At 38.0% G+C, this 144,179-nt stretch overlaps 2 protein-coding genes across 4 annotated transcripts; one reads left to right on the top strand and one right to left on the bottom strand.

The window, feature by feature from the left end:
- Positions 1 to 426: 426 nt before the first annotated feature.
- On the bottom strand, positions 427 to 2,688 carry HSPB2 (heat shock protein family B (small) member 2). The gene is made up of 2 exons (XM_044081008.1): positions 2,473 to 2,688; positions 427 to 1,354 (listed from the first exon to the last, which is right to left on the bottom strand). Exons 1-2 carry the CDS (start codon positions 2,564 to 2,566, stop codon positions 909 to 911), a joined length of 540 nt encoding a protein of 179 aa, XP_043936943.1. The 5' UTR covers positions 2,567 to 2,688; the 3' UTR covers positions 427 to 908.
- A 41,206-nt stretch (positions 2,689 to 43,894) lies between these two features.
- Positions 43,895 to 117,406, top strand: CRYAB (crystallin alpha B). 3 transcript variants are annotated; one of them, XM_044081006.1, is made up of 4 exons: positions 43,895 to 44,140; positions 44,234 to 44,439; positions 102,722 to 102,856; positions 115,796 to 117,406. In XM_044081006.1, the coding sequence occupies exons 2-4, from the start codon at positions 44,248 to 44,250 to the stop codon at positions 115,994 to 115,996; spliced, it is 528 nt and encodes a 175-aa protein (XP_043936941.1). In that variant the 5' UTR covers positions 43,895 to 44,140; positions 44,234 to 44,247; the 3' UTR covers positions 115,997 to 117,406. The 3 variants fall into 3 exon arrangements, with proteins under 3 accessions (XP_043936941.1, XP_043936940.1, XP_043936942.1); XM_044081005.1 differs by having other exon boundaries at positions 43,896 to 44,134; XM_044081007.1 differs by lacking the exon at positions 43,895 to 44,140 and having other exon boundaries at positions 44,174 to 44,439; positions 102,722 to 102,844.
- The last annotated feature ends 26,773 nt before the right edge of the window (positions 117,407 to 144,179 follow it).

Below are 144,179 nucleotides of genomic sequence, written 5' to 3'. Positions count from 1 at the left end.
AGACAGATACATTAAGTTAGCAACAACTGTCAGACTCATGCTGTTGCTTAATGGAATTTCACAATTATCCTTGTTGTAAACAACTAATTTAAGCTGTCTTGCTTCAGCATAATGGATTTGCCATAAAGAATTATCGAGGGAGGACACTTAGATTTGTTTTTATAGACCATACTGTTCACACAACAGAGGCATACATTTTTGGTGAAATGGCCTAAAGCAAACATCACTTTGTGATCACTTTATAGGAACCCTCATAACATTTTCAGGTATATAAACTGTGGAAAATGTTTAATTTTAGGTTTTAATCACTACAAAACTTTGTGTTTTTTGGACTGGGTTGATTTATGTTAAAGAAATTGTAAACCTGTTGAGAAATTTCTCTTATTGTGCATTTACTTTGCATGATGAAACTAAACACAAGAGGAATAAACTTAAAAACAAATCATGATTTATTTCAGTAGGTAAATGTTTTATGCAACATTTTTTTACACAGACAAGAGCAAAGACACCATTATAGCATGAGTGCCATTATTGTAAACCACATAACTTCCCATAGAATGAAAACTATGTCAATACAGTTGCATGCCTAGAGCCATATTATTTGTTGTAATCGGACACTGGAAAAGTGCCTTTGCCAAGATGTTTTTGGGAGACATATTGCATCAGCCCCCAAACTGGTATATCTCTCTTTGCTGGCAGGGAATCTTAGTGCATCAGCTGTGGACAGGAGAAAGCAGGAATGAAAAAAGAAAAATACACACGAACAAAGCAATGTGCATGTGTTAAGTAGCAGCTCTCTACAAAAGCATGGATTATTAACTACAAAAAATTGTAAAAAAATCATTTTCTGACAACTTATGTGGTAGAATCTGTAGTGCTAAACATAAATACGAATGTCTACATACTGCCTAAGAACCACCCTTCTTCTCCTCAGCAGTTTTAGATTCTGCAGATGGCTGCTCCTGCACATTTATCTTTATGTCATTAATAATGGCTTTTGGCTCTATTCCTCCCCTTGGTGCTTCAATACTAAGAATCCCATCATGGGATAAAGTTGCTTCAACCAGTAAGGGGTCTACATCCATTGGCAGGATGTAGGTTCGTGTGAACTCCCGTGTTATGAAACCATGTCTGTCCACTCTCTGAGGATGCTGGCCAGTCACTTGTAAAAGGTTGTCCACTGTGCGGACTATAATCTCATCTGGCTTGAATTGGCACACATCCAGCAGAACATGGAATTTATGACTGTGTACGTTGATCTCAGAACATCCTCGGTCTAGCTGCTTATTGATTCGGGGTCGAATGTAATAACCATGGTACAAAGTTGGAGCCAAAATATCCTTTGGTGTCAGACCTTAAATGAAAACAAAACAAACAAACCTAGTTCAAAATGTTCACTGAATGTTAACAGAATAGTCTTTCTAAAATATGCTAGGATCAAATTTGTACAATGTTCCAAAAACAGGAGCAGGCAAAGTTGGTATTATCTTTACATGTGCATACACAGTTAATGAAGAATGGATGGGCTGGAAATAACTATTGCATTTTTTAACCAGATTACTTTTACACTTCTTTAAATGCTTAACTCAATTCAAGATAGTTTAATACCTATAGAACTTTTATTACAAGTTTATCTATGAGGGTAAATTCAGATTCAGGAAATTCCTCTGCACTTATTTAAGTACTGTATGACATCATCACCTTGTTTAAGTACTGTATGACATCATCACCTTGTCATTCTGTAGCTATTTTAAACAGATGGCAAGCTGAATATCATTACAAGATGAGTTAGGAGTCTGAGTATGGTTATTGGTAAGATAGATTTATTACTTGTTAGCTTTAGTCAGTTCTGGGGAAAATATACTATAAAACTGAAAAATCTGCTGGAAAAACAAAGACACTGGCAAATATACTATACTAAAATTACATTTTGTTTTATTAATTGACTAATCATCTACATTTACCAAACCAGGAATGCAGTCAGACAGCTAACCCATAAGCTGTGCAGTACAAAGCAATTTTTGAGGGGGACATTATTCCAAATAATTCAAAGGCACTTAGAGTCAAATCTTCAAACAAAGAAATGAACCAGCAAAAAGGTACATGCTTCCTGTAATTTATGTTGTTATATTCCTAGCTGCCCAGTAAAAATATTCTCATGTAAGAATTTTAGTATATGTGCTGTATCTTTAATTACATATTTAGCATACATGTCATAGATTGAAGTACGGTTATTTTGTGCAGGAGAACAGCATGCTAGTATACATCTAATGTTTCTGGCTACAGCCCTGTTGTAAGACACGCACGTTTTATTAGGCAAGATACTACAGTTTACAAAGTTATCAAATAATATGTCTGCAATACTCACATACCAGTTGCAAAAATCAGGTTTTAATACTAAATGCAACCTAGATTTGGTGTCTGGCCTGTGCAATACATGTGGAAAATAAAATGAAACATATCTTCTCTTACCTTCTCCAAAGAGCTGGTCATAGATTTTGCTGGGATTAGCAAACTCATATTCAGTACTCATTGGATAAGCATGGGGAATACTCCTGTCTGCCATATTTTCTTCTGATCCTTGAGAAAGTAAGGCCAAACAGGAAAAAGTGAAACAAAACTGTTTCCTGTCTTCTAACTACTTGAGTGAGCTGTTCATCTGAGATGCAGTCCCACAAATTGTGAAGTTCTAATCACTGCAAATTCCAGAAGGGGGGATGGTATGATAAGCAGAAGACAGAAATAGAATGAAACAGATAGTCAGGCCTATGAAAATATAAACAGACAAAAAGGGCAATCCTTCTGTCTGTAAACCAATACAGATATGTCTCATAGTTATAAAGTGATGTGTCACAAATTTCTGGCTTGCTTAAAAAAAAAACTTTGATGAGTCACTGGCATGGTGTTATTAATTAAGATATGGGGTGTCATTTTAAACCTCTGCTTACCACATTTAGTCTAACCAGACTGGGGTGAATGTAGCCATTCTCGGGGTGGGGGGGGGGGGGGCGGTAAATGGGCTTTCTGTTACACATTCAGGCCTAGGTATTGAATTCTTCAGCTATGTTGCCTTACATTGTCAATACTGCAATGCTCTGGCATAGAGGAGGACTAAAATTTCAAGTTGCTTCACAGAAGAGACTGACATCTCTCTTAGGAAAGAGTAGCATGTGTATTATGTCATGTTGAACCCACTAACTGCAGCTAACTATTTGGGAAAGCATATGTCTGATTGAAATGATAATTTCTTAGACAAACTGACTGCAAATGGATAATAAACAATCAGTCTGCAAATCTAAACTTTAGTGATCAGAAATATTTTATAACACCAAAGCCTTAATCCCCCCTCCCCCATTCAGCATATGCATTTTCACTGCATGCAGATCTAAAGTCATGGTGCCCTTATGGACAGTTTGTTTTTAAATCAGTACTTACAAAAATGCACACAAACATACACTCATATTATTCATTTGTTCATTTATTTAAAGTATCTATTTTGTCCATATCAGGGATGCAAGCTTTTCCTATTAAGCAGTGTATAAGGCAGGAACTAACTCTGAAGAGGACATAAGGCTGTCAAGGATATTGTGAATGTATATTGTCTTCACTCTAAAGTCTATCGTAAGTGTGAAACATACCACCTCTTGTAGAATATGGACCACAAAGTAAAAGAAAAAACAGTATTGGTGAATACACTAAGATAGTCCTAGAACTGCTACATAGTTATCACCTTCACCAAATTAATCTCACCTTTATAAGATTTAATCATAGAAGTGGTGGTTATTTCAGCCTTGACCAAATAACAGCAAAACAAGGTTAGGGCTATAGGTACAGTGAAAGATATAGAGGATTATTATTCATTCGCCAATCATAACCAGTTTATTATGTATTTGCGACACGGATGCCAGGAAATTAACTTCAAGAGCAACGATTTGTTTTACTTGGTGTGTCATATATGCACGCGCACGTCTGTGTGTATGTGTGTGTGTGTGTGTGTGTGTGTGTGTGTGTGTGTGTGTGTGTGTGTGTGTGTGTGTGTTTATATAAACACACACACACACACACACCAGTTGGATCTAGAAAATTAGTAATGTGCCTTTAAATGTGTGTTGTAGTATGGAGTATGGGAATATTTTCATTGTTAGGTAACTAAGCAATAGTCTATATTAGTATGTAAAGGAGGCTTAACTACCAGTTATTGTAGCATAAAAAGTAGTCTGGAGGACTAAAATCAGGAAGCTGCTTCCTCATCTGGAGAAGTATCATAAAAGAAGACCCCCAAAGTATGGAGCACATCAGCCAGTTGGGGCTAATGTGTGGAGATGTACTTTAATAGAACTATCTATGATCAAATGATCAAAAGCTGGAATCAAAGCCTGGGTAAGATCTACAGCCTGAACATTTTCAGACATCTCATTTGCTGGAAGGGCGTTGTGAGACTGTATAGAATAACAACAGATAATGCTTTTTTTTCATTTTTTTATTCCTTTATTGAATTAACACTTAAGGCAAAGGCAAACATATATCTATATAAAGGAAAACAAGCCATGTTAACATGTTCAAAGTTACAAGCACCATACATCAGATATGTGATTTTATACAATTATCATCAGTCCAACATTACATAAATTGCTGAAGTCCTGCCTTTCCTTAAACTTCACTCCTCTTCCACAACATTACTTTGTATGTATTGTCATTGTTCCCACAATATCCATTTTTTCTGTGTAATCTGCTCATACCTTTTTTAAGATCCCACTTCCAGTTCTTTTAGCTTTGTTGCAACATTCACATTTTTTTTCTTTTTGGAACTAAAAGCCAAATGGGAAGCAAACTGGATGCCAAGAGGACAGTCATTTTTGTTGTTTTGTGGAATAGCAAATAATTTAGGTTTTTATACAGTGGATACTTCTAGTGTTTCCATGGACTTCACAGTGGTGGCATTTGCATAGGTAGTTGACTAGGAACATGACATTTACCATTCCCTGCAGTACCTCCAACTGCAACTGCTAACTGAAAATCATATTTGGGCTCTGTTTTCCCTACAGCATTGTTACTGTTGTGTCCCTCAGTCATTTATATTACTGTCCTGGAGTGTTTTCCTGGAGAGCATAACCACAGATTGATTCACTGATGTATACTTCAACAAGGAGTGGATGATTGGTTCTAAAAAAAGGTCCTTTTCCAGTGGCAGCCCAGGGGAAAATCTCCAAATGAAAAAGACAAGCATTACACAGAGCTATAGATAAAATGAGTTACATACTAGCTGATAAATATATTTACATTGAAAAGAAAAATGATTTATTACATGGAAAGATCAGTAAGATTGTTAACAACTGTTTTATACATAGTAAAAATACAATTCAATAGGTTCATAGGAAATTACTAGACTAACAGCTTAAGAGCCCTTACAAATCTAGCAAATATAACTCAGTTTTGCCAAGTCTGTGACCCCCTAGGGGAAAGAGGATGGCATGAGTTTGTGCCTATGCCTTGAGTATGTTACAGATGAATATATGCGTTGGCGCCTCACAGTAAGACGTTGTCCTGTTCGATTCTCAGCTAAAGCGTCTTCTGTGTGGAGACATGCGTGAATGGGCGTACCTTCGTTGAAGGTTGTGCGTCAGGGCTGGCAACTCGGCACGTAAAAATCTATTGCCAATCATTAGCGGAAGGGAGTTCCGCTGTGGTGACCCCTAACCAGGAAAAGCCGAAAGACACAACAACAACAGCAACAACAAATAAGTTTGACTCAGTAGGAAAGTAATACACAGTGCAGTGTTTCATTACTAAAATAATGTAGGGTGGTGTTTACATAGTTGCACATTAATAGCTTGCAAGGTTAATAGTTCAAAATAAACAAGTACAGGAAAGAAAGCTAGTTTAGTAGGTTTATGGAAATTAGAGGGGAAGACAGAGATTCCAAGACTTAGTGGGAGGGATTATAAGAAACTGTGCAGGTTACACATGTGAGAGAATAGGGGAGATTAGGCACAGCCAGATCAATGTGAAATACATTAAGAAATATATGGTTGTGGCCAAGTCATACGAAAGAATACAATATCTTCAGCAGACAGTTTCTACAACCACTCAGATCAGGTCAAGTTTTATTTGCTAGATAGGTTTGTAGTGTTTGAATAAGTGCTTTAGTTGTCTTCTTTTTGAATTTCTAGACAGAGTTCCACATTGAAGGTGCATAGACTTGGCATAAAGAATCACCTGAGTAATTTTAACATTTAGTAGTCATTAGTAGATTTTTTTGTGACTGTAGTAGTGTCTAAGGGGTTGTAGATATGAAGAAGTCCACAGTTCACTTAGTGCTGGCTCTTTAATTTGGTGCAGTATGTAAGTTAGATGATTAAATTAGATGATGGTCTAACCAATGTGCCATTTCTAATAAGTGGCATTGATGTGTCCTCTGTGGAAGTTTAACTGTGGATTATGTTGTTTTGTTGTAGGTTTGTTCTGGTTTATGGATTTGGGTTTTGCACAGGTTAGCTGATATTGTTACTGCATAAAGAAACGTAGGAAGTAAGTGAGCTTTTGCTGTCTAACACACACAAGTATTGTTTTGTTTTGTTTAGCATCCCAAGCTTTTTTGTTATGTTTACTCATAATGTAATTTGTGGGTATTGATTGAACTTTAGTTGCTGGTCAATAATAACGCCAAGTGGCTTTGTGTGTGTTACTTCTTCAGCAGTGGTTATTACTAAAGAGCAGATGCTGGAAGTACCAGGATGGTTTTGTTGTGATATGGGTAAAAACAGGTAAAAAGAGGATGAGGTTTTTTTTTTTTTTTGGAATGAAGTTACTAAGGTATTTTCAATACCTGGGGGAGTCACCTTCATATTGCACAAGAAAGAAGTTGGACATACTTTCATGTATCATTGATAGGCTCTAAGTAGATCCTTGTGAGACACCTCTGTTACAGGTTTTAAAAGAGGAGTATGCATATTGTCATTGAAAGAATGTGTTATGAACAAAAGGGTACACAGGGGGTTATGTATTTGGAAGCTCCCTAGTGGGGTTACAAATGATTGTGAATTCTATCAGCAGCTCATATATTTATTTGATGAATGCAGAAAATTATGGCAGAACTAATTAAGGAAATAGAGCAAATAGATGCTTCTCTCAAAAATTACTTCTTATTTGATATTAAACAGTCTGACTACAATGATATTTTTCTGCATGTTGAAGGAACTATTGATAAAGTTAAGCAAAGGAAGGTTAAAAAATTGGTAAGAGATGAAAATGAGTATAACAAGGCAATTGCATATCCTAAACCCAAATTCCTTGTCAACCAGTGTGACATACATGACGCTGACCATAACAATATTAACAGAGTTGGTGAAACGGACAATATCCTAGGAGCTGTTGGTGAAAGTGATAGTAATTTTTTAGACTAGGAGAATATTCCCCCACTGTGCCAATCTGAGAGGATAGGGCAGAGACATCAGAATAAAGCACCATCCCCAACAAATTACAACAAAACCAAAATGAGATGGGCAAAAAATCGTCAGGTGAGGGAAGGGGGACGGTGTAGTTATTAATGTCTACTAATACAGGATTATCTACTCGTTCTTGCTTGAAATAAATACCAAGAAAACAAAAACATGGCAGTGGCATGGGAAAATTAAACCTATAACACATATTGTCATGGAAGTTTTGCACAACTGAATGCTTTTATAATACTTAGGTGTCAATATAAACCAAGAAATTGACTGCAGGAAAGAAATTTGGGGCTGGTTAGGCGAAGTTAGATCAAACATCAGACTGCTTACCCAGCCATGGAAAGATTGCAGTTTTTTTAAAGAAAAATCTCAAGCTGGGACCGATCAACATATTAGCCTGGCCAGTTGCAATGTATTGGTGGGAGAGTTGGACACTCAAGGAGGAAGATGTCAGAAAGATGGTCACCTTTGAAATGTATGGGTGTCCCAACATTTTGAAGGTTAAATGGACAGAACATCAGATGACTGAATTGATCTTGAGAGGGCTTTAGAAAACATGCAAGCTTGTAAATGTGATTGCATGACAGAAGTTAAGAATTTTTGGTCATAGCATAAGAGAAGGAAAATGTTGACATTGATTTCACAAGCCAAAGTGGTAGGAAATTATCAAAAAGGCAAAAGAAACTAAGGTGGACAGACAACATCAATGAATGTCCCTTGCAGATTGCAGTGTAGCAGCATGAGAAAGAAGACATGAACGCAATATAATTTCTTGGGCTTTGATGATCAATAACCCTCAGAACTGAGGAAGGAAGAAGTCATGTCAAGAAAGTTTTTCTCGTAGTAATAGTTGTGATGCTGAGTAAAAAGCTTTAGAGAAGTCTAGAAGTATGGATGGTGATGTGTCCTTGATTTGTTTGCAGATTTATTAAGTTTAGAAATGTCAATAGAGCAGTTTCAGAAGTGAAAACCATTATGAGTGGGAGAGAGTAGGTTGTTTTGTATTTTGTGACTGAAGAGCTGAGTTTGCACACATTTTTTCTAATATTTCCAATATGGAACATAATATGGCTATGGGTCTGAAGTGTGAGATCCTGTTTTGTGAATGGGTATGATGTAGGCTTGTTTCCGTATTGTTAGAATATATTGTTCAGTTATTGATCTGTTAATGAAGATTGCTGTGGGATAAGCAATCGTATCAATAACCATATTTTAAGCTGCATCAAATGTAAGTTGCCAGGGGCTTCTGAGGTTATGTTAGTTTTAAGTAGAAGCTTTCTAATGTAATGAACAGGTACAGTTTGTAAAGTGGCTACAGCTGGAGATATTTTGAAAAAGGGATGAATGAAATAGTTTTGGTAGAGGCATATTCTATTAAATTTCACACCAGGGTAGATATGGTGGAGATTATTTTCCTGGATGTATTAGATTATGTTCCGTCAGAATTGTTTTGAATTTTTGGGGTGTTAGATTCTAGATTGTTGCAGTAAATGTTTTGCGTTTTTTAATGAACCAGTTTCTTAGTGTTGTTTCTAAGGGTTTTCTAATCCTGGAGGCTGCAAGGTATGTATTTTTATTCATTTTCACCATGTTTTGTCTGTTTAAAAACATTTTTTTTGTATCCTTTAATAAGCAGGGTGCTATGTTATGTTTAACTCTGTTTTGTGAATACAAGCTAAGGAGTTTACTGTGTTGAGGAATGTATTATTGAAATAGCTAACTACATCTTCTAGTGGTAGGTTTTTAAGAATAGTGCAATTGCACTGGCCAAGAGGGGATGTGAATAGAGCACTTTGGAAGCTTTTTTAATGTACTGTGGTTTTGAGATAAGAATCTAATCTAGAATACTTTTGTTTACATGTTTGTCTGTCCTAGTTGTGATGGTAATTAGCTGTGTAAGACCAAATAGATTTATGTAACCCTATGGTTTATAGTGTCACTACAGTCTGTGTTTGGATTACCTCGGATAGTAATCTCATTTTATAAGTTATTGGTAAGCCAACACAGAATGTTTTCAAGTACATTGATATTTTATTTGGAGGGATTTTGTGGAATGTGTAGTACAGCTACATGTGTCTGATTATATTGATTTAATTGAATAGTGAAGAGTTGAGAATAGGCAAAGTGAACCAAACCAGGAGTATAGTAAGCAACCAGGTTTACACGAGTAATAACCAACAACAGAACCAGAACATTGCTAACACTACAAACCAAGGAAATAATCATACTAACACAATAACAACAGGACACCAAAATTTTCGTCAGACAGCCTTGAGTTACAACTTATGCCAACGGCCAATGAGGGCTTATTACAATTCTAAGAACAAATGGATGTAATTAGTGAGCCTGTCGTAAGTGAAAACAACAGCTGTAAGATTCATTATAATGACTCTAAAGATTTTAAAGTATATAATTTTTCGAATATTGGCATTTCACCAGTATTAACAAATTTGTTAGCTAAAGGATATACCTTTGTTCCAGACAGCAGAGCAGATATATCTACACTTATAGACTTTAAATTGTTTACAAGAAAGTTAAATCTGGTAGTCATGTTTGGTCGTAACAATGTGTTTTCAAATGTATTTAGCAAGTACTTTTAATCTACCCCTACACCCTTTCTGTTTTGATTGATTAATTAGTCACTGAGATGTATGTTTTATTATTTAGATGGATAGGAATAACAATAAAAGTAAATAAATATAAAAAAAAAAGAGAGAGGAGAGAGAGGAAATTACACTACTAAAACAGTTAGGTGTGAGAATAATGCAACCGGATAAAGGGGGAGGAGCAGTATTGATGGATTATGTAGATTAGAAAGGTAAAATGGAGAAAATTGCATCATCGGATACGTATGTAGAAATATCGAAAGGAGAACTTAATACAGCTTACAATAGAATACATATGTATTTAAATGACATGTTTATTGAAGGTAGAGTAGACATATATATGTCTAATTATATGAACATGTCAGTGCCTAGATTGCCTATATTATTTGGAATACCTAAGATCCACAAAAATTTGAATAATCCACCTATGAGACCATTGGTGGATTCTAGAAATAGCATAACATATTCTTGCGCCAAAGTAATTGACCACATTTTTAAAAAATATATCATGAGTGAAAAGCAGATTTGCAAAAATTCATGGACTTTCTTATTAAATATTAATGCATTAGAATTTAAAGCAGATTATAATTTTTTAACAGTAGACGTAAAAGATTTGTATTCCTCTATACCCCAAACACAAGGTATTAAGTGGGTAAAGGATTTATTACTGTCTAAAAAAGCCCCAGCTTCAAAGATTTCAATAGTAGAGGAGCTTCTAGATATTATCCTAAGTTCAAATTTTATAACATTTAATGGTAAATATTATTTGCAAAAAATTGGGGTAGCTATGGGTTCCCCATGTGGTGCCAGTTTTGCAAATCTGGTTATGGCCTACTGGGAGCATGAATTAATTGATAAAGTAGCCCCAATTTCAGGTCAGATAAAATTTTACACCCGTTTTCTGGATGATATCTTTATGTTGATTACAGGAGATGAAGTAAAAGGAAAATAACTAGTTTCATATTTTAATAGTACAACCAATTTCCTGTCCTTCACATATGATTTCAACCAATATCAGATTTCATACTTGGATGTACATTTAAAGAAGAATATAGAGGGAGAGTGTTATGTGGCAAACATCTTTCGTAAGAAAACCTATTCAAACAAGTTTCTTCATTTTAGCAGCTCCCATCCAACATATCAAAAAAGATCAGTTGTAAAGGGACAACTGGTCAGAGCAGCCCAGATGGTTTCCAGGGTGGATGACTTTATGTTTGAATGTAGTAAATTAGAATCCATGTTTTTAAACCGCGGGTATCCCCTGTCATTCTTACACCCTTTGATTGAGGAGGTAAAGACTAAAAGAACATCAGGTTTTTACATACCTATTTTAACAATAAGAACCTCCCTCATTGATAGAGGAGATGAAAATGGAAACATAGAACAAGTATCACATAGAACATTAGACAAAGATATTAGCTTAGCATTAATCCCGCCATTCAATATTGACAATCATAGTATTAAAAACATCGTGTTTAAAAATTGGGAATTTATTGTCAGTGATCCCACCATTAAAGAGATTCTTAGTGATAAGCCGAATTTAATTTTTAAACAGGGAAGGAACTTAAAGAACATTTTGGAACAAAAAAAAATTGATTTTATTCATGAGAGGGGTAAAGGCATGTATAAATGTATGTGCAGATATTGCACACATATGTTAACAGGATCTACATTTGTAGTCAGAGAACATTCATATACAACTACCAAAAGATTTAACTGCCAATCAAAAGGTGTGATATATTTAGCCCAGTGTCAAAAATGCCCTTCCTTCTACATTAGTAAGACAGACAGGAAATTAAGAGAGAGAGTGTATGAACACCTATATTATATTAGGAGTCAAAAATTAGAAAATGCACTCGCCAGGCATATTAAAGACTATCCAGATCATTTATTTAAATTCAAGGCCATTGATAGTATTAGAAGTGATGGTAGAGGAGGTCCTGAATCACTGTTACTCGAAAAACTTGAACTATATTGGCAACTACGTACAAGAGCTTGTCTGGTGCCGGGTTTGAATGAATTGTACTCGATTATTTGTATTCTTAAATTGAAGAGTCTAGAGAGACAAATCTTCACAATATATGATGAATATTACATGTTTATTTTAAACAATATCTATATATTTTTTAGCATGTCAGGTATTTATATATATATTTTTAGCATGTCATGTATTTATAATGGATAGGTTGTGTTTTTGACATTAAACCATTTAATTTATCCAGGTTTGATTATTTATCAATTTTTTATGAATTTTTTTATTAATTTTAGATATTTAGTAGATATTTATTATGTACAGGTTTATAGGTAGCAATGACATGGTTTATAGAAAACAGGGTTTTAGTGTATGCTTAGTTGTAGTTTTAGGAGTTATAGTTTTGTATAAACATTCCTATAAGCATTTATATAATTGTGTAGATCAAATTTTTTATTTGAATGAAAGGGTGATGCATGGTTTTAAAGTATTTTAACAAGAATGAAATTATATATTTTTGATTGATTTCATTTTAACAAGTAGGTGGTGATTTGTATTAATTGGGGGGAGTGGCAGAGTATTTAAAGAGTTTGGAATTGTGTGTGTTCTTACCTGAAGAAGTCCCTATATTGTACGAGATGAAAAGCGCTTCGTGTTATCTGTTTTTGGATTTATTAAAACTTCTTTTCAGTGAAACCTCAGTCCATCCATGTTATTCGTTTTTCGGTTGTTTGGATTTTTTCTGGTTTACAAATTAATTGAATTGTTGTCAGAAGGATATGGAATTTATCATAGCTGCGGCATTAAGTTACTTTTAATTACTCCTAGTCTTTGGGTTTTATAATCTAAGAATAATGTATCAAATCCAGAAGGTAGGATTTGTTTATCTGAGGTATTAGGTTTTATCCAAATTTCTATAATTCCAATTGTATCTGTTCTTTGTTGTATTATCTAGCTACATAATTTGCATACTTTGCAAATACCTCAATCATTTCTATGAAGTAATTTCATAATAGTACAATGGTAGTTACTGTTATGATATCCAGATCTTGTATTAGTTCCTGTTTTACCACTAAATAAGTAATTAATGATTAGTGGAATCTGATGGTGATGAGCTGCTATTTCAACATATACAGTAGTTAAAATATATTTTTCTTTGGGTTTATGGCAGATGTGATATATTTAAGTTTAGACTTTTTTTGGAATAGTTCAGCGCTGATTACTACATCTGACATTTAGGAGGGTATGTTTTGTGTTTCTGGGATTTTCTGTGGATAAGGGTACTTGGTAGGTGGTAGTTATAATGAGTAAGGTGAGTGTGATTAGAATGGTATGAGGCAATGTAGACATGGCAATCATATTTCAAGGTAAATAATACATTTTATTTCTTTTCTTAGTGAGCTGTTAGTAAGTTTTGTGTTTAACAAGTCTGGGTGATATCGTAGTAAGCAAATTGTTGTGCTGGATATACTGAAAATTGGAAAACTAGAAGGCTGGAAAAGAGTATACTCAGCAGAGAGCTTCAAGTGTAGTACGTACAATTGTGTTGTATGGAGGGGGTGTATGATGGGCAGGCAGGCAGAACTACAGCATTATAAAGTTACGGACATGGGGGAGGTGGTAGAGATGGGGTGGGAGGGGAATGAAGAGGGCCACCATTGAGGGATCACAGTAGCCAGTCAGTGCACACATGTACCGGTAGTTTAGATTACAGCACTCATCCAGAGTAAATGTAAGTTGATTAAGTTAATACTATTGCTGTGTTTATGTTTATCACAGTGAAAAACAAAACAACAAAACTCAGTAATGCAAGTAGTAAGGGGGTGTAGAAAGAAAAGATGTAGTATTGACTTCTAATATAGGGGTTGTCTATCCCCCATGCACAGGTGTAATGCAGTAATACAGGAAGATAGTACAGTGTCCACACTACCAACTACTTTATAGCATATGTGCACCAAGGTAAACTAATCTGCCCATACCTTTCAACCTTTAAGCACAATAAATCTGGATAAAGCCAAAAATAATTTATGCTCTTAGAAGCTTAGAAAGTTGATGGAATAACAGGCTTTGCATTAAAATGCATTTTTGTGAGAAATAAAATCTAAATTTCAAATGCATGTCATTATTTAGTGAGTTCAGTCTTCAGTGATATGCCAAAAAAACACATATTCTATGAGGATCAAACCAAAAATGTAAGCCTTAAATCATCTGGACAATCTGAAAAAATCTGGACAGTTGAGAAGTATACATCTGCTCAAGAAACTGAAGGGGTTACAGGCTTCCAAGGGATAGCGGACAGCATAAATTATGATGGTGGACTAAGTAATTCAAGTGTACTGGTCTGTATTGTGTCAGGAGGGTTCATATTACGTTATCAAAAGATAACGTAATTGAACGGTCGAAACATCAAAATGGCCGCATTTCGAAACGTTTCCCGCTAAATATATATTCCAACTCCGAGATCGCACTACAGTGAGGAAAGGGCAAATATCCCAATCTTCACTGTGCTGCGATCCCACAATTCAAACTTTGAAATGCAACCGTTTTGATGTTTTGGCCGTTCGATTACGTTATCTTTCTATAACGTAATAGGAACCCGTGTCAGGACTAATCCTTGAGTGAACCTCAAACTTTATAATACAGTTGCAGTGAGGTAAACTTCTCTGTACAAGATGCTGGAGGGGTCATAGGCTTACAAGGGATAGCTTAGAACGGTAGGTTATGGTGATGAATTGAGCAGACTGGCCTGCATTATTTCCATGGTAATCATAGAGGGAAGGCATAGACAACATGATCTTAGGCAAAAGGACATACCAGTGTGGACTTGCAGGTGAGGCTTCTTCAGAAGCTGATTCAACTACAGCAACAAAGTACTGTGAAACTAACCAGGGAGGATGACCTGGAATCGTACCTATTCATTTCTAAGTGTTATACTACCTTACAGAATTGGTGCCAATCAGACTGGGCAAAAAAAATGTTATTGCTAGTGAAGGGAGAAGCATCAACATGTGTATGAAAATAGAGGGAACTGACTGCATGGACTGTGACAAACTGATAAAAAGCATTCAAGAAGGGCTGGAATCATCTCTGAAGTACAAGCAATAACATTAGTATTGTATAACTGGATATTTAATGCTGGCAAACTGGCAAAAGCATAGGTCCATGATTTAAGTGATTCATGATTAGTGGAATCTGATAGTGATGCTCCTTGACTAGAACTTGATGACAGCAGTAAATTAAAAATGGGAGAAATGTTAGAAGTAAACAGATGTAAAAGCTCTGCCTAGTAGTATAAGAAAATGGGCATTGAAAAGTGATCCCAAGAACTCTGATAACCTACTAACTTTAGTAAAATGCTTCTTAGGTAATTATACAATGTTTAGAAATGAATTGTCTAAGTCTAAAACTGTAGTAGAGAACAAGTAATCTTCTGTGAAAAAAAAAGCTGCAAGTAATATGTTAATCTGTTTCAAATGATAAGGACAGGTACTGAAGAGAATGCCTTCCGTATGAAAATTGAAATGCACAAAGATGTTCCCATGGAATGTGGAGTTGGGGGTTGAGATAATGGTTAAGCTGTTACCCTCAAAGATGCAAGGTACAGGGTTTAATCCTCGCCTTTGGAAGGAAAATTGTGTAAGCTTAAACTAGCTCACAAGGGCACAAGGACACCTAGCCTAGTACTTACCCATGGACCTATAAGATTACATCTAAGATAATGGACTCACCATTATGTTAAGTCTAAGCTGGTTAAATGTACTGTATTTCTAGAAGGAAGAGAAATTCAAACCCTACTGGACAATGAAGCATGATTACCCTTGTCAAGGCTCCTGGTATAAAAATTAGTAACATAAAACAAAAAGTAGAGGTAATATGCATTCATAGTGATAGAAAAGAACATCCTACTTGCAGATGGAGAAATTCATCCATTTCTAGAAAATCTGTTACATCCTGTGGCTTGTACCCCCAATACGACTTATAATGTAATATTACAAAAATATTTTTCCTGTTTTAAAACTCGTATACACTTGACGACTAAGAGATAAATCAGAAGTTTGATACCCCATTTAGTATACTAATGAGGAAGGGCCAGAGCAAAGCAGTGACGTATAGAAATCCATAATCAAAACAAGGAGAAAGCAGTTGTCATAAAAACTACAAAAGGGGCTAAATTTTGCTTGTGAGAGACAGTAAAATAGATTGTGTCTATTGTCAGAGCAGTGGACTTTAACCCCTAGCCCCTTCTAGTCCCTTCTATAGACTTGCAACACTCATGTACTATTTAAAGAGCAAGACACTACTTAGCCTAATGAAAAAAATATCCTGTCAGCAGGCAAATGGATTTAGGCAAGGGAAAAACTGACCTACTTAAAAAGCTGTAATAATGCCCTTCTTAAATAAAAAAATGCACTGAAAATGTACGTTTCTCATATCTTGGGTTATAATAGAACCATATGGTGACATGCGTGGCTTTTGCTGAATTAAAGTTAGGTATTAAAGCTATAACTCTGAATACAAGTAAGATGTGAGAAAGGACCTTGTCAAATATTCATTGACTAAAAGAATGTATAACTAATTTATTTAGATGCAAATACAAGCCTTCTCAGTGCAGTCAGCAACTGAAGCTAGTTTAACATGTCGTCTATTGATATATTTTTTATATTTTTTGTTAAAAAATAAAAAACTAGAAAACACCACTCATTTTTTAGGTTACCAGATAAACTGTTGCACTTGGTCTGCCATAATTGTTTCTTTTACTCACATGCATCTGTTTAAAAAAGGAAATTTTGATTTTGGTTCTTTCTTTCCATTAGCAAAACAATGATAAGACATTTATATTTCTACTTCGGCCACTATGTAGACAGTATTATGTACAGCAATGCTGAGTTGTGCACCACCCTACTGTTATCTTTTTTTAACTTTTTAAATCACTCAGATTTGTTTATCTTCTTATGTACATTTACAAAATGCATACAAGTAGAATATCAGTGACTCTGTAGCTGTGCTGATGCCAAAATTTTTTTGTGTTTCCTGGAACCATGTTCTTGTGGTTACAGTTATTTATTTAAATTTTCTTCTTTGCCAATTTACAAACACCAGTTGTTGGATTAAGAAAGAATTAGTGCAATGTGGAAGCCTTATCTCAGGAGGTTTCTACACCATCTAAAGCCTTTCTGCTTCAAAGACCACACTACAGCTAAGGTTCCCCTTTTAGGAACCATAGCAAGGAGAGTGGTCTTGCAGGCGAAGCCGCATGTTAATGTAGCAGTCCAAAGGAATGGCAAATGCTAATTAGTCATGTGCTTTCTCCCAGTATTATTTGCAGGTCCCAAATTACTGGCCAAGTAAAATGTTATGCTTGAAGGAAGAAGTGAATGCTGTCAAAAGACAATGGTCACCCCTTCATTCCTATGGGATTACTCATGGCACAGGCAAATCCAGCAAAACTGTAATGGTGGCAGTGTGTCAGTGTTTGTACTCTGTGGACATATGTGTATATGTTTGTAGGTGCATGAATAAGGCTGAATGAATGTGTGTGTGTGGGGGTGGGGGTGGGGGTGGATGTGCTTGCAGGTGTATGGGTGTTTCCAAGAATGAGACCAAATACGAGGAGCTTGTTTGTGGATCAGTGGATGTGGTTGGGTACATGTGTGCATGTGTGTGTGTGTGTGTGTGTGTGTGTGTGTGTGTGTGTGTGTGTGTGTGTGTGTGTGTGTGTGTGTGTATGGATTGGATTGTGGGTGTCTGTGTATATGTGTGCATGCATGCAGGTGTAGTGGTATGCCTTTGATAATGTGGCACATGACTTTCAACGGAGAGCATTAGCACAGTCAGGTCTGAAAGCACAGTGTTCATTTCAGAGATATGTTAATGAGCGGCTAATGAGGTGTTTTTCATTGCAGCTATACTGTGTTTCAAAATTAGAATGTCTCTTCGTCACATTAACTAACCTGTGTTAGGCAATTAGCATCGGTAGAGAATGTCCTGGAATCCTCAGGTAAGTAACTTCTATGTTTGAAATATCAGTCATTGTGTAGATGTTTTATGTTGATATTAATTACAATATAACATCTTCCTTATCTGCACTGATATTATTTGAATTTGGACATCAGTAGAATTGTTCAGAAGCATAAACATTTTATTAAATTTTAAAACCTGTACAACAGAGACTGTGCAGTCAAATGCATAATGTTTTGCAGACTGTATGTTGAGATTTCATTATGATACAGAAAATGTGTGGATATACAGGGGATATGTGGGGTCCACATGAATATTTTGACGTGTTCTTGGGTTTGGGGATCAGGAAATAATATGTATGTATGTGCTACAAGACAAGCTACTTGTAATATGTGACCCTTGGGATCAATATATTCCATTTAGATAACAAATAAATTTTTAAGTGAACGTCATGATTTTATATATTGTGATACTGTCCTATAGTTCCTCAGTAGTGAACTAAAATCTTACCTTTGTATGTGTTGATCACCAGTATTATAATTCCTTTAACTCTAACCTTGAAAGCATTAATTTACAAATTGGATGAATAACTGTAGCACAAGCTTTGTGACTAGACATGTTATACTTGACTTCTTGAAACAATTTATTTATTTTCATTTTGATTTAAGTAAATATTGGTGTGTGTTGGTTTATTCCTAGAGAATGTTTCTTCTTTGGCCAAGAACTACAGCATTTTTTTTATCTCACTAGTTAGGAGTTACTCTATTTATTTTTTCCTAGCGTTATTATTGTTATGTATACACATTCATTTATTTTTATGTTTTATTTTATTTTTTTGTGTAAGTAATCATCATTAGTAATCTTTTTTCCCATTCTACACTGGTCTGAGGTATTACATTAACTGTCACCTCCTCTCTAGCTTCAAAGCCACTCTCCCATCTTCTTTTTCGTGTCTTTCACAGGTTTTCTCTTAGTCCATCTATCTCCTGCCTGGTGTCCATGTCTCCAATTGCCTTCTTCTTGTCACTCCTGTATGTGTCTTACCAAACTGCCTTCTGATTTCCTGTACACATGATCTGTTCTCATTGATCTTCTCTACAACTGGGCTACTTTGGCTTCTACTTTGATGTTCTCACTTCTTCATCTTTTCCACAGGGTACCTGTCTCAGAGTTTCAGTTCTATCATTTCAAGCTTCCTCAACTGCTCTGCCTTCACTGCCCAAGTTCCTGAACCATACTGCAGCACTGGCCTGTTCGATTCTCAGCTAGAGCGTCTTCTGTGTGGAGACATGTGTGAATGGGCGTACCTTTGTTGAAGGTTGTGCGTCAGAGCTGGCAACTCGGCATGTAAAAATCTACTGCCAATCATTAGCGGACCGGAGTTCCACTGTGGCAACCCCTAACCGGGAAAAGCCGAAAGACACAACAACAACACCTGCAGCACTGGACACACTGCTATTTTGTACCCTTTACTTTCCAGCTTCTTTGGCAATCTCCTGTCATGTACTACCCCTGACTCTCTGTACTGTACCAATGGCTGCAGCACCTCTTTTCTAGGTTGGACCTCCTCACAGTGCTGCATCATGGTCAAATGAGATCCTAGGCAGAGAAATGGACAAAGGCTTCCCTCAAGTAGCCATTCCAGTGTCCCATTACTTGGCTCATTCTCACAAATTATCATAAACACTGTTCAAACCTACCAGTGTGCATAGTGTTTAATTCTTTAATTTTATAAAGATTACAGAGATTTGGATTTAATTTTAAACCTTTATTTCAATTTTTTTAGCACAAAAATGATGGCTATTTGCTAAACAAAACAAAAGAATTTCACATTGAGGACAGACTTAGTATGAGTAATACCGAACTTCTTTATGTGAAACTCATATTCATTGAAAATGCACTGAAATCCATGTTCATTAAAAATACATCTGGCCAGTAGTGGATTAAGTGTACCTTGGGCCTTGGGCTGTTTTCAAACCATGGGCCCCAGATATATATATATATATATATATATATATATATATATATATATATATATATATATATATATATATATATATATATATATATATATATATATATATATATATATATATATATATATATATATATATATATGTATATATATATATATATATATATATATATATGTATAAAACAGTAATCAGAAACCAAACGAACAGCCACAGGATAAGCGTCCCTTCACTCACAAAGACAATAAATAACTCAAACGAATCCTCCAACAGAAGGGATGGCCAAGGCAACATAAAACAAAAAATAAAAACTTCTGAAGATATCAAAGTATAGAACGGATCCTGTATTTATTAGTAGGTGAGCGCTTTCGAAAAAATTGCTTCTTCAGACCTTTCACAGATAAAAACAAAAACTATTTATACTAGATTAAAAATTCAAACTCTCCAATCACAGACAAATGGCATAACATCATGTGAACTCAGTATTTAAATATTTAAAAAGACAATGCAGCCACTCTAATCACTGTTGTTCAGACCCACAAGCAATGAAACAACAATGTTTTTACTAAAACAAAATATAACAACAATATTTTTTACTGAAACAAAATATATAAACACATAATAAAAATATATAAATATAAATGCCTCCCTAAAACATATTTGGAGTAATTTAGGTAACCTCCTTTTCTTAAGCAGGGTCTTGATGGTGACACGTTCATTCAGACCCCTACCCCTGTCAGCTCTTAGGATGATCATCCAGTTGTTCTCTTTGAATACAGTTCTTTTTAAGTACTATTATGTGTTTATATATTTTATGTCAGTAAAAAATATTGTTGTTATATTTTGTTTTAGTAAAAAACATTGTTGTTTCATTGCTTGTGGGTCTGAACAACAGTGATTAGAGTGGTTGCATTGTCTTTTTAAATATTTAAATACTGAGTTCACATGATGTTATGTCATTTGTCTGTGATTGGAGAGTTTGAATTTTTAATCTTGTATAAATGGTTTTTGTTTTTATTATCTGTGAAAGGTCTGAAGAAGCAATTTTTTGCGAAAGCGCTCACCTACTAATAAATACAGGATCCGTTCTATGCTTTGATATCTTCAGAAGTTTTTATTTTTTGTTTTATGTTGCCTTGGCCGTCCCTTCTCTTGGAGGATTCGTTTGATATATATATATATATATATATATATATATATATATATATATATATATATATATATATATATATATATATATATATATATATATATATATATATTTTATATATATATATATATATATATATATATACACACATATAAAACCATGCATAAATGCATGTGTTGTTTGATTCGTCTTCCTGTTTGCTTTAAATTATACTTCTAAACAATACCAAAGTCACACATTTCAAATTTGTTTCATACAAACACATTAGCCAAAGTATTCCAACTTAAGTGGGACAAACCAAGTCAACAAAAAGAGATAAAAGAAAAATAACATTCAAACACACATATGCTATGCACACTTCTGTTGTAAACATAGATTAAAGATTGTTTAAAAATGATCAGGAAATTCGAGCGTAAAGTACTTTCAGCCAAAGAGAGCCTCCCACCACCACCAACTATAGTTATTTTGCTGACAGTGTACAGGTCTTATTCTTATGACTAAATAAATTACATATACTGTATTGGTAGCATTTGGATAAACTGCATGAAATTGTATAAAGATCACTAGCATCATATTCACATCATATCATAAGATCCAGCCATGTGTAGCACAGTTTAAATAGAAGATTATTCATGAGATATAAGAACTATTAACCACATGATAACATATGTTAAGTCAATTTGCAAAATCTCTGCAGAAGTAAATATTCTGGAGTATTTCACATTGAAGAGAAGGGTCTATATTATATAAATGAAGCATTAAAATCTCGACTCACCATTGATCAACCCCTATTTCTCGAAGCTGCACAACATAAAAAGGCCAAATCATCAATTTCTTTCCCTTGGAAAGAAATCGGTTGGCCATTCTTTTAACTATGCCCTTTTCCTGACTGTAGTGCAATCTCGGAGTTAGTATATTTAGTTAGGGGGGTGTGGGGGGCGAAGCCCCCTCTTTAATAGTGTTTGTTGTAATGAGGTGTGTGTGTTTGGACTACTGATTCCTTTCCCTTGGAAAGAAATCGATGATTTGAGGGTTCGACGTTGTGCAGATTCGAGAAATAGGGGTCGATTAAAGGTGAGTTGACATTTTAATGCTTCATTTATATAATATAGACCCAAAGAGAACTGTTACTAATGCAGAGGTTGCTGTTGTTAAACAACTTTGCATTTTAGTACTTTATCTACAAATGCAGTGCCTGCTGCCCTTGAATAAATTGCCTGTGTTGCATTAAAAAAATTGGAGTGCTGATAATACTGCTATAACTTTTCCTGAACTAGGTTAGCGATACAGTAGGGAATAAATGGTAAGCAGCAGGTCCATAGTTACTAGGCATGCAGTCCTGGAGACCATTAAGGTACCTAGCCCAAATTCCCAATTGCTTCAAAGCACTGTGTAGTTAAGTCACTTGCTCAATGTCACAAAGTAGGTAAATGAATGTGGATTTATTCAAACCCAACACCCAAAGCTCGTTGGGAAGTTGGAGATTTAATCCACTGTAATAACTGGCAGAATAACATTTTTTTAAGTAAATGCAAAAATATTTTACAATCCAATCTTTTTAGAGAAGACTGTATCACAGTAATATGCAGCTATGAGTATATCATGGATGCCGAAGATCAGACATTATCATCATGCTAAATAATGCAGACTATATGATCTAACAAATGTCAGCCCCTTTGCAACTGCTGGAGGGTGTTAAGAAGGTATTGCAAAATATATTAATAAAATGCAACATGTTATACTACTAAAATGCAACACATTTAGATTATATTACATAATCCATCCTATTAATAAATTAATTCATTCTTTACTGTGGTGAATAAAGCAAAACAATTAGACATTATAATTGCTGTAACAGCTTTTATTTAACAACACATAAATCATACAAAAATTAAAATTATTATTACATATAACATACTGTTTGTATTGGCGGGCTTACATGCTTGCAGGGCATCTATATTTTCTTCTTTACTTTTACAGTTAGTACAGATATTTGGATTTCATTTAAAACATTAATTTGTTGCAGCTATGTAATGCCTCCAGGTGTTTCTCTAGTTACATCCTACTGATGTCTCTAAGCATCAAGTATTGCTTTTTTATATTTGCATTAATAATAACAAAACTATACTGCATACAAGGTATTAAAATAGTTCATCTTAAAGTTTACACAATGTCAAACACAATTGTATTGATATTTGACCTCTGTCTAGTGCAGATAAAGATATATTAATTGTTTAAATAAATAACTTATTTGTTATTCTTGTATTTGCTCTTCTGTTGCTTTTCCTGTTTTTCTTAATACTATCTTGTGCTTATATGTACTACTATGATACTTATCAAACAGTAGATGTTATGTTCTACCTATTATAATTTACTTTATTCTTATTTGTATTTTTGATATTTTTGATATTGTATCTTTTGGAGCTTTTCTCCCCAGGACTCCATTGAAAATAGGCTCATTCGGTCCAATGGATTATCCTGGCAAACAAACTTCAAATAAATAAATAAATAAATAAATATAGTTGTAAATTTCATGTTTTTCTAAATAACTCAACAACCAAGTAGGGCAGACAGAACTGTTTAGCTTCACATGAAAGCACTCAGCTAGATGAACAAAATGCTGCTGACAGTGTGTGTGTGTGTGTGTATAACTTGAGTGTTGATGAAATTTACATGTAGTCTACAAACTATTACAAACTTAATAGTTACTGTGACTTATAAAATACAGTTTAAGACCTAGAACCTAAGGAATATTACCACTATAAAAATAGTTTGTGATGAAGAATTTGCCATTTACACTTCTTTGGTAAGTCTTATGATTTCAGAGATATAAGCATTTGTTTGAAATGTGAGTACGTAATTTAATTCTTTCAGAAAGTTTGGCATACACCCATTGGAAGTTAACAGTACAAACTTCCAGGTTTCCATTGGAGGGAAAGAGTTAATTTTAAATTTTACTGAAAAATTACTGATGGCCATTTTTCTAAAAAAAAAAAAAACAAAAAACACTCTCACATTGAAAGCAGACAGCATAGGAAATCATAAATTTCTCTTCCCTTGAAAGTTACTTTTAGTGAAAATGCATCTGGTAACCATATAAACTGCATGAGATGCATTGGAATTCATATTCTCCAATAGCATATAGTGAAGGTTGCAGGAATTCAAAACATAAATGTGTAATGCATTTCCTAATAGCCTGGGACAGCCAATGGGCACAAGTGTCTACTTTCAGGAGCAGCCTAGGAGTACTGTCTGGTGAAGTAACTTGGCAGATTCACATATAAGACAAATGAAAGCTGAAGGAATCATGCAATGTACTACAGGAAGCAACACTTTAACAGCTCATGGCCATTTACACTCAGTGCTAGATAAACTATTGTACCCCAAACACAGTGCATTTCACATCTGTGTGCCCGCAAAAAAAACAAGCTAAATTAAAAATGTATTCATAGTTTAAATATTAACATTAAACTCATAGACTTTATACAGTACAGTTTATTCACATGTAAGTAATAAACACTGTCAACATTCAACAGAACAGGGAAACAAAGGATAACAACCAAAGAACATGGCTCATGTAATGATACTCCTGTTTGCAACAATCATTTTCCTTCCTTTGCACCATACATACTCATGGTTCATAGGTTGTTGCTAGCATTGCAGCCCAGGGAATCATTGAGGAGCCTAGCTCAAATTTCCAGTAACCCCATAGCTCTGTCTGGTTAAGTGACTTGCTCAAGAACTGTGCATAAATATGAGGCAAAAGCAGAGAAGTTCTGCAAAACCAGAGATATATAAGAGTGGACTACTCTAAATCACTTAAAAAGTTAACAGAACAGCACATTTTGTATCAATATGTTGTTTGTGAACCACAGAAGCTATGAAATTCTGCTGATTGACATTGACTGACTGTAATCACCAGTGATTTACCAAAGGGAAAAAAAAGTTAATGGAGGTCTGGCAGTTGATGTGGAGGACTAAACTTTTGCCTCTGGAAGCTAAACTACATGGTTTGACTTTGAGAAAATTACTTAAATAGGCAGTGCCTCTCTAACTGGTGCATTACACACACTTCAAAATCTCATTGCATTGAACATTTGCTTCACTTAATTCACTGCATATCTCTCCACATGTAAGAAGTAAAGCAATAATCAAAATTTACCCTGTTCAGAAACAAAGCAGTAATCAAATCTCTATGCTTATTTCCAGATGTTTTATGCATCCTCAGTCTCTGTGATTGGTGTACACCTCAAATAATCATTATTTGCATGTGTATTTATCCTCAATGGCTCACATGATTATTTATTGCTCGTATGCTGGACATTCAGATTTTCCAAATGTTTTCTTTCTGTTTTCATTCAGACTTTTTTTTTTTTAATTTCATGTGTGTCTGGGCCTCCCAGCCAGCACCAGACCCTTGGCAGCTGCCTAGGTCACCTTGTCCTGGTTTCAGCCCTGCCTTCTCATTTAGATTTTCCTTCTTAGCTATCCCAGCCAGATACCTGAAACTGCTAACTTTTTTCCACTATTTCTGCTCTATCACAGTTTCATCCTCATTTGTTAAAACATTGCTATGAAGTAAAGAATCAAAAATGTATCTACTAGTGAATACTAGGTGATTCAAACAGTCCTTATCTGCAGACATGGTCTCTGTTTTCATATTCCTGGAATATTTAGTTGGGTACTAGCTGACTGTGTGTGTGTGTGTGTGTGTGTGTGTGTGTGTGTGTGTGTGTGTGTGTGTGTGTGTGTGTGTGTGTGTGTGTGTGTGTGTATAGTCTGTGAAGAGATTGGGCAAACAAGCATGTCTCCAAAATGAGATCTGCAGTTAATCATTTTCAGTTTGGATGGCAACTGGATACAAAGTGAAAAGAGGGCTGTGCCATTTACATTTATTCTATAGTATGTTGTAATATGGGTTTAAAGTTTGTCTTTGGCTGCTAGGTATGTACCCAGACACTGTGTCATGAGATATCAATGGAGGTGTAGAAGTGCAGACCCTGCAGTCTCTCTGAACTAGTATGCTTCCATGGCAATAATATTTTTCAGCAAAGTACTGCTGTTGGACAGTGTAAATCTGTGCTCCATGCTGGTTTGTATAAATACTGTCGCTGAAAATGGACATTAGTATTGGGCAGCAGCTAAATGTTCTGCAATGTACATTTGCAATTTCAGAATTTCAGGAAAGGACAGAGATAATAAAAGAAATGACAGCATTAAAACATAATTTCTAAGCTAGTTAAGTGTAGCTGCACTACAGAAATAGAGCTGAGCTAATTACTTGCCTAAATCCTTGCCTGACTGCTAGGCTAATAACAGCACTCTTGTTTTATGAAGCTTTACACAATATCACATTTAGCTCATATAACCAAGGCTATTCATTTGGCTACATGTCTTAGTATAGCAGTGGTACATTGTGATCTGAATGCATTCTGCATGAAAAATATATCTCTGACCTTCAGAGTTATACTGAGATTACCGTCTGAGTGGAAGAAACAATTATATCCTGACACTTTAATTTAAAGTCAATACATTTCTTTTTTTTTTTCTTACATTTTACATTTAGAATTAAAATATTTGGTCTTTTTTTCACTTTTAACTATTCTCTGGGTACTGCCTGAAGTGAGGTTGCCGTAGCATTGATGATTCTATGTGTGTATTCATGGATAGCAAGCCAGTAAGGTGTGAGGTTTCTTTGGTAACCAGGAATATCATCCACAGCAAATTTCTGTAAACAAGGAAACCCCAAGAAGAAATAACCATCCAGTCTGTGCTTATCTCCTTATATACAAGGTTATACCACACAAGAAAACATAGTGATACATTTTGGGGTGTTTTCTTTTAGTCCACATTTGCAGTCATTAAGGTTGTATATTTAAGTAAAGGTCTGTGGAGATAGTGCTCGCACATGGAAGGTACAAGACCTTTTTTTAGTAACTCAGTGTTTGAAGTTAGTGGATACAACACGTATATGTGGTGCTGTTTTTTTGTCATGAATCATATCTAAGGGAAGTCAGGTCCATGACACAGAGTGATAAAGCCCTGACTATGATCCAGATGACCGAGAATCCACTAGTGAGACAGGTGCTGCAAGAGCTAACAAGGGAGGGTATAGGGGTGAATGGCTGATACTGGCTTACCTACCCTGGGGTGAGGCAGCTGGTCTAGTCTGCTGCAGTGCCAACACTTACTGCAGAGATGCATGGCATGAGCTATGGGCCAAGGACTTGCTTCGCACTTCTATGCTACTTTCTTGTAGCATCCTTCAGTGCACATGTGCTGGAATATGCACATTCATAATGAAATGCATTGCAGACCCTTGTATTTGCAAGTGCACATGCTATTTGCTGGGGGAAGGATCTAGGCCAGAAATAAGAAAAATCTCTCCTGACTGATTGGATGACAGCCATGCTGTGATAGGCTGTCTCAGTGGTGAATAGAGAAAATGGTCATGGTTGTGGTAGATGTTTGATCTTGGCAAAAAAAAAATATTAAAAATAACCTTTATTCCATCAAAGAGCCATAAGTATTTGTAACAAATGGAAACTAAGGTGTGATACTATGCATTTGAAACAACAAGAACACGAGGGCCTGAAGTTGTAGCTCTATCAGTACCCATGTCAGTCCATTCCTGAGGGTCACTTTCAAGCAGGCCATCCCCCTACCTCTCCAGGTTATCACTATCATTCCCAAGGATGGACACCTCCTCCTCAGATTCTTAAAGATCTGCTCTAGCTAAGCCTGCAGTTCCTTAACACATACACAGAATTGTTTAGTTGGCCTCTATAACATGTTGCTTCCCCATTCTTAAGGAGATCTTTGTAGTATTCTTACCTAAATGTGTCAGTGCCTCACTGTGTAACCATTATAAACCAATCCCGATACTTCCAGGGCTTAAACAATTGTAGAAAAATGTATTGCTGAATAACTGCAAAAGTCTAGCAGTGCCTTTGGCATCCTTTCTAACAGTCTGAATAGCTTCAGCCAAATCCACAATACTGTGAGAGTGGTATAACTTCTAACAGACTCCGTTAAGATAAATATGTACAAAAACCTCTGAATGGAGCCATGCATGATCAGACCAAGGCATTTAACATCGTTAATCATGGCTTACTTGTTATGAGCTTTGCTGATATATGGTTGTATGGTAGGCCAATGTCACTTATTCTACAATTACTTCCCTGATCACTCATGTCAAATCAAGGTTTAGGATGCTTTTCCTGATTTGCCTCCAGCCTACAAAGATGTCCTTCAGATATCTCTGCCATCTCCTCTTAATGAATCATGTAATCATGTATCTGATTCCATTTTAAGACTCATTGTCCCACAGTGAAATTAAACATCAGATACAGGATGACCACCACTTTCCTTGACTTTTTTTAATACACACATGTTAAGATTCAGCCTATAAAAAACAAAACTCTTTTGTCTGAAATATCAAAATATCAACAACATTTGTAAGGTATTTGCTGACTGGATGATTCTTAGTTGGCTGGCACTGCTGTTAAATACAGCAATACATTCCATTATTTGGGTATCTGGCTAGACTTGTCCCTCACCTTATATTAACATATTCAGCCTCTGAATGATAATTTGATCAAGCACTGAGACAAAATCCCAAGCCTTCTAGGTCATGACATTAGAGTTTCCATATGTCAGGGCATTCTCACTGAGCTGAGCAAGTACAAACCTCCCCCTTATCAGCTCAGGCTTCTTATATCATAGCAAATCTCTTAGAAAACAAAGAAAGTGTAAACTCACTCACTGTCCCCATTTTACATGAATATCTCATTCTTCTTCTGAATACTGCATAGGCATAGACACCCCAGGTCGTCATCGAGTCAAACTGATTTGAGATATGAGGGACATAAACCATAGCAAAGATGAGGAGATTGCTGTCCCCAGCAGTAAAATAACAGCATTTCTTTCCTTATTATCTGAGTAACGATTAAAAAGAAAAACTCTTAAACTTAGAATAATAGGCAGCAGTTAATAAAAAGTACAACATTTCAGACATTAATTCCTGTTCCATAAAACTATGTGGTGGCATTAAAACTATTTTTCATTAAAGCCAAAAAGAAGTACTTATAGTTTCAGTGACTATTGTGTTCAGCACATAAGCTAACTGAAATAATTTAGCAGTTTTCCTCTTAACTATTTCATTTTTATATAGACAACTTAAGTGGCTGGCTATGGGCCCTCTGCCCACCTAAGCAAAGTGTGTTAACTCTAACCATACACCTATACCTTACCTTACAAACAACTTCCTGTAATATTACCACTACACTAGAAAGGTTCTCACATACCAACTTATAGTCTCCAAACACTAAACCTATCTTTATACCTAGCCATTATCGTAACCCTAACCCAACACCACCTATGCACACCAATACACACAGACTTTACCCTTAGCTAACCCTTACCCTAACCCCAAAGCACACACACAGACACTCCAACCTCTGTCCAAACCCCACTTACCTTTATCGATAAAACACATGTTTGACATTATAAATGTTCAAAAAATCCAACATTCACTCATTTGTACCACCCCTTGCTATTATCCAACACATGTACATCCATTAAACTGCAGGGGAACCACTGCAATATATTTGCACTTATGTGATTTTGTGTGATGTTTGCTTTCTGTATTCATGCTCACTTGCTTGTACTTCTTCCATTGTTTTTAATTACCTCTGTAATTGTACTGTGCACCTCCAGGCTGTGGCTGAAATGGACTCTTTTAGGATAAGTCCACTTCTGTGGTCAAGAAACTACAAATAAATAAAAGTCAAAGAGAATGAAGTACTAGATCAAGAAAAAAAGGTTATGCCAGAAGAGTTGCCAGCTGACTTTCCTAAAAAGTACTGATAAGGAAGATAATGAATGAAAACAGAATGATATATAATAGGATGCAATATATGAAGAATATTATAAGACATCAACCTTTCTGGATGATAGAAAACACCAACAAAATTTAACCAACAGGTTATTTAAAACCCTAGGTGAGATGGCCGGAAGGCAAAGGGATTGGCAAAATAAATTTAGATACGTGAAAAATGTACAAGGATTTCTGGACTTTATAAATGCCAGTGCACTTAAACTGGACCTGTTCCCACCAGAGGTGTTAATCTTCTTGATTTAGTCCTCACAGATGTTTCCCAAAACTGTACCAACCCACTTATTATCCCCTCCCTTATCAAATCTGACCATCCTGTGCAAGCTTACGTATGAAAACTGACGTTCTGGCTCCTAAGAACTCCTCTACTTTCAGGGATTACTCTAAAATAACTATTTACTGATCTTATTGATAATTACCTCTACTCAGCAGTTTTACCCTCTTTGTTGTCTGTGTACACCTTGTAACTGAGGCTACTGCCTACTATTCTGACTTACTTACTTACTTTCTTACTTACTCCGTCTTTTAAGAGATACACTGAGGTATACATACAAATCCAACTTAGTGATAATAGCAGATTTAGAACTAGCTTGTATTGGTGGAGCTACCACATCAATAAATTCTGTAATGAAAAGAAAAAAGATCCTGGCCATCACTAAAAGATGTCCACTTCACCATTATAAAAATAATTTAAAAGTGTAAGTGTCTCATACTTACCATTGGGAAATGTAAGTCCAACTATGAACTCAGGATTTTGGCATTCACTAGACTACCAGAAGGCCTTCTTCAGCTATGTTAGGAAGCTTAGAACTAACCTACAAGTCTGTACCGACTTCACTCCACTGACCCTCTCCAATGTCCCCTCCATTTCCCCTCACACACACCCTCCTGTGATCAATTTAGACCAAGTCATTTAGGCACTATCCAAAATTAAAAATCCCTTCTTCGATGGATCCTAACAATATCCCTGGATGCCTACTGAGAAGTATAAAGTTCCACCAAGAACTCCGACCATCAACTCTTCAACCTGAGTTTCTTCACCGGTTGTGTCTCTGGAATGTAGAGAATAGCAGTTGTTGTGTCCTTGCATAAAGGTGGTCCCTCCACTGATACTGGGAATTACAGTTCTATTAGTCTTACTAGTGTTTGCAAGGCTATGAAATGTACTTTATCTGATTTAATGAACAATAATACAGGTGACTTTATATCCCTGGGTATACACCAGATCAGCTTTTTAAGAGGCAGTTCTTGTCTGCCTAGCCTGGTTGGGTTCTTTGAAGTGATTGCTGAGGCGATGGGTAGGATAATACATTCCACACTGCTTATCAGGACTTTACTAAGGCCTTTCACATAATTCCTCATGCTGATATTATTGACTAACTCTGCCATCTCAACATTAATTCCTATGTAGTACACTAAGGTCATGATATTTGTTCTAGAACAAAGAATGTAACCAGAAGTGTCCTAATGGGCTTTGGTCCTGCATCTCCTCAAGTTAGGTGTATATTTCTGTGACAGAAAAGCTGATATCAAGAGACTATTGTTAAACAAGTTTGCCAATGGATGCAAAGTGGTTTTAGCTATCAAATCCCATTCTGATACTCATATTCTCCAAAAAGGGTTGGAACAAATAAATGCCTGGTGTATTAATCATGGACTTACTCTAAACAACAAGAAAATCAGTATAATTTCCTTTGGTAAACCTAGTATCCCTACTGCTTCAATATAGGCAACATTCCAGTTAAATCTGACACATTCATCAGGGATTTGGGTATATATTTTGATAACAGACCCTCTTTTAACCACAAAATCTCTGTGGGGGTGAATAAACTCTTCTATCTTGCACATGTTATCTTGCATGATATTGTAAGGTCTAAAGAAGTTATAATCCTGTTTTATTTATCCCTTATTAGCCCCATCATTGAATATAATGCACCTGTGATGACCACCACTGCCACAAATATGTGATGGCCACCACTATGTGTTGTCCCCACACTGGGCCAGTAATCAAGGTGCCTGAATCCTCACCACATGACACTGGAGAGGGACGTGCACTTGGAATACAAATGGATATACTCAGTATTTTCAGATGCAGACCTCTCTGTATTAAGTACAACTTACCTTAACAGCACACAGGGAACACACTCAGCCCGGGGTCTGGATGTCACTATATCTGTTTCCCTCCACCTCCCCAGTAAGACTCCCCACTGGTACAGCTGTAGGGTTAGGTCCTCAGCTGAGTGTCCAAGCCAAGTCCTCCAGCATCCTCCCTGTAAACCCAGTGCTTCGTGTCTCTGCCCCAAGTAGCTGACACACACACACACACACACACACACACACACACACACACACACACACACACACACACACACACACACACATACACACACACCTGGGAAAGGCTTGCACAGATTTATTAGGTATGCTGCTTCTGCCAAGACTATAAGGTAGATTCACTGCCACCGGACTCTCCACAGTCAGCTACTCTAAGGCCCTTAACAAAGGGTGTTCAATTATACTGTGCAATGTTAATACTAATACAAATGGAAGTAGTTCCCCAAGGTGGCTAGGCCTTCTGAAGTGGCTCACGCAGTGTCACCAAATAAATATAAGTACTTTCAAAGGTTAGATACTCTCTACAAGAACCAGCCACAATAGAAGTTTTAAATATATTTAATAATAAATAATAAAAGAGCATGAAAATATTAAATATGTATTTACAGTAAACCACAGAGTTCAACTCACAGAAAATATTGAAAATAACATTGATGGACAGACTCATACAAGTAAAGAAAAACAAAATCTAAACTAAGCTTCACTATATTCCTGACTGAATCTAAGAGAATTTCCCTATTAACTTACTTGGGCAAGGCAAGATGAAATACATAAGCAGTCTTTCTAGTCAGGCTCCCAAACAGCATACTTTATGCTCTGAGATTACACCATGTAAAATATAATATCCAAGATGACTTGCAGAATTACCTTATCTGTTCACCTGACTCTAGGTTCTCACAGTATTTCCTTTTGAAGTTTGAGACAGGACTTTAGCAAACTGCTACAATACACATTTAGAGGTTTTTATGGCAATGCCTAGGAGCCAGAGACATTTACAATAGAGAGTCAGTTATTTGAAATATCAATTATCCGAATGCAGCCTTCCTAAGAGCACTTACCTATTCAACTTTGTAATACATTATTTCCTTATTTAGAAGGTTAGTTTTAGATTTTATTTTTGGTGTAGCAGTGCGGTGGTGCTGCCTTTTAAAGTAAGGAGAAGTAATTGGGTGGTTGTCTGGAAGTGTTTATGTTGAAGGGTGGAACAGTTTCATGTAGTTATAGAGTTAGTACCAGTATGTGGGGTCTTAACACTGTGTGTTTGTAACTCCTCCCCAGTGTTACATTGCGACACAATTTTGTATTACTTTCTGGTAGCTGATAATGTGCATTTTAGTAGCAGAGTTTATGTAATTTTGTCACCCCGTCATAATCCAAGGAATTGACTGTAATTTTATTTATGTTGCCTTAAATGCATCACCAGAATGAAAAGTACTCCAATACACAACAGTACAAATAAACAAAACAGAAGAAAATAACAAAAACAAATAAATGGAGTTACAAACCCACCAATACAGGAGAGATGGACAGAGTGCAGCAGCACTACAAGTACAGTCCACAGTGCTACAGTTGGTTTACTATGAAAATATCAAAAGTAATAATAAAATATAACACTCAAAAGTATAGAGGATGTTGCGAAGCGAGCTTTAACAAACTCTAGGATGAAACTGTCACAAAATGCAAACGATCCACCAATGTTAAGACTCCACAGGTTTATTGTTCCAGAAACAAACTTTAAACAAACAATAAACCTGTGGAGTCTTAACATTGGTGGATCATTTGCATTTTGTGACAGTTTCATCCTAGAGTTTGTTAAAGCTCACTTCGCAACATCCTCTATACTTTTGAGTGTTTTATTTATTACTTTCTGGGACAGTTGCGTTTACCGGATTCAACAGTGGTATACCATTATTTTGCGTTAATAATAACATATGTTTAGCTGTGTGAGTCACATGTGTGATGCATGCATAATAATGAGGTCAGAATGTCGAAGTGCATTTAGTGAAATGACCGCATTCGCGCTTTCAACATTATTTTTGCAATTCACTACTGCAAATCATGTAACATAACGTTTTATTCAGGGGGCAAGCCCCCTTGCACCCCCCACACCCCCTGCAAATTATATATTCCAACTCCAAGCTCACACTACAGTGGGGAAAAATGTATTTCCTGATCCCACTGTACTGCCATCTGTAGTCATAACTTCAATAACATATGTGCAAATGCACAGTGGCATTCGCTAGACTGAACACTCACAGTATTGCAGGTTGGTGATAAGAGAATCAACCAAATGAGGTTTCAATTTCCCACTTTCACCAAATGTTCACTCATCATTGTCATATTAAACCACTACAGTTCTCGCTCAGTGCCTGTTCTACCCATTCCAGGTCCCCCTATGGCATGTACAATCCACTGTGGTTTTGTCCAGTCCATTGACAACAAAGCTATCCCATATGAAACAAAACTAAAGTAAAACTACTCAAAACCAAGACTCCAGTGTGTGTTGCCATTTCTGTTTCATTGTGACAATTTAAAATATAAGGTATTATTCTTATTGGGAAGTCAGTTTGTAAAAGGCAGGAAACAACAAGAAGTAACCCAGCCTTGGGTCTCCACGCAGCAACATCTGAGAACAGAAGGGGACTCACATGTCTCGAGCAACGGACCAGGAAAGGGGGAGGGGGTATTATTAGCAAGGTTTCCACCCATTCCCCAGTGCTGTGGCTTTCCCATTAGATGTATGCATTGTGAAGATTAAAACAAAGGAATAATGGCAGCTTTCACAGACAGGAAACATAAGCAGTCTTTCCTTATCAATTAAGCAACTGTCCAAAACTAAGTGTGGCTGGAAATATACACATATAATACTGCTAAGAGATTTTTATTTTAAGAGATTCAGCACCACATAAAAATAAACACAGCTCAAAGCTTTCTCTACAATTTAAGAACTTTTTTTGTATTTGCTGTTCCTTTAGAAAGTTACTATGGCAGAGGTAAAACTTGAGTAAAGCTATACAGCTCTAGCTGTGCGTTTTAAGTGGCAGTCAAGTACCAACAGCTTGATGTGAGTAAATACTAAAAACACATAACAAAAAATGTGAAAACTAACTGACCCTAACCCATAGCAGCTATGCCTTACTTCTTCTAAAATACTGTAGTTATCCAGTTCAATTATATGTTTTATTATCCAGTATGATTATCCAAACTACCCTATGTCCCAATTAGTTCAGATAATTGACTCTCTACTGTACAACATTTCCCCCCTTCTTTACAAAATATAACATGTAATGTCTACTCCCAGACCTAGTGTTTCTGGTCCTGCTCAGCACTGCAGGGTGCCATTCAATGATTTAACAGCTCATTTACATTTCCCTTATTTTTCTTAAAATAAGCCAGCCAGTTAACCATTGCTGGGCCAATGTCCTCTATTAAAACATATACATTTAACTCGGATACCATAATACATGTACATTTCTCTTCATTTCAGCAGGATGCACTGTTGATACATTTTAACACAATTAACACAAGCAAAGCTCACAAATACATTTTCAGGACAGGCATGTCTACAAATCAGCTTGATATACAAATTACATATAATTGTTTATAAAATTCCAGCTGGCTGTGCTGGCACAAGTCTTACCTCACTGCCCTGCTTCTTCCTGTCATGACTGGCAGTACCTCCTGTCGTCACAGCACCCTTCAGCATGTACCTCACTAAGTACCTAAATCATCTTGAGACAGTGCAACTCACCAAAAAGATCTCTGGTCTCAGTACCCTTAGCTACTGTAATAGACTAAAGCACTGTCCTTCTACTCAGTGTCACACAGATTCCTGAGAGGGTGATCTCTGCTTAGCAGTATGTGCTGTAAACAACCCAGCATTTTTGAACTCCTTCACCTAAATAGAACCAGTGGTAAAGCAGACATCCATTCTAGGGACCGAAGCCTACAATATCATATCAACACTACCACGTGGCATGGCAGTTACCTAACCTAATATATCCGCTCATCTGGAATAGGCTGCCATTACCTATCAAGCAAAGTAGTTCGCTAGTAGCCTTTAAAATCATTATGAATGACTGAATGGGTGACTGAAAATTTTCACCAGGGATGCAGTGCTAAACTGTGGTGCCATCTGCTTGAGTTGGTTGTTGTTTAAGTAGATATAAAATATCCCACAGCACCTACTGAAAACAGTAGGGGAACTTCTTCAAAACCCTGGATAAATTTTCCATGGTAGTAGTAGAAATACCACCTCAGGTCACCCTGAAGAGAGTCCACTAGCAAAAAATGTGTGGAGAAAGTCTACTTCATGGGGGACACTGTTAATCTATACAGTATTAGGTGATGTGCATGAGTTTCTTGATGGTCAGCTTTCGTCAAAACTTAATGAAACCCCATGAAACCTATGAACCTCTGAATCTGCTGAACAGAGGGTTACTAGAAAAGTTGTATATAGGGGGTTTCAGAATGTTAAAGATACAGAAAAAAAAAAAAAATACTGAATTTATCATTTACCTCAAAATTTATGAACGTGTAAAAGATATAGAAAACTAGCACATGAAGACTGAGAAAGTATGGGTGAGAAAGGTGGAAATGTAGGAAAGAAACTGTGGAGCAAGTAAATAAGGAGCTCAAGATTCTTTGGAGAAATAACAATAATCATGAATGATCAATGAGTTAGTCAGTGAATTATGATTCAGAGTCTGCTTTGCCAAAATGACCATTCTCATAAAATTCTCCTGTGGAAATATAACATGTCATGAGATGCCACTCAGATGTGAGTTACATTTAATTGCGGATCTGGGCTGATACTTCCTCTGCATCATGGGTATTGGTGATTTATGCCATTATAAAACATTTAGGTCAAATACAGTTTGGCAAAACAGAATAACTGGCTTACATTTCACTAAAGCAAGTTTCAGATTTTCCAACTTAAGTTTCATTCATCTGTACAGGACCTGAATTATGGTTCAGGGTCCTGACATGCTGTACTCTAAGGTACTGAAAGATCTCATAATACTGCACTGTGAAACACTGGGTACACTAAATAATGCTTCTGTAAAACTGATAATGGATTGTTTACAAGTGGTTCCAAAAAGTAACCATGGAAGTATAGCATTTTCATTGTCACTTCCATAAAAAAGTGGTTATGGAAAAAATTCTGAACAGAATGCTGATAAACTTCCCGGATGCTTCTTCTCTTGAGGATGGGCAGTAGTACAGCTTCATGCAGCTGATGATTTTTTTTGTACATTTTTTTTGTCCCTTATGTCTCCTGACCTTATAGCGAACCCTGAGCTCATTACCGTTCTTTCTCTATCACTGGGGTGAGATCCATTCACTGTGCAGCCATTATCCAAGCAACCATAAAGGTATTCCCATTTACAGACCTTCAATCCTTCTACCAGTGGCTGACATTCATGATCCCACGGACAAGAGCTTGCTACACCTTCCTCTGTCGGCATGCTTATGCTGCACATGCCCTGTGAAGGCTGTCACATAGATGCGGCTTGGCAAACCCAAATGCACATCCCTGACCTATGCACTACATGCTGTGCACCGCTATCTCTACAGAGGTGCTTCCTTCTTCTTCAAGATGAGAGAGCCATCACTGGTCAGTCACACCTACCCACCCGCATCAACTCCTCCAACAAGTAAATCTTAGATCACTTGCATTCAAGTCAGGGATTTATCATTCCATAACATGGTGCCAAGTCACACAGCCCCATATTAATTTATTTTTATTTATTTTATTTATTTCATTTTATCAATTGCCAACTGGGTAAATGGGTAGACCCTTTTCAGTCACAAGCCAGATAACACTGAAAAGCATAAATGCAACTTAACAATGTAGAGACAGTTTAGTATAGCCAATCTACCAGCATGTTGTTGAGAAGTGGAAGGATGCTGGAGTACCCAGAACAGTCATGCAGACTTGGAAAGAACATGCAGACTCCATAACGACAGTAACTGAAGTAAGGATTGAACTGCAGATTCTGAAGCTGTGAGGTGAGATTTCAGTTACCATGCTGCTACTCACTAAAAACTGAAGTAAACATTTTTACACTGCCTGCTGAAAATATCTAGACACTGATACCCCCCAAAATGTACCCTCCCACCTAAAAGAACACCCTTAATCCAAATGTACAATTTATTTAACAAAATAAACAAAAAGAAGAAACCAGAGCACCCAAACGAAACATGTGAACATAAGAACCTCATAATGTGAACATAAGACCCTCATATAAGATGCCACATGGTCAGTAACTAGAGGTCAGACTCAAACTGTACCGCTGATGTTGTAATGCAGAAACCTTAACTACTAAGCCAGAATAACACCCAAGATTACAGTGGATCAATATTAAGTTCCCCCATGGATATGACCTCCTCTTTGCCCAGAGCTAACCCTGGCTTTAAGTATGTGCATTTCACCAGATGGAAGCAGTAACGGAAAAAGATTTCACTTGCTGGCAGTAACATCCAAAAAGGAGGTTGTTACAGAGGTAATCATTGCCAATAAATATATGGGGGAATCACAAGTGCAGTCAAGTTTAATTTGACCTGAATATTTTCAATACGATAAAGAAGACCAGGCAATAGATTGGTTTTGTCTAAAATGTGAAATAAAAAACACCTAACCTCTGTTTCAAGAATTAGGTCCGATGAGGCACACTGCATTACAGTGGTGCTTTTTGGTTTCATTGTGTACGCATTTACACTGTGGTCTTGAAGTAACCTGTCAAAGAACAATAAAATGCGTTACTTTCCTCAAGTTTTCAGAACATTACTGTGTGGTTCTAATAAGCTAGCTAGCCTGAATACCATAGCAAGATGAATTTACATCACCTTTAAGGGTACAGTGTATTACCCCCAAGAACAAGGCCCCATGTTTTGCTCAAAACTTAAAAATGTTCGACTTTCCCAAAGACTTAAGCTCATAAAAGAATTAACACCCTCATTATCCAGCGTGAAAATCATTTTGAAGATGGGCTTTTTGGGTACGGAGTCTCAGCATTTTTAGAAGAAACTTCTATTGTAGGTAAAAGAAAATGACAACTATGAGTGTTTCAATTCACTCATTACATCAGATTCAAATCATAGGTGTGTAGTGACCTAAATCACATCTACAGACCATCTTATTTCCTGCTACATTATAGGCACCTTATAGTAATGTTGTTTACATGCTCTAACTCTTTACTTTCTTACGGTTCAGTGCTAATTAGTTTTTGTGTTTTTTTATACATTTGTTAACCAGGTAAGTGCACTGGGTGAAAGTGTCCCTTTTCAGGGGTTGCCTGGGAGTACTGACTTGTTTGGAGTCACACAGTAGGCAAATGGAAGAAGGAATCAAATCCTGTACCATTTGGTTACATGAAGCAGCTTATTACCTTTTCAGTGCCGCACTAACTGACACGGCCAGTCACATAAGTTAGTATATGGCCTTTTTTGGGAAGTGAGTCTCCATTGTTTGAAAGAAGTTTCTATTACAAGTGAGAGAAAAAAACTAACAGCTATGACAGTTTCTTAGAAATAATCAGTTTATTCATTACATCATACTAAAAGAATATGTGTAAAGTGATCTAAAGCACAGCTACAGCTCACCCTTTTTCCTCCTACATTATAGTTACCTGTTAGTAATGTAGATAGTAATGTAGTTCATATCTTCTGTATCTTCCCTTTGTTATATTACAATGTTAAACTCACAAAAGAATTGCCACTAGTTAAACCCAATTTCAGTGTAGAGTTGTAACTTTACCATTTCTGCAGAAATCATTGCTAGATTATTCTTGCTGTTTATTGTGCAATCAAAACATTGATGTGCTGCAGAATTATAATTCAATGTTCATAGTATAGTAAAGTTACAGAATTTATATAACTAGGGACTGTTTATTTAGAATACTGTTATGACTTATGTAGTTGTACGTCCAAAATGAACTTTTGCTTTGGGAACTGCAACAACTAAGCTTGTGCCTTTCACCTAACAACTGTGTGTTCAATCTGTAAATGCTCAGTTATGTGTTAACTAGACTGTAATCCTATAAAAGAGTATTTTCTTCCCATGTGCTCACTGCATATTAAGATAGGCTGTCTCCCCTTGACTGAATTGGATAAGGCATTACACATTTTTGGAACTTTTTCCCCTAGCCACTGCAAAAAAAAAAATAGATAGCCTGGTTATCAAAGTAAATAACTGCACAAATACCTGCTTAAGTACACAAATAAATCTATCCTCATCCTTCTGTCTTGTATTTGGTGGTCCAGAAATCACATTTATATATCAGAATCCTATTGCTTCCCTCCAGTTTTAAGGCCAGCATCTTACAGTGCCCGTCCTTCTCTTTAACATTATCTTTCTCTTCCACAGTAATTTTTAGCCTTCCGTAATACACATGTGCACACACCTCTTTTGTTTGCTACCCTTATTCTTCTGTACACACTGAATACATGCATCATCATCTCCATCTCCCTGTTAAGTGCAAGTCATGTTTCTGCAATATATGTGATTGTCTACGTCCTCTTTTTTTGAGTGCTGCATGCAACTTTTTTTTATTTATTCTGGCTTTGAGCATTGCAGAACATTAACCCTCTGCTCACTACTTTCTTCCTTATCACCATTGTTGACTTCTGTTCTCTTATTATCCTTTTTAAATCCCTTCATCCCTCTACATCTGTCCGTACAGATGGTGCTCCCATTAACTGTTACCAGTTTAGTTTAAAATGGCTCTTGCTCCAGTATATTTTCCATACCAGCTTTCATAACAGCTTTCCTATGTACACGTAGATGCAGGTAGCCCTTTGGGTTATGTGTGAGATCCTACCATTTAGATCCCCAACCAGTTATCATCTCAGATCCTCTGCTTGTTGCATGGATCCTTTAGCAACATATTAAATTACATTTTTTCCTTTCTGGCACATAGCACTGGCAATCCAGAAAGATAAAGCCACTGAACCCCCCTACCTATTTACAGTTCCACACTCTGCTTTCACCACCCACTGGTCACTCTTTGAGAGCAACTAAATTAGGATTTAATGAAGAAAACCCTACACCTTTTTTGAATAACCTGATAAAAAGTAACAGGGTTTTCCTCGTTAAATTTCTGGATAGTCTTTATTGTTGTTGTTTGCCATGGAAAATTAGAAAGTTCTGTCCTGAGAGGCTGAAGATGGGAAGCTCATATAACAGAAATAAAATTACAACATTCTTCCAAAAGTTCTTGCCCACTGCTGTAGTAGTAAGGCTTCAGATTACAATAACAGCAACTTACGTTCAACTTCCAAACCCAGTGCTAGAAGGCCAAAATAAGGGCTGTTAGGAGGGTCAGATCAAGTGGGCAGAGGCCACCTGTCCTTCCATATGGGGGTTGTGGCTAGCCACTGCAGAACCATCCCAGGATGGAGACTCGACCAGGCCAGGGCCTATCTGCATAGAATTATGTGCCCTAATATGTACAAATGTGGATCCCAGAGGCAATGTGGATATGTAGAATCAGTTTTCCACAACAAAGAATTAAGCATGGATGACTTGCATGCTATGGTTTCTCTGAGTTACAGGGCACACTAAGGCAGACTAACAAATACAGGACCAAGTAGATAATAGCTTCCTGGAGCATATCCTCATTGCAGCCCCCTGAAAGATAGGTTGCTGACAAGTCCGATCTTCCCTGGAAAGATAATACCCCAAATGAGTAGCATACAGTGGCTCTGGTGAGCTGAATGAACAGGGAGAGCAGCAGCAGCAGTCATTGGTGGTTGGAAAGGCTGGATGGCTGGACAGTCCACACCAAAAAGGCATGCATATTTAAATAGGTATAAGATAAATCAGTACTTTTGCAAATTAATATGTGGTAATATACTACAGAAAGAAAAATTCTGTACAGTGGTTTAAAAGGTTCAACCTAAACTAAAGGCTGGTTGTATGGATACTCAGCAATGAAGGCAGTTAAAAAATATCTTTACAGTTTATCTATTAGATAGGAAAATGAGGATGGGGTCAAATAACATTTATATGCCAGCAAATTATTTGCCTCTGTTTTTCTAATAATGTTTTCAGCATGGCACTATTGAATACACATACCTGGGTTCATTAGCTAGTCATGAACTAGTAGCTGCCATTTTACAAAGACAGAGAGGTCATTTTACACTGGTCTTGATATTCAAATCAGAATCATTTTAGAGGTGCATTTGGGAGCACACATACCAATCCCTATATGAGGATGCAGGTATTAGGATGAAACAGCTTAATACAGTATTACATCTGAATGCTTTTCATTTTCAATATGCAAGACATAGAGTAAAGGAATGGCTTCTGTCCTCCAATTTTTCCAGTCAAAGGGATGATGGTGTTTTTTTTTTTTCTCAGTCTTTCTAAGGCATACCTCTCAACCTCTTAAAGCAAGAAATCTGAACAAAGACATAAATAATGGGGGGATAAAAGACCAAAAATAGGGACACTTTTGAAACATTGCACTTACAAACAGACAGTTGATAGAATAACAGGTTTTGCATTAGCATGAATTTTTGGAAGGGTGTGAAGTCTGAAACTCATGTCTGTCATTATTTTCTGACTAACCCTCAATGATTTCCCAGTGATTTGCCAGAAAAGCACAATTTTATGAGAAACAGACCAAAAATATGAAGCAAAAATCTGGACATTCTGCGAAAATCTGTACAGTTGAGAGGTATTACATCACAATTAAGGTCATAAGGCATCAAGCACACTAAATTACATAAGGTCTGATGTACAGGCTCATCTCTAGAACTTGCTTTCATTGCTTGATTGCCTTTTTTAATTCAGTTTCATGTGTACTATTTAAACTTTATGTCACTATACTATCAAGAATATTTTATCCTCTTAGCTGTTTTATTGTCATTTCTGATCACTGCATTGCACAGAGTTCAGAAAGCTAGTAATTTTGAATAACTATCATAACATACACATATAACATATAAATCACATTTAAGCTATTTTACTGTATAGAATATATCTAACTAAAAATATTTAATTGTTTTCAACTAGGTGTAACTAAAAGACAAAAGAAATATTCCTGTTTTGCTAACATAAAAATATATTTTAAAATAATCCTGTTAAGAAATCATTGAATCCTGCTTTGCTCTGCAAATCAGTCTAACAATTAAAGTGGTAAATATGGGTTTCATTCCCACAACCTCAAAGTAAATCATTTAATAGCCTACTGATCTTGTCTTACCCTGTAGAAGTAAATACAAATGTCTTGAATGTGTTACTCAAAAGCCAGAAGAAATTAAAACTCGGTTTCCTCTATTGTCATTCTCTGTCCATTAAATTTATTTCAGAATTTTATCCCAAAGTTTGGATAACCGGAATGGTGATGCAGCTAATGATTCAGATGAGGCTTTCATGCCTTTTAACTTTCGCACAAGAGACTATATGGGGAAAATATAAGGAATCAAACATTAAAATCATTTATTGGGTAGCTCCCAGAAAATTAAACTGAAACCATACTAAAAATGACCTTCCTTTATTTATGGGAACATTGTATATAGCAGATAAACAACAAGGTTAATTAAAAACTCACAGAACAGTAAGTGTAGATTAAAAGCTCCAGGAAAAACACAGTTGACACCTTTACTAGACCATCATATATATCATAACAGAACAGGTGCTTGGATTGCACACGCCTTTCATTAGTAGTTAAGTATTGTGGGAAAACCTGAGACCTATTTCTGTTCTTTAAAGATAAGTTGCCTTGCTGTGTTCAGTGTATATCCAGACTGAGTGACTGAAATGGTTCTTAGTATCACACTGTGCAACTTTGACTTCCAGCCAAGTCTGCAGGGCTCCTCTCCAAACACAGACCAAGAACTGGACAGCACAGCCTCTCTTTCACGAGACAAAAATGAATTTTTTAAATAATGCGAACAAAGGACATGTGTCAAACTGAAATCCCTCAAATAATCAATCTTTGTTATGTGGAATGAGCCAGTGAGGTTGAAGAACAAAAACACCTTACATCAGTTTTCCAGAAAGTTCAAAGTGAGGGTACATGCCATCAGTGAATATATATAAAGCACTTTGTAGTTGACTGTATACTGAACTAAAGCTCACTGTTCTTCTGTCGTTTATCTGTTTTAGCACTGAGTGACAGAATGGATGTGGCAATTCAGCACCCATGGTTCCGCCGTTTTTTGCCTTCTTTTTTTTCTCCAAGGATCTTTGATCAGAATTTTGGGGAACATATCCCAGAAATAGAATTACTTCCCCCAATTTCTTCTTCTTCTTACTATTTCAGATTCCCCTTTTTCAGGATGCCAACCTGGATGGAAGCTGGCCTAGGCGAGGTAATAATATAACATTATTTTCTTTGTGACTTGTTAATTTTTTTTAACTTTTTCAAGACATTACCACTATCTATAGCTTGGCATTGTAGCCATTACATTATGTGGGGTGTCTAGCCTGTCAGCAATGTTTCTATGTGTGTTATTTATGTTGTCTTTGCCTTTTTAAATATTTATTTGTATAGTCAGGTGCACACTTGTGGTATATGCCATTTTAATTGTGGCAGTCTTAACATAGCCTCTCTTAACATTTTAACAGGAAGATACTTAGATTTATGACTTAAACTATTTTTTGAATCCAAACCACAGAGGTGGAATAATCTTGACATAGAAATACTGTAGCTTATAAGTCCACGCTTACGTATGGAGGTATTTAAAGGTGAGTTTATTTTATTTCATTTCCAACAGACATGCTGTAGTAGTTTGAGGTGCTGTTAAGCAAGTTCTGCAGGCAGCTAATTCTATTCAAAATATGATGAGATTTTATGAGAATGTTTAATATGCGTGCGCGGTGCATACATGCATGGGTGTGTTTCACGGAGCTTCAGTTTGCATTGTGGTAAACCAGGCATCCTTTAATATTAGACTTGCTTCATTCCCTACTTAGATATCAGTTTGACTAGTATGCACATTTACTCCAGTTTCCAGTCCGTTATGTAAATACTCCTAGTTAACCATTTCTTTACTTTTCATGATACTCAACAAGTTACTTTGCAGGGCTCCAAGTATCAATTCAACAACTCTGTTTTTCACTATGTCGTTTTATCTTTATGTACCAGAAGATACTAGATGTATAACCCAGGTAAGACTGCTTATCAGATTTCAAACCTGTGAAATACTTTTCATATAAGGCATTGTCAGTTGTTGTTTGAAGATGGTTAAAACCCATAAACACACGTTTATGAGCAGGATGTTTTTCCTTCCTAAGCCATTTTATTATTATGCTCATCAAACTAACTGGAATGTGTAGGTGGTTACACTTCTTGCCTCTTGAATTACTTCTTCACAGTTGAATTTTCACAGTCTGCCTTATGACATAAATGACTGTTTAGTTAATCAGGAAAGCTGTGTTTCTCTTACACAATATTTATTACTCTATTTGTTATGTGACTACATAAGTGCAACTGTTCCAACAAACAGTTTTCATTTGTGACCCAAAGTATTATATATAGTGAAATGATAAAACCTGCCTAGGGAACCAGGCACATTCTCCTATTGTTTCCTGAGATAATGTTTTGTGGGAGCTTCTCTGAGAGTGGCCAGTTTCTGAACTGTCTGTCACTAACTCCTTCTATTTGTTATGTGACTACATAAGTGCAACTGTTCCAACAAACAGTTTTCATTTGTGACCCAAAGTATTATATATAGTGAAATGGTAAAACCTGCCTAGGGAACCAGGCACATTCTCCTATTGTTTCCTGAGATAATGTTTTGTGGGAGCTTCTCTGAGAGTGGCCAGTTTCCGAACTGTCTGTCACTAACTCCCAAATTCTGTGTTTTCCCAAAAATTATTTTTGTTAGTATAATGAAACTGCAAGATCACAGTCCATGTGGGCTTATCAACATTTAAAGTAATTTATCAGTAGCATACTATATTTTATTTTTAGGTGGATGTCTTATGTGTGGAGTTTGCATGTTTTCCCCATGTTTGTGAGGAGTATCATCAAGATCTCAAGTTTCTTCCCCTACTCCAAAGACATGTCAAAAACCTGTCCTTAGTATTTTCTGCCTGTGGTTGAGTCTCATTGTATGTGTAGGTGTGGGTATTCCATGTAATGGACCAACATCCCATACACAATTTGTTCTGTCTTTCAGCTATTGCATGTCTGCATTAAAGCCATGGCCATGAATAGCATATAAGCAGTTATAGAAAATCAGTAGATAGATAATTTCTCAGTAGAGAACAAATGTGACACACTTGAGTTACAACAATCAAGTTGTAGCAGGTTTCTTAAATATTAGTTTGTTTATATAGCATTATTGGTTAAGGTTTATGTATAGCAATGATCGTAGAGGTGACACAGTCCTCTGTGAACAATCATGCAATAACAAATATCTCGATTTTATGCAACATTTTGTCAAATATAGTTTGTCAAATGCAGAGATATATTTTACTTACAAAAAATGAGATAGGATACTAATCCACTTCAGCTGTAACGTGGAAGTATCCTGCATAGGTATTTAGTTTTAAGAAATGTGCTCATTTTACAAAGATGATCAAAATGCAAAAAGATTTTTTTTTTATTCTTTTTTATTCTTTTTTTATTCTCTGATGTTTGTGAATTCTTATTCGATAATATTGAAAGGTATTGGCAAATGCTAAGGATCACGAATTTCAGAGAACTTTTGTTACTAATGGAAATAATCTACAGATGGTACAGTGAGGTGCATATGAACTTTTTTTCTCGGGTATGAGTGTGTTTATCACAGTTTAATATTCATAATCTAATCTAATCTATTCAAAATCTAATATTCAAACAAAATTCTGAAATTCAGTGGTGTGCTCTCTAATCAATACATTCTTCTTTGTCAAGCCATTCAACCCACAAGAGTCAAACTAGAATATTGACCTTCATAACAGTTTAGCCAGATAGGGAAGAAGGGGGATGAAAGGGCATAACCCACACAACTCTCCGGGGAGGGGGGTTGCAGGTGTTCAGACACATAAGGAAGGTGTGATTTATCCAATGGACACTTATCATGCTTGAAGGGAGAGGCATAGCTGCTTGCAGGCAATACCCCTTGAGAAAGTGAGGGACAACCAGAATGGACAGTCCATTGCACATCCCCTGTTGGCTACACTAGCCATTCAGTCAAAAGAAGTTATAGATCTTAATTATAAAACCCTCAAACCAGCCCTGATGGGTATTTAAATAATGCTCCATCCTTGTTGAACCTCACTCCACTGATAGGGAAGGAATGGGATTATTGGTCAGGAGGGGGCTAATGGTCCACAGGCGGAGGGGCAAATAGTGAAAAAAAATAGTTTAGCAGTAGCTGACTATATAGCATACAGGAATGGAGTCCTATGTCCTATATGACCCAGGTTTAGCTAGCATTTTGTGCATGGAGGAAGCAGAAGGAGAGGGCATGAGACAATGATCCCAGATCACCCCTCCAAGGGGGAGGGAGTTCATGGAATCCGACCTCCATTTTGGAACAATAGACTGGTAATACAGCTCCTCCTACCTGGCACATGGAGAGATCATGTCTAGCACGGGATGTACATACACACTGAACATTGTAAGTGTGTTGATGTGCACATTCATGCTGAGCTTGAATATGTACTCTTAAGAGTGTTCCTGGGTAACAGACTGACACTGAAGGACCAGGTGTCAGCTGTTATTAAATCCTTGTATTTTCAGCTAAGGAAGGTATCCATGATTAAGCACCTGATTATAGAGCCCACCACGACCCAAGTCTATATGATGTTGACTCCCTACTACCTGGTTCTCCCCCTTGAGTCTATTGGGGAGTGGCTGCTGATGATCACACAGATAAATCTGGAATCTTTGGGCCAGTGTTCCTTTTACAACATGGCTTTTTTTCTGTAACATTGACTATATTCCATAGTGTGGGCCTATAATACTAAGATCCCTTTTAGTTCATCTCTTCAGAACAATTTACTGTAAATGCTTCCTGGAAGGTTGTTTCTTGAGGAACCAGTGAGTTGAAGTTTCTGTACTTTGAAGTGCTTATACATTCAAACAGATCCTGCATAGGAAATTTCCAAAAGCTGAAAAATGGAGCAACATACCCACAAAGGCATAGACAGAGATTTTCGGGTCTCTATTATATTATCAAAAAGACAAGTCAGCGAACAGCACTTGCATCGAAAATGCAGTTCAGTGAACTGTTCATAGTGAGATCTTGGTACAGTGAAGATCGGTAAATTTGACCTTTCCTCACTGTAGTGCGATCTCAGAGTTGGTATATATAATTAGCAGGGGGGGGGGTACAGCCCCCCATGAGAGCGAAATCGCTGAACAGCATTTTCCATGTAAGTGCCATTCGCTGACCTGTCTTTTCAATAATATAATATAGACCCGAGATTTTCATTCTGTACTCACAACCTTTAATTGCTGTCCCCAACCCATCTCACATTCCATATTTGAACACCTTTCTCCAAGTGTTGCCCAACATACACTCTGTGCAAACTGTGCATTGCTTTTATCTATTGCATCTTACATAAATGAGAAGATGTTGTTTTTCAAATGAATAAGCTGCTTTCAAACAGACATTATATTAATTAGTGGGTGGTTATTACTGAGAGTTCTGCACATCTTTTCATATCTTTAAGCCTTCCTATTTCTCACATCTGCTCATAAATAAATTAGTCAGTTGAGAAAAATGAATCTGATTACACCCATGCAAACTCCATTTTTGCAGTCACTTAAAAATGGTGACAGAAAATTCTGGATGAGTTTATCTTTTATGCACTTCAACTTGTCCAGGCTGTGGGTCACTGGGAATGGTTGGGGACAGCCCCTTCTCACAAGTGGTCTTCTTAAAAAACTGGCAGAAATCCATCCTGCTTTATTTGTCTGTCTAGCACACCAGTGCATTGTTATCTGAATGCACTGAAAATAGGCCTCCCAGAAGAAGAGAAGTAAAGATCTGGGAGGCCAATAACACCAGACTTCTCTTCAAATCACTCCCCTGGAGATGCCCAGTAGACAGATGATCTCACAGTCTAAGCATGGGCCTGTGAGAGGACTGGCCCACTCATTGGCCCTGTCAATCAGAGATGATCAGCTAAATGAAATAACCATTCAGCAGTGGATGGCCAGTGAAGGAAACACGACAACTTTCCAGCTGGGGATGGTATCTGATGATGAGTAGAATATCTGATTCTCAGCAAACACAGAAACCATGGGGGTGCTGTTGCTAGGGTCCACTGGGGGCAAATAGCAAGATTGCACATTTTTTTCTTTGCTCACTGTCCTCCTTGTGGTACTATTGTTTTTCCTTCTGACATTCTTTATCCTTCTGGACTTATCTTGTTCAAAAGATGTGTGAAGTCTCTAACAGAAGAGTTTTGCCTCAGCAACAGCTAAGGACTGTTCCAAAAGGAGCTGTGTTTGTGCTAAAGATAAGGATTGCCCAACAAGAGGCTGTTTTTCTAAAAGAAATATGTTGATACTGATGTCAGTGATGCTGGGTAGTTCTGTTAAACCTTCTATAAATGCAGCAAGTGTTAGTTTGTTCTGGGTCTAGACAGTATAATCAAAGCAGATGCTCATCTGTGGTAGAAATTTGCTGCAGCTGCCTCTGCCATTTTTCTTTAGTCAGGATGATGATAAGAAGAATGAAAATATCGATCTTGAGAAAAGCAATGCATATTAACACAGCAAACATTAGAGTTTCACAATCTGAGCTCTTTCCTGAATGGAGGTAAAAAACTAAAACAATGATTCTTAATCCAACAAGGTCCAGTGGCTAGGTATGGTCCATTAATAGACCATAGAGTTTTTGAGCAGATAGCTGCTAGGCTATTTTTATTTATTTATTTAACATTTGTTAACTGGGAAAGTCCAACTTGGAACAAAGCCAATTTTCAGTGGAGGCCCGGGGAGAAATGCTCCAGGTGCATGTCTTTGTAACATGGGAGGGAAACGGAGCATCTGGAGGAAACCCACATGAATGCAGGGATGACATGCAGACTCCACACAGGAGGCACCTCAGCCAAGAATCGAACCGGAGAACCTCTTGCTGTGAGGTGACAATGCTACTGCTACACCACTACACTGTCCATCTGAAAAGCAAAGTCCTAAGATGTCCCCCAATCACAAGATCTGGAAATATAAGCACTTCAACCTAGAATTAAGTTTTGTTTGTTATGTGCAGTGATACATGCAATATGAATAAAAACATTTGACAAGATAGTATCCTTTCCACAGATTTATCTCCTCATGAAGGTTTCCTAAGACAAGAGATACTTCATCTGTTAATACATTTCTCTGACATCTAATTTTGTATTGCACTGTAAGATCAGTATTCATACAGGTTCATAGGTTCATGGGTAGTTACTAGGCTAAAAACCACAAGGGCCTTTTTAAGCCTAGCCATGCATCCTAAATATCTGACTAGCTCTGGTACCCTTGATAAGTGTAAACAGGGGCTTGGGAGGTAAAACATTTACAAGCAGGGGTCTGGGAGATGAACCATTTACAAGGTGACTGTGTCCATTATATACATAGGTGCCAAATCAGGGATGAATTTCCTGTCCCCTGTCCAAGTGTTGAAGTTACGCTTGAAATGGATAAGAGAGGAACTCTGTTTTACATGGATAATGAGTCTGTTCCAGAAAAGGGGTAGTCTCTGAGATACATACCTGTCTATCCAGCAGGTCCTATTTATATCACATGGAAGGTTTAAGTCTTTAGAATGGGTAACTCTGGTGCTCTTCATTTTGCATATACGCAGGAGGTCCATCAGAGTGGGGTCTGACAATGCCTTGTATGCCAGGCATAGATCTCCCCTAAAGAACCTGTAGGAGGCAGAATACAGGGATAAGGCCTTGAGGCGGTCTGCATAGGACATGTTACTTATGCCCTGTATTCATTTCATGAGGAACCTCTGTGAATTTTCCAATTGTTGGATATGCCTGGTTAAGTACATGCCAAAGAGGGCATTGTACTCAATGACAGGTCTGATGAATGCCTAATACAGTGGAACAATGACTTCCATGAACCCAGATACCATACTTTTGTTTATAAGTTGCACAGCATAGAAGGATTTCCTCACTACTGTAGACATGTGATAGTCAAAGGCCAGATTACTTGTCTGTGTGTGTTGCCAATTCCCTGATTGCTGCATTAACACTTATGGGAATGTTGTCAATATGATAGTTACCAGGGTTGAATGGCTTCCTGAAGGATACTATTATGCATTTCTTGGCATTTAGTTTTAGCCCATGGCTCTGGCAACAGTTGTTTGTCTGAGTCAGCCCTTCTTGGAGAACATTTCTGTCAGTCCAGAAAAAACAAAGAGTGTATCACCATAGATAGACAAAAATAAAAATAAAATCTTTAATGAACAATCCAACTGAAAACTCAGAAACAGGACAAGCACTTTTGGCATAATGCCTTCTTCAGATTCTGAAAAATAAATCCTGAGTGTCCATATTTAAAAAGCAGTCATCCAATCACTTAATAAAACCCTGGTCAAATGATCCTATTTAAAAATCCCATATGGGATATCCAATTAATTGCGATAGTCTTCAGTAGTTCTTCAGTTCAGCCAGTCCTAGGCTGGAAAAATGGCAAGCCTCTCTTCTGACCAATAGGGGTCTCCTCTGTTACTTCCTATTCACACCCATTCAACATAATTAAAGATCTTCTCAGAGTCATAGCTTCCCAATGAGACACAAAGAATAACAACCCGCCTCTTTTTCGAGCCTATCAGGAGACAGAGGTCATTTCTGTCATTGGGTGATTCAATGACATCTCCTAATTTGCAATCATCTGCATATTTAGTCAGCCAGAGGCCATTGACATTGACCTTGACTTCAGAGAAGTAAATGCTAAAAAGGAGCAGTTCCAGGACCGATCCCTGATGATTCCACTTGTGACTGGCCTCTTTGTAGAGGTGGACTCCCCAATTCTAACTTCCTGGGTCCTGTCTGTTAGCCAGCTGGCTATCCACCAGGTGACATAAGGGTTTGTACGTAACCTCTTCAGTTTGTCAACAATGCCTGAGTGGGTGATTGTGTCAAATGCCATTGCCAGGTCAAGGTATTCAGTATGAACCATTTTGCCCTCATCCATTGCTTTGATGACCTTCTTAAAGAAGTCCATGAGGCATGACCTATACTTGATGAAACCAAATTAGGTTGGCTCCAGTTTCTGAAGGTTTTCTATGTCAATATTGATCATGTCCATAATAATTATTTCCCTGGCTTTGCATATGAGACTAGTGAGGCTTATGGGGCTATAGTTTCCAGGGTTTGAAGATGGCCCACCGTTGTGCAGAGGAATGACTGTTGCTTTTGCCCATCTATGAGATATGAAGCCAGTTTGGAGGCTACAGTTACATAGCAATTCCAGAGGGCCTGATAGATCATGTTTCATGCGATTTTGTCTGGGCCCATTTATGCAGTGTTCGTGCCCTGAGAGAGAGAAAGAGAGAGAGAGAGAGAGAGAGAGAGAGAGAGCATTAAGGACCTGTTCCTTAATGATAGCAGGGAGAGTTATATTCAAAGATATTTCCTGAGGGAGGATTGATGGGGAGTGATGGGTAAAGTGTGAGCTGAATTTGTTAGCCAGTAGGTTTGCTATATCTTCTGGCTCAGGATAGGTGGCTCCATTTACAATGAGCTCTGTAAATGACTGTGTATTGCCTTTGAGGTTGTGGACATAGCTAAAGAATGCCTTGTGGTTTTCCTTGGACTGGGAGACCATATATACCTCAAATTTGGCTTTGGTAGACTTTATTTGTTTTCTGAGTTGCTTGTTTAGTTTGATGACAGTGATTTTATCCTACTGATTGCTGCACCTAATTTTTGCCACGATTTTCTTCCTTCTATTATACAGACTGTTGATGATGGGATTCCACCAGGGTGGCTTGTTTTTTGAATTAGTTCTGTACTTCTTCCTGGTGGGTATAGCTGCCTCTATGCAGCTATTAATATGCTTCTATAGGGTTTCTGTGAACAGTTCTGTGTAGGCAGCAGTGTTCTCAGTGTTTATGAGGGCCTGAAATTTTGCTGGGTTGTCACTTAATAGTAGGAAGTTAGCCTTAGAGTAGTTCCTGAATATTCCAGGGTTAGCTGGGGTTCCAGGTTTTATTTTGACTTCAAAGGAGACCATTTTGTCGTCTAACTTTACCAGAAAATATATTACACTAGGGTGTGTGTAGCACTCTCCCATATTAGTGAGGACCAGATCCAGTCTGGTTGCAACCCTTGTTGGTGTATTGCAGTCTGGTCCAAGGAGTTTTTGTTTACAAAATCCACGAGTCTCTGTGCCTGTACATTTGGTGTCATATATGATGCCCAGTTAATAGTGGGGTAATTAATTTCACCCATTAATAGGGATTTTGGGTTGGATGGTGTTTCCAATAAGTTTAAATACATGGTATGTGTTTCCTGGGTCATAGAGGGGGACCTATAGCTTGCAAGGAAGTGGTATTGGATTTTAACTGTGTTGATTTGAATGTGGAGAAGCTGAAGTGCATTCTGCTGCATTGTCCTGTTTGACCAGCCTTGAGGCACATTTATTTCTGACATAAATCGAGACACCTCCACCTTTAGTCCCTGTCTGTGTAGTAGCTGTTCTAAATGTGTGGAAGGCATTATAACCTTGCACTATCAGTGTGCTCTGAGTGGCTTTAAACATGCCTCCATGACTGCACAGATTCTCTAGGTTGAAGAAAGCTTCTAGGGAGTAGAGTTTTTTTGTTTAGATTTCTAGCATTGAGCAGTAACACCTTTAGATGTTCTTGATTTTGATTTTCTCTATTGGAAGTATTTTGTTTGGCATTTCCTAAAGAAAAGGTACTATGGGGTGGGCAATGTTTTAGCTAATATTCAAAAGCCTAGAGGGGAGAGGTTAATAGGTTCATATGTGTGTACTAGGCTAATGGCCCTGGAGCCTTTACAAGCCTAGCCCATAGAACTGCCCTGGCATCGTGCCACCCGACGTTAGTTCCCAGTGTCTCTATCAAGTCGAGCCACTGGAGTGATCCCTGGGGTGAACTTTATATTTCCCATCCACTCATCAAGATTTCTCTTGAAGAGGGCCAGTGAGGTGCTCTGCTGGACATGTATGGGAAGTCTATTCCAGAGCATGGGCAGTCTCTGTGTTATGAACCTGTCCCTCCAGCATGTTTTGTTGATTGTGCTAATGAGGTTGAGGTCCCTGGAGTGTGTGGTGTGGAGGGATTGGGATTTCTTTAGATGTGGCATTTCTAACAGAGCTGGGTTAGACATGGCTTTATAAGTCAAGCAGAGCTCGCCTCTTAGTAGACGATATGAGACAGAGAGTAGCTGGAGTTTTTTGAGTCTGTCCATATACAACATGTGTTTAAGGCCTAGGATCCTCTTTGTGAGGTACTTTTGTGGCCTTTCCAGCTGTTGCATGTGTCTAGTGAGGTACATGTCAAATGGGGCATTATACTCGATGATTGGCCTAATGAGGGAAGAGTAGAGAGAGATGATGACCTCTTTCTTCCTGGATGCAAAACCCTTGGTAATGAGATGTGCCACATAGAAGGACTTTCTGAGCACAGTGGTAATGTGGTTGGTCGAAGGAGAGGTTGCTGTCAACCTGTGTCCCCAGATCTCTTATAATGCCTTCAGTGTTCAGTGGGCTCCCATCAATGTGGTAATTAGTGGGAGCTGAGTTTTTTTCCCAAAGGGGATGACGATGCATTTTTTTGGCATTAAGCTAAAGACCATGGTTTTGACACCAGTCATTGGTCTCCGTGAGGCCTTTCTGTAGGATGCCTACAGCACTTAGGGAGTTAATAATGACTCCCAGCTTGCAGTCATCTGTGGACCTGGTCAGCCAGAGTCCCTCCATGTTCGCCTGGACTTGTGAGAAGTAGATGCCAAACAGGAGAGGATCCAGGACCGATCCCTGTGGGACTCCACTCGTAACTGGTTGGCAGTCTGACTTGCAGTCCATTACTTTCACACTGTGGGTTCTATCTGTGAGCCAATTTGCAACCCACCAAGTGATATAGGGGTTGATGCCTAGTTTGGTGAGTTTAACAACAATTCCTGAGTGGGGAATGGTATCAAAGGCCTTGGCCAGATCAAGGTGGGTTGTATGAACTGCCTTGCCCTCATCCACAGCTCTGGTGACTGACTTAAAGAAGTCAACCAGTTTGAGCAGGCATGATCTACCTTTCACAAAACCAAATTGCGTGGGATCTAGAGTTTGGAGATTCCCTATATCCTTGTTAATTAGGTCCATGATGATGTGCTTTATAGCCTTACATATCAGACTTGTCAGGCTAATGGGGCGATAATTCCCAGGGTCTGTAGCCACTCCCCCTTTATGGAGAGGGATGACTGTAGCAGTGTGCCATTTGGTAGGGACAAAGCCTGAGGTGAGGCTGTGATTGAACAGGGCACACAGATGTGGTGCCAGTTCACTTTATAGTTCATATAGAACACATCCAGGGATATTGTCGGGTCCCATGGAAGCTGTATTGTTGGCCTTGGACAATGCAGCTTTAACCTGTGCTGCAGTAATGCTGGGTGCCTGGCATTCTTCCAGTATTGTGATTGATCCTTTAGAGGGTGAGAGAGGGATAATGTTAGCGCTGAATCTGTCGGACAGTATGTTGGCAATATCTGTTGGCTCAGTATAGGATGTACGATTGTGCAGTAACTCAGAGCAAACCTGGGTATTGCCATGGAGATTTTTCATATAACTATAGAAGGCTTTGTGGTTGTTTTTAGTGTCTGCTGCATGCAGACCATCCTTGACAAAGCAGCAAGGTCTTTTGACCATCTTCTTCCATGTTGACAAATATTGTACCCCCTTAGAATAATACCAGAACTTAAGCCAGTTATTAAAGTCAGTCATCTTTTCTTCATATTGTGGCATCATCCTTGGAGAAGGTAAAATGCTAGGCTCATACCAGCCTGGGATACACATTCCAAGAGCTCCAAGATGTCTCTCTTCATATAGTCTAGGGAGGTATGTCTCAGGTCATTTACACACCCATGGACTATGACTAAGTCATAGTGGTACTTGTGGTCCAGTGACCTGAGTGCGTGCATAATGTGCTGGATCCTGGCCCCTGATAAGCTACTGACTGTGACTTTCTCCTTACTTAGCCTGGTGAGAGTGACATCAGTGTGTCTCACAATGGAGTCTCCAGTGACTAGAATGTTGGATTCTAAGTGGTTTGCGTTATGGGCTTTGAAGTAGAGGCTCCATGAAATGCGGCTGTATGTGTTGTGAGTGTTGTTTTGAAAGAGTGCATTTGGGATGCTGAAGGTATTTATATGCACTTCATCTAGGAGGTCTTTGGGGTTTAGGTTGGTTACATTTAAGTGCCACAGCATATGTGGGTCTGTGTGTCTGGTTTGAATTGTGCATGTTAGGTGCAGCGTGTGTACTATTGACAACCTTATTGACATTAGGAGTGCTTTTATGTGAGAGCTTTGCTTCCAGTGACATTGTGTAAATACATCTCTCACATACCATATCAGTTTGTTTGAGAATTAACTGGTTGTCAATAAACATGAGGCAATTTCTACATTGCCTCAGGATGCCCATATCCACCAAGCTGGTAATGGAGATAGTGGGAAAGTTCATAATCATGGCAACAGACCCTTTTTTATTGATTAGACAGTTGGAGTGAGACTATAAACTAATGTCAGGAGTATCTGGTTTGCAACTCTGGAGGTAGTGCTTGTCCTATATGCACCTAGGTATTGGTGAAATCTCAGTGGTGCTTTTACAGGAAAAATATCAACTCAAGATGTCTGTGGCTATACAGGGCACTGCAAAACACTTGATGGAAAACTAATAAGTAGATCCTGATGATTCACTTATAAAGTATTTAGGCAAATATTCTGAAGTTAAAAGCCAATCAAGCAGTATTTAACTGAAAAGAAAAAAATAGCTTATCAAAAGTGATGAAAAGAGGAGAGTCACCTGAATGGTTACTGCCTGAATGCTACTAGTACTTCTCTCACCAAAGCTTCACTCTGTGGGATACAATGCTTCTTTGCTTCTTCTCTCAACAGAAGCAAAACAGAACTAATCCCAAGATGAGAGTCAGACCACAGCCTGTTTGGTGAACCATAGTCTCGTCCCATCTGATGTAAGGGTCTGTAGGCTTGTTATAGCCTTTTGCTGGTAGATGCCAGACCAATCAGGAAGGTCAAGCACAGACACTCACTTCCCAACCAGAAAGAGTTAGGAATCAATGCACTCTACTCCTTCTCTCACCAGGAGCAAACTATAAGCAAAAATTCCAAACTGGCACCTATGAGGCAGTTATTAGACTTTACAGTGATCAGCAGTCCTCAGGAAATAATGTTCCTATGCGCCTTCTCTCACTAGGAGCAAAACAGATGCACAAATCCCAAGATGACTACTGAGAGGCAGAATGTGCCTCTCTAGTAATTGGTGGTCTTGGAGTAGATGTTGCAGATTTTAAATACAAGATGGAAAAATGGTTTAATATCTTAAGAAATGCAGTGTGCACTAAGCAGTTAGATATTAAAGAGGGGGTAACTTAAGTTTAAGCTATCAAAGTGGATAGCCACTGATTTTAAAAGAGCAAGACAGACTGGAAGGGGTGGGCACTTTGTATTCTGGTTCTGTGGAATACAGTGGTATGGACAATAAATTTAAATAGCTGAAGGGGATTGACTTCACAAAATGATAATTTTGTGCTTAATCTCAATAGGATCATAGGATCATAAGATCATAGGAGGTTACTAGGCTACTGGCCCTAAGGCCTCTACAAGCCTAGCCATGTTATACCCTTGTTCCCTTATGGACCAAAATATATAGTCTATGTTTGTGTGTGAATCTAAGATCAGCACTGGCTGCCCAACTAAGTGGGACATTGGTGAAAACTCCAGAGTAAATTTATGGTTTCCCATCCAACTGTCCAGGTTAGACTTAAATAGTATCATTGAGGAGATCTGTTTTACATGAATTGGGAGTTTGTTCCAGAGGAGTGGCAACCTCTGGGAGACATATCTGTCTCTCTAGTATGTCTTGTTAATATCGCAGGCTAGGTTAAGATCCCTAGAGTGAGTGAATATTGTCCCACTGGAATTGCGGATGTGCAGCTTTATCAAGGCAGGGTCTGTGACTGCTCTGCAGGCCAGGCACAAGTCTCCTCTGTGATACTGAGTAAAGTGATAGGGCCTTCAGTCTGTCCTTGTAGGTCATGTGTTGTAGGCCCTTGATTTTCTTGGTGAGAAACTCCTGAGGTCTCTCCAGTTGCTGCAGATGTCTGGTGAGGTACATACAGAAAGGAGCATTGTACTCTATTATTGGTCTGATGAGAGACACGTACAGGGGAGTTATAACCTCCTTAACATTAGATTCTATATCCTTGCTTATGAGGTGTGCAATGTAAAAGGCCTTCCTTACTACTGTGGACACCTGTTGATCAAAATTAAGGCTGCTATCAACTTGTGTGCCTAAATCTCTCACCACTGGGTTTGAACTTAGGTGGATATTATTAATGTTGTAATTAGCCAATAACCAATGAAAGAGGATAGGGAAGGAGATATGTGGTCAAATCAACATAAGGGCAAGCAACTAGAAAGACAGTTGAGTTTAAAAACACAACAGCACCTTGGTGGGAGGGTTGGGAAAAACTTCATTTCTGTGTAACTTTCTCTCTATCAAGTAGAGCCACTGGAGTGAGCCCTGGGGTGAACTTTATATTTCCCATCCACTCATCAAGATTTCTCTTGAAGAGGGCCAGTGAGGTGCTCTGCTGGACATGTATGGGAAGTCTATTCTAGAGCATAGGCAGTCTCTGTGTTATGAACCTGTCTCTCTAGCATGTTCTGTTGATTGTGCTAATGAGGTTGAGGTCCCTGGAGTGTGTGGTGTGGAGGGATTGGGATTTCTTTAGATGTGGCATTTCTAACAGAGCTGGATTAGACATGGCTTTGTAAGTCAAGCAGAGCTCGCCTCTTAGTAGACGATATGAGACAGAGAGTAGCTGGAGGTTTTTGAGTCTGTCCATGTACAACATGTGTTTAAGGCCTAGGATCCTCTTTGTGAGGTACTTTTGTGGCCTTTCCAGCTGTTGCATGTGTCTAGTGAGGTACATGTCAAATGGGGCATTATACTTGATGATTGGCCTAATGAGGGAAGAGTAGAGAGAGATGATGACCTCTTTCTTCCTGGATGCAAAACCCTTGGTAATGAGATGTGCCACATAGAAGGACTTTCTGACCACAGTGGTAATGTGGTGGTCGAAGGAGAGGTTGCTGTCAACCTGTGTCCCCAGATCTCTTATAATGCCTTCAGTGTTCAGTGGGCTCCCATCAATGTGGTAATTAGTGGGAGCTGATTTTTTTCCCAAAGGGGATGACGATGCATTTTTTTTGGCATTACGCTTAAGTCCATGGTTTTGACACCAGTCATTGGTCTCCATGAGGCCTTTCTGTAGGATGCCTACAGCACTTAGGGAGTTAATAATGACTCCCAGCTTGCAGTCATCTGCGGACCTGGTCAGCCAGAGTCCCTCCGTGTTGGCCTGGACTTGTGAGAAGTAGATGCCAAACAGGAGAGGATCCAGGACCAATCCCTGTGGGACTCCAATCGTAACTGGTTGGCAGTCTGACTTGCAGTCCGTTACTTTCACACTGTGGGTTCTATCTGTGAGCCAATTTGCAACCCACCAAGTGATATAGGGGTTGATGCCTAGTTTGGTGAGTTTAACAACAATTCCTGAGTGGGGAATGGTATCAAAGGCCTTGGCCAGATCAAGGTGGGTTGTATGAACTGCCTTGCCCTCATCCACAGCTCTGGTGAGTGACTTAAAGAAGTCAACCAGTTTGAGCAGGCATGATCTACCTTTCACAAAACCAAATTGAGTGGGGTCTAGAGTTTGGAGATTCCCTATATCCTTGTTAATTAGGTTCATGATGATGTGCTTCATAGCCTTACATATCAGACTTGTCAGACTAATGGGGCGATAATTCACAGGGTCTGTAGTCGCTCCCCCTTTATGGAGAGGGATGACTGTAGCAGTGTGCCATTTGGTAGGGGCAAAGCCTGAGGTGAGGCTGTGATTGAACAGGGCACACAGATGTGGTGCCAGTTCACTTTATAGTTCATATAGAACACATCCAGGGATATTGTCGGGTCCCATGGAAGCTGTATTGTTGGCCTTGGACAATGCAGCTTTAACCTGTGCTGCAGTAATGCTGGGTGCCTGGCATTCTTCCAGTATTGTGATTGATCCTTTAGAGGGGGAGAGAGGGGTAATGTTAGCGCTGAATCTGTCGGACAGTATGTTGGCAATATCTGTTGGCTCAGTATAGGATGTACGATTGTGCAGCAACTCAGAGCAAACCTGGGTATTGCCATGGAGATTTTTCATATAACTATAGAAGGCTTTGTGGTTGTTTTTAGTGTCTGCTCTATGCAGACCATCCTTGACAAAGCTCTTTTGACCATCTTCTTCCATGCTGACAAATATTGTATCCCCTTAGAATAATACCAGAACTTAAGTCAGTTATTAAAGTCAGTCATCTTTTGTTCATATTGTGGCATCATCCTGGAGAAGGTAAAATGCTAGGCTCATACCAGCCTGGGATACACATTCCAAGAGCTCCAAGATGTCTCTCTTCATATAGTCTAGGGAGGTATGTCTCAGGTCATTTACACACCCATTGACTATGACTAAGTCATAGTGGTACTTGTGGTCCAGTGACCTGAGTGTGTGCATAATGTGCTGGATCCTGGCCCCTGATAAGCAGCTGACTGAGACTTTCTCCTTACGTAGCCTGGTGAGAGTGACATCAGTGTGTCTCACAATGGAGTCTCCAGTGACTAGAATGTTGGATTCTAAGTGGTTTGCGTTATGGGCTTTGAAGTAGAGGCTCCATGAAATGCAGCTGTATGTGTTGATGTGAGTGTTGTTTTGAAAGAGTGCATTTGGGATGCTGAAGGTATTTATATGCACTTCATCTAGGAGGTCTTTGGGGTTTAGGTTGGTTACATTTAAGTGCCACAGCATATGTGGGTCTGTGTGTCTGGTTTGAATTGTGCATGTTAGGTGCAGCGTGTGTACTATTGACAACCTTATTGACATTAGGAGTGCTTTTATGTGAGAGCTTTGCTTCCAGTGACATTGTGTAAATACATCTCTCACATACCATATCAGTTTGTTTGAGAATTAACTGGTTGTCAATAAACATGAGGCAATTTCTACATTGCCTCAGGATGCCCATATCCACCAAGCTGGTAATGGAGATAGTGGAAAAGTTCATACCCATGGCAACAAACCCTTTTTTATTGATTAGACAGTTGGAGTGAGAATATAAACTAATGTCAGGAGTATCTGGTTTGCAATTCTGGAGGTAGTGCTTGTCCTATATGCATCTAGGTATTGGTGAAATCTCAGTGGTGCTTTTACAGGAAAAATATCAACTCAAGATGTCTGTGGCTATACAGGGCACTGCAAAACACTTGATGGAAAACTAATAAGTAGATCCTGATGATTCACTTATAAAGTATTTAGGCAAATATTCTGAAGTTAAAAGCCAATCAAGCAGTATTTAACTGAAAAGAAAAAAATAACTTATCAAAAGTGATGAAAAGAGGAGAGTCACCTGAATGGTTACTGCCTGAATGCTACTAGTACTTCTCTCACCAAAGCTTCACTCTGTGGGATACAATGCTTCTTTGCTTCTTCTCTCAACAGAAGCAAAACAGAACTAATCCCAAGATGAGAGTCAGACCACAGCCTGTTTGGTGAACCATAGTCTCATCCCATCTGATGTAAGGGTCTGTAGGGTTGTTATAGCCTTTTGCTGGTAGATGCCAGACCAATCAGGAAGGTCAAGCATAGACACTCACTTCCCAACCAGAAAGAATTAGAAATCAATGCACTCTACTCCTCTCACCAGGAGCAAACTATAAGCAAAAATTCCAAACTGGCACCTATGAGGCAGTTATTAGACTTTACGGTGATCAGCAGTCCTCAGGAAATAATGTTCCTATGCGCCTTCTCTCACCAGGAGCAAAACAGATGCAAAAATCCCAAGATGACTACTGAGAGGCAGAATGTGCCTCTCTAGTAATTGGTGGTCTTGGAGTAGATGTTGCAGATTTTAAATATAAGATGGAAAAATGGTTTAATATCCTAAGAGATGCAGTGTGCACTAAGCAGTTAGATATTAAAGAGGGGGTAACTTAAGTTTAAGCTATCAAAGTGGATAGCCACTGATTTTAAAAGAGCAAGGCAGACTGGAAGGGGTGGGCACTTTGTATTCTGGTTCTGTGGAATACAGTGGTATGGACAATAAATTTAAATAGTTGAAGGGGACTGACTTCACAAAATGATAATTTTGTGCTTAATCACAATAGGATCATAGGATCATAAGATCATAGGAGGTTACTAGGCTACTGGCCCTAAGGTCTCTACAAGCCTAGCCATGTTATACCCTTGTTCCCTTATGGACCAAAATATATAGTCTATGTTTGTGTGTGAATCCAAGATCAGCACTGGCTGCCCATCTAAGAGGGACATTGGTGAAAACTCCAGTGCAAATTTATGGTTTCCCATCCAACTGTCCAGGTTACACTTAAATAGTATCATTGAGGAGCTCTGTTTTACATGAATTGGGAGTTTGTTCCAGAGGAGTGGCAACCTCTGGGAGACATATTTGTCTCTCCAGTATGTCTTGTTAATATCGCAGGCTAGGTTAAGATCCCTAGAGTGAGTGAATATTGTCCCATTGGATTTGCGGATGTGCAGCTTTATCAAGGCTGGGTCTGTGACTGCTCCACAGGCCAGGCACAAGTCTCCTCTGTGATACTGAGTAAAGTGATAGGGCCTTCAGTCTGTCCTTGTAGGTCATGTGTTGTAGGCCCTTGATTTTCTTGGTGAGAAACTCCTGAGGTCTCTCCAGTTGCTGCAGATGTCTGGTGAGGTACATACAGAAAGGAGCATTGTACTCTATTATTGGTCTGATGAGAGACACATACAGGGGAGTTATAACCTCCTTAGCATTAGATGCTATATCCTTGCTTATGAGGTGTGCAATGTAAAAGGCCTTCCTTACTACTGTGGACACCTGTTGATCAAAGTTAAGGCTGCTATCAACTTGTGTGCCTAAATCTCTCACCACTGGGTTTGAACTTAGGTGGATATTATTAATGTTGTAATTAGGCAATAACCAATGAAAGTGGAGAGGGAAGGAGATATGTGGTCAAATCAACATAAAGGTAAGCAACTAGAAAGACAGTTGAGTTTAAAAACACAACAGCACCATGGTGGGAGGGTTGGGAAAAACTTAATTTCTGTGTAACTTACAAGAGAGACAGTTGTGGTCTCTTTCCTACTTTAAATATGCAATTAAAAACAGAATACAAGTAAAACACAGTGTAAAGAAAATTAATCACAATTTGCAAAATAGGAAATAAAGTAACACAAAGTACAAGAAAGCAAACACAAACTAACCTTTCCCTCACAGCAAATTATGGTAGAGCCAGGATGAGCTTTTCTAGTAAAAGGACTGTTGAAGTGCAGAAAGACTTTTGTATACTTGAAGCAAATGACAATCCTTGTTAATAGTTATGAATTGTTACCTATTGGGTAAAAGGATTATAAACATGTGAGACCTATAACCAGACACCTTTGGTTTTGGTTTAAGGAGCCATGTCACCCAAGAGAAAAGAGGCAAGATGACCAGGAAATGTCTTATTTTTCAGCATCATAACTTCATCAGCACATGTTATAGCAATGCCTTCCAGGTAAGTTTCAATCCTTTTACAAACCAAGGATGATGATGATGATGATGATGATGATGATGACGATGACTCAGGCATTCAGCACTTGATGGGTACTAAACTTAACAGGCAAGGCTTGAGACAGAAATCCTTTACCAGTTAATAGTATAATAGGGTAAATGGAAACTAGTTAGTTGCAAGATGGCAGTTACTGCAAGTAGAAGTACCACAAAGTAATGTCTCTGAAAGCCATTTTCAGCACTAATGGATTTTGTATACTGCCCCACTGTTGCGGAACTGTGGTGTTGGTATATATAGATTTGGGAGCTAGGGATGCATGGGGGTTTGTTTCCCTGCAAACAATACTTGGATGTTCACAGAAAGTGGCTTCCAGTGGTTTAGTTTCACAGTAATTGCACTCAAATTTCCTTTGGTAAGTCAACATAAGTTCAGGTAATTATATGGTCTGAAAAGCATAATTCATGCCACATGTTTGTCTGGCCCTTTAGCCAGGATTTTAAAAATGCCATTCAGTTACCATCAAACCTACAATAAGCTTCTCAGCTAATACTTACCATTCATGTGATTCAAAAAGTAGGCTCTGAGTGCAGCCTTCATGAATAGTTAGCCAGGCTGGAGTGCTGCAGCAAAACCATTATGGAGCATACTGTAGCTATGACACACTGAGTGAGACATTGCATAGCAATATGACATAATAGCAATAACAGGGTGGGAGGTGTCACTCATTTAGCTACTTGAAGTATAAATGGATGGCCAAACTAAATTTAGTTTACATTATAGAATGAAATATGTTTTTCTAAGTGTTTTTTTTTCTTCTATGTCTGCTGACCATCTAGCCCTCCTCCATTAGGCCTCAAGCCCATTTATTCTCAGAGAAAGGGTCCCCATCTGTAGCCAAGCAACAGCAAACTGGAGGAAGATGATATCTAGACACCCAGGAAGGAGTTTATGCCCCTGACAAAACTAAGTCTTCCATTCGACTTCCTGGGACATCCCTGTTTCAGGACAGACCATAATTGTCCCTAGGGCAGGGAATTATTCAGTGCTGCTCCTCTTTGTAGCCCTCTGTCAGTGAGAGCACTGGCTATGATGCTGTTTCTTTTGTAGATCTAATACCACTCCATGATGACAGACATGAGCAGCTGCATCACTGGAGTGTTCATTCAACCTCCCAAGACTCAACATGCTCCCACACATGCATCCCAAGGGCTACCATCACTGCCTTTGGAAAACCAAGCCCACATCCTTGTGGTAATAGTCCTTGTTGTCGTGACAACCCTCTCTCCCAGGGGTAGGTAAGCCATAAGCCATTCATTTTCATCCATCCCCACCACCTGAACTGCTACTCAAGATCGAGTTGTCTGGTTCACAGTCTGGGCTCTTTGGCTCGGCACCACAGTTAAACAGAAACTGTAATATGAGCTGAAACTTCATAGCACAGCTACATCTAAACACAAATTTATTATCAGTACACTAGCTGCACAAAAATAAAGAAGTATGTTAAAAATATCATCATGCAGTGCTGAGCTACAGGATTGCCACCGTGTGAGCCATCTTTGCTGGAAACTTTTTCTAGACTGTGTTTTGGACCATTGGGGGTTGCAGAATGCAAACCACCTGCTGGCTGTCATAAACTGCTTATGCTCAGTGCAAAGTGGTATCTGAATCACTCTCAGTCATTAATCCTTTTGCACATAGTCAGTACAACCATTTTTCAGCCAAGTGCAAGGATATTCTACCTCCAAGCTGATTTATCTAATATTATTTTGACTGGAAACGCAGTGAGGATGGGATTTGTGAAATATTTGACACTGCTTCATTACCAGTGGTGACCCTAGAGTTGGAATATATTTTTAAGGAAGTGGTAGGCACAGTCCATGCATAGTGGGGTGCAGAGGATTTGCTTCACCCCACATATAGAATAAAAATGTAAACGTTTTCCATATTTAACTGTCATCCAATTTGATTGTCAGCTCTTGAGTTTTCATTTACTTTCATTCAAGTGAGTATTCACTTGACAAATCAAATTTAATCTTGTTCCACATAATAGCTATAAACTATGTTGTTACTACATATGTTGCCATACTGTAAATAACAGATACCTAGGCCAAAATTAACCTTTGCAATTTATTTGCTTATTCATGTAATTTGATACAGGGTGCATTCTGGCCCTTGTTGACTGTTTACTTTTGTAGGAGTTCTGGGGGTAACATGCACAACCCAATGCAAATTTGGTGCAATATGAAAACTTTTTCCTTTTCCCCAGTCTGCTACTGAGAGAGTCCTGCATACCATGGATTTGCACAGACAGCTCAAGTACTATTTGGATAAAACTAGGTCTATTTGTAAGTCTGATCAGCTTTTTGTTTCCTTTCATCTCAGGTATTTTTGGTTTGGCTGTTTCTAAGCAAACCACCTAGTAGTGTAACAGGCACTACTTAAACTGAAAGTTTGAAGTTGTACTTGATCAAAAGACTGCTATACACTGGTCTACTGTTACCTTGACAACACTAACCAAGAGGGCATTATGTTACCCATAAACCTATACTATTTGCTTATTTGTGCACCTTCTACAGTAATGTTGGCAAGGCGGAAAGTTGTCACTGTAGTTCTGGGAGCCTAAGGATGCCTTCAGATGTGGATCTGACATATTTAAAGTAGAAAAGAGATCTTGTTTGCACCATACATAACATTTATGTTCCTCATGCAAAACGAAGGGCATAAAAGGGACATATAGATGCAACTATCCATACTGAATTGCCCCAGAAGAGAACCGTTGTCAAAGGACCAAGGATTCCATGCACATTCAGAAGGAAAAAAAATGCAGAATAAACAAGAGGGGGTTGGAGGGAGGGAGTGAATATTGCAACAATGACGAAAAGGACATCGACTGTTATGGTAAGATTTTACACAACTGTAATATGTCCTTCTATATAACTGTTGCAGTATTCAATGCAGAAGGGAAGAGTAAAAAACTCAAGAAACAGAAGGGAGGTGGAAGGCTGAGAAGAGCCTTCAACAAGCCCACACAAAATGGTTTCAGCAAAACCTGCTCTGGCCCTAGAAACCATATCCAACTTATAATGATTAGTAAAGGTATGCACTGAAGACCAAGTAATAGCTTTGAAGATGGAATGGTGTCCAACCCCTAGAAGAAGGCACCAGAAGAGGCAATTGCTCTAGTGGAATGAGCTCTAAATGAAGCAGACAGAAATTTGCCATGAAAAGAATAACAAAAGGAAATGGCCTTAGAAATCCAGAGGGAGGTGGTTTGCTTAGAAACAGCCAAACCGAAAAGATGTGAGATGAAAGGAAACAAAAAGCTGATCAGACTTACAAATAGACCTAGTTTTATCCAAATAGTACTTGAGCTGTCTGTGCAAATCCATGGTGTATGCAGGACTCTCTCAGTAGCAGACTGGGGAAAAAGGAAAAAGGAAGGGAGTTGTACCAACTGATTCAAGGGCAATTCATTAACTACCTTGGGCGTAAAAGAAGGGTTAATAAGAAAGGACACCCTGTCCCTATGAAAAACCAGAAAAGGAGGAATGACTATAAATGCCTGGAGCTCAGAAACCCTTGAAACAGAAAAAAGAGCCAGCAACAAAACAGTCTTCCTGGTACAGCATTGCAAAGAAGCAAGAATCTTCAGGCTCAAAAGGAGCCTGAGTCAATTTTTCCAAAACAAAATTAAGGTCCCAAGTAGGAGGAATAGGCTTTCTTGGAGGCCTAATATGCAGGATGCCTTTAAGAAATTGCTTGACCTCAAAACAAGAGGACCAGAGGACCCCCCCCCCCACTGAAAAAAGGGTCCTGGATATGAGCATGGCAGCAGACAAAAAATATTTTCCATTTGGACGTATAAGATTTTCTGGTTGAGGGTTTCCTTGCCCCCTGCAAAACCCTGTGCATGTCCACAGAAAAGAGGTGCCTGAAAGGGATCAAAACCCTATCACCCACAATTACAGTTGCAGAGTGGACAAGTAGGGATGGATGAGACACCCTTGACCTGTGTGAGGATATCCAACTGGTGAGGTAAATTGTAAGGATTACCCCTGGCCAGATGCATTAAGAGGTGGAACCAGTGCTGTCTTGGTCAAAAGGGAATGACTAGCAAACTTTTTGTGGAGTCCAGCTGAATCTTCTGCAGGACACTTGGAAGTAAAGGAAGAGGAGGGAAAGCATGAAGAAACCTCCCCTTCCATGGAAAGGATAGCATGTCCGTCTTCCAGGCCAGATGGCATGGCGCTCTGGAACAGACTAGAGAAACTGCCTGCTCAGAGGGGAGGCAAAAAGATCTACCTGAGGAATACTCACCAATGGACAATGTCCAGAAGCATGTCTCTGTGAAGCAGCCATTCGTGAGCCTGTGTTTTGGACCTGCTAAGAGAATCTGCCACAAGATGTTGCTCTGAAGGAATGTATACTGCCTGAAGAGTTAACTGATAACTGAGAGCCACTTCCCAAGCTTGAAGCATCATCCTACAGAGGAGGTAGGATTTTGTGTCCCCCTGTTTCTTGACATACCACATCACTGTAATGTTGTCTGTCTACATCTTCAAGGGGCCCAGAGAGAACATGGGGTGCGAAGCCTGTAGGACCAGAATCAGAGCCCTCATCTCTTTGATGTTGACATGGTCTACTACTGATGTGGAGACCAAATACCCTAAACTTTCAGGTTACCAAGAGATGCCCCCAACCCCACATCTAAGGCATCGGTGAATAGCTCCTGAGGAGGGACTAGAGACTGAAAGGGCTAGCCTGGGTTGAAAGCAAGCTGTCAAATCCACTACTTAAATTCCTTCTTGAAACAGGGAAGGAGAGATGCACTGAAATTCTGAGGGTGACGATGCTGCAGCCAAACTGACTTGAGATACCAATGAAGCTTCTGAATATGCAGTCTGGCAAGAAGAAGCATCGAAATAGATGAGGCCATGAATCCTAGGGCCCAAAGAAACTCCCTAGCTGGCATAGCAATCAGGGGAAGAAGAGACTATAAGAAGGCTGTCAATGAAAATACCTTTGGAAATGGAAGAGAGGCAAGCTTGGGCACTGTCTGAATCTTGCAATCCAGACACACATGATCCTGTGAGGGAGTCAGGATGGACTTTTTGAAGTTGATAGTAAACCCCAGACTTTGAAGAAGAAAAACTGCCGATCCTGCACCAATTGACTGAGAGAAGGCGCCCAAAGCAGTAGGTCATCTAGATAAGAAAAACTCTGAATGTCTTGGAGCCTGCAGAAGGCAATCACAGGAGCTAGGCATTTTGTGAATACCATTGGGACAGTAAAAAGGCCAAAGGGCAAAGCAGAGAACTAAAAATGAGAGGAAGGCACAGAGAAATCTAAAAACTTCCTGAAGAGAGGGTGAATAGAGATATGATCTTTCAGATCCAAGGACACCAGAAAAGCTTGGGTACTGAAAGAGGAAAGAGAGTTTGAAGAGTAAGTACTCAAAAAAGGGACCTTGAGAAAGGTGTTGAGCCAGGAGAGATCCAAAATAGGTCTTCAAGTGCCCTCCTTTCAAGGAACTAGGAACATCCTGGAATAAAACCCCCCATCCCACTTGGGAAGGTGGGACAGGCTGAATGGTCCCTTGGTACAACAGGGACTCTGAAACCTCCAGGAAAAGAGGAAGTAGCTCTAGAGGAGGTTGAGCAATCCCAGAAAAAGGAGGGAGAGATTTCTATACCATGAAGTAACCCTGATAGTTGATAGAAAGAACCCAAGAGTCTGAAGCGATGAGACACCAATTTGGGAGACAAAGGGAGAGCCAAAGAGACAAGGGAACCCAGTCTAAAAGCAGGAGGGGGTGAATTTCAAGTAGAAGCAGGCCTATCAAATAAAGGAGGCTTCTGGATCACAGAAATCTGTGAAGCTTTAGCAGAGGGAGCCTGCCTCCTACCCTTCCTGCTCTTAGAGGCCTGGCATGGGTTGCCTGTGAACAAAAGTAGACCTAGAAGGATAATTCCTCTGGAACTTAGGTAGAGGAGAGACAAAAATATGTTTAAGGTCTTGCAAGGCTTTGCCTTTCTCTTAGAGACTTAAACATGTCAGCAGCAGCAGTCCCAAAAAGATGAGTATTATCCAAAGGAGCATCCAGCAACTTGGCATTAATGTCCTCAGGAAGAGACTGGAGATGAAGCCAAGGATAATGCCTCATAACAGACCTAAAAGTTGCAGCCCTAGAAGAAGCATCAGCAGCATCACAGCTACACTTAATAGAGTGGTGAGCCACTTGAGAAGCAGAATCTAAAAATGGTAAGGCAGAGGATTTGTCATCAGAATCAGGGAGGTCAAAGATAACCTGATAAGCCTGAGCAGTCAAGACCAGAGCATACCTGGTCACAAGGGTCTGGTAATTAATAGCCATAAAGGCCAAAGTAGAAACAGTCTAATCTTTCTTGCCAATCCTCTCCATTGCCCTGATATCCTTATCAGAAGGCAAAAGTTTGGAAGATGGCAAAACTTTAGAAGGTTTGTTAGAAGAGACTAACACCACAGCAGGATCAGCAGAAGTACATTTAAATAAAAATTGACAATCCTAAGGAAACTTATAGAACCTATCAGGTTTCCTTAGGAGAAGAAGACTTGGAAGCAGCAGAGAAAGTATCTGACAAGGAGGAACTGCTGATGGTTTAGGAGTATCCACCTGAAGAAACTCATAATATCTTCTCTGAATATCCAATATGTGAGAAGAATCTCACTTAAAGAATTCCATCATCCTAGAAATTGTGCCCTCAAAGGCCAATTCCTCAAAAGGAGACAAAGGGTTAACAGAATCCTCTTCCTCATAACCATAAGCCAAAGGTGAAGGCATCTGTAAAGAATATGACAAAGACCCCTTCCCAGACATGGAATCTAGTTCGCTAAACTGTTTAGAAGAGGTAGAGGTCCAAGGAGGAGCAGGTATGGAAACCCCTTGAGGAAGATTTAGGGCCATTAAGGCAGAAAACAAGTCCTGAGTAAACTCCTGTCATTCCTTTTGAGGATCCATAGGACAGGCTGAAAATATGCTTCAGTTTTTGTCTTTTCTTAGCAGGGACATCAGCACTAACAAATATTATTTATTATTATTTTATTTATTTTACATTTGTTAACCGGGGGTGTTTGACTGAGCCGAAAAGGCCCTTTTTCAGCAGAGGCCCGGGGAGAAAAGCTCCACAAAGAAAAATTACAGACACATTTAGTTATTTAGACATGATCAGTATACACACATATTACAGAAGACATGTTTTTACAGTGGTATGCGGCACATAAACAGTTACAGTGGAGAGAACAAACAAAAAAATATTAATTTTAAAAATAAAGGTAATTAATAGATTTGTGGTGTACAGCTGAAATTTGGAACATAGGTAGAATACATACATAGTACACAGGTACAGTACATACATTGTAGATTAGCCAGTGTTTGTGAGTAAGATTGAAAACTATTATCAAGTGCTCTAGATTTTGTATGTATGTGTTATCCACTTTCACTAGCCTGGGGAGCAATCATGGCACTGACAACTTTGTTTGAGATGTTGCCTGATGAGGTCTTTAAACGAGGCTTTGGATGATGTGTTTTGAATGCTTGTAGGGACAAAGTTCCATTTTTTAGCCACTGAACTACTATATAGTGCATCTCCAAAGCTCTTGTAGCTGTTGGTGACTTCTAGTAGTAGTTTGCTTGATGATCTAAGAGGCCTTTTGGCTGAGTGATGTTGTACTAGGTTTTTGAGGGCAGGACACTTATTGGGGAGGTAATAGATAGAATGACAGAGGCAGAGCTGATTGTAGGTTAGGAGGTTGGGCAGTTCAAGCCAGTGGAGCTGTCTCAAAGCAGTACAGTGATGAGTTCTATATGAGCAATTTGCAGCAAAGTGGGCAATTCTGTTATAGCAGGCTTCCATTTTGCTTAGTTCAGTTTTGTTGAGATTAGTCAGAATGGGAGATGCATAGAGTAGGGTGGATAGAAGTTAGGAGCGAGCAATGGCTGATCTTGTGTTGTTGGTAAGAAATGTTTTGATACGGTAGAGTGACCCCAGTTTGGCATGTACTTTTTTAATAGTTAAGTTGAGATGACTATCAAATTTTAGGTGGGAGTCTATGGTTATTCCCAATAGCTTAGCCTGTGCCACTGGAGCAATCGGAGTAGCATTAGTGGAGTAGATAGTGAATTGACTGTTAGTGTTTTTGTTAGAACTGGTTATAATCATAAGCTGAGTTTTCTTTGGATTGAGGATAAGTTGGGCTTTGGTAAGGTAGTTTTCAACATCAGAGAATGCTAGTTGAGTTGTTTGCAGGAGGCTGGGAATGTTTTGTGCAGCACAGATTACGGTAGTGTCATCTGCATACTGAATTATAGATGCATGCTGTGTGGAGGTATGGAGGTCATTTGTGAAGACTGTGGATAGTAGTGGTCCTAAGATAGAACCCTGTGGGACTCCTATAGTTATGGGCAGCTGAGGAGAGAGAGAATTTTCCCATTTCACAGCTTGGTACCTGTCAGTTAAGTAGCTTCAGAACCAAGTAAGAGTGGAATTTGATAGATAATATTGGTTTAGTTTGTTTAGCAGGATTTGGTGTGAGACTGTGTCAAATGCTTTGGACATATCCAAAAAAAGAGTTGACACTTGTAGGCCTTCATTTTTGAGATGGTTTACTGTGTCTGTGAAGCAGAGGAGGGCTGTAGTGGTACTATGGGCAGGTCTGAAACCATGCTGAGTAGGTGACAGGATGTTGCTGTCTAGGAGATAGTTTAGCATCTGGGTATGGATGCATTTTTCTAGGATTTTGGCCAGAGGGAGAGTAAAGCAATGGGTCTGTAGTTATTAAGTTCAGTGGAGGTCCCGCCTTTATGTATGGGTGTAACATAGGACATTTTCCAGAGTTCGGGCACATAGTTTTCAACAATTGATCTGTGACAATCCTTATGGATACCAGAGGTTCCGACCCTTGGCATGATTCGAGAAGAGAACCTGGAACTTTCTCCCTGACCAATAACTGCAAAATCCCTGTACGACCCTCTGAAATAATAATCTGCAGTTCCCCTTCAATGTCCAGAGCAGATGCCTACAAAGCCTCAGAGGATGTGCGAAAAGATGGATCCATACCAGCCTCCAGTGGGATTGTGGCAGAGGAATCAAACATAAACACTGAACGACCTACAGAGCTATTACCTACTTCTAGAGGGATATCCAGTGGAAGGTGGACAGCCAAAGAATCCAGCTGAGACTTCTTGGCCACCTTCTTACCTAGCAGGAGTATTTCGGGTTAAAGGATTCCACCATGGTACACTGGGCTAACTGTCTAAGCCATTGGTTTCAAGATAAATGGCCAGGGAAGACAAATGGCTTCTGAGCATCTTAGGCACAAATGCCTTACATATCCTACAAGAGGTATGGTTGTGGGAAGTGCCCAAACAAAAAAATACACTGTTTGTGACAATCCTTATGGAGAATATGCCTCCCACACTGACATTTTCCCCTCTTGGAAGTCATGAGCTCTAGGTAGTGATAAAAAATACAAGACCAAGAAAGTAAAATTAAAAATAAAAATAACCCCTACTAGCATGAACCGCCACAGAGACACTTAGAAATATACCATAATGAGATTTTAGAATGACACATGTGATCAACCACTCCAAATTTTTTATGGTCTTGTTCTAAAAATATATGTACTGTTGTTATATTTGAATGTCTTAGCTATGAAAGCATCTATGTATATAGTATAGATAATTTTGTTGACTGACCTATATCTTATGGTATGAATCTCAGTGGGTAACACTGCTCTATGGTCATGCTTGTCAGTTATGTTTGTTAGTTGATTCATATTATCGGAAAATGAAAAATAAAAATTATTGAAAAAAAATAAATAAATAACCCCAGCAGGGCGCTTATCTGGTGTTGCTAAATATTCAGTACAGCAACAAAAATGTACAAACCAACTGGCAACAATGGAGTTTGAACTGGCTGTAAAAGAAGTTCTGGGTAGTTGCATCCATACATTCCTTGTATGCCCTACTTTCTATGCAGGGAGCATAAATGTGATACACGGTGCAAATAAGATCTCTTTTAAGCTTATTTATACTAGCCGAGTGACAGGCTGGCAGAGCGGGACATCCCTTCTATACAGAATACTGCAACAGTGATATAGAAGGACATCCACTGAAACTGAAGTCTGAATATACCACAGAGCAGTCATACCTGATAATGACTTTTAGAGAGAGAATACATAAAAACTGCAGATCATGTTGTCTGTTTGTTCAACTCTCCTGCCTGTTCTCCCATCCTTGTATCAATTATTCTCATGCAGATATGGTAACATAATTTCCAAGGAAGAAATGTGTTTGCTTGGCAAATGTCCACTGCTGACAAAAGCATGACCTTGTACAGTACAAACACCTGTCCATTGTCCATTCAGAACACTGTGTTCTAATCTCCTTTGTTCTGGTTGTGAAACTGTGATCTTTTAAGTGCTTCCATCTGTGAGTATCTCACTCTGCACGATGAAGACAGTAATCAGAATATTGTCTCTCTGTTAAAAATAAGTTATTGTCACTGCTTAATTTTGTAAAAGAATCCACACATTACTATCCAAAATTACAACTGCTGAATAGAAACTTTTACTGAATACTTATATGGGCAAGAATTTCAATCTCTGTGTGTGAGCTATAGGTGTGATACCAAGTGTAGGTTGAATTCCTTGTAGCATTGTGAGTTAAAACATTGTACATGTTTATTCATATGCAGCAAAAAAGGTATCTTAAAGGACAAAATGCAAAATCATTTGTTGTATTTTATCTACACTGTTCAGCTGGCCAACGCTAAGCCTGAAGAAAAGCTAGTCACAGATGACTTGAAACTGCACACCAAAATTTACCATGTTTCTTTAAGTGTTTACTTACTGCACTTTAAAGTTATTTTTGTGAGCATTCCAACAGCTGCTTTGCATGCCTCTCACATCATCTCTCTGTGAAACTTTGAACAAACTTCAGTAGTCTGTGCTCAAACATTTAGATCATGCAAGACTAGCTTTGACTGCCAGGGGCACATTACGTCACACAAATAAAAGAAACGCATTCGCAGTTCAGCTGTAAATAGTTGGAGGCTGACATCTGAAAAAGAAAAACAAATAAGCCTCAACTGCAAAGAAAGATTGTGCCATGTGGTAGGTGTTGAAAAGACAGTGGATTGTTGACAATGCTAGAAATAGTTTATTAGGTGACCTCAGGCAAGTAATATGCTGAAAAAATGTATAGTGGGTTAAAACACCATCATAGTGGGTTGCACGCATTTCTAAACACTGTTTCAAAGGCTACTGTACAAGCCAATAATGCTTTTTATTATATATATATATATATATATATATATATATATATATATATATATATATATATATAAAATCTGCCTCCCTTGCTTTGGGCTCCTTGCAAAGGCTCTTTGTAGGCAATGCCATCAGGTCAAAACTACCAACATGAAAATGTCATCAAAATGTAAATTAAAGGTCATGCTGCTAAACACTAGGAGTCTAAACATGAAACTGCACTCATTGCAAGCATTCATAACCCTGGAAGAAGCTGACATTTGTGCAGTCACAGAAACCTGGTTCAAAGCTGCAGATAGCACCCCAGCAATACCAGGTTACTCATCCTATCATTCATTCAGACCCCAAACTGTGGGCAGCAAAACAAAAGGAGGTGGAGTTGCAATATATATAAAAGACATACACACCTCTAGGCTGGTCAGACAGTATGATGTACAGGAAATACTCCAGGTGCAGTTAACAACTGACAAGACCCTATTCAAATCATAGCTAGCTACAGGCCTCCAAGATGCCCACTCCCACTCCACCTATCTGGACCTCTTCAAATCTATCAGGATTCAACCCTTTACCCTGATCCTGGGTGACTTTAACTATCCAACCATAGACTGGAAGAAATACTCATGCCAAAGCACAAATTCCCAGAGATTCCTTGATTTTGTCAATGCAAATGCCTTGGACCAGTTGGCTGACAACCTCACAAGAGGTGAAAATATCTTGGACCTAGTATTAACCAACAAGAGTAACCACTGCAGCATCCCTACAGTGTCATCATTCCTGGTAAGATCCAACCACAAAGCAGTCACTTTCGAAGTCACCATCTCCCCCGACTCCCCACCCCCCCAGCTAGGGTCAAACAAAAAAACTTCTCCAAAGTTAATTACAACCTCCTGAGAGAAGGTATAAACAGCTTTACAGCCCCTCCACAGGAACTGGCACATATGTCCAAACCTACACCAAAGTACTATATGAGCATTTATATAGCTACATAGAATCAGGAATACCAGACAGGATGAAATCCTCCTCCTCAAGGAAGAGTAAAGCTGTCTGGTGGACATCTACAATAAATAAAGTCTATAATAAAAGGAAAAAAATTGCTGTCCAGGATCAAGAAGGAGCAGGTGTCTAATTGGAAGCAATCTCTCCTTAGCCTGAACAAGCAAATAAGAGCACTAGTGAAATCCTCCAAAGCAAACTTTGAGTCCAAACTGGCCACATCTACTAAAGACAGTCATAAGGCTTTCTTCACATATGTCCGCAGTCTCAAGGGAAACACCCAGATCTGCTCAGAACTGGTGTTCAAGTACACCACATACACAAACCATGTAGACATAGCCAACCTGCTGGCAGACAGGTTCAGTGAAAAACTCCACTCCTCTGTCCCCCCATCAGTAGTAAAACAGGACATCCCCAGTACCTACCACCTCCCCTTATCTCTAGGGAGCAAGTCATCACTGCCCTCCCAATGGCAAAAATACAGCCTTCACGGGACCTGATAACATCCCAGGCTGCATCGTACATGAACTCAGGCAGGAACTTGCAGCACCATTAGGCACCCTATTCATCCAAAGCTTGATTACCAGTGGAGGACAGCTATTGTCATCCCTTTGCACAAAGGTAGAGTGTCCACCGATCCAGGAAATTATAGACCCATCAGCTGAACTAGCCTGATCTGCAAGGCAAAGGAGGGGATTATCATGGACCTCATTAACAAGGACATTGGCAACCTCCAGACACTTTGATCCCACTCAGTTTTTCTTTTCAAGTAGAGGTCATGCCTGTTAAATTTGGTCGCCTTTTTGAGACTGTCAGTATGGCCATAGACAACAGGAAGTTGGTGCACACTGCCTACCTTGACCTGGCCAAGGCCTTAGATACTATTCCCCACTCAGGTCTAATAGATAAACTCTGTCAACTAGGCATCAATCCATATGTTACCAGATGGGTAGCAAACTGGCTCACTGATAGAACCCACCTAGTCAGAATAGGGTAAGTCACCTCAAGTAGTAGATCCGTAACAAGTGGTGTACCCCAGGGATCAGTCTTAAGGCCTCTGCTGTTTGGGATATACTTCTTAGAGGTGCAGGCCAAATCTAGTCGGCTATGGCTGTCCAGGTTTGCAGATGACTGCAAGCTGGGTGCTGTCATCAATTCCCCTAGTGATATGGACATCCTCCAAGAGGCTCTCACCCAAAGAAATGACTGATGCAAGAAACATGGCCTAAAACTGAATGTTAAAAAATGCATCATTATCCCTTTTGGGGAGAATGATGCATCCACAAATTATCACATTGATAATAAGGCACTAAGCACCCATGAGGGATTTGGGCACCCATGTTGATAGCAAACTGACTTTTGACCACCATATTGCTTCTGTTGTATGGAAAGCTTTCTACATGGCCCACCTGATTAGTAAGGGTATATCATCCAGGGACAAGGTGGTCTTAACATCCCTGTATTCTTTCCTTATAAGACCCTTTATTAAGTACAATGCCCCTTTCGGCATGTACCTCACAAAGCACATGCAGCAGCTGGAGAGACCAGAGAGGTTCCTTACCCGCAGAAATCAGGCCTACATGGCCCACCTGATTAGTAAGGGTATATCATCCAGGGACAAGGTGGTCTTAACATCCCTGTATTCTTTCCTTATAAGACCCTTTATTAAGTACAATGCCCCTTTCGGCATGTACCTCACAAAGCACATGCAGCAGCTGGAGAGACCAGAGAGGTTCCTTACCCGCAGAAATCAGGCCTTAAACATCTACTCTACACAGACAGGGTAAAAGCCCTGTCCCTGTACTCAGTCTCCTACAGACTCCTCAAAGGTGACCTCTGTCTGGCATACAAAGCAATCTCAGCAAGTTAAGCTGCACTCGAGTAACCCACACATGTGACCTCAACGTGGTCTGTGACATTGATAAGACTTGTTGGCTGGACGGATTTGTCTCCCAGAGACTCCCCCTTTTGTGCAATAGACTCACTCTCCATGTAAAGCAGAGTACCTCATTAAACCTTTTCAAGTGCAACCTGGATAACTGGATGGGGAACAGAAAATACACCCCTGGGATTCTACCTGTGTCCCTGATTGACAGTGGCATAGGGTGCTGACTTCTTGGAACATGGGCTAAATTCTTGGCTAGGCTTGTTAGGGCCTGAGGGCCAATAGCTTAGTAACTTCTTATCATCCTATTAAAATTGTTTATATGTTTGCAAAGTGTGTTGGCAGTAAGGAGTAGCTCAGTGGGTAGAGATGCTGCTTCCTGTCTCATTGATCTGCATATGTAGCTTTTTTTTTCCTCCTGTAAATTCAGTGTTGTGGCTCAGAAATCCACTTATTGGTTAAAAATGATGAAATAATTAAAAAAAACATTAACAGCAGCATAAAATGGACTACAAACATCTTTTTTTGCTACTGTAGAAATAAGGGTTCATTCTGCAGTTTGTATCAGAGTATAAGCAGTTTTAGGTTATCATCCTGCCACATGGAAGAAGCTTCTAGTTATGGTTTGTAACTTTGAGGCACATGATGCTTTTATACTTCTCAGCTTCTTAATGCAAGAAATCTGGACAAAGCCTAAAATAATGGGGGACAAAGGCCCAAAAATAAGGACAGATTTTAAATATTGCTCATATAAATTTAGAAAGTTGCTAGAATAAAAGGATTTGTGTTAGCATGCATTTTCTGAAGGACATGAAATCTGAAACTGAAATGTGTGTCATTATTCAGTGACTTCAATCCTCAGTGACTTGCCAGAAAACCACAAATGTTATGAGGAGCAAACCAAAATATTAGACAAAAATCTGGACATTTGAGAGGTATAGATGCTTTATAATCTCTAAACAGGGCCTTATGATTTACACCTGTTTATTATAATAACACTCAGCTGACCAACTTCTCCTTAAGTACCAGAGCTTACTGTATTTTGTTTGTTTTCCTGTTTTATTCATGACAAACAGGGCAGTCAATCGTTCATAGCTGTTTACTATCACAGTTACTTTTTTTAATCTATCATTCAACCTGAATATCAGCAATTTAAATGAAGATACAATGTAACCAGCAACAGTAAAAGCAGGCATTATATACCCAGTATGCAAGTAGGCCTTTGTAATTTTGCATTAACATATAGTAAGCATTAATCAGTAAAGGTAAATTGTTCCTTTAGATTGATTTATTTTTTTATTGATAAGAATAGGCTTAATTACTGACACATTCCATTTCCTATAGCAAAATGTACAGCATGCTGATCACTTTGGTGATGAAAAACAACACGTGAAACATGTATGTGAAGTTAGAGTGCTAAACTGCATAAAACTTGTTTTTGTAAACTCACAAGAAAAGGAAAGTAAATCTGCTAGCTGCTCAGTCTAGTTGATTCCATAAAACTGTCAAGAACAGCAGAAGTTTCTACAGATGGGAAATATTCATGGATAGACAAAGGGATTAAGAAAAAATCAACAAAAGAGATTGTGGGCACTACAGTTTGGGGATAGTGCTACGATGCTGAGATGCTTTCCATCACAAGATGTTAAATGTTCACAGCTGCCTGAGTTAGTGTAAGGTGCTTTTGTTAAAAAAAAGCATTTACACAATAAACCTGCAATAACATATAATGCTTTTGTTTATAATGCAAAATATATTAAGACAAAATAATTAGAAAAAAAACGGAAGCCCTTTTAAAAAAGAAAAACATCAGTACGACATTAATAATATAGATTCATAGATATTCCAAGGTCATTGAGTCTTATGACCATTCATACCTTGCCTATACCTTCCCTAAGGTCATACCTCCTTTCTCCAGTATGGCCATATCAGTCAGTCCCAGAGAAAATGTGTGGCTACCCATCCAGTCATCTAGGTTACTTTTAAAAGCAGATAGTGAGTTATACTATATAATAGGCAGACAAGTTTATTCCAGAGGTTTGAGAGGCATGGATTATATACTTGTCATTCCACTGTTTTTGTTTTCTTTTCTTTTTCTTTTTTTTTTTTTTTTTTTGGTGAAGATTTAGGTAATTGATTCTACTGTTGTAGATTTTGAATTTGTGATGATACAACAGGACCAGGACAACCAGGTTTCTAATGGCAGAATCAGAGAGTAAGATCTCCCATCAAAAAGGTCTGTAAGACACTAAATAAAAGGACAGAGCTTCCAGCCTCTGTTGAAAGTTCAGGGCCTTTAGGTCTGTGATCTTTCTGATAAGAAACCTTCGCTGTCTTTTTAACTGTTATATGTTTACTGAGAACATCCGAAGAGGACACTGTACTTATAATTGCTTTGATCAATGCTAAGTATAAGGGAGTATTTACCTGTTTAGTCGTTGATGATATTCCTTTGGCAGTTAGCTGTCCAAAAAACCTTTGGTCTATATATACAAGCACTTCAACAAAGGTACCTAATTGTCTCTTCCTTTTCCTCATGGTATTAGCTTTTCTTATAAAGTTGCTTTGTAATCAACCACAATTGGATATACCTAATAAAATAAAATTGGTCACATTCGTAGGTGTTATTACATGCCCTGTGGCTTTTGTGACCTTAACATTAAATATAATAGATACACAGGTGAAGCCCCCTTGCATGATGGAGGGCTTGGCCCCCGGGTAAGTATCTCTTCAGTGGGTTTCATTTCATTTCATTTTACAGGGCTCTTCTGTTTATAGTTTATTCAGTCCAATGTTTCATATCTTTCCTCATACTCTTAGCTTCCATATAGTTTTTTCCACTATACTTTTATATATTACATTTAAAAAAAAAAAAAAATATATATATATATATATATATATATATATATATATATATATATATTTCATTATCAAAAGATTCCTTATTTTATAAAATAAATATCACCTACAGAAACAAAAACCTGTGGCATTAATCTTCCCGCTCAAACGTTTACCTTACTCAGTAGTCGTATGCTGCTTTACTTTCTTTAATAAAAGACTATGTAACGTGACTGCAATGAGGAGCTGAAGGGCAAATTTATTTATTTATTTATTTATTGCATTTGTTGACCGGGAAAGTTCACTGGGCCTAGGAAGAGCCCAGTTTCAGTGGAGGCCCGGGGAGAAAAGCTCCATAGTATTATATATATAAGCTCCACAGTAATACATACATAAGTAATAGAACAATGTTGATACATACAAAAGAAAAAAGTTGAAACATAGGAAATAGGACAAATCCATGTTAACTTTTCTGACTATGTAATAGTTCCCAAAAAATCTGTTGACTAACACTACCACTGACAATGCCATTACAGATTTTTTTTCAACTAATAAACTGTTTTATTTATTTTAATTTTACAACATTTAAAAAATATATCCAAAATATATCCAAGACTGTTAAAGATTTGTTCCTTTTAATGTAGAATAAGATAGCCCACATCTCATTTCCAATTCCTTCTTTTATTTTTTATCTAATAACTTGTAATGACCGAAAGATATTTCTTCCAATATTCTCACACTTGCTTTATACACCATGTTGCTTAATACCTTGGCAATAATCCTTAAATCCATGTCAAGTACATACGTATCTATTTTTTATATACCTGTGATATTACTACTTTTTTAAGATAGATTAATAATATTTAGAAACCTTCCTGCCATATTAGTACATTAAAAGAGACCGTGAAAAATATAAACCACACATCTTCCAGTCAGTTCCAAAATAATATATGAAATGTATATCGTAGCATTTGCTGCCTTTTTTTTGCCAAAGGCGCATCAAGGTTTGATTGTTTGTTTGTAACATTATTCCCCCATTTCTCTATTTCTTCATTTTCCTCTTTAAACAAGTTTTCTGTGTAGTCAAATACCAATTTAATGTTTTTTTTCTTTTCCTTCTCACCTTATTCCTTTTGCACAACACCATCGTTTTACAGTCTTTATTTTAAAATGAATAGTTACAATATGTTTTTATTTTATTTATTTATTTATTTATTTAACATCTGTTTACTGGTAAAGTCCAACTTGGACTTAGCCCATTTTCAGTGGAGGCCAGGAAGAAAAGCTCCACATACATTTGAAAGGCTAAATCACATAATATGCACAAAATAACATACAATATTACATAATGATTGTTATGTATCAGACATTAAATATGTTTGTGTACTCATCCATAGATATGAGACAATAAATACATATAAGTACAGTAGTGTCATATGTCATGTGATATACAGAGGTACAAATGTTGACCATTTAATGTTAAAATAAGCACTTATATTTTGTTCTTTGTCTCTTTAACTTTAAAAATATTTTCTTCTTATATTTCTTCATCCTCTGCTTCTAACCTGTCATCGCCTTCTATACTCTTTAATCTTTTACCTAAGTATTTATTGCTACTTCTAATCTTACCCACTCACTGATATGTATAGGATCATAGGTAATTACTAGTCTAGCTACCCTTGCAGGCCATTTTAAGTCTAACCAAGTTCCCTTTTTGTGTTTGAATTAACCTATCCCATTTGGTGTTAGATTGACATTACCCCTCCTACTGTCATTAATTATATATATTAACCCTAATGAGAATAAGTGGAGTCATACCATACATAATTTGAGGGGACCCATGCATGGGATAAAGCATTAAGGATCTGCCTTTGTCCATTAGTAATATAGGGGGCAGTCACAATTTCTGTTTGCTGTCTATAGATTCAAATTGCTCTTGAATATGAATAGGGTTGAATTTTGTCTTATGTGGATGGGACGTCTCTTCTAGAGCAGTGGTATCCTCTGTGAGATATACCTCTGTTGATGTTGCAGATGAGGTTTAGATCCCTATACTGAATACTTGTGATGTCATTTAACTTGCTGATGTGCAGTAAATCTGTAAGTATTTTGTTGGAGTATTCCTTGTATTCCAAAATCACCACACCACGAACCGACTCACCAAGATGCAAAAAACACACTGACAACTGGAGAAATGGTCACCATCCAAATTTACTGTGCCCCTAGTACTTCGGCATAAAGCCTTCCAGGGAATAATTTCTCACCGGAATGGTGCAGCTTAAATAAATTTCATTGCATTCATTATTCAATTAAATTATACAATAATTAATTAATTGAGTAATCAGTGAGTCAGGAAAATTTAAAGTGCAAAACCATAAATACCTATTGCACTTAACATGATACTTTATAATTACTTATTGCTTTCAATACTCATACAAAAACATACCTATACATCAATTAGAATAAAAAATATATAATATATCTCATCTTATACATGTAAATCTAACTCCATGTTAAGCCCATGGGGCCAAAGTGTTCCAAAGTTAATAATAAATCTGCTTTCCATCCTCAAAAGGATGCATCCATATTCAATACTCACACAAAAACATACCTATATATCATTTAGAACAATGAATAATCAATTAATTAATTATTGTATAATTTAATTGAATAATGAGTGTAGTGAAATTTATTTAAACTGTGCCATTCTGGTGAGAAATTATTCCCTGGAAGGCTTTATGCCGAAGTACTAGGAGCACAGTAAATTTGGATGGTGACCATTTCTCCAGTTGTCAGTGTGTTTTTTTGCAGTATTCCTTGTATGCCAGACACAGGTCATCTCTTAGCAGTCTGTAGGATACCAAGTATAGTGACAGGGCTTTGAGTCGTTCCACGTAGGATACATTGTTTAGGCCTTGTATCCTTTCAGTAAGGTATCTCTGTGGGTGGTCCATTTGTTGTATGTTTCAGGACAGATACATACCAAAGTGGGCTACTCAATAACTGGCATCCCTAAATCTAGACACAATCCCTTTGTTTATAAGCTGTGCAATCTAGAAGGACTTTCTTACATCAGTGGACACGTTAGTCAAACATTATGTCACTGTCCACATATGTTCCCAAATCCCAAACAGTGGGGTCAACTCTTAGGGGCATATTGTCAATGTGGTAGTTCCCTAGGGTAGATGACTTCCCAAAGGATACAGTAGTGCATTTTTGGTCTTTGATTTTGCCACGGTGGTGCAGCGGTTAGCATTTTCGCCTCACAGCAAGAGGCTCTCTGGTTTGATTCTCGGCTGGAGTGCCTTCTTTGCGGAGTCTGCATGTCTTCCCCGTGGTTGAATTCACTTTAAAAGACATAAAAGTAGGTGTGTGCGTGAGTTGATGTGCCTTCCTTGAAGGTTGGGCGCTGGGCTGGCAACTTGACACCATAAAAATTCACTGCCAATCATTAGTGGACTGGAGTTCTGCTGTGGCGACCCCTAACAGGGAAAAGCCTAAAGACAGCTAGTTTCAGTCTTTGATTTTGGCACCAGTTATTTATTTGGGGAAAAATCCTCCTGTGGGATGGCTAAGTCATCTGGGAATTCAATGACTGCCCCTAGCTTACATGTTCTTCTTACATGTTACTCTGTGATGACCTGTTTGGTCTACAATGTAATGTGATGTCTGATTCTAATTGAAAACTGGTTGGAATGCACATTTAGGTAGTAATCATCAGACTGGGGGAACCTAATATAAAAAATTAGTTTCAGTCATAGAAAAAAGTGATGGATAGTTTATGCAACTCTCTTAGTAATTATAGAACAAGCTTCCACTTACTATGAGAGCTAATCAAATGTCAGCTTCCTTCAAGACTGATCTTTTTACAAACATAGAAAGCAGACAGTATTAATATATGGTTATGGTAATCAAGCTCTTTGAAGGTTTCATAAACTTGATAATCAATCGTATGAACTTATTTCCATGTAATGAAATATCTTGTCTTCCATCGGTCTTCATTCATCCTTCTCCTTCCACTAGTCTGGTTTGAGGATGCTTTCGCTAGGTAGGTGGCTGCTGTCATCACCTTTGATGGCCTCAGTCTACTTACAAAATGGTTCTTTTAAACTCAATTATATAATAGCAAGACAGTATACAGCATTATGGTAATGTAAATTAGTATAGTATTAACTGTCAGTATATACTATTAGAATATCATAGCAGTATACAATAATATAGCATTCTGACAATGTACAACAGTAGAGTAGTAACTGATAATCTGTCAGTATGTAGTATTATAGTATTATGTAGGTACACAGTAGCATAGCAATAAGTAGTAGTACGCAGTATTATAGCAGTAAACATTAGGCTTATAGTACTATAGTAGTAAACATTAGGCTATCTTACTTGTTGAACATTTTTACATGTTTTACACATAATTTCTGGGTACCGTGCTTACATTGACAATACACCCTGGGCTACATTCTGAAACAATTTGGCCCATTTCCCATTTATCAGTCTTATCTTCTCTGGTCAGTACTTTATGACTGTAGGAAATGCTGTTATTTCTTCTTATTCATGAATTAACACTGCAGTGTGCATGGTTAGTTCTGAACATCTGATTCCATGTCTGGAGTGAAACATAATTTTCTGTTTATGCCGGAACAGCATTGATAGTGAAATGAATGGCATTATGATACATATAAAGTTGCTTGATTTGAATTAGATAGAGACCCATTCCTTCAGAGTTTATTCTAATCTTTCTACAGATTTTCCATCAAGTTCACCCATGGTTGGGTGAATGGCCATATATATGAACTGTTCAGTGCCAGTTTGTTTCACAAGTGACTTAAAGTTATCAGATTTAAGCTACAGACTACCACTGACAATTTGTTCAGGAAAGTCATCTTGGGCAAACATTGTTCTTAGCAATTGCATTAATTTATGAGTTGTTACTAATTGCATACAAAAATAATTTCTGGCCACTTTAGTTGTGAATTTAATGGAAGTAGTACCAATAAGTCTCTGAAAATCCCTACAGTGTCCTTACATACATACTGCAAAGGTGCAGATGGTCCTTCAGGAGAGAAATGCTGCTGATGGTGCATTTCAGACTATTTGAGATGTGCTGCCACTTTTGGTTTTATTTACAGTTGCGGTGTCAGTATCACACACTAAACATTGGGAAGCACGGTGGCTTATTGGTTGACATTTCAACCTCTGGGGTGTGAGGATCAGTCTTGATTTCCAGTCACTACCTGTGTGGAGTTTCAAGGTTGGGTACTCCAGTTTCTACCCCTTCCAAAAGCATGCTGATTGATTTACTGTTATAAACTATCCAAATATTGCATTATCCACTATAGTTATAAGTTGTGACTGAAAGGAGTCCATGATAACCAGTTTAATTAATCAGTTAACACATGAGTATATTAAAATTAGGGTAAAACTTCTTTATTTGCTGTCTGCAAAGATTTCCACAAGTATCACATCTAGCAGTTTGAAATGCAGCATTATCTGATTTCTGTTCTGGATTTGTGTGATAAAATTCTTCAGTACCCATTGTAACCCACAAAATTCAGGGTGCAGCATATTATCATCCATGGACCGTCCCTTTATAGTTACTTCATACACCTGTGAGAGCACTAAGTTTTTTTTTTTTTTTTGCAGCATAGTAACATTTTTCACGTTAACTGAGTATTGATCAATAAATCATACATATTTACAAGATTCATGGTTGTCAGATTCTCATGATCTTCGTGTGGCATACATGATAATCATTAACACTGCCATGGTGCTTTATTTACTTTTGTTCATTATCAGACAGTTTGCAGTGTTTCGTGATCTGTAATAAGCATAAACATTTTGCCATATAGATTCTAACCTGTATTTCTATACTCACTAAACTAAGCAAAACACTTTCCTCTCAGCCTGGGAATACTCCGATTCATCTTAAACATATTGCCTTGAAACAAATGTAATGGATTTCTCTGTCCATCTTGAAGTCTGTGTAGTAGAACAATGCCAGTTCTACGAGAAGCATTCCCTTCATACCAGTAGGCAAAAATGGTCAGAGATGAAGTGTTTAGGCTATGAAGCAGTAAAAAAGCAACAAGAGAAGAAGGCCAATGTGGCTAGATACGAATTTGAGACTAGCCATTACAACAAATAAGAGGTGGAAAGGAAGGGGTAGGGAGATAGAGGAGGTACCTTATGATGAAGCTAGCAAAAAGCAGCAATTACGGCAGGAGCAGCAATGGCTGAAGGTGAAAATAAGTTAGGAGAAAGGCTCAAGAAAGAAAGAAAGTGATTTCTAGCTATAAAGAAGAAAAAAGGAATGGAAGGACAGAAGTGGCTAAGCTGATCAATGATTGGAGGTAGATTACAGAAGGTATATTGACTGTTCCTCATTCTTGACAAAGGAAAGAAAGGGAAGTGTGCATGTTGGGACAGAGGCAAGGCAGAATGGGAGGGGGGTATTCTCAAAGGAAATTGGTTTCTCATATAAAGGACAAACCACAAGGACTAGATGTGCTGCCCATTGTAGTCCCTAGATATCTGGCCAGTGTGTTGGCAGACATCCTAAGTGGAGATCTGCAACAGATCACTTTTTAGAAATGAAGAGTAAAAGTACCAGAGGACTGGTTAGCAAATGGGGGGGGGGGGGTTAGGTGAAAAGGTCTAGGGAACTACAGACCTGTTAGCGTAACAATAATGGTAAAGAATCTCACATTCAGAATCTTGGAGGTTGATAACATTACTAGCAGATCATAGTTCCCAAGATAATAACCAACATGAATTTCTGACTAGAAGCAACAGTAAGTCAAAAACTGATACATTTTTATGGTTCTGTTACAACAGAACTTCAAACTTCATATTCAGACTTTATTTAGATGCTTTAGTACAAAACACATTTAACAAAAAAAATCACTATAACAGCATATAGAGGACTAAAAGTAAAACATAAAATATATCAATCAAAAATCAAGTGAACTTGGCAGGGGAGTACTGGTAAATGTAGCCTAGCTGGACTTCAACAAGGCCTCTGACTCCATCCCACACAGAAGGCTGGTAGAAAAAATAGTGGAGTGATTGGTAAAGGAAGACTGAAGAAATGGATAGCTGCATAGCTGAACAGTGGGACAAAGAGTATTGTGCTGAGATGGACATTGTCAGGAATTAGGGTAGTGACCATTGGCTTATCATAGAAGTCTGTTCCATTCTAAGGCCAGTATTCTTCAGTGAGTCTGTGACACACATATATTTCAATCTTTTGTATCAGCTTTGGATTTCTTACGAGAGCTTAAGAAGCCATTTTATGTACCTCACAGCCCCATACAAAACCCAAATTGACTATAGGGCATCTGCATTCAGGCTTTCATTTTAAGCAACGTCATTAAATAATCATTAGCAGCAAACCAACAGTTTTTCCATCCACTGTAAGTCTTGTATGTCATTCCTAACTATTTTGTCATTAAGTAATTCACATTTTAATTTCTACAATACTTTCCCCTCTGAGCTGCTTTATTTACATTTAAATCATAATATAAAACAGTACGATCTAAAACAATTGCCTCACTTTTAAGTATGGAGACTTTCAGAGTTAGACACTGAAATGCCAATTTGTGTTTTGCAGGTGCCTCTGAAGTACATATAATCTGTTTTTTTATTTCTCTGTTAAACTTATTTACTGATGTTTACTGGAAACAGGTCTGATCAGTATAAATATTTTCCCCTGCTTTAAGTCACAATTAGTCATCTGTATAAATATATAAATAATTTCTCTCTGACTATATAAGAACTAATTTCCTTAATTGTTTACCCTTTCATTCTGACATATATGGGTTACGTTCATAACACCAAAAGAACATGGACTGGAAAGAAAAAAGATGGAACCCTGGGACATCAGAAAAAACAGCTTTTTTTAGGGGGAAAAGCTCCCCTGTGCACCCCCACCCCTTGCAAATCATATATATCAACTCCAAAATCATACAGCATTGGGGAAGGGTCATTCTCCCAATCCTCAAAAATACCAGCAACCAGCTAAAAAGTTAGTTCAGTCTTTCAAACATCTGACCAATGAATGTTAATTATTTTTTCTTTGACCACTAGAGTGGGGAAGTGATGGTCCCACCACTGCCAACCAATATGTGACATCCCCATGCCAGGCTAGTAATCAAGAGCCAGAATCCTCACCACTGACACTGGGGAGGGGCATGCACTTGGAATACAAATGGATACACTCAGTATTTCTAGATGCATACCTCTCAGCATCAAGCACAATTTCCCTTAAGAGCACACAGGGAACACACTCGGCCTGGGGTCTGGATTTCTGTATATCTGTAATACTCCAGGTCCCCAGTAAGACTCCCCACTGGTACAGCTGTAGGGTTAGGTCCTCAGCTTAGTGTCCAAGCCAAGTCCTCCAGCACCCTCTCTGTAAACCCAGTGCTTTGTGTCCCTGTCCCAGTTAGCTAACACACACACACTGAGAGATTTGATTTTTCACACGCACATACCTGGGAAAGGCTGGCACAGATTTACCTGCTGTGCCCCCTTCTGCCCAGAGTATAAGGTAGTTATCAATGCCACGAGACACTCCACAATCAGGTATGCTAAGGCCCTTAACAAAGGGTGTCCAATTATATTGTGTAATATTATCACTAATAAAATAATACAAATGGTAGTAGTTATCCAAGGCAGCTAGGGCTTCTGCAGTGGCCTACACAGTGTCACCAAATAAATATAAGCACACTAAAAGGTTTAATACTTTCTACAAAGACCAGCCACAATAAATGTTTTAAATATATTTAATAATAAATAATAGAAGAGCATGAAAATACTGAATATATATTTACTGTAAATCACAGAGTTCAGATGACAGGAAATATTGAAAACAACATTGATGGATAAGAGTCATACAAATAAAGAAAAACAATCTCTAAACTAACCTTCACTATATTACTGACTGAATCTAGGAGAATTACTGTTTCCTAATAACTTACTTGATAGAGCAAGGCCCGATGAAATACATGAACAGTCTTTCTAGTCAGGTTCCCCAAAACAGAATACTCAATACTCAGAGATTACTCCCTGTAAAATATAATTCCCAAGATAGCTTGCAGAATGACCTCATCTGGTCATCTCACTCTAGTTTTTCACAATATCCCCCCTTGAAGCCAAGACAGAAATTTAGCATAGACAGCTACAATACACATCTAAATGTTTATAGCAATGTTTGGGGCTTCACCTCTTTTTACTGAGCTAATAAACAAAGGCTTCTTCCAGACCTACAATCTCCAGTCCTATTCAGCACTGTGGTGTGATGTTTTAATGGTTTAACAGCTCATTTACATTTCCCTTATTTTTCTTAAAGTAAGATAGCTGGCTAACCTCTGCTGTCCCAGTGTCATCTGTTAAAACATATATATTTAATTCAGTTACAATAATGCACGTGCATTTCTTTTCATTACAGCATGGGGCACTGTTGTTACATTTTAATACAAGCAAACCTCACAAATACATTTTCAGCACAAGCATCTGTACAAATCATTTTGATATACAAATGACATATAATTATTTACAACATTCTGGCTAGCTGTGCTGGCACAAGTCATACATCCACTGCCCTACTGCTCCTGGCATGGCTAACAGTACCTCTTATCATCACAGAATATATGAAGCTGAAATAAATGCCCTGGAAAATAACTAGAAAGATCTTTAACTAACTATACTAGATTTTCAAATAAAGTGACAAAACTGCAAATATCAAAGGCTGGAATGAAAAAAGGCTAGTTGAGTATAAAGCTTCTCAAAAAGAGCGGTTTCAAAAATAATTGAGTTAGTAATGTGATTTTTCTACTGTATCAGAGAAACCTGAAGGAATAGACTGCATTCATATTATGATAGCACAATTAAGCATCTGGACTGGTGTTGCACAGTAGGATTTGTTAATTGAGAGGGAGCATTAAGTGTATGCTTCAAATCTGTCCACGAGAAAGTAACCAAGACTTATATTAGAAGAGATACAATCGTGCCAGTAGAAAGAGTTGCTCTTGACAAAATTGTGGAAGAAGGGAACAGTATTAGAAACTGGGGACAGCAGAGTGTTTGTAGAAAATGATTATTCTCTGTACACAAAGCAAAAGAAATAATATATTACCCCAACAATCAGAGAATGTTGAAAGGCAGGTGAGAAATTCAAGTTGATATCTTCACCTTTCTTCAGAATATTTTTTTCTGAAGGATCAAATAAATTTTTTGATAGAGAGCAGGCTAAGGAAGAAATAGAATAAAATAGCCATCAGCTTAGTGAAAAAAAAAACATAAGCAAAAACACAGCCAGTTACCAAGCAGGCAGACTTTATTTCTCAAGTTTTCATACAAGAGTTTCATATCTAATAATATTTTTCAAGTGTCTATGCACTTGTAAAAGTGCATTAAGTGTGGAAGTGATTGTGTATGAAGACGTGAGAAATAGTTTGTCTGCTTGGTACAGTACATGGCTGTGTTTTTGTTTGCAAATATAGTAATAGGCCTGTGAAATGTGACTTTGCAATAAAAAAGTGGATGAGAAAGACATCATTTTGTTGACCATGTTAAACTGGTGGGTGAACTGTAAAACATGCTTACTTTGTCATTAATGTTAAGAAGGACACTGAAGGGACTGAAAAAATAACTGTACAAAACAGTTTTTATTCTTACTAAAATGTGTATAAAATTTCATTATGTAAATTGCATGTTATATTGTAAAGCAATTTTGGGGTGTCTTACTAGGGAATGCTATATATGCTTAAATATTAAAGCCAGAAAATACTTTTTTAGTTGTAAGTTATCCAAACATTACACTTTAACAAGTTAAGACATTCTGGCTAGAAGCAAGTTAAAGTTAATATAATGTTGTGATCTTGGACTGCTGGAGTGGAAGATGTAAAAGTGTATTGATCGCATTATATGTAGAATTAAAATAAAGTATTGATCACATTACACACAGAATTAAGATAATAATTGCCCTGTTTCTTTTAAGAAGTGGCTATCTGGTTTAAGTTACAGTCATTCCACTGGCCATGGCACAACGGCTTCTCTTATTTATACTGAGATCTGCACCATCCTGTGTTAAGCTACAGTCGTGTTATGTTTATTACAGCCAATTGGAACACACTTCTCCAGACTCACTCCTTTACCTTAACTTGCCTAAGTATATAAGTCACAACTGTTGCAACTTGTAATCACACTAATACAGTCTAAAAGGTACATTGGCAAGCAGTTCAGGGAAAAATAATGGTTCCTGTACCATGCTGATTTTGTAAACTTGCTGTTATGAAACTGTATTTCTTATACTATGCAAATTGAAAGGACTTGTCTTTCACTGTGTTAATGATTTTTATATCAATATAATGTGGAGCTTTTCTTCCCAGATCTCCACTGAAAAACAGGTCCTGTGCCCAATCAGACTTTGCCAGAAAAATAAATGCAATAAATAAATAAATACAAAATGAAGTCTGAAAATGTGGGAAGTGAATACCTTGTACAAGTAGTTGCCTCCCCAGCAGCCTTAGTAATTTAATGCAGTTAATATAACAGTGCACACTTTATTTAAAGGTAGCAGGTGTACCTTTTCTTAGGGTTAAAAAAATGGGTCATGTACCCAATCAGACTTTGCCAGAAAAATAAATGCAATAAATAAATACAAAATTAAGTCTGAAACTGTGGGAAGTGAATATCTTGTACAAGTAGTTGCCTCCCCAGCAGCCTTAGTAATTTAATGCATTTAATATAACAGTGCACACTTTATTTAAAGGTAGCAGGTGTACCTTTTCTTAAGGTTAAAATTAATGTTTACTGAAAGGATAAAAGCTGTTTTTTCACATCTAGGAAGGAAAGAGAGGTAAGAAAAGAGCAGACAGTGATTAGTGTACGTAGGAGCACAGGCTGTAATATTCACTTTAGCATGGGAGATTTTAATTTCAGATTAAGTCATTCCTATGTGTGCAGCCATCATTTTGGGGCAACTGCTCCAATTTGGAAAGGTAAAATTCATTTTTTAAAACTCTATATAGTTTTGTATGTTTATTCTAAGTTAGAAGGGGACTGGAAGTTATGAAAATGTATTTGTTTTTTTGTCTGAGTGGTTACATTGAAGCAAAAAATCTTGAAAAATGTGACACAGGTTCAATGTGAGATGAGAGGGAAGCAACTACATAAGAGATCAGTCTGCCAAATATCAATATGTACATGTAAGCTAAACGTTGGAAATATATATTCAAAAGAACTGTTTTATATATATATATATATATATATATATATATATATATATATATATATATATATATATATATATATATGTGTGTGTGTGTGTGTGTTTGTGTGTGTAATAAGTGGGGAGTAATAGCTTTGTATAATAATGGGTACTGTGTCCATAGTATTATGAAATGTAAATGACCTTACAAGTACAGACAAAAAGCAAAGACTATTGAATTATATTAAGAAGTGTAAGGTACAAATAATATCACAGGAGAAATATTTGGATGGAAATGTGCATGTGAATTTGACAAAGAAAAGATTTCAGGGAAAACATTCAACAGAATATCAAGGACAAAGGAAATAGTGAGTAATAATACTGATTGACAGAGAGACTCCAATTGTGATAGAACAGGAAAAAAGACAACAATAATAGATTTGTGCTAGTTAAGGGCTATTGGCAGTGGAGGAGGATTATGCTGGCATATTGAGAATTTGGGGAGAAATAAGTTTTCAGCAGAGAATATTATTTATTGGTGGACGTTGGAACCTGATTTGCAATAATGAGGATGTATCAAGGGGACTTAAAAGTAAAAGAAAATATAACTAAAAAAGGGAGATTTCTGAAGAAATATATGATAATGTTTGGTGTGGTAGATGTGAATTCAGTAATATGAACCCAGACAGAGTTTACTTATTTCCCAAGGTATAATAACTGGGCTAGAATAAATAGAAAATGTCTTTCACAGGAACATGTGCATTTATTTGAAAGCTTTAAAACACATCCAATAATAGCTTCTGAACATGTACCAATAAAAACAAAGATAAAGATGCAGAGTGATAGAGTAAAAATGAGACACTAGTGTTTTTCCACTTATCCATTAAAGAGGGAGGAATTTAAGGAATGGGTAGTGGAAATGATTCAAGAGTTATTAGGAAACACATGAATTTATTCAGAACGGCTATCTAGTGCGTTGCATAAAATGAAAATGTATTTTAAAAATGTGATATGAGGAAAACAGATATGGAGAAAAGTAATGGGAATTATTTAGAGGGGTTGACAAAGGTTAAAGTTTTGCAGAATAAAGGGAATCTCATAAAACAAAAAGAGGGGCACCTGCAAAGTGCTAAAGGGAAAATAAGGGAGTATTTGGATAATATGCATGAATTTAGAAAAGTTGCTGTTAAGCAATTATTTTTCGAAGACAACTCCAAAGCACAACTTTTAGCACAGTGGTTTAGTCAACAGAAAGTAGAAATGATTATTTCCTATAAGAGGTATTAGAGATATTTATAACATTTCATGAAAATGTATATACAACAGAGGAATGGTGAAAAATAGATAACGTACAAATGGAAACATTTATGAAAGACTTAATCATGCCAAGATTATAGTCAGATGAATATCAACGGTTAATGGATAGGAAGAGATGACATAAAAATGGTGATGTACAATCAATCGATGGGAAAATCTCAAGGAACAGACAGAATTCTTATGAAAGTTTGAAAGCTGAGGAAAAAAAAGTAATAAACATCTGGAAGTTTGTGTTTCACAATATTTTAAAAGGGTGGGGGGAAAGTACCAGCGTCCCAAAAGAAAGCCATGGTGGCTGTATTACCCAAAGTGGATAAAAACCTTTTAGACTCAGGTTCAGTTAGACCCATTTTCATTTTAAACCATGATTATAAAGTGTTTATGTCTGCACTATAGAATGGAATTCAAAGGTGTTGCCAAAATTGATAAATATGGTTTAGTGTGATTTTGTGGAGGGGAGGCAAACATTTCACAACATTAATAAAACAATGATTAATTAGAAGAAAGCAGAGTATAAGAAAATGACACTTGTTTGTTCTTCATGCAGAAAATCATTTGATTGAATCAGCTAGTATTTTATGAGTATGGAAATGGTGGCATTTATATTTCCTGGTCGAATAACAGGGCTAATTAGGGGAATATATGAATAGCTGGAGGCAAGAATTAAGGTGGGAGCTGTGTTTGAACAGGGCCAACAGGCAGTGGCATCCTCTTTCCCCTTTTTATTTGCTTTATATTCAAAGCCACTGACACAGAAAAGAAGGAATCTCATTTCTTACGTATTATCGCAACCAGATTTCCGCACTGCCATAATTTGGTATGTGTGTGCGGAAACAGGTTGCTTAATCTATAAAGGGGACTGTGAAGAAGTAAACATTACTCTGGTGCAAGTTTGTACCTCTTTGCGCCTGAAACTACACAGTGGTGCTCCGCTTTGCAGTGCTTGCATTTGTCAAGACGATGTGAGCTACTGGAAAAGCGAGTCACCAAATACACCCTGCGACAATAGGAGATTGTAAATATGTCAAGGGCAAGGATTGCTGCTTTTCTTAGGTTAGGTAAAGTGCTGAGTTACACAGTCAATAATTTCAGTTAAGGTGCTAACAAAGTGTCCCCATGACCATACTTTACAAATACAGATAAACTCAAAATCACTTTCATGATTACACACGTAGTAAGAACACTTCCCAAAACATCTTATTGCCAGACAATGCGCTTCTTCCTGTACTTTGTGGCTGTTAGCAGTTTTTTTTTTTTTTAATTTTGATGTCTTTACAAATAGTACTCCCCCCCCCAAAAAAAAAGTGACCAAAACCATCATTACAGGGTCTGCTCAAATGTTTGTCTTCCCCTTCACAGACCCTGTAATGCAAAGCTAGCCCACAACAAATAAAAAACAGACCCTAAATACCACCTTACAGTGGTTTGTGGCCTCGTTTGTACAGAAGTATTCTAAATTCGCAACCATGAAAATCTGGTTGCGATAATACGTAAGTACCGAAATCTCAAATACAAGGATTTAACTGGTATGGTTATGAAGAAAGTGAGTTTTATTTGCAGATGACATTATTTTGTAATTGATAATTCCAGACAATTACATTTTATTGCTGTGGAACATACTAACAGTTTCAGTTTTTTGCTGGATATAAAATAAATAAGGATAAAACAAATGAAAATAAAACAAAGGCTATAGTGGTAAACTATGTACCCACACATGAACTGGTTCAGCATTACCCATATTTATGGGGACATAAGTTGAAGTGTTTAGATGTATGAATTAAAAATGGTTCTATTATGCCAGTTATGGATATGTTGGAAGAGGCTAAACAAAAAAATAATGCAAAAAATTAAGAAGCTGGAAGTTATTATGGATGTAAATAGTGAGATACAAGCATTAAAATGTTTTAGTTCCTTTAGTTTTAAACAGATCAGGCATATTTTTATCAACCAGAGGTGAAGTTATTGACTATAAGTAATAAAGAGTTGAAATCATTTCTTTGGGAGGGGAAGAGGGCAAGAGATAAATGGGAAAAGTTGATTCTCCATAGAGAATAAGGTAATTTATGATTACCCAGTTTGAGGGGATACTTTAGAGCGGGTCTATATTAAATCAGCGAACTCTTAAAAAAGCGAACGCTGATTTATCGACCCCATGTAAGCAAAAGCTTACAATCCCAAACACTTAGAACAGCGATTTTTTTCCCAGGGAAAAAAAATCACTGTTCCAAAGAAGAAAAAAAAAAAACTTTAAAACATTACATTAAGTGGGGGGGCTTCACCCCCACACCCTCTGACATGGGGGGCTCTGTCCCCCACACCCCCTACTTAAATATACCAACTCCAAGATTGCACTACAGTGACATAAACGGCAAAATAATAAAGGTGTCCAAGTGATTTCTTTCCCAGGGAAAGAATTTGCTTATATGCCATTTCGGTATTTTGCCTTTTCGTGCTTTCAAGTTCGATCAAGACGCATTTGAAAGATGCGTCTTCAATCATTTAATAGGGAACCTTTAGAGGTACACGGTTAAGGCTTATACATATAACACAAGCAGAAGGTTATATATCAAAGTGGAAAGGGATGATGACATTTTTTTGTGTAAAACTATCTTGAATCTTAAAATATCCATTGTGTAACTATTCCCCCAGTGTGACACATTTTAGAACACATCCATAAGATTATTTATTTCATATTCATGGTATGCTAAACTGTCAGACACAGGGAGTTGTTTATACTGCTTTTTGCCAAGAATGTTCAGGATACTATATAGGAAAGACTGAGTGGAAATTAAAAGACAGTGTATATGAACATTTGTGTGATTTAAAGAGAAAAAAATGAAAATAACACTCCGGTTAAACATCTAAAAGCTCACCCTGAACATCGTTTTAAGTTTGTCATTGTAGAGAAAGTTAATAACTTTAAATGGGGAAGGCCCTGGCCATTATTGCTGGAGAAAAGAGAACTTTATTCACAATTGGCTTTAAATGCTATTATGTGGCCAGGCTTAAACAAACTTCAATAAGCTGTTTATTAAAAATAAAATCTGTGACACGCTGGAGGATATTTACACAAGGGATATTTTAAGATTTAAAATAGTTTTACACAAAAGGTTTTTTAAAAATGCTTTTAAGTATGTTTATGTTTTCCATTGAATATTGTTTTTGCATGTAACTAAAGTGTTGTCACTTTAAATCTGTTGCATGAGGTCAGGAGGCTTGAAGTCATGTGACAAGGCCAGGTTATAAAAGCAGCTTTTTAATCTTGGTGACCTTATCTGAAGACATTTTTACTAATAAAATGAAACTCATAAAACGTTTTTGGAGTAGTTTATTTTGTTTCAAAGTATATTTGGTTGATCCAGGAGCTTACATTTCAGAGTTTCTGCAGACCTGTGGCATATAGAACACAGACAAGAAGGGAGTGGAATTTAGTTGAGAAAACTAGCAAACAAAGTAAGGTACACAGAGCAAATAGCTAAAGAAGAAAGATAATAAAATAGGATGAGGCCAACCAGAAGTTTGAACTGCCTCCCTACCACGGATTGCTAACAAAATATAGGTGAGGAGAAAGGGATAGGGAAGAGTTTTTTATCAAGTAAAAACACACCAATTTCCTGTAAACAGGAACCAATGAAGGTAGTCTCACAATACTGTAGTTCGGAAAGTTCTTAAACAAGACTCTGCAGTCCGTGAAAGTTGGAAAGCTAGTTTATTAAACAAAAATAATAAAACATTGCATCGAAGATTTCAAAGATTAAGCGCTTTCATTTCCTGAGCCGGAAACTTCATCAGAATAAATGCTATTGCTCTACCAAATCTTTTATACATCCTGTTATAAATTAATTAAATAATTTGAATTGAATAAATTAATTAAATTAATTGGGTACACTTGAAGGTTAACCTAAGCATTTCAATTTAACTCACACAAATATAAATACATTTCATAAAGTAGTTTCTAAAATAATTGTGGTTAGAAGAAACATTATATTATAGCCTAACTTAGAGATCTATACAAGTGAGATGACTTACGAATTTAATATTTGTATATGTAAAAATATATAAGTATGTAAAAATATGTAAAAATATATCAATTTAAATATAAATATAAAATATAAAATGGTATACAGCTTATACATATACTTCTATAAATAGTATGTAAATACATGATTAAATAAATATATATATATATATATATATATATATATATATATATATATATATATATATATATATATATATATAAATGTGTATATAAATATGTATATAAATGTGTATATAAATATGTATATAAATAAGCAGCAATTTTAAAACCTGATTTTAAAAGTTTTCATTTATGTTTGTTACTGTTCCTATTTCTGTTTTGTGTTTTTACCTTGTTATCCCTTAGTTTTAGGGCTGGTAAAAGTGACACATGGTAGCATATCACAAGATTGATATGATAATAGAAGACAATCTACTACAAGGTCTAATAGATTATAGATTATATAGATTTTTTAAGGTTGAAAAAACTTTTCTGTCCACCATGTTTGGTATTCCCAAGGTACATAAAAGTGTAGAAAATCCACCATTAAGACCTATTGTGACATCTGAGGGTTCAAAAACCCAACCTTTAGCTATCTATGTGGACACTAAGTTAACGCCTTTTTACAACCTATACCCCCACATTTTAATTGACTCATGGGACCTGCTTAGTAAAATAAACCAACTACCATTCCATTCCCATTACTCATTTTTAACTATTGACGTTAGGGATTTATTCTCTGTGATACCACACAATATAGGTCTTGAATGGTTTGAAGCCATGCTTACTGAATTTAAATTCCTGAATGACAACGAGTTTAGGTTAGTGTTAGAAAATATTGAACTAGTTCTCAAGAACAATTTCATTTATTTGCAAGGAGACATTTTTCATCAATTAGATGGTGTTGCAATGGGGGCAGCATGTGCCCCCATTTTTGCCAATATAGTTATGCTGTATTGGGAACAACATTTTGTGTTCAACTCCCCTCTCATGGAGAATATAGTTAAGTATTTCTGTTTTTTGGATGCCATACTTATAATATGGAAGGGGTTACAAGATGATATACCTAAGGTTATGGAATACCTTAATAACTCAACTACTTTCCTTCAGTTTACTCATGAATATAACATGGATGAGGTACATTTTTTGGATGTAACAATTTTAAAAGATTATGCTGACAGGAAATACATATCCAAAATATTTAGAAAGGCATGCTTTTCCAATTCTTACCTCCATTATTACAGTAACCATCCCCCAATACAAAAAAAGAATATTATTAAGGGACAAATGGTCAGGGTGGCCAGAATGACCTCAAATTATTTTGATTTCATTAACAAAATGGATTATGTGCATAAACTATTTCTGGAGAGAGAGGCTACCCAGATTCTATTATTATCCCTCTAAAAGAAGAGGTAATAAGGGGGTGGGGGAAAATATTTTTACCCCTGTTAAATACAGAGATTAATACAGACCAAAACCCTTTAGATAACACCTTGGAGACCACTGGACATAATATTTCTAACATGAATACATATCAAAATATTTCTAACATGAATATATACCAAAATACTCCTTTTTTTGTTATGACATACAATTCCAACACAAACCCAGTAAGAAAACTCATAAATAAGACATGGGATATTTTTAAGACTATGCCCAATAGGCTTGAAATATTCACTAGACAATTAAGTTACAGTTTTAGGAAGGGTCCTAATCTAAAAACAGTTTTTGAAAGGAATAAGCAGGATAATGACCAAAAGAAAAAGGGCACCTTCCGTTGTGGGAGATGTTCCCAATGTACATTCATTGCAAACATGGAGGAATTAACACTACCCTCTGTTTCTACAACTTTTAAGGGTAGACAATATTTTACTTGTTATACCAGTGGGGTTGCATATTTAGCTTACTGTACTTCATGCGGAGGATATTATGTAGGGAAGATGGAAAGACATTTACGGCAAAGAATATATGAGCATATGTATGATGTCAATAGGAAAAAGGAAACAAATGCCTTATACAGACACACATTAACTTGTACATGAGCCAATTTTAAATTTTGGATACTGGAAATGGTACCCAGGAATAGTAGAGGGAGGGATTGGGAAAACCAGCTTAGTTATAGAGAACTTGTTTGGCAACTAAGGTTGGATTCTAACACACCTCCAGGGATGAATGACCATGTGTCACTTTTACCAGCCCTAAAACTAAGGGCTAACAAGATAAAAACACAAAACAGAAATAGGAACAGTAACAAACATAAATGAAAACTTTTAAAATCAGGTTTTAAAATTGCTTTTTATTTATATACATATTTATATACACATTTATATACATATATATATATTTATTTAATTATGCATTTACATACTATTTATAGAAGTATATGTATAAGCTGTATACTATTTTATATTTTATATTTATATTTAAATTGATATATTTTTACATATTTTTGCATACTTATATATTTTTACATATACAAATATTAAATTTGTAAGTCATCTCACTTGTATAGATCTGTAAGCTAGGCTATAATGTAATGTTTTTTCTATCCACAATTATTTTAGAAACTACTTTATGAAATGTATTTATATTTGTGTGAGTTAAATTGAAATGCTTAGGTTAACCTTCAAGTGTACCTAATTAATTTAATTAATTTATTCAATTCAAATTATTTAATTAATTTCCAACAGGATGTATAAAAGATTTGGTAGAGCAATAGCATTTATTCTGATGAAGTTTCCGGCTCAGGAAATGAAAGCGCTTAATCTTTGAAACCTTTGATGCAATGTTTTATTATTTTTGTTTAATAAACTAGTTTTCCAACTTTCATGGACTGCAGAGTTTTGTTTAAGAACTTTCTGAACTACAGTATTGTGGGACTACCTTCATTGGTTCCTGTTTACGGGAAATTGGTGTGTTTTTACTGGTTTGGAGTTTTTTCCCTTTTCTTCCGTTTTATATTTACTAGTTTTTTTATCAAGTAGAGAACAGACATTGCTGCTAAAAAAGGATAGTTATTAGGGCTTATAAAATATTGCATGATAACTATAAGAATCGATCAGAGGAGGTTAAAAAATAATGGGAAGAAAGAATGGAAAGGCAATATATAAAAGAACAATGGAAGAATATTTTCTTGGTTCCAAGTATGCAAAAAAGTCCAGATGGTTTAGGGTTTTCACTTGGAAGTATTTACATAAGTATTTTATATCCCAAGCAGATTTCAGAGAATAGTTCCTCCAGTAGATAGCAAATGCTGGTGGTGTGATCAAACAGAGGGAGATAATTGGGAACATGTTTTTGGGACTGTAATAAGTGGGCAGAGTTTAAATATTCCCTACAGAGTACTTTATCAGAAATGTTGACAAACAAATGGTTGTAACTAAGGAAATAATTATTTTGATCTTGGATACAGGATTTGCATTGCCTCAACAAGATAAAGCCTTAGTAAGTTTAATGGTTCTGGCTGTCAAAAAAGCAATTACCAGAAAATGAAAATCAAAAGCTAAGTCCACTGTGATTGAAGTACTGAATATTGTAAAGGCCATAGAAATGGAGATGGGATTTTTTTGAAAAGAGAAAGAGCAAACTACATAAAATAAATGGAATTTGTGGGTACAATACATGCAGGATAATGTCTGGAAGGAGGGGTGCTGTTTAAGGGAAGGCAGAAACTGTACAATTTATGTAATGCTGGAGCGAATGATTGTGAAAAAGAAAACATATGTGACAGATGAAAAAGAAAAATGTTTGCTAATGTTTGTTTTCTATTATTGCTTATGTACATATGTAAGAATTTAATAAAAGTGTTTAAAAAAGAACATGGAACAGCTGGGATGAGGAAGTTTCTTCTTGCTCCCCAAAGTCTATGCAGTCTTGGAGTTAGTACATTTACAACTGTGGGGGTGTCGTGATGATTTATTTTTATTAAAATTATCAATTTTCTATGTTGACCAATTTTTTTGACGTGCGTAGTTTCATTCAGTATAGTTTCTGTGATTAGTCAAAGACACCTGCCACATCGCAGTTATAGCCTCATTAGAGCATAGATTTTGTCTTCTGTCAGCATCTACTTTTGAAGTGTTTTGTGCTCTGTATTCTGTGCCTAAGAGATAACATTATGCTTGTCATATATGGATGATACCTATGCACTTAAACTGCAAAATTCACTGCTGTATGGCTTGTATGGTAAACACCAAAGGCTGTAAACAGTATCTTTGATTTTCATGCCAAATGTACTTTAATATTGGTTGGACTGTGTGTGAGTTTTTATCTTTATTTTTAAGATGAGACTTGACAAGGAAAAGTTTACTGTCAATCTGGATGTAAAGCATTTCTCTCCAGAGGAGCTACAAGTAAAGGTAGTTGGTGGCTTCATTGAGATCCATGGGAAACATGAAGATCGTAAGGTAAAATCAAATGTCAGTGTACATTTTTCAAATACATTTTTTGCTATGTATATTCATTGTTTGGTTACTGAAACAGTCCAGGTGCATAGTTCAATATATAGTACTAGGGAAATGCACACTTTGGTGACATGTAAGACTTTTTACCCAGTAAAGATGCTTATTTCTCTACCCATCAGTGCTAATTAACCAGCAGACTTCTACAAAATCCTTTTTATTAATTCAGCGAGTATAGTGTCTCCTGTAGTTAAAAAAAAAAAAACTCAAATCCCTCAGCCATTCTGTCTCTCTTGCTCAGTCTCTATCCATATATACGTGTGTATATATATTTATATACATATATATTACGATATATTTATATAGGTTTACATTAAAAACTTGGAAAATGCATCAGTCGACCGGCATGTGGTCAAATGGCAGTTTTCAAGATGGCAGAATGTCAAAGCAAAATGTATTGACTACACTACAGCAAACTGGTAGTGTAGTTCAAGTATTTGGGTTCGACATAGGTTCATAGGTTGGTACTGGGCTATCTGCCTGAAGGCATATATTAGCCCAGCCACGTTGTGCGGTATTCACCGCCCCTTTAGTAGTTCCCTAGACCCTTGTACTAGCAGCCAGTACCCTTGGCCCCTATCTAGTAGTGCTGTTGGTGTGATCCCCGGTGTGAACTTTCTGTTACCCATCCACTCATCAAGGTTCCTCTTGAAGAGTGATAGTGAGGGGCTCTGTCTTATGTAGATCGGGACCCTGTTCCATAGTAAGGGAAGTCTCTGTGAAGGGAATCTATCCCTCCAGCATGTTCTATTCATTGTTGTGTTGAGGTTTATATCCATAGAGCGTGTAGCTCGAGTAGATTTGGTTTTGCTAAGCTGGAGCATGTTCAACAATTCTGGGTTGGACATGGCTCTGTACGTTAGACAGAGATCGCCTCTGAGAAAGCGGTATGCAACAGAGAACAGTCTTAGCTTTTTCAATCGTGCTGTATAGGGCAATTGTTTGAGGCCAGTAATCCTCTTGGTTAGGTACCTTTGTGGTCTCTCCAGCTGCTGGAGATGTCTAGCCAGGTACATTCCAATTGGTGCATTGTGCTCAGTAATGGGTCTGATGAGGGAAGAGTAGAGGGGCACCATTACATCCTTAGATCTTGATGCGAACCCTTTCATGATCAGATGGGTCACATAGAAGGATTTTCTAACCACTCTGGCAACATGGTTATCAAAGGAAAGCTGACTATCTACTTGGGTCCCTAGATCCCTTATTTCTTCTTCAGATTTCAGGGGATTACCTCCTATGTTGTAGTTTGCGGGTACTCTGTTTTTTCCAAAGGGGATTACTACGCATTTTTTTGCATTTAGCTTAAGACCATGGCTTTGACACCATGCATCAGTCTCGTTTAGGCCCTTCTGGAGGATCTCCATGTCAGCCGGAGACTCTATTATAGCACCCAGTTTGCAGTCGTCCACAAACTTAGTCAGCCACAGCCTTTCCGTGCTTGCCTGTACTTCTGAGAAGTATATGCCAAACAGGAGGGGCCCCAGGACAGAGCCCTGAGGCACACCACTCGTTACTGGTCTGGATTCGGACATAGATCCCACTACTCTTACTTTATGGGATCTGTCTGAGAGCCAGTTTGCGATCCATCTTGTGACATAAGGGTTTATGCCCAGGCTGGTGAGCTTATCAATAATACCTGAATGGGGAATGGTGTCAAATGCTTTAGCAAGGTCAAGGTAAGCCGTGTGCACCTCCTTTCCCTTATCTATAGCCTGAGTAACTGTCTCAAAGAAATCCACCAGGTTCAGGAGGCATGATCTGCCCTTGACGAAGCCGAACTGTGTGGGGTCCAGTGACTTGAGGTTCCCAATCTCTCCATTTATGAGTTCCATAATGATTCACTCCATAGCCTTACAGATCAGACTGGTCAGGCTTATTAGTCGGTAGTTCCCAGAGTCAGTTGTGGCCCCACCCTTGTGTAGCGGGACCACCACTGCCATGCACCATTCTATGGGCACATATCCTGTGGAGAGGCTGAGACTGAACAGGGTATTAAGATGCGGGGTTAATTCATTTTGGAGCTCGCGCATGACACAGGCTGGGACACCATCTGGTCCCATGGAGGCAGTGTTTTTAGCTTTAGATAGAGCCTTGTTAACCAATGTATCAGTAATAATTGGACTTACACAATCTCCTAGAATGGTAATAGGCCCTGTAGGTGGTGGTGGTGGGGGGGGGGGTTTGCACTGAACCTGTCAGCCAAGATGTTGGCAATGTCAGAAGGGTCAGTGTATTTTGTTCCATTTTGTACTAGCTCAAAACAGACCTGAGCGTTGCCATTTAGGTTTTTGACGTAGCCATAGAAGGCCTTATGGTTATCCTTGGCATCCTTGGCAACTTTCTTTTCAAAATTGGCTTTAGTTGACTTGATGAGGGCCCTCAATTTCTTACTAATGCTGATCAGGGATGATTTTTCTACTTGAGATTTGGCCTTTTTTTGTATAAGTCTCCTCCTTTTATTGTAAAGTTTGCTTATGGTCGGGGTCCACCAGACTGGTTTCTTCTTGCTTGAGGAAGGAGTCTTGGTTTTATTTGGGATAGCACGGTCCATGCAATCCTGAAGATGCATATAGAGTGCCTTGGTGTAGGATTCCACATCCTGGATATCATTATCCTTCTGCAAGGGAATAGTGAAGGGAATAGTGAACATTGTGCAGGGAGATCGGGGTTCAGTGAGGAACAGGGAATTCCTCACTTTAGTGCGATCTCGGACTTGGTATATTTAATGTGCAAGGGGTGTGAGGGGCACAGCCCTCTGCAAAATAGCAGAATTAATGTACTGTTGACTGTAGAGTGTAATGGTACATTAATGTGCATAGCAAGGGTGACTGACGTCACCTCCTGCTATGTCGAATACATCTTACTACGGATGTTGATGTATTGATTTTCGCCTTGGTTGCTGTTTCAAAATTCCAAATTCAGCATTTCAGGTCAACATTCTGACCTGTCAACTGAAGCGGATTCAGAATTTCACTTGTAAACCTACACACACTCTCACACACATATACACACACACACACACACACACATATATATATATATATATATATATATATATATATATATATATATACACACACACACACACACACACACACACACACACACACACACACACACACACACACACACACAGATATGTGTATGCATGTATGCATGTGTGCTTGTATATATAGTTTAGACATATTTAGAGAAAGAGAGAGTAAACAAGAGACAGGTATGATACAGATGCATGTAGATAAGCAGATATATGTTTGTTTATTAGCATTTGTTTACTGGGAGAGTTTCACCAGGCAGAAAAAGCTCTTTTCCACAGAGACTACAAATATAATATGAATCCATAATAAATCACATTAAATGAACATTTACAATGGTTATACAGGGACAAATATTGAGTAGAATCAAGACACTGATTATTTTTATGTTTGTTTGTAAATAATCATGCAGCTGTTACAATGTTGACAGAAACATGGAAAGATATTAAAAATGAAAGCTGTATTTATTAGTAGATTGTATTACATGTAGTTAGGAAGGTTTGTGAGCATATAGTATAGTACAGCAGAGACGAAGTGTAAGATTTAGTAGTGATTACATATTGTACTTACATGCAAAAGTGTAGTGGAATATAGTCTTATACTTATGTTATTTCCTGTTAGTGCTAGTAATGAACTAAGGAAAAGCTGAGTGTGAAACAGGGATATAAAATTAGGGGTGGAAAGAAATGGAAGATGAGTGACAGGGTAAGAAAAAGGGTTTTAGGTTAAGCCTGAGTGTTAAAATAGAGAATGGTGAGGGAAAAAGGTGTTAACTCAGCGAGTAAAAGTAGACTTGTACAGAGATACTGAAGATGGGCTAGGGATATTTGCAGTTTTTACAGGTAGTTTAGTAGAATCAGAGGAGCTGCAAACATTTATGCCACTTTACTTAACAGATGTTAGTTAGAAGAGTTTACCCAGGAGTTGAGTGAGAGCATAGCCAACAAACCAATAGGTATTTCTTAAGAACAATTTTGAAGTTGAGGAGGTTATTCATTAACCTTAGTCTGAGAATAAGGTCTGTATTTTATTGATGCAGGTTGGGTATAGACATCTCCTGCTGCAGTACTGGAGTTGTGAATGTTAGGAAGAAATTTGTCTTGTGAATGAAATTGTCTTGATTGTGCATAAACCTGAATGATTCTTGTCAGGGTTGGGCATTTTTGTGGATCGAGGTAATGAGGCAATTCATGGCAGTTTAGTTGTTTTAGGGCAGTACAGTGGTGTGACCTAAAATGCAGACTTGTTGCAAACCTTGTCACTTTATTTTAGCATTATTCTGGTATACATGTACATCTGGCCTGTAGAAGGCCCCGTGGACTTTGATGTTTGCAGATGACATTGAGATATGTAGTGAGAGTAGGGACCAGGTTGAGGAGACCCTGGAGAGGTGGAGATATGCTTTAGAGAGGAAAGGAATGAAGGTCAGCAGGGCTAAAACAGAATATATGTGTGTAAATGTGAGGGAGGGTAGAGGAATGGTGAGGATGCAGGGACTAGAGTTGGTAAAGGTGGATGAGTTTAAGTACCTGGGATCAACAGTTCATAGTAATGGTGAGTGTGGAAGAGAGGTGAAGAAGAGAGTACAGACAGGGTGGAATGGGTGGAGAAGAGTGTCAGGAGTGATTTGTGACAGACGGGTACCAGTAAGAGTGAAAGGGAAGGTCTACAAGAGGGTAGTGAGACCAGCTATGTTATATGGGTTGGAGATGGTAGCATTGACGAAAAGGCAAGAGACAGAGCTGGATGTAGCAGAGTTAAAGATGTTAAGATTTGCACTGGGTATTACTAGGATGGACAGGATTAGGAATCAGTATATTAGAGGGTCAGCTCAGGTTGGACAGTTTGGAGACAAAGCAAGAGAGGAGAGATTGCGTTGGTTTGGACATGTGCTGAGGAGGGATGCTGGGTATATTGGGAAAAGGATGCTAAGGATTGAGCTGCCAGGTAAGAGGAAAAGAGGAAGGCCTAAGATAAGGTTTACGGATGTGGTGAGAGAGGACATGCAGGCGGCTGGTGTGAAAGAGCAAGACGCAAGGGACAGGAAGAAATGGAAACAGATGATACGCTGTGGCGACCCCTAACGGGAAAAGCCGAAATAAGATGATGAGATTTGTCAAGATCATGAAGCCACCCAAATGAACAAATAAGTTTGCAGACAGAAAAGGAAAGGAGTGTGGATAATGTAATAGCACAGATTTTAAACATTTACATTTCCTTTAAAATTGTGATATAATATATAAAGAGTGCACTGTGAGAGGATTGTGCATAGCTCATATATTCACTAAACCACTAGATGCCAGTTAAGTAGTGGAGTTATTCACATTTATATTGTACTGTATTGCTGTTACCCATAAATAAAAATATTTAGCTGTTAGCAAGGGGTGGGAGGTGGGGGAGGAGGTTGAGTATGTCTCTAGATTAGTTACATTACTTGCAGCCTCATGGCTATACAAACAATATCCCACACTTAGAGTAATCATTAATTCCGCACATTCTGCTATGGTATATTTTCATGTTACACACACACACACATGTATTTATATATATATATATATATATATATATATATATATATATATATATATATATATATATATATATATATATATACATATGTGTGTGTGTGTGTGTGAATGTATGTCATTTCTTGTAAAACTCAGCTTATTTAAACTCTTTTCATCTAAACCAGGAAACTGAAACACCAAAACAAATGTTTTTGCAGGGGGACAAGCCCCACTGCATCCCACACATATATATATATATATGTATATATATATCACACACACACACACACACACACACACACACACACACACACATATATATGTGTGTGTGTGTGTGTGTGTGTGTGTGTGTGTGTGTGTGTGTGTGTGTGTGTGTGTGTGTGTGTGTGTGTGTAAAACAACTCCACAGTCACACTACAATGGAAGAAAGAGGAAAAAACAGTGGAAGTACATAACCAGCTTGCGCAGTCCAGCACATAGTGATAAGGCAGGCTGCAATATTAATTATACATCTCTAAGAAAACTCATACCAGTGATCAAAAAATCATTTTACAATGCATGAAAAAAATGCATTCTGTTTTTTGGTTTTTGTTAGTTTACATAAAAAGAGTTTAGATAAGTTGTGGTTAGATGAGCTGAGTTTTAGATGAAATGGCATATACCCATATATATAAACTTGGGGGACTTAATATAATAAAACACTCCCTCTCAGACAGCTCCAAAAAACGTTGTATCTACCTTCCTGTTACTATGCCTACTATATGGCTATATACTATATATGTGCACACATGCTGAAAATAGTCCTTCCTAGTACCAGTGAAGTAGGAAATAATTAAATGAGGTGACACATTTACTGTACATCACAGAACTATAATTTAAATAACTGCAAGCCTGATTGTTGAAGCTGTAAGAGTGATTAATTCATTGTAGAAAAGTTGCATGATTCAGAAAACAAAATAATGGGGGGCATATTATACTTTAAATAATGATAAAAAAGTCTCAGTTGTTAAAACATGACAAAATGTGAAAAAATATTTAGATAAATTTTGCCACTCGGAGGCAGTATACAAGGCATCCTTTTTACTTTTTGTTTTCAGTAGCAACACTCATCCATATTTCATTACTGATATTGAACTAGGTGGTTTATTTATCTCAAAGCTTGACTGCAAATGCACTTCAATGGGAGTCAGTATTTTTTATTGTAGAAATGTTATATATATAAATTATGTAATGATACCAATGACCTACAATAAGCCAATGTTTACAGGTTAATTCTAGGCTATTGATCCAGTGGACTATTTATAGCCTAGCCATAGATCACAAATCGTAAGTGTCCATTGACATGAATAGTTAATACCCAGTTCTGACCATTTTTAATGAGGGTTTGAGGAGGCAGACCTGAAGTGTTTTTATGATTTCTTGTAAAACTCAGCTTATTTAAACTCTTTTCATCTAAACCAGGAAAATGAAACACCAAAACAAATGTTTTTGCAGGGGGACAAGCCCCACTGCATCCCACACATATATATATATATATGTATACACACACACACACACACACACACACACACACACACACATATATATGTGTGTGTGTGTGTGTGTGTGTGTGTGTGTGTGTGTGTGTGTGTGTGTGTGTGTGTGTGTGTGTGTGTGTGTGTGTAAAACAACTCCACAGTCACACTACAATGGAAGAAAGAGGAAAAAACAGTGGAAGTACATAACCAGCTTGCGCAGTCCAGCACATAGTGATAAGGCAGGCTGCAATATTAATTATACATCTCTAAGAAAACTCATACCAGTGATCAAAAAATCATTTTACAATGCATGAAAAAAATGCATTCTGTTTTTTGGTTTTTGTTAGTTTACATAAAAAGAGTTTAGATAAGTTGTGGTTAGATGAGCTGAGTTTTAGATGAAATGGCATATACCCATATATATAAGCTTGGGGGACTTAATATAATAAAACACTCCCTCTCAGACAGCTCCAAAAAACTTTGTATCTACCTTCCTGTTACTATGCCTACTATATGGCTCTGTAATATACTATATATGTGCACACATGCTGAAAATAGTCCTTTCTAGTACAAGTGAAGTATGAAATAATTAAATGAGGTGACACATTTACTGTAAATCACAGAACTATAATTTAAATAACTGCAAGCCTGATTGTTGAAGCTGTAAGAGTGATTAATTAATTGTAGAAAAGTTGCATGATTTAGAAAACAAAATAATGGGGGGCATATTATACTTTAAATAATGATAAAAAAGTCTCAGTTGTTAAAACATGACAAAATGTGAAAAAATATTTAGATAAATTTTGCCACTCGGAGGCAGTATACAAGGCATCCTTTTTACTTTTTGTTTTCAGTAGCAACACTCATCCATATTTCATTACTGATATTGAACTAGGTGGTTTATTTATCTCAAAGCTTGACTGCAAATGCACTTCAATGGGAGTCAGTATTTTTTATTGTAGAAATGTTATATATATAAATTATGTAATGATACCAATGACCTACAATAAGCCAATGTTTACAGGTTAATTCTAGGCTATTGATCCAGTGGACTATTTATAGCCTAGCCATAGATCACAAATCGTAAGTGTCCATTGACATGAATAGTTAATACCCAGTTCTGACCATTTTTAATGAGGGTTTGAGGAGGCAGACCTGAAGTGTTTTTATGATTGCCCATCCATTTGTGTAGGTTATACTCAGAGTCAGAGAGCTACTTTGCTTTTCATCCAAGGGGTATCTATTACATAATAGAGGGATTCTCTAGAGTAGAGATATATCTCACCAGCAGGTCCTATTTATTTTTCAGTGGAAGTTTATGTCTGCTACACAAGTGTTTAGTGCTTGTTTTGTGGATGTGAAAGTAGTCATGTAGGATCGGGTCCTTTGAGACTCTGTAAGCTAGACAAAGGTCCCTTTTCAAGAGTCTGTAGGAGAAAGCAAAAAGAGTGAGGAAAGAAACAGGAACGAGTGCTTTACGATGGTTAGTGTAGTTTAAGGCAGACATGCCTTTGATACTCTTAGTGAAGAAATGCTGCAGTCTCTCAAGCGGCGTCATACGTATAGACCAGTATATTCCAAAAGGGGCATTATAATCTATATTGTGAATCGTGATAAAGGAGTAGAGAGGAACTACAGTTCCTTTGACCTTGAAGGTATACCCCTGTTGATCAGTCTGGCTAGCAGGAAGGGTTTCTGGATGGCACTGGCTAAAGGGTAATCAAGGGTAGTTCATAGTCAATGAAAGTGCCTGGGTCCTAAATGACTGATTCAGTTTTCAAAGAGGCGCCACCCAGGTAGTTAGGTGTATAGGTGACATTTCTTGGATTTTGTTTAAGGCCATGGTTCAGATACCATTTTCTTGTGTGTGTTAGACCCTCTTGGAAAACCTGGAAGTCAGATCGGGAGTCTGACAGCTCCAAGTTTGCAGTCATGTACAGATTTGTTCAGCCATAAGCTTTTGATGTCAGCTTTGGCATCAGAGAAATAAATACCAGAAAGGAATGGTTCCAGGACTGATCCCTGGGGGGCACCACTAGTAACTACTCTGTACAATAAGAGTGGGCCTCCAACATTCACAGATTGGGTTCTGTCAGTAAGCCATTTTGCAGTCCAACAGGTAATATAGGATTTTATTAGCTTATTGATAATGCCAGATTGTCTGGTGGTATCAGAGGCTTTGACAAGATCCTAGGGTTACCACCTGTCCCACTTTGTGAGGGACAGTCCTTCTTTGGACAGTTGTGTCCTGACAAAAAATTTAAAAAATGGCAAATGTCCTGAGATTTTAGGACAAAATTATTTCCTATATTTTATGTAATAGTTGCATAAAACAGTTATTCTGTATCTAAAATACCTGAATGTTATAAGAAACAGAATAAGCAACTAAAATGCTACAAGAATAAGCTTTTATTTAGGCAAAAAAGTTAAGTTCTATCCTTTGTACTGACCGTGGGTATGTGTTGGCCTGTAAAATCTGATGTTTGTCCTGAAAATGTCCCACTTTGGCCATTTGAAAAGGTGGCAACCCTACAAGATCCAGATAGGCAGTTTGAACTGATTTGTCTGCATCTAATGCATGAAATGTTTGTTCAAAGATGTTCATCAGGTTCAGAAAGTAGGTCCTGCTTTTCACAAACGTAAACTAGCTTCAGTCCTAGGGTCGTAGACTCACTATGTTTTTGTTAATACATTTCATAATGATTAATTCCATTGCTTTACAGATAAGGCTAGTAAGGTTTATAAGTCTATAGTTTCTGGAGTCAGTTTTGGGCTCCCCCTTGTGGAGTGGGATGACTACTGCAATTCTTCACACCATTGGTGAAGCTGAGACTGAATAGCTTTAATAACAAGTCCACAAGACAGTGACTGGTACTGAAAAGAAGGTAACCTGGCACATTGTCTTGTCTCAGGGAGCTAGTCCGCAGGGGATGAGTGTGTCATATAGCTGATGAAGGCTTTGTGGTTGTCCTTAGCATAGGTGACAATGTTTACTTAATACTTGCTTTTGGAGGATTTCATTTTGTTTCTGAGTTCTTTGTTGATTTTCTTGACTTAGATGACTGGGTATTAAGTTTGCTGTTATGGGCTTGGAGTTTCTTCCTCTTATTTTATAGCTTGAATTAGGATTCTACCACTGGGGTTTATTTCTGAGTTATAAGGTCCGATACCTCAAAGCATGCTTTGAGATGGATATAAAAAAATATCTGCATATGTGGCTGTGAGTGAGATGCTTTTAGCATTGAACAGTGCTAGATTTATGTAGTCTTGATTTTCTTATGCAATGTAGGTAATTTGATGAGATTGAATTTGCCTAAAAAGAAACTATGAGGGAAAAGAAAGTTCTGGATTATGTACAGAAGCCATGACAAGAGAGGTGCAGGTCACTCCTAGCAAAGCAGCCTGGGTCATCAGTCATCTCCTCCCAGGCTGATATATATATATTGGACCCCATTTGAATGACATTGACATCAACAACTAAGCCACTAATTAAAGTTAATTGTCTTTTGATCAAATTGTGTTATCATTCTTGGCCATAGTAAGATATTGCTCAAGGCTAATGGCATTCTCATTATATACAGATCACAAACATCAGAGTGGAAGACAGCAGGTGCTGTTAGGAAAATGAAAAATAAATGTGCAACTTTGTCCTTAAATCAATGAAAAATGAACAGATAAAATTTATCGAGACAAAGTCATTTTTAAGTATTGTGAAAGTGGTATTGGCAAGTAATTATTATGAAAAAGAAAGACAGGGATTGGCTCTCTGACAACAAAATACCACCCTTTTTTGTGGGATAAGATTTCTAAAAGATAGGGAAGTACTGTCTTTATTTACATGGTATCTCTGTTCATACTGCCAATGCAAACCTGCATTACTCATAAATTACTGTTGCTGTTTTTATACTTTCTGCCATCTAACCCATCTGTTTTGACTCAAAATAATAATTTAAATAATAAAATTGTCCAATAAGTAGCTGGTCTAAAATATACCAACATCATCATCATTATTATTATAATCATTACTATTACAAACATCATCATTATTATTATAATCATTACTATTACAAACATCATTATTATTATAATCATTATTATTACAAACATCATTATTATTATAATCATTATTATTACAAACATCATTACTATTACAAACATCATCATTATTATTATAATCATTACTATTACAAACATCATTATTATTATAATCATTACTATTACAAACATCATCACTATTATTATAATCATTACTATTACAAATTTTAGAATGTTGACCCAAAACAGTTATGTTTTTCGTTTTCAATAAAGAGGTAGCGTGAAATAGAATTTACTTATCCAGCGTCACAGCAGACTTTGTTTTCGTTCTTTCACTCTTCACATATTTAGAGTATTAAAGCTGTGACTGAATTTCACACCTGTCATAATGGTCTGATCATGAGAACAGAGTTTTGGAATGCCTTCATTTACTGGTTGTGCCGCTCTACTACAGATGAATTCTAAATATGAGCAGGGTGCTTTTGTAAAATCATGTGCATGTTCCAACTGTTAATGACAAATGTCATGATCTTCTGAGGCAGCGACCACAGAATGCCAGTTGTTAGTTTTGGATGCAGTCTACTAATTGGAACCATCACTTATAATCAATCAGAATAGCCTTTCCTCTGCAAAAAATAAGGGATGCATATGTTTTTTCATGCTGTCAGAATGGTTCCTTTCCTGTTTGTGAGGTGTGTGTGTGTGTGTGTGTGTGTGTGTGTGTGTGTGTGTGTGTGTGTGTGTGTGTGTGTGTGTGTTTCAGACAGCAGCTGCTCACAAGGGTTGTCTCCTTCACATGTGACACATCAGTTGAATAAGAGCTTAATTCAGTTGCTTTGGAAAAAAAAGATTAAGCATGTTTTAATGTTAATATCTATCTTCATTTAAATCATTAATGTGAATACTACAACTATCAATACATTTACAGTTATGAGAGTAATCTGATGTTAGGTCTTAGAACCAAATCTGACTTGTAGTTATTAGTGTACTACCATTGTATAAAATATTGTCATATGTATATATATATATATATATATATATATATATATATATATATATATATATATATATATATATGTATGAATCCCTATCACATGGTCGACAAGCCATTTGATCGACTTTCATTTGGTCGACAGTTTATTTAGCAGTTTTATGTGGGGGGCTTTGCCCCCCACACCCCCCTAACTATATATATATAAACTCCAGGGTCGCACAACATTGGGGAGGGGGGCAAATCTGCCTGTCGGCCAAATGAATTGTCGACCAAATGAAAGTCGATCAAATGGCTTGTCGACCATCTCAGGTAGACATATATATATATATATATATATATATATATATATATATATATATATATATATATATATATATATATATATATATATATATATATATATATATATGTGTGTGTGTGTGTATATTTATATATATATATATATATATATATATATATATATATATATGTGTATATATTTATATATATATATATATATATATATATATATATATAGATAGCTATTTTTTAAAGTGCCATATATAAGGCTGTTTTAAATGCAGTAAGGAAACTGCTGTAATAATGAATAGTTGTGTGTGCATGTACATATATATATTCACATAACTCATCTCAAGCGGTGAAACACTTTGTTTTACTTATGCCAGTATTCTTCTCTGTCCCACTTCCTGTTTTATCTTGTGCTTTGTTGTTAATTAATGAAATCTAATAAGATGACATCATCTCACACTTATATTTCTAAGTATGGTCTCCATCCAGTTAATCTCACACAGTGCTCTGACATTTTTTAGGATGAGCATGGATTTATTTCAAGGGAATTTCACCGGAAATACAAGATCCCCACAGATGTGGACCCCAAAGGCATCACTTCTTCCCTCTCCCCAGATGGAGTACTGACAATCAGTGGCCACAGAAAACTGGACGGTGCCCCTGATCGCATCATCCCAATTACTCATGAGGACAAACATTCTGTCACTGGACCACAGAAGTAGTAGACAGCTAACCTTTGAGCCTTTCCATCCAAGAACAGACCACCATCTGAAAAGATCGTTTAGCCTACAAGTAAAATTCTGAGCAATTCTGTAACATATAACTAATAAAGCAAGTGCTACACCTGCAACACAAATTACAAAACAGAAATTTATTTAAACATGTACAGCTAAAATATTGCAGCTCCCAGTGTAGACATGAAATGGAAAAAACTATATAAATTAACATACTAAATACTAGTGTGGCATTAAGTTGTTTTGAACTGCATTTCATTTGTGAAAGAAAACGTGCCAGTCAACTTTAAAAGCAGTTCCTTTCTAATCAGATGCTGCTATCATGTTTTCCATTACAACAATCTGTCAGCTGTTTGAAGATGTCTGTAAATTAAATTTCCTTCTCAGATGCTCTAGCATGCTGCATGACCACAAGCAAAGCAGGCTTATGATAAAAATAGAGGACATGTCAAACAAGAACAATAACTTGGTCATGATGAGTCTAAACTGGGTAGTTGCATTATAATTACAAATGTGAAATCAGTCAGCATACTGTCTTAGCTGCTAAGATTTTATCACAGCACTGTGTCCACTTTCCATATGTACTGCCATTCATAATGCAATCAGGAAAACTATTAAACCTGTTATTTACGTCTGTACCAAAGTTTATTTCTACAATTCAATTTAGATATAGGATTTATAAACACATAATTAAGTAAAATAATTGAAGTGACTCCATTTTTAGCTGCATGTTATGATTTTTTTTGAACACCAGTGTCGTCTTTTTCTTTTTTTTTTTTTTTGTTCAGATTTTGGAAGATGTCAATCAGTTAAGTTATGGAAGTAAACTGTACATTTTGTACTAAATAGGCAGGTAAGAAAATGTGAGGATTTAGTGAGAGAGAGAGAGAGAGAGAGAGAGAGAGCAAGAGAAGGAGAAAAAAAAATAAGTAGATATACTGTATGCTTCTTGTCTGGAAATATGCTAACTGTAAGGATTACATAATTGTGTAATTCAGAATGGAAGTGAGGAAGAGTTTCATCTGCCTTTCCTATATTGGCAAGGCTAGTATTTGTACTGCTAGGGTTTAACAAATCCAGAAACTAGTTAACAAAAAAGCAGATAGTAATTTGTCGTCACAATTGATAATATTTCTTGCAGTGAATCTGAACTTGTCAAGCAATGTTATCTTTGTAATGAAACTTGAAATATTCATGTTTAAAAGAAAAAAACTTTGAAAATCTTGGCTATGGGAAGGAAGGGTTAGAAAGCATAAAGCCATTATACACATCGAAGTATAATCCATGGTGCTTTATAATGATTCATTCCTGATGACAATCTGCTTTGTTAAATCGTAAAAACTATGCACGAGTGAACTTTGTATCACTGTAAAAAATTAAATCACCAAAGTCATTGGCTTCCCCTGTGTATTTTTTATTGCTGTTAGTAACAATATGTCATTGCTTGTTAAATGATATTATGTTTGTAACACAAATTTTGAAATTTCTTTCATCTGAAAGTCCAAGAATTATCAAATTCCAGCTGTCCGTTACCACTGTTGCAGAGAACATAAGCATTTAAGTAGGTGATGCTATATGTCCACAAGTAGGAGCTGTGACTGTATATGTCAGTAGTGCTGTGGGTAGCACATCTAAAAATATATAAAAATATTAATATACAAGGTAAATTCAAAGAATTTACAAGGAAGAGACACAGGCCTTGAAATATGAAGTCCATTAAACATGAGGATCTTTATTTAAATAAAAGATACAAAAAGTAGAAGTTCAATTAGTTTGTTTATATAGAACTAATTAACAGAGACGGCCCACTCCACAGAATTCTAAAGGCACGACAGTACATGTTTATAGGTTATTAAATTTTAAAACAAACAAGAGCAGATACCGAGGAGACTGAGAAAGTAAGAGCCAGTTAATTTCAAGATATGCATTAAAAGTAATGTAAAGCATATTTATCAGTTTAAACTGAAGTTGGCTTCACATATGGGCTATTCAGCCACATTAAACTAAACATCCTGCTGGTGCCATGGTGTAGGGGGATAAATCCCTAACTATGGACCAGGCGGCCCAGGTTGGATTAGCAGCTCTGGCATCTTTGGAGCTGGCATGCTTATCCAGGAGGGAGGACACTTGTTAAATATGCTCCTTGAGGGAAGGTGTAGTACATAAAAGGGAGTAGCCCTAAGATGTTATCATTGAATGCAGGGGTAGGGAGATAGGGAAATACAGATAGGTCATAAAACAATACCCTTCAACAGCAGAAATGTCTGCTGCCACTACCCTTCCAGGACAAGATTTATGCCAGCAGCCAGCCCCAGCTCACTCAAAGTAGTCTGGCAGAGGAAGAGGAGTGGATAACTTGGCGATGGATGAAGGCACTTGGAAAGCTAGAATGAATGAAGCAGTAGAGAATGGAGAGGAAATAAAGATAAAGTAACAGCTAGAATGCTTAAAAAATGAAAAAAGAGAAAGATGTTCTTGATAGGGACAAGTAGAAGGCAAACAGAAATAACTTAGAAAATATAGATAATGTACAAAAATTATTTTTGATACTAATGATTGGTAGCTCAAGCTGAGGCAGCTTGATAACATACTCTTGACAATTTTACACAGATGTTTTAATAATATGTGCATCTCTTAAACCTTTGACTTGACTGGATAGCAGAGCTAAGTGTACTGCTTGTAACAAAGATGTAGGAGATTATATACATCCTGTACGACAAGCAGTGAGGCCACCATATATGGTTAATCAGAGAGGTAAAAGAAACTGCTGCTTCCATGGTAATTTTAATTTTACTTTTTATAGAACTGCTAATCTCCTTATTACAAGGAGAATCATTGAACACATTGTTTCTGCCTTGTCAGGAAATCACATGCATGCACCAATGTCACAGATAGATACGTTTGATGTCAGAAATCAGATAGGTTAACTCTGGATGTTTTAAATGTTCTTTGTACAAGCTGTTTATTTTACAAATGGGTCACCATTCTGACTGTTTGAGCCACATTTTGGTCTATGAATTTGACTGGCATGTATTTATGTATGGTATCTAGTTAACTACATTTAAAATGGGTGCATAGGTTCATAGATAGGTACTAGGATATTGGCTCTAGGGCCTATATAAGCCTAGCCAAAAGGTACCCTGGCTTTCGCCACCCAAGAAAATTATTTTTCTGTGCCCCTGTTGAGCAGAGCCACAGAAGTGATTCCCGGGGTGAATTTCCTATCTCCCATCCAATCATCAAGATTTTTCTTGAAGAGTGCTAATGAGAAGCTTTGTTTGATATAGATAGGTAGTTTGTTCCAGAGTATAGGAAGTCTCTGGGACAGGAATCTATCCCTCCAGCATGTTCTGTTTATTGTTGTGACAAGATTTAAGTTCCTAGAGCATGTAGCTTGGAGGGATTGAGATTTCTTTAAGTGGAGCATGTCCAACAGCTGTGGGTTTGACATAGCTTTGTATGTTAGGCAGAGATCGCCTCTGAATAGGCAATATGCGACAGAGTAAAGCTGGAGTTTTTTTAGATGGTCTGCGTAGGACATCTGTTTGAGGCCGGTAATCCTCTTTGTGAGATATTTCTGCGGTCTTTCCAGTTGTTGTAGATGTCTTGTGAGATATATACCACTTTATTCTATAATGGGTCTAATGAGTGATGAGTAGAGGGGAACAATTGCCTCTTTTTTCCTGGATGAGAAACCTTTTATGATGAAGTGTGCCACATAGAAGGATTTCCTGACTACTGTGGCAATGTGATTATCAAAGGAGAGATTACTGTCCACCTGTGTCCCAAGGTCTCTTATCACACTTTCGGTGTTAAGTAGACTACTGCCTATGTGGTAGTTCATGGGTACAGAGTTTTTACCAAACAGGATGACAATGCACTTTTTGGCATTGAACTTGAGGCCATGGCTTTGACACCAGGCATCTGTCTCAGTGAGGCCCTTTATAGGATGTCCATATCATCATTAAGAGTTTCGATTATGGCTCTTAGTTTGCAGTCATCTGTGAACTTCGTTAGCCAAAGACCTTCTGTGTTAGCCTGTACTTCAGAGAAGTAGATACCAAACAGGAGAGGACCCAGGATTGAACCCTGCAGTACTCCACTTGCCACTGGTCTGAAGTCGGATTTGGAGTCTGCTACTTTCACAGTGTGGGTTCTTTTAGTGAGCCAGTTGGCAACCCATCTTGTGACATAGGGAGTTATACCTAGTTTAGTGAGTTTATCTATAATTCCAGAGTGGGGGATGGTGTCAAAAGCCTTAGCGAGATCTAGATAGGCTGTGTGAACCATCTTACCCTCATCTACGGCTTTGGTGACCGCTTCAAAGAAGTCTGTCAGGTTTAGGAGACATGATCTGCCTTTTACAAACCCAAACTGGGTGGGGTCCAGAGTTTGGAGATTACCAATGTTTTTCATTGTTTATAAGTTCCATGATGATACGTTCCATAGCCTTGCAGACCAGGCTCGTCAGGCTAATGGGGCGGTAGTTCTCGGGGTCCGTGGTGGCTCCCCCTTTGTGGAGTGGGATGACTGTCACTGTGCACCATTCAGTGGGCACAAAGCCTGAGGTAAGTCTATAACTGAAAGGCTGAAAGGATTGTCATATTACCACACATTCAGTTTATTGTGAACAACAGGCTCATAAGTTCATAATATGGACAGAAGATCAGCTCATCTGAGGTTCCTAAATCAGATAATTGCTTTCACAAAACACTGAACATATTCCAACAGAAGTTTTTCTCAAGTCACAAACCACCTTATAAATACTGGGAATGCAGATGCACTCTACTGTAAGGTTATCTGATCAAACAAAAGATTGCTGCACAAAGTTTTTGTCTGAGAAGCATTTCATACTTTTTAAAAGACGTTAACATTGCTCTGGCTCCATTAAATTATATTATTGTAAGGTTTAACATACTTCCCTCGACCCCCCCCCCCCCCCCAAGTCATCCTCATTAACTAGATTCAGATAAAAGTGAAAATGAAAAATGTTACTGAAACTGATCCCTCAAAGTGTCAAGTCAACATACCGTAATGTTATCTTATGACATGATGACTATATCTTACAACCCTCTAAGAAACAATATTAAATTGTTTACCTTCGCAGGTTTAATACATTAAACAGAATTAAATTTTCATTTATAGATAATGGAGATCTCAGCTTTTATTAATTTTATTCCCCTGATCTTTTTTGTAGAATATTTTAGTTGAAAGTATATTATACCACTGTATATTCCTGAAACTAATATATACATTCACTTGTATTTATTACCAGTAAGTGGTTATAGTCACTATACAGTAGCTTTGAGAGTTAACATACCTACAACTATATGACATCACTTCATAGGAAGAACATCTCATACCAGTTTGCACTGAAATAGCTTTATCAGTCAAGGACTGCGTCGCATAGAGAAAGTGCAGAAAGAAAGGGTAAATCATTTCTTGCCCTTGATAGCCTAGAAGAAACTGCTAATATGCTCCACCTGGATCCAGTGATAAAGTGTTGTGAGGCTTTTTGGCTTTTAGAACCATATAAGCATTGTATTTATCCCTCACCCTACTATAGACTGGATGTAAACCCTCTATCCCTCCTCTCCAGAATTCACTACATCATGCTAATTTCTACAGCAGGGCCTCCTCAAACCATAGCAGTATATGTAGCTCTTTTTTAGAGTAGCTGGCCATTGGCAAAATGCAATTTCACTGAAAGCAAACAGCAACCATATAAAACAAAGATCTTTTTTTTCCCCCAAAGGATCAAGTCCTCTATTGCCCTCATGCCCCCTTACTTTAGATATACTAATTTTATGATTGCACAACCATGGAAGAACAGCAAAAACTATTTACAAAGAAAGTTCCTCCCATGCATATGTCTCAGCTGTCCAGATGTTTGCAGAATGTCCAGATATTTGCCTTTAACTTTGGGTCTGTTCCTCACAAATTTCTGAGGACTGAAGTAATTACATAATGACAGACATATGAATTTTAGACTTCATATCCTTCAGAAAATGCCATGCTAACAACTTTCTAAGTTTATAAAAGCAATATTTAAAATCTGTCCCTATTTTGTGGTCCTTGTCCCCCCATTATTTTTGGTTTTGTCCAGATTTCCTGTGCTAAGAGATTGAGAGGTATGATTCCCACTCCAGTACTAGAAATACTGTAATTGCAAATCACTCAAATCAGAGCTGTAGCAGTTCAGCAAATCATAAAACATTTTGCATATCATAAATCTATTGACATTTTCACATACAAACTTTAAAAATACATCATTTGTTGAACCTTAATTCAAATCTAAGGACACCGTAAAAAAAAAACTTAGATGTAAAAACATCAGTAAATTATGTGCTCTTATATTAAATGCTTACGTCTTTGGTGGCTCATTTATAATCAGTAGCCTTGTAATACTGTACAAAACTGTTCATGTCAAGGGCTATCTTCCACAGCAAATGTCTATCTCCCCCCAGTATAACAGTATATGATTAGTCTCATGTCAATGGTAGATTCTCTTTCCCTGTTATTTATGTTCTCAGAAGCAGTGTACTATAATGAAATTATTTTCCTCCCATTTATCTCTGCTGTCCCCAGAAGCATACATGACTAAGTGCTATGACTCCACTAGAAAAAAATTAAAAAAATCCTACCATCTTTGTCCCCTCATTTTCAGTAACCAGGGAAGGTACAGATGTAGTCTTTCTCAACTCTATGGGTATAGTTTTAAGCAGTGGTCACAGCTAGGGCACCACACTGCCATAGCTGCAACCCATGGTTTGTTTTAGGAACATGCTTGATTCTAGGGTCTAGCATCTGGTTCTCCCTACCTCCCCAATCAAAGATTTATATTTGGAGAGTGTTCATAACTAGGGTAGACACAGTTACCTGGCCTAATGTTTATGAAGTGCTTCTGTCTAACACAGATTCACTCCCACCTCCATGACCCAGGATTTATATTTAGAACCTGATAGTGCCTAAAATAGCCCTTACTCACCAGTCCTATACTCCACATGTAATATCACTGAACTGTTCTTGTATATAGTAGACATTCCCCCACTGTCCAAACCCCTGATATATTGCTAATAAAATGCTTATGTTTATGTCAAACCAATCCCTCTTCCATACACCAGGCATAGTGTCAGTAAATGCTCTTGCCTAGGACAGAGCCATTTTCCCCACCCTGTTTCATATTTAATTAGAATTCATGTAGTCTGCTACCACCTTCACTGGAGTAAATTTTAAATATTGCTTGTATCTGTGGTAACATACCTTCATATTTTCTAGATCCATATGTCCAACCACTGCAGTACCTACAACAGGCAGAACGCTTCCAGAAATACGCTGAACTGGTTACATTGTATCATATTATGGCATAACTAATAGGCGTTGAAATTCACCTCATCAGAGTATTATTTTCACTTTTCAATTCTGTGTGGCATACTTACACAGTGTAAATGCAGTCCTTACATTCAGGCAGTCTCTAATGGACTAAGACAGCCTGTAAATAGTTAATCTCCCAGGCCCCTGCATACACTTATCAAGGGTATCAGAACTTGTCAGAGATTTGTGATGCATGGCTAGGCTTAAAAAGGCTCTTGTCTTGTGGTTGTTAGCCTAGTACATACCTATGAACCTATTTGTCTAGATCAGTCCCTTAACTTTAAAGTACTCATTCAAAACACATGCAGAAAGATCAACATACTGCTATTCTGGATGAACAAACAATTGCCTCTTTTGTCCAAGCTGCCATAGAGAAAAGAATACAGTTATTTCTACTTGAATATGAACTACTCATTATAGCTGCAGCCTCAGAGAAAAATGCCACCACCTTACAAACCATCTCCAATAAAATCCGTCAGTTCATTACTAACTCCCCCAATAATAAACATCACTGCCTAAATCTCACCAAGGCTAAATGACTTTCAGTATATTTAAGAGCCAATCTTCTACTAGGCTCACTAATTCATAAAGTCCTTTCATATGTTCATAAGACAATGCCAGGCTATTGGCCTGGAGGCCCTTATACGCCTAGCCAAGAATTTTGCCCATGTTCCCACAAAATCAGCACCTGTTTCCCCTGGCCAGCAGGGACACAGCTGGGATCCCATGGGTGAATTTTCTATTTCCCATCCAGTCATTCAGGTTCCTGTTAAAGAGGACACACTGAGGTACACTGCTTGACATGGAGAGGAAGTCTGTTCCACAGATGGGGGAGTCTTTGGGACACAAATCTATCCTACCAAGTTCTATTAATGTCACAGACCAGGTCGAGGCTTGCTTGTGAGTGTGACTTACAGATATGCAGCAACTCCATCAAGGATGGGTCAGAGATGGCCTTGTATGCCAGCTGCAGGTCACCTCTGAGCAGTTTGTATGAGACTGAGTAGAGGGACAGGGCTTTTAGCCTATCTGTATAGGATAGATGCTTGAGACCCTGGAGGTTCCTGGTCAGGAACCTCTGTGGTCTGTCCAGCTGCTGCATGTGCTTGACAAGGTACATGCCGAAGGGGGCATTGTACTCGATAATGGGTCTGATAAGGGAGGAGTACAGGGATGTTATGACCTCCTTGTTCCTGGATGAAATACCCTTACTTAGGAGGTGGGCCATGTAGAAAGCCTTCCGGACAATGGAGGCAACGTGGTGGTCAAAAGTCAGGTTGCTATCAACCTGAGTGACTAAGTCCCTCACAATTGATTGCATGCTTAGTACATTGTTATTAATGTGATAAATAGTAGGGATCCCATTTTCCCCAAAGAGGATAATGATGCATTTCTTGGCATTTAGTTTGAGGTCATGCTTCTGGCACCAGACATTAGTTTGGGTAAGGCCCTCTTGGAGGATGTTCATATCACTAGGGGAATTTAAGACAGCACCCAGCTTGCAGTCATCTACAGACTTGGTCAGCCACAGACCACTGGTTTTGGCTTGTACTTCAGAAAAGTATATCCCAAACAGTAGGGGCCCCAAGACCGATCCTTGGGGTATGCCGCTCATTATGGGTCTACTACTAGAGGTGGCTTCCCCTATTTTGACTGAGTGGGTTCTATCAGTGAGCCAGTTAGCTACCATATGGTAACATACGGGTTGATGCCTAGCCGGGAGATCTATTATGCCCAAGTGGGGAATAGTGTCGAAGGCTTTGGCTAGGTCAAGGTAGGTGGAGTGCACTGTCATTCCCTCATCCATGGCTTTGGTGACTGTTTCGAAGAAGTCGACCAAGTTTAACAGACATGATCTCCCTCTGACAAAACCAAACTGTGTGGGGTCAAGCATTTGGAGGCTGCCAATGTCCTTGTTTATAAGGTCCATGATAATGCATTCCATAGTCTTACAGATCAAGCTAGTTAGGCTGATACGCCTATAATTGCATGGGTCGGTGGACACTCCACCTTTATGTAGAGGGATGATGACAGTGGCTGTCCTCCATTCAGCTGAGATGAAGCCAGTGTTCAGGCTTTAGTTGAAAAGGGTGCCTAATTGCTGAGAGCTTATGCCTGAGTTCATGTAGGATGCAGTCAGGGATGTTGTCAGGTCCCATGGAGGCTGTATTTTTTGCCTTTGAGAGGGCATTAAAGACCTGCTCCCTGGTGATGAAGGGAGGGGGGGCAGGTGCTGGGGATGTCCTGGTTCACTGATGGGGGGGGAGACATGAGAATTAAATTTTCACTGAACCTGTCTGCCAGCAGGCTAGCTATATCTACAGCATTTGTGTATGTGGTGTTCTTGACCACATGTTCAGAGCAGATTTGAGTGTTACCTTTGAGTATGTGAAGAAGGCCTTGTGATTGTCCTTGGTGGATTTGGCCTATTTGGACTCGAAGTTAGCCTTAGAGGATTTCACCAGTGACCTTATTTGCTTGTTCAGACAAAGGAGAGATTGCTTCCATCTTGGCACCTGCTCCTTCTTGGCCCTAGACAGCATTTTTTTCCTTTTATTATAGTTTGTTTATGGTTTACTCTTCCTTGAGGAAGATGATTTGGACCTGTCAGGTATTGCTGAGTCCATGCAGCTATGTAGGTATCTCCTGATACATTGTCCCCTCTCACTCATAAACCTTTCACCAAAACCCCCACATATAATAATAGTAAAGAGGTGCCTAAAGGGATTTAAAACCATGTCATATAGGCAGTCAATTGAAGTTTATTAAGGTCACGGTGTATCAGACACTGCTGTTCTCATATGAGTAGTTTCGGTCTATGATGAAGCTTGTGATGATTGCCCCTGGCCATTTCCAGAATAATAGTGAACCATGCTTGCCTGGGTCAGAAGGGATTCACCACAATTATCTTGGGGGATTCCTTCTGAATGTTCAGAAGTACTCTGAATATCAGTCTGAATATGAGTGGAAAGGGTGGACAAGAATACAAGAACATTCTTGTCCAAGAAAAAGAAAAGGCACGTCTTCCAGATCTTCTTGCATGGAGTCCTGGAATAGAATCTTGCCAGCTAATTTTATAGAGAGGAGGCAAATAGTTGTACATGAGGAACTCCCCACAGATGAATCAAATCTTGGAAGACTCCCTGATTTAGTTGCCATTCATGATGGTCTTCCTTTGTCCTACTCAGCTTGTCTGTAACACGGTTTTGCTCTGATGGAATGTAGGATTCCTGTAGAGTGAGATGTGCTGTGAAGCTCTATCTCAAGCAAACATGGCAAATCTGCAAAAGTGGCATGATCTGGTTCTTCCTTGCTTGTTGATGTACCACATGAATGTGGTACTGTCTGTAACCACTTAGAGATGTCCATGGAACAAAGATGATTCAGAGAGTTGAGTGTCTTGATCAGGGCAAGCATACCTTTGATATTTATGTCCTTGTGTCTGTCCTTGGTGTACTATACACCATGCACTTTTATCCCTCCTTAAACTCCTCTCCACGCAAAATCTGAGGTGCCTGTGATGACTGACTGCTTTGGAACAAGGAGGGAGAAAGGGCAACCCAGATTTTAGGATATTTGGTGTCTCAACAAAATGATTTCTCTTCTGACAATCCCCAGCACTGGGATTTGAAAACACAAATAGATCTGGTGCTGGGACTAGCGAGAGTTCAGATACCATTGTATCTTTTTCATGTGGAGTCTTGCCAGAGGTATTATGAGATTCAAATGAGATGAGATGAGATGCCCTGAGACCCAAAACCCTGAGGCATTCCCCCCAGCAGCCAAAGTCTGAGTGGAAAATCTTAGAAATAGATCTAGACAAAGATCTGTTTTTTTTCCTGTGGAAGAAAAGCTCTTTGAACTGAGGTGTGTAGCTGACACACAAGGAAATCAATCCTGTGAAAAGGAGTCAAGAAAGACTTTTGAATGTTCTCTTGGAGTCCCAGCTTGTGAAAGACAACTCTCTCCCAGGAAAGAGATTCCTGACACTTTGAAAAAGCCTCTGCAAAGATGAGTGGTCCAAATATGGAAAAATGTGGATACTCTGTAGCCTGGATTGAGCTATAACTGGACAAGACACTATGGCTACTACAAAGTGTATAGCAGAGAACTAATAATGTGATACAGACATTCAAAATCTTAAGAAATACCTGAAGTCTGGATGAATAAAGATGTGGTGGTAAGTATACTCTAAATCTAGCATTACTAGGAAATTTGCAGTGTTGTGCTAGTTACTTATAAAAGTAATAAGTTACTATTACTAGTTATTTTTCAGTTAAAGTAATATATTACTATTAGTTATTACTTTTCTAAAAAAACTAATATATTACTAGTTACTAACTAATGTAAGGTGTTACTTTTATATAATTTATCATTTATAATATTGAGATTTACTCACACAAGTAAGCACATGCATATAAGTATATTAAAAAAGTTGTATACACAGTGTTACAATGATGACAAATAGTATTTAACAATTGAAAAAACTCCAGCAGACTAGTCTTTATAGCTGAGCAGCACAATGGTGCAGCTGTTCGCTTTCATCACCACACAGTAAGAGGTTCTCCAGTTGGATTCTTGGCTGGGGTGCCTTCTGTGTGGGGTCTGCATGTCCTCCATGTGTTTGCGTGGGTTTGCTCCAGTTGCTCCTGTTTCCTCCCACATTCCCAAACATGCTGCAGATGGATTGGACATTATAAATTGGTCCTACGTGTGGGTGTGTGCGTGCATGTGCCTTCTGGGGAAGGTTAGGTGCTGGGCTGGCGACTAGATACCGTAAAACTCTACTGCCACTTGTTCTGCAGACTGATGATCTGCTGTGGTAACCCCTAACTGGAGCAACCGAAAGGAGAAGATGACTAGTCTTTATAGCTAGAGAGTCACAAATAATAATTAGACCAAACTATAAACAGCCAGCAGCACTAGACCTATAAAAAAAAAACTATCACATTTTCTCTATTTTCAGCAACTAAAAATTGAAACCTGAAAATAATTTTAAATAAAACATAACAAAAAATTGTCGAGACAAAAGTTGGTTGATCATAGATTCACCTGAAGAGTCCTGCTTGGTGCAATGGGTTGGGGCGTTGGGTGTTAAACAAATGAGTGGTGAGTTTGATTCTGAGTGATGGCAGTATGGACAACCAATGCCATTTATTATATGGCAAGGTAAGGATATGATCTCTAGTAGGCTAAACTTGTTCCAGTGTTAGGGAGTGTTTTAGTGGGTGAGAGTCCCACAGTACCAGGGCAGGGAGGGTGTCTAGACATCATTAGCTTTCACCTCCTTGCAGTGCTAAAAAAATGAAGTAAATTACGCTTCAAACTGATTCTAATGATCTGTTATGAATCATATCTCTTAACCAGGGGACATCAAAAATCTGGACAAAGGCCAATGAAAAGTAGGTACAACAGGCCAAAAATCTGGACATTAATCAACATAAAATTTCCATGTATAATAATGTAACTCTGCCCACTCCAAAGGAATTGTGGGATACCAACATTCAAATAATTGTGAAAATGTTCCCCAATTTACCATTGATTCTGAAAATATACATTCACACAGAAACACCAGTTAAAGTCCCTTTACAGCATTAACAAAAAATCTTAAGGGAAGTAGTAGGCAATAGGTATATAGAACACTTTGCATTCTTCTTTCTGCCCTACCACACTTCTAGTATATACACACTGATGTCTCATTAGCTGCACCCTTACAGAAATTCATTAAATAACATACATCAGTAACTGTAACATATATAAAAGAACTGTGCACTCTATTAATCTTAATATGAAACTAAAGTCTGTCATAACAATCATTGTTATAACAAACCACTGTTGTCAATATGTTGGTATTAGGTCAATCTGCTCAATTTATAAAATAAATCTAATTTGGAAACCTGCTGCTGTAGGTATGTAAATATTAATGTGCATTAGTAGGTTTTGTAAACAAATCTGGAGAGTATTTATAATATAGCATATGTGTTTGTGTGTGCATGTGTGTGCGTGCATGCGTGCGTGCGTGCGCGTGCGTGTGTGTGTGTGTGTGTGTGTGTGTGTGTGTGTATGTATATATATATATATATATGTGTGTGTGTATATATATATATATATATATATATATATATGTTATTATTTAGTGACTTCAGTCCTCTGTGATTTACCAGAAAACCACAAATTTTATGAGAAAGACACCAAAACTATGAGTCTGAATCTGGACAGTTGAGAGGTATGTTACACACACGCACGCACACACATGCACACACAGGCACACACACACACACACACACACACACACACACACACACACACACAGACACACACACACCTTCTCTTTGCTCTCTCTCTCTCACCTCCCACACACACCTTCTGTCTTGTCTTTCACACACATACACACACACATCTTCCTTTTTTTCTGCTCTCACACAGCCACACAGTCATGCACACACCTACTTCCTGACACAGTAACACACACAAACTTTATCTGTCATATGAATGGCCAGTTTAAATTACATAGACACACACACACACACACACACACACACACACACACACACACACACACACACACACACACACACACACACACACACAATCACTCTCATACAGAAAAATGAACCACCAGTTTTACTAACACACATACTCGTACACTCATGCACTCACTCACACTTACCTCGGCATGGCTAGTTTAAATTCCGCAGTAAGTACGGACTGAGCTAGCTTACATCCATAGCATGCAATAGTAGTCACACTAGAGTTGAAGTTGCTGCCTTTCAGCCCTAAAGCAGAAATTAAATGCTGGATTTTGTGGCAGCCGCTTTTACTTTTTATTAATGTTGCGCTTAAGATACCTGGTATTTACAAACTTTAATTATGACACATATGCTTGTAGAGGACAGTTAAAATATTTTCACATTCTACTCATGGATTTACTAACTTGCAGCTGCTCTATTACTACTGGGAATGCATGGCTTTGTTAGTTTGTAAAACGTGTACGATTTACACGTTATTTTAATGCAACACCATGCTTGTGCAGAATTCTGTGGTTACATCAGTCACATACAACTCAAATTATTATCATTATTAGTTGACTGCAGTGTATTACTCTTTCTTGAAAATGATTTCATTCTTGGTATCCTTCAGAAAATACACACTAACACAAACCGTGTCATTTTAAAACTGTTCTAAGTTTATAAGCGCCCTATTGAAAATTTGTTCCTGATTTCAGACCACTGTCCCCCTCCACACATTATGTTTGGATAATGTCTTTGTTTAAAATTTTTTGTGCTGAGATGATGAGTGGTATATGAGTTCTGCAGGCTACTGGCTCTTAAACTGCATTTCTTTACATCGGGGAAACATTTGAAACACAAACTCACTAACATGATGTCCACCTTATAAACAGCGGGATAATATACTATTGTACCTACCAATTATTTGTGATTTTGCCTTCATTTTTTGCCCTGCCTCTGGCAAATGCTTGATTTTCTGTTAAATGGTTGAGGACTTCAACAACTCAGTATATCTTATTGTTCAAAATGCATACTGACACAAAATCTGTAGGTGAATTAGAATAATAGATGCCTGAATCTGAATCCTTATACCCCTCCTCTGGCATTATCTAAATGTGGGTCATGAAATCAATGACTTCGGCAATTGTTCCTTTAGTCAGTAAGGAGTAGCAAATGGTCCTCCTTAAAGGAGAAGACGTCGCCATCACGGGGTGTTTATTTTTTCTTTAATTGAAGCCTCTTAAAAGTGGGATGGTTCTGGTGCCCTTGTCTGCAAGCTGAAATTGGGATTTAATGAGGCCAGCTGGGAATTTGTGGCACCCTATTATTTTGAACCCAAAACCTTGAAATGCCGAGGAATTTGGTACAGTTGAGAGGTATGTTACGAATACTATGTGCTATGAGTTGTGCCAACATTATGTTGTAATTTTTTATCCAAATTGCCCCTTCTAAGTCTCTATTACCTCCTAACATCTGATTACTATCCATACTATCCAGGGCCCCTGGAAGATTTCTGTCACTCTTTAGAGGCCAATAATGCCCACGTTGAGAACCACTGGTTTAAGCAAAAGTAACTCAAAAGTAACTCACATTTAAGTTACTAGTTACTAAAAAAATAATATATTACTGTTTCTTTATTACTATTTTGAAAAAAGTAATTAATTATATTACTAGTTACTAGAATTGTAATATATTACAGTAATATATTACATATTGTAATATATTACTCCCATTACTGGAAATTTGAATGAGGAAAAAGAGGTAACAAGTTGTAAAGTGAAATCCTTTTGAATTTGGGCATATCACAAACTCAGTTCAGAAAGAAAGATCCAGAACTGGTCTCCAAGCATTTTCTTTCTTTGGCACTAAAAACATCCTTGAATAAAAATCTTTCCCAACCTGGGAAGAAGGAACTGATTCTATCACTCCTTAGGACAGCATATGATAAAGGACAGGTGTAAATAAAAGAGTCTGGTGTGGTACATGAGGAATTACTTCCCAGTAAGGAAGAAATTATATCCCACTGCCATCTGTAAACTTGATGAATGATCTTTAGAACCCATTTGTCTGAAGCTGTCTGTTGCCAAAGTGGGAAGGGCTGACAAGGTCCACTAAATAGTCATTCTGACTTGTTGGACTGTCCTTTTTTGAGAGATTACAGAATTTTTTTGAAATCCTCTTGCCATTTCTTCTTAAACATCTGTTTATCTGCATTTTGTTGAAACTTTTTGTCTGTTTTTTTGCCAAAACTAGATAAGGAAATAGAAAATCCCTTGGAAAATTTGGGAAGGCTAAAAATCTTAGAGATTCCCTGGATTAGCTTGACCCTTTCATCACCTCTTCAGCAGCGGGGCCAAAAACTAAATGTTTACCCAAAGCAAACTTACATTTTAATTTTTAATATCTTCTGGGAGGCAAAAGCATAGATAGTTCAATTAGCACCGTGGGCTGGTACTATGAACCAGCGCCCCATTCTTCACCTCTATAAGTGAAGGATAAAAAAAAGCACTTCTCTGCAATAAACTGTAAGTGATTGGCTTATTACAGTTAGATCTGTACACCCTGTCCCAAGCAAAAAAAAAAAAAAAACAGACATTCCCACTACTGGCACACCAACCAGGTGGCCAGATGCATGACATGCCTCCTGTTCCCCTGCCCCAGCCATTCAGGTCCCATGTCTTTGTCCTTACCCCAACCCTCCCTTAATATAATTTACAAGACAAGAAATAATTTCTTCTTTTAAATTGTAGCAAACGGTTGTTACAGTTTATATCTGCCTGCACAGAGTGCTTCAGCTTTCATAGTTTAGTTCCAAATAAATAAATAAATAAAATTTTTTTAAACTGTAGCAAACTGCTTGCTACAAATGTAAACAGTTGCTACAGTTTAGCTCTCAGATTATGGTTAAAAAATATAAATTTTTTTAATTTTTGAACTATAGCAAACTGTTTGCTACAATGCAGCAGTTGCTACAGTTTAGATCACATATGGAGTGTTACAGCATTCAGGTTTGACCACAAATGCAATACTATCTTTTAAAAGCCAGTATTACATTAGAGTGATTGGGAATGGCTTTTAATGCCCCCCAACACTTTGTGTTCAGGACTGTTGCTCTTTGCACCCCACTCTAGCTACACTACTGCCAGTTGAAGGTTCTGAGATTATAGCCAGGTAAACCACCTCATAATAGTACCAGTGTCCATAGCTCTGGAAGAAGTATGCAAACTGCAAACAATGACAATTAAACAAACTAAATTATTTAAAGTAAATGTTCCATCACAAGAAGAAACTGCAGAAAAAACATTCCTCATAATTTAACAATTAATAAGAACAAACTTTACCATACAAGTCCAACAATTCAAAATTATGAAATTTAAAGTTATAAAAGCATATAGGGTTGGACATTTTTTGTAGAAACTTCAGATTTTTCAGGGCAAAACATATCCACGGCCAGTACTAAGGACAGAACTTCATTTTTTTTTAAATAAAGCTTATTCTTGTAGCATTTAAGTTGCTTATTCTCTTTCTTATAACATGTAGGTGTTTCAGATACAAAATAACTCTTTTATGTAACTATTTAGGAAAACATAGGAAATATTTCTGTCCTAAAATCTCAGGACATTTACCATTTTTTCAGGGATTTTTTTGCAGGACACAAGTGCCCAAAGAGGGACTGTCCCTCACAAAGTGGGACAGGTGGTAACCCTAAAAACATACACTTTTTTCTTACACTTATCAATCACCTTTCCATCCTTATTAGAAAGAGTAGAATTGGGCGGACTTTCAAAATGGCTGCATATTGAGTAACAGCTTAATTTCAGCTGTCCCGTTGTGAAAACAGAAACTTGAAAGACAGAGCCAGTAAACTGATATTTTGGGGTAAATTTCAGTAACTGGCCAGTAAGTGCACTGACTGGATGCTAGCAAAAAAGAAATTCAGAGAACCTGAAAGAAAATCAAGCTCCACCTTTGGTGCTAGACATGACTTCCAGTAATCTAGAGGAAAAAATAAGTCAAATTTACTCAGAGTGGATTAAAATAAATGAAACACCAAAGGAGTATATCAACTCAAATAATAAAAGGCTGGAAAAAATGGAATAAGCTTTAAAAAAGAAGTTATATACTCACCATAATGTTCAGTCTGTGTTGCCCATTTTCATTCTTCCTCAACTGTTGGATTCGGATCTGAACCTCGGATCTAACTCAGCCATTACTTAAAGCTTGTATTAACCAAAAAGCTGTCAAGGTTCTCCCTTACCCATAGTGCACCAACCCCTAACATACGTCAGATCTTGTTTGCTGATTTACTTAAAGTGGTATCTGCCAATGTACATACATAAAGACCCATAAATTTGTATACTGTCCTACAGAAGGAACTATATCTAGAGCTTAATCATAAAGGACAGTGGTGTTCTTACAATATCTCATTCTACCAGAAGTTTGTTGAAACAAGGGTTGGGGATTGGTGAGTGGGAAGTTGAGGAAGAATGAAAATGGACAACACAGATGGAACGTTAGGGTGAGTACGTAACTTCTTTATAACTTCTTTATCTGATGATGTCAATTTTCATTCTATCCTCACCTGTCTCAACAGAGTCCTCAGCTACCAAAAATGATGGATGGACTCTAAGGAAGGATATTACTGAGCACAGTTGAGCCAGAGGCTACTCTGCCCCTCGAGACCAGATCTAGTTTGTAATGAGTGATAAAGGTATGAGGACTTGCCCAGGTTGCAGCTGCACATATGTCGTCCATGGAAGCCCTGGATAGAAATACTGGGGAAGTTGCCATGCACCTAGTTGAATGGGCTCTTACAGGTTTAGGTGAGGTTAGAACCAACTTGTTATAGATAAAAGAAATACAATAAGTCAGCTATCTGGCTAGAGTTACTTTTACAACTAGCTTACCAAAATTTAAAATCTGCAAAGGAGACAAGCAATTAATCTGTCTTCCTGATTTCTTTTGTCCTATGTAAATAAAAATGAAATTGTCTGTGAACATCCAATAAATGCAACATATATTCACCTTTGTAAATTTAGGAAAGAATACTTGCAAATTAATGGATTAATTGATGTTAGATTCTGACACCACCTTGGGAAGGAAAGATGCACTAGTATGTAATATAATTATATCCTTATGAAAAATCAAATAGGGAGGTTCAAATGATGAAGCCTGAAGAGCTGAAATTCTTTCTTAGGTAATGGCCACTAGAAAGACAGTTTTTCATCTCAGGAACTTAAGGTCACATTAAGCTGCTGGTTTAAAGGGGGAATGAATTAAGGCCTGAAGTACCAAGTTCAAATCCCTTGTTGGAGTAGGATCTTTATATTGAGGTCTCAATAGAAGAGTGCCTCTCAAGAATGCTTTACAAAGTTTGGAAGAGACCACAGAATAATTTTCAAAACCAATATGAAAATTAGATATTGCTGCTAATTGAATCTTAATGGTAGAGGAGCACACCTTTTCATTAAATATCATTGCTAAAAACTGAAGTATGTTATGTGTTGGGAATGAAAAGGGATCACTATGTTTTTGTTGTGCCCAATAAACAAACCTTTTCCACTTACTTGTATAAAGCTTTCTTGTTGAAGGTTTATGGGAAGATAAAAGCATATGACGGACAGGGGAAGATAGTATCGGTTGTCTGGATATTAATGGAATTGGAAAAACTATGCTGTTAGCTTGAGGTTTGAGATAGCCAGATGAGCCATATCTGTCGGATGTGACAGGAGAACTGGAATCAGATTCAGAATCCAAGGTTGGAAAAGAAGATGAGGCCACAGGAAGGGAAACCAAATCTGATGAATTCAGTAAGGTGCAATGAGGATGACTTTACTCTTCAGCCTGGTGGCTTTTTGCAGGAATTTCAGAATTAGTGGAATTGCTGGGTAAGCATAAAGTAGACCAGGGTACCAGTAATGAAGTAGAGTATTGCTCTTTGATTTTCCCTGAGTGGGGATTAGGACAAGGTAGCTGCTACATTTGTTGTTTGGGAGAGAAGCAAAAAGATCACAGCAAGGCTGCCCATTGGCAGAAAATGATTTCTGCCACTTTCATGTTGACAGCCCACTCATTAGGTAGAAGAATGGACCTGCTCAATTTGTCTGCTATGACACTGGATTTCCCTGGAATGCGCATTGCTATGAGAAAGCGGTTCAATGAGATTGCACATTGCCACACTCTGCATGCTTCTCGACACAAGAGGGTAAGATCTGGTCCTACCTTGTTTGTTGATGTACCTGTTTGAATCGCAATTGTCCCTAAAAGGAGAGTGTCCTGGAAAGCCTACAATGCTAAGAGCACTGCTCTCTTGTTTAGAACATTGATATGCATGTTGGCCTCTTCGAGGGACAAAGTGCCTTGGATTGCTCTCTCCAGAAAGTGCCCCCCCCCACCCAATCTGGGAAGTGTCTATGGTCACTATGACCCTGGGTATGAGGGAGAAAGAAAAGACAGCCTTGTAGAACTTGATCTGAATGAATCCAACACCAGAGGTATTTCTTGCACGCCTGAGTGATTCTTATTTGTGTTGATGTGTGCTGGTAAATAATAGACCATTGTGTTGCTAGCATTTTTTGATGAATTCTCATATGAAATCTTGCTAGAGGAACTAAGATTATGGCAGCTGACACTGACCCCAAGGCTTGAAGGATCAACCGGACTGAAATGTTGGTACTATGAATTATTTTCTTGACTTGGAATCTGGTAGTCTGTACTTTTGAAAGAAGAAGAGAAGCTGTCACTGATGTCATGTTGAAGACTGCTCCTATGAATTCTAAGATTTGAGTTGGTTGTAGGTGAGGCTTGTCATAATGTATGGTTATCCCCAAATAAAAACAAATCTTAAGTACCTGCTCCCTTGCCCTTATTAGCAGATGCCTAGTCAGGGGCGGTGATAAGCCATTTATCTAGATATGGGAACACACAGAATCCATGCAGTCTCGAGTGAGCTGCCACCACTGCCATGCGTTTGGTAAACACCCTGGGGGCTGTGGTGAGGCCAAAGGGCAGTGCTCTGAACTGGTAGCAACTGGCTCCCAGCCAGAAGCTTAAGTACCTTATAGATTGTCTGTTAATTTTTATGTGATAGTATGCATCATGAAGGTCTGCAGAGCACATCCAGTCATCCTTGCCCAGGAAGGGGAAAATGGACTGAACCATGACCATCCAAAACTTTGTATGTCAAACTGATTTTTAATATGCTGAGATCCAAAACTGGTCTCCAGTCTCCTGTTTGCTTTGGCACTAAAAAGAATCCTGAGTAAGTTCTGGATTCTATCTGGTCTGGCAGGACCTCTTGGATGACTCTTTTTTTCTAGCAGCTTTTGTATTTCTAGTGCTACTACTTTCCTTTGACTGGGTAGAACATCAAGAATTTTACATACAGTTGGAGGTGGAAGGTAAAAGAGAATTATATAACCTCTGGAAATAATCCTCTGCACCCATGTATCTCTTGTTATGTCTTGCCATTCTCTCTGGTGCAGGGATAATCGAACATGATTGCCTCCAGAGGTGGACAATTAAGCTTTCTTTTAGCAATGCTGGTAGGGTCTTATCAGAGAAAGAATCTCTGGAACCCTGGTTTTGCAGGCCTCTGCTACTGCAAGGGCATCGTCATTCATTAGAATTCCCCCCTCTGCCCCTAAGGGAACTTTCTCCACGTGTCATGTGTGTGGGACTTTCTATACCACATTTTCTGACCACCTCATTAATTCCTAGAAAAGGATCATTGAGGAGTCAAAAAACATATGCTCACTGCAGAGAGGGTCTTTCCATCCTTCCCACACCTGGATAATATGTCCTTCACTTTTGAGCCAAACAATGAACTGCCATCAAAGGGTGCATTGACGGATGAGGACTTGAAGGGCTCTGCAAAATCACATAAGCACATCCAGGCATGCCTTCTAATGGATATGCCTGAACTTGCTGCCCTTGAGGCACCTTTAGCTGCTTGTGAAATAAGCCTCAAGGATGAATTTAAAACAGATTGCAGGGTAGCCAACTGGGAGGGCACAGATGATTGGGCCTCAGCAGAAACTGTCCCTGTAAGAGATTTTGAAAGTTCTTTGCTCGTCACTTTGTAACCTAGTAAAATGTGCCAAATAGTTCAGCAACCTAAGAGCGAATGCCACTGAAGCACAGACATGCTTCCCAAACCTGTCCATTACCCTAGAATCCCTGTTAGGGGGATGAACAAAAGAACTTTGTTCAGCAAGTTTCTTCTTGGCGGCCACTGCCATGACCATGACATCCACGAGCACCTCTTACTCCAAAATTCTTTCCCAACAAGTGGAGCCAGAATCTGATCTGGCCTCTTAGAGATAGGCTCAACTGAGTCAGGCTCCTTCTGCACCCACCAAGAGACCAAATCAATGAGCTCATCGGTGGCTGGAGTAATGCAGTAGGTAGATGGGTCATCTCCAAATGCCTCCAGAAATATTTATTCCTCCAGTGAAACATTGCTGGGGGTCCAACCACCTTTCTGCTTAAGGATCTCAAGGATGTCTCCAAATGAGATGTCTTCCAGAGGTGATCTTGGGGACCCTTCACCTTCATTGAAATCAGTATCCTCAGTGACTGACTCTTGCAGACAGTCCAAGTACCTCCTCTTGCTCTTTCTCTTCCAAGGGACTTTCTCAATGGAGTGTTCCTGGGATGTGCCAAAAGAAATTGTGAAACCCTGGTGGGTGGTTTGGGGGTCTCCAGCTGGGGGTCCCTGTGGTGTGGAAGTGCAGAGACATCTGGGAACTAGATTGAAGATCTGAGGGGGTTGGCTCCATCAGTCCTGTCCCAGCAGAAAATACCCTTTTCACTACCACGAAGACAGACGGCTCCAGAGAGAAGAAAGACCTCGGTGTTGAGAAGGCAAGCTTCCTGACCACTGTCTCCTCCTGCTCTGAAAGCACTCTCCTTGAAGAGGGGGGTCAGAGCCAAGCTAGCTCCAAGGAGCAGAGATGACTCAGAAACCTACGGAGTCTACTCTAACACCTCAGATCTGACAAGGAAGCTTTGGGCCGAGAGTCATCCGGATCAGAAAATGTCAGAGCTGATGCACTCAGAGTTAACTTCAGATCCAAAGATAAAGTTATCTTCATATCCAAGCCAGATGGACCCAGAAGGTTCAGATCCAGGGACTCTAAATCAACCAATGGGATCAGACAAGGAGTGAGAAGTGAGGGTGTTGTAGATAGACAGGCCTCCTGACCTGAGGGTGTAGGAGCTGGTAAAACACCCATCTGGATCTGCACATAGAGAAACTTCCTCATCATTTTGTCTGCATCTTCCTCAGTCAAACTTCTGGACAAATGAGATGAGGCAAGGGAAGGTGACTTTGATCAGTGCCTTTCCAAAAAAGAGGAAGGGATCCTGGAAGGCACAGGGCCATAAGAAGGGGAATATCTGATCCTTTGAGTAATAGTCGGACTCAAAGCAGTTGGATCAGTAGATTTCTTTGTCGAATCTGAGGATGTAGGATCCACTAGTTTCTTCTTCTTCAGATCCAAAGGGGAGGAGATTTGAGATCTCAGATCCGATTTCAATCTCTTCTTTGATGGCTTCAATGACAGAGTCAAAGAAGTGAAAGGCTTTAGAGACTTTGATATGGACTTCTTAGCTTTAATTTTGGGGGGTTGAACCCCATGGATAGCTTCACCAAAAGAAGATTACAATAAATCTTTGAGGATAAGTTTATTTTTCCTATCCACAAGAGCCCTGGGATTGAAATTCTGGCAAATGGAACAATCCTCCTGAAGATGTTGCAGGCCTAAACAATACACACAGAGAGTATGAACATCTGAAAGAGTAATTTGTGCCCACATTTCAGACACTTTTTAAAACTGGAAGGGCCTTTCTCAGACATGCTGGCGACTATAAGAAAATAACAGTAATATGGAAGAGGAGTAAACCAAGGCCTAAGAACCTCAAGATTAGTGGCAGATGATTAGAAGTTTAAGGATGAACTTGAGAATCTTAAAGGCAAGTTCATGGACAGAGGTTATAATGAGAGGGAAGTTACTGGTATATTTTCCCAAATACCTGAATATAGAGGGGAAAGGGGTAGACCCTACTTTTCAGATATTATTGTCAATAATAGTGAGGGAAATAAAGGTAAGAAATTTATGCGTACACCCATCACTTATTCCAGTAATATAAGGTTACTGCAGGATATTTTTGTGAAATACTGGGATATATTATGTACAGATGATAAAGTGAAGGATATAGTAGGAGACAGACCTAGCTATACATACAAAAATAAGAAATCTTTGAAAAGGCTTCTATATGGGCCGAGGGAAGCTTTTATAAATAGGACTGATAGTGGCAGGAGGGGTACTTTTCCATGTAAAAAAAATGTAATTATTGTGGACATTTAGACATCAGTAGTAAGTTCACTCACCCACACACTGGTAAAGTATGGGAATTTAAGTTAAAAGCAGACTGCAATACAACTGACCTTGTCTATCTGGCTTACTGTAGTAGATCCTATTAATTCCACATAGGGAAAATAAATCATAAGTTAAAAGAACGCATGAGAGAACATCTGTATGATATATCTAGGGGTGCTGAATCTAATGCCTTAGCCAAACATGTTGCTATACATGATCATACACACACGTTCAAGTCCATGGTGATGGAAATAATCCCCAAGAATGAAAGAGGGGGAGACATCAGAAATAAAACAGAGACAGCAGAGTTAGAATGGATTATAAGGATGAGAGCTAACATGGGTAGAGGTATTAATGGCAAAGTTTCTATAAAGCCAGTTTCACAGGCTAGGGGACTGCCCAGATGACTACTGTTTTTATTTCTGTTCTATTACTTTTTAAATTGTTCACATTTGTATGTAATATGTTTATGTTTTTGAATGTTTACTGCCTAGAAGATCATTTTTAAACTGATTATATATGTGCTTTTGTATATGTCTTTAAACAAGGACTGCACTTATTACTCCATGTAATTGAATAAATTATTTTATTGGTTGTTTTTAGTTTAAAAGTAAGGCAGTGCATTTCTTGCGTGTCTGATGAAGCAGCTTGATGTGCTGTGAAAGCACTTAACATTAAATGGAATTCTTTTTTATTTGCTGCCTGCTGTGGTTTGGTTCATCCTCTTTTGTTTTTGGTTTACTTTTGTATAGTTGTTGGTTGAACCAATTATCTACACCACATTCTTGTTCTTTTGCAATATGGGAGAAGACCTTTATATATATATATATATATATATATATATATATATATATATATGAAGAAAGAGGAAAGAGAGAAAGAATACAAACTATGGTATTAGAACTACACTAGCATGTATAATAGACAGGAAAAATGGGGAAAATCCCAACAATGGTAAAAAAAAAGAGTTACAATACTGTAAGAGGGTAAGGGAATAATATATAAAGTGGAACTTGAGAGATTAAAGAGAAGAAAAAAGAAGTTAGGTACTCACCATAACATTCCATGTTTGTTGTCCATAATCTCACCTTCATTCTTGATGGTTGGGTTCGGAACTGAGCATCAGTTCCAACTCTGCCACATACTAAGGCTCGATAGCTTTTACTGGCTTGAAGCTACATTGTATCCCAAGATGCCTAGCAACTGTTACCCAGATCTCATTTGAGAGAACTAATCACTAGGCAATGCCACCCAGTGCAACAACTACAACAGATCCTCTGCCCATAATTCCTAAAGTATGAAGGGAATCAGAAAAATTACAGCCAGTTTCAGAAAATTCCTTTCGATCCCCCAGGAAGGGGGAAGGAGGGGTGGGGTGCAAGAATGAAGGTGAGATTATGGACAACAAACATGGAACCTTATGGTGAGTACATAACTTCTTTATGTTATGTTGTCCTATCTCACCTTCATTCTTGATGACTGGGACAGCGTCCCCAACACCTTCTTTCTCAGGTGGCTCAAGGGAATAAACTCTTCAGAACAGTGGAATCAAAAGATGCCCTGTTCTGGGAGGCCACATCTACTTTGTAATGAGTGACAAAGGTATGAGGGTTAACCCATATAGCTGCAGCACAAATTGAATCCAAAGGGAGCCTAGCTTGAAAGGCAGTGGAAGTAGACATAGCTCTGGTTGAATGCCCTCTAATTTTTCCCGGCAGCTCTTTATTCTGAGAGTTATAGACATAAGTAATGGTGTCTGTAAGCCATTTTGATAAGGTGACTTTTGAAACTGAAGTTCCTTTTCTGTTTTCTGAGAATGACATAAACAGTTGGTCAGATTTTCTAAATTCCTTTGTCCTATGTAAGTAAAAATGTAACTGCCTATGTACATCCAATTGATGAAGCATGTATTCTGCCTTGTTGCCATGATTGGGGAAAAATATGGGTAGCTCAATGTTCTGTTTTAAATTGGCCTCAGAACAAACCTTCATCAGAAAGGAAGGATTTGTCCTGAGGGAAATTCTGTCTTTGCGGAAAATCAGATAGAGAGGATGGATAGACAGAGCTTGCAGTTCTGAAACCCTCCTCGCTGAAGTAATGGCTGTTAGAAAGATTGTCTTCCAAGATAAGAACTTTAGTGGGCAAGAGGAGGCTGGTTCAAAAGAAGGGAGAATTAGAGATAATACCACAAAATTGAGGTCCCAAGGAGGTGGTGCTTCTCTTATGGGAGGTCTTAAAAGGAATGTACCTCTGAGAAAGGCTTTGCATAATCTGTGGGACATTATATTGGATCCCATGTCTCCTACGTGGTAGTTTGATATGGCAGTAAGTTGTACTCGTACCATGGCTGCTGCTTTACCCCCATTAAAGGTTTCTGTTAAAAATTCCAGGATTGAAGATATAGGAGCTGTAAAGGGATCTATATGGTTTTTGCCAGCCCAACAAGAAAATCTCTTCCATTTGCTTGCATAAAGTTTTCTAGTTGTATTCTTGTGTGATGAAGCCAGAATGTGTCGCACTGCCAGGGATAGTTCTGGAAGCCTGGCTAAGATGGGAAGTGGAGTAACCAAGCTGTCAGCTTGAGGCTTTGAATAGACTGGTGGAGCATTTCTGAATGATGAGTCAGAAAATCTGGCACTGGGTCCAGGATCCAAGCTTCTCCTGAAGATGGGGCAATAGAAAGGGGAACTTTATCTGATGAGGCCAGTAAGGAGCAATGAGAATTAGCCTGCAACTCGACAATTTGGCTTTCTGGAGGACCTTGAGTATCAATGAAAATGGGGGAAAGCATATAGAAGTCCTGGGGGCCAATCATGAACAAGTGCATCCCTTGGTGAGCCCTCCAGAGGGGGAATTAGGGCAAAATAGCTGCTGCATTTGGAGTTGATGGATGTGGCAAAGAGGTCACAGCAAGGCAGGCCCCACTTGCGAAAAATTTGGTTTGCAATTTCCTGATACAGGGACCACTCATGAGGCATAAGAATTCCCCTGCTTAATCTGTCCGCTATCACGTTGAATTTCCCTGGGATGTACGTTGCAGTCAGAAAACACTGAGAAGAAATTGCCCATTGCCATACTCTCTGAGCCTCTCGACAGAGGGTGAGTAAGATCTGGTTCCACTTTGTTTGTTTATGTACCACACCACAGACATATTGGCTGTCTGTATTGCAATCGTATCTGTTGGAAGAGAGCTCTGGAATGCTTGCAACGCCAGAAGCACCGCCCACATCTTTAGGACATTTATGTGCAAGTGGTATTCGTGTTCTTGTCAAGTCTCTTGGACAGTCTATCCCAGATAATCCCCCCACCCTATCTGGGAAGCATCCGTGGTCACTGTATCTACCAGTTGGGGGAGAACAAACGGTTTGGCTATTGTTACCAGCATGGACTGAAGCCACCATCGTATGTCCCTCTTGCAGGTATTTGTAATGCGAATCTTGTGTGACATGGGCGACTCCTGCATGGACCACTGAGCAAAGAGTAGCCTCTGTAATATTCCTATGTGTAGATGCGCCAGTGGGACTAATGTTATTGCAGCTGCCACTGAACCCAGGACCTTGAGGACAAATTTTGCTTGCACATTTTCCTTCATAAGCAATATTGACACCTGATGGCATAATGTTTGAATTATTTCGTGAGGCAGTTTTGCGACCATGTCTTTTTTGTTTAAGTCTGCCCCTATAAAGGTAATATGCTGTGATGGCAACAAGGCAGATTTTTCAAAATTTATGGTAATGCCTAGCTCTGAGCAGAGATGAATGGTGGTGTCTCTTGCCCTGGTTAGTAGATGCTCAGTGGTGGCAGTCAGGAGCCAGTTGTCTAAGTATGGAAACATCCGTAATCCTAAATGCCTCAGGTGAGCCGTAATTACTGCCATGCATTTGGTAAACACTCTGAGGACAGTAG

Source organism: Protopterus annectens, chromosome 8.part0, assembly GCF_019279795.1.
Source record: "Protopterus annectens isolate FY-2018-M chromosome 8.part0, PAN1.0, whole genome shotgun sequence".
Classification (NCBI taxonomy): Eukaryota; Metazoa; Chordata; order Ceratodontiformes; family Protopteridae; genus Protopterus; species Protopterus annectens.
Note: the sequence above shows the minus strand (reverse complement) of the source record. Positions and strands in the feature narration are given on the sequence as shown.

Excerpts from the sequence above, each read along its gene's own strand:
- HSPB2 (XM_044081008.1), bottom strand. The coding sequence starts at position 2,566 with ATGGCAGACAGGAGTATTCCCCATGCTTATCCAATGAGTACTGAATAT. Across the intron at positions 1,355-2,472 it reads TGACCAGCTCTTTGGAGAAG|GTCTGACACCAAAGGATATT; the intron begins GTAAGAGAAGAT and ends TTTTCATTTAAG.
- CRYAB (XM_044081006.1), top strand. The coding sequence starts at position 44,248 with ATGGATGTGGCAATTCAGCACCCATGGTTCCGCCGTTTTTTGCCTTCT. Across the intron at positions 44,440-102,721 it reads TGGAAGCTGGCCTAGGCGAG|ATGAGACTTGACAAGGAAAA; the intron begins GTAATAATATAA and ends TTTATTTTTAAG. Across the intron at positions 102,857-115,795 it reads ATCGTAAGGTAAAATCAAAT|GATGAGCATGGATTTATTTC; the intron begins GTCAGTGTACAT and ends GACATTTTTTAG.